Here is a 136,172-nt window from a genome sequence, read left to right on the forward strand (position 1 = left end):
AACACAATATCCACTAAATGAATGCAAGGAATAAATGAACTTAAAGGGAGGGGTGGACCTCCTCCCCCCGCACACTGACATGCTGGGGTCTGTCAGATTCTTACAGAATCTGCCCCCAGCTGAATGGCCCAGTTGGAATCAGGTGTGCCACCCCTAACTCCTCCCTCCGAACTGGTTAATTAGCCTTTCACCTTTTTTTTTTTTTTCGTTTTTGAGAGACAACTCCCAGAGAGTGGTATAGAAAGACCTAACACTTGGGAATCGTTAGCAGCCATGTTCTGCACCCGTACCATCAAAGAATTCGGTTTGTAGAGAATGAAGCTAACAGAAAAGCCAGAAAGGAGAGACAGAGGGTTCTGGATCAGGTTTGAGTCCCAGTTGCCCTAGAGACCCTCCCAGTCCTTCATGGTTTGGATGTTTAACTTATGTAACACAGTATCAACAAATTCATCTTTTGCTTAAACTAGTTCAATAGAGAGTACTGACTAATGTAATCCTCCTTTATCCTACTGCATAGTAGAGTCATATACAGATTTCTTAAAACCAATACCAGGGCCCCTGCCCAGAACAATGAAACCAGAATCCTGGTGGTCTGGGGCCCAGGCATTGGTAATCTCAAGAGTTGCCCAGGTTATTCTTCCAGATATTTCACTTTGAGGAATCAATCTATCAGGAATATTCATTATGACCAGGTGTGCAGAGATTATTTTCATCCTCATAGGCTGAATCTCTATATAAACTTTGAAATTTGTAACAACTATCAGACCACTAGTGCTCCTTCAACCCATTATAATACCAGGAGTTCACGTCAGAATTCTTTATAGAGTTTATGCCAGGTCCCACCCACAGACCTACAAGATTGGGTTCTCCCAAGATCAGAATTTAAGATTCCACGTGAAATTTTAGTCTCTTAATCCTTCTCTCCAACAAACACACATTATATACAAATGATGTCATGACTCTCTTAAGGATGTGATAATGTGATTCAGTTAGTTTTTTCCATGCAACGAATTGTAAGGCAGCCAAAAATTGGTTTTGTACCTCTTAGCCCAGCACCCTCCTCAAGGTTGTAAAAAGATTGAGGTCTCCTTTACAAAGGAGATTCCTTTGGAGAGTCGCTCAAGTGTTGAGCAATGTCTACCTTGCCCCACCACTGGGAGATGAGGGGGTTCCCCTCCCCCTTTAATTTAAGCTTGAGAGAGCCTGGACAGTGTCTCCTGAAGTCTCTGGAGTCCAACAATCTATACCAAACACATATCAGGAAAAAACAAAGGAGACTTGCCAACTAAGTGCCTAATAGAGGGGTTGTCTACTTGGAAACAGCCTACACTCCCCAGATTTTTAAAGAAAAGGATGCATGAATGTTTCACATATAGAACTGGCCTGTGGCCACTTTAAACTGGACTTTGCCAGCTTATTTGGCAAAAGGCCTTATTATCAGTGATTCTTAATCTTGAGCCTGCATGGGAATCACCTGAGGGCTCTTTAAACCACAGTTTGTTGAGCCCCACCCCTAGAGTTCGATTTAAGATGTCTGGGGTGCACCTGAGAATTTGCATTTCTAACCAGTCCCCAAGTGATACCAATGCTGCTGGTCCAGGACTACGCTTTGAGAACTACTGGCCTTTATTAAGAGAAAGGCTGGCAGCCACCCTCAGATACAAGGCAGACTCTCCATCAAGATTTTGCCGGAAGAGAGGCTGGAGAACAGAAAAGAGAAGGTGCAGAAATGAAATCTCAGTGCTCAAAACAGGTTGACTTCTTATTCACGTGGTGAAGTCACATCAGTGGGGGTGGGGATGGGGACTGGGAGAGGGTGGAGTTAATGAAAGGAGGGCCTAGTCTTCACGCTTTCAAGGACCCGAAATGATTGAACTTTTGCCATCTTCAAGTGGCTTCCAAAGTTTTCCTGGGTGTGACCATCAAACCAGCAGATAAGAAGAGAAATTTTTATGGGGCAGGCCTGGAGTTTTACACCACATTCCACTGGTAAGAACTCAGTTACATGGCCTCACAGAGATGCAAGAGGAATGGGGGGAACATAGTCCCTAGCAGGGCAGCGTATCTCAGGCGAGCAAGAATCTCTGGTGGACCTCCAGCAGTCTCTGCCACCAAAGCCCCTTCCCAGGGCAGGGTTCCAGCCTTAAGCAAGTCTGAGTTTAGGAAATGTATAGGTAATTACAGACATTTTAATTATTAAAATGAATGTGACTAAAAGTGATCAAAGGACTTCTTAGTGACTGTAAAAAAGCTCTGGGACCCATCCAGGATAGGGACAAGAGGCTGAGACAGAGTGTTGCAGGAGCAGCCCAGAGGAAAAATAAACTGCTGTTTTATAACTCTCCAGGGTTCCTCTCTTTTAACATGTTACACTATTCTTTTTTTAGAGATTAACCAAACTTTTAAGTGAAATAAATCTAAGGATTTCATAATTTCATATTTATAAAGTTTGATATCCTTTATTATCTATCATTCTTAAAGCAAATGACAAATCTACTTTTCAGGGATGAAAACCTACTATTACTGAGGATATCTTCAAAGTTTACTGCAACTCCGAAAACAGGGATGTTCCACACAATAGAGGCAAACACTGCTTTTATTAAGGTGATTACGCTTAATGTAGGCGTACTCATTTACCTAGGCTTGCCATAAAGTGAAATGACATAAACTGCCTGTGACGCCTAACAATTGAGAAAGTTGGAGAGTCAAGCTGCTTGCAAGACTTCTAGTGCTCTCTCTTTTGAGGCTCTCTAAAAGTGAATTCACTAATATATATGCTATTTACTGAAACGAAAAAAAAAAGAAGAAAAAGAAACATCCTTCACGGTCTTTCATTCATTTCGTCAATTAGGACACACAAAGCAGCGTCTTTCTCTATAATCTGATCTCTCCTATGACCTGAATTTTCTCTTTGTTGTTCATCCTGTCCAGCACAGTTGTTGCTATCATCAGCATCCATTGGTTCAGTTTTTACTCTCAGCCCTGCTTCCGAATGGGGCAAATCATCAGGCAAAGAAGCCAAGCAATTCTGAATCATCTCAATGACTCGTTCCAGATGCTTCTGAAATCTCTCAGCTGTCTCAAGGCGTTGACGTTTCTGCACCTCCATCATGACTCTCAAGGTCTCTCTTGCTTGGTGGGGTCGGTATTCATTTATGAGATGATGCACATGTACAAAAAGCAGCTTAAGATCTTCTAGCTTCTCTTCTCGTTTTATACTCCCAGGGCTCCTTATCAAGATATCTAAGAGGTCTAAGAAATTAATAAGGATAGACATATTGAGTTTTCTCAGTTCTTTCTTGTGATCAAACTGCATAGGATGAAGCCGTTCGATACCCTGACTTTCTAAAGGGCGGATGATAAGATCATCACACTGGAACTGGTTGCCGAACATCATATAACTGTCCTTTATTGGAGGTGGAGGCTTAGGAGCGAGGCCTTCCTGAATATTTTCATCTGTATACTCCTTGATGTACTGCATCGGAGGGGGTGGGAGGGCGCTTACTTGCTGTGGCTCACCCATTGTGGAAGATCAAGAACCTACAGAAATGGACCATCAGACAAAATATAAGAAAAAAAAAAAAATCACACACACACACAGAAATAGACCAAAGATTGAGAGTGGAGCTACAAAACAAACCTGTCACATTCAGCGACTAATGACAGAACATTTTACTTTTTCTCCCCTGGCAGTTTGGCACCCAGGAAAAAATGATCTCCCCAGTCTCTAAAACTAACATTTACAACAGGGAAAGGCTGCATCCTTTTCTAATTAGCAATATATACTCAATCATCGTATTTTTCCTGCTCTACTTAATACTTTCATTGGCACAAAAAATATACTGTAGTATACACTTGACCCCTGAGCAACACAGGTCTGAACTTTCACGGGTCCACTTACATGTGGATTTTTTTCAATAGTAAATACTAGAGTACTACAAGATCCATGGTTGGTTGAATCCTCAGATGCAGAACCGCAAATATGAAGGAACTGCAGATACGGAAGGTCAATTCTAAGTTATACTCAGATTTTTCAACTGCACAGAGGGTGGGTGCCCCTAACCTCCCGGCTGTTCAAGGATCAACTGTATTTTCATCTATAAATTAAATCATCTGGATTCCACACCCCTCACCAGTTATGCCTCACTTCTCTACCCTCCCTACAGCCAAACTACACATGCTGTCTTCCCATCTCACGTTACAATCACTCGTTTTATATTATAGATTGATCTTCAACAGCAAACACTTATAACTAAGGAACACTCTGACAAAATTAAAATTACTATATTCCAGACAAACTCACATCATCTGAGCTTCTGTGATCCAATTCCATTCCCTTTTTTCCTACAATATACTCTACAATTTTTTATAGACTCATTAACTTTTCTACATCTACTACAGAAATTTCAAATTCAACTATACCTTCAATAGCCACAATAACTTCCATCTACTCCATTTGAAGCTTAGGTATATCATAAAATGAGAATATCCCGAGTGCGCACTTAGATGGATCTTACCAGATTTTCAAGATATAACATAACATCATCCAACATGAGGGATAGCAAGTAATATACTGGAGGCAGTTTTATACTTGGAATTTGTGAGGTAATAAGGACAGCTGTGGGGCAGCCCTGAGTTTCCACCAACCCACAGCAGTGAACTGGCTGCTGCTGAGAATCAGTCTGTCAGTGGCCATGGGCATGATGAGTTACTCTAACTGTATCAACCCACACTTCACTGCTTTACTAGCCTTCTGCATATTCATTTTTGTCACTATCTGATCTGGCGTCAACCTCCGACCTCCACAAAAACTGCTCATCACGGCCATCAACAACCACCACATGACCAAATCCAATGGACATTTTTCTAAGCTGATCTTAATCTCTCAGCAGCATTTTCTTCCTTTTCAACACACTCCCCTTCTCCCTCAGCTTCTGTGATGCTACATTTACGTCTTCCTCCTACCACACTGGCCGCTGCCTCTCAGTCTCCTTTACTGCCCCTCCTTCGCTAGCCAAATTTTAATGCTGGCATGCCTCAGAGACTCACAAACTCAAAACCCAAAGGGAAAAGGCAGGCAACATAAAGAGTGAAGTAGAACTGAGCATCTCCAAGCCAGACCTCAAAGCCTCCAGCCACTAGCATTCATGTGCGAATGAAGAGTCATTGTTCCTTGGTCTTGAGTTTTCAAGTAAGGGCAAAAAAATCCAGATTTTTATGTGAAATTTCTCAATTTTTAAAAATACTGGCAATTAATTGCAGAAATTGTCAAATACTGTGAGGTCAAAAAATATTTATCTCCAACAATCTTTGTGGTCTGCTGGCCACTAGTTTTAGGCCTCTGTTTTATGTTCTCCCTGGGATGATCTCAGTCAATTCCATAGCTTTTAATACCATTTCTATCCGTGGTTCTCAACCAGGTGTCATTTTGCCAACCAGAAGATATATGCAAGGTCTGGAGACACCTTTAGTTGCCACAACCAGGGAGGGGGTGCTACTGGCTTCTAATGAGTAAAGGCTGGGGATGCTATAAACATACAATGCACAGCAACAAAGAATTATCCAGCCCAAAATGTCAATAGATTGTGCCAAAGTGGAGAAACCCTGGTCTATATTTATGACTCTTGACTTTTTTTTTTAATTTAAGTATACTTGATTTACAATATTGTGTTAGTTTCAGGTGTACAGCAAAGTGATTCAGTTATTTTTTTCAGATTATATTGCATTATAGGTTATTACAAGATATTGAATATAATTCCCTGTGCTATACAGTAAATCCTTGCTGCTTACCTATTTTATGTATAGTAGCTTGTCCGTTAATCCCATACTCCTAATTTGCCCCTCTCTCTCTCCCTCTCCCCTTTGGCAACCATAAGTTTGTTTTCCGTCTGTGAGTCTGTTTTGTACATAGACTCGTTTGTATTATTTTTAGATTCCACATATAAGTGATATAGTATTTGTCTTTCTTTTCTTGACTCTTGACTTTTTATCTCCAGTCCAGACTGCGTCTGGGCTGCTCCTGGATGTCTCACAGGGCATTCAAACTTAAAAAAAAAAGAAAGTTCTTTTGAGTCCATCTACCATAAATACACACACCCTAAACCTGTTCGTCTCATAGCTTCTACTCTTTCCTGTTTCAGTAAAATGTCCCCATTATCCACCTAGTATTTCAAGCCAGAAACCTAAAGGTTATCTTAATCCTCCTTTTTTACCAATCTCCTCTCCTCACCATCACTGCCAAATTCATCAAGTCCCAAACCTTCGCTATCTCACGATCTCAAGTTCATCAGTTCTGATCAAGACACCATTCTCTCTTACCTGGAATACAATGGCTTCCCAGGGATCTTTTTGATTTCACTACAGTTCTTCTATATAATAGCCAGCCTAATTCTCATACCGCATTCCTTCTCCCTTATATCCTAGCATATTGTCTTCTAGTATTTGTTGGTAGCTCCATTCATTTCAAGAAGGCTTCAAATCAATGGGAATTTGGAAGTAGGTATAAACATCTTTAATGTTTATTTACTCTTTCAAATATTTACTGTTTGTCTAATATATGACAATGATGATTATAATGACACTCAAGATAACACTTGAGTACATAGTATGTGCCAGACACTGTGCTAAATACTTTTCTCATGGTTGCGAGAAATCTGAGAAAAGAAGGGTGCTCTTTCCATTTCAGAGATGAGATCACCGTGGCTCACAAAAGTTGATCCACTTGCGTAAAGTCACAGAGTAAAGGAAGGAGCCAGAGCCTAAAGATCTCAAACGCTACATCATACTATCTTTCAAGGATAAACATGGTCTCCATCCTTGTGTTGCTTACAATCTATAAAGGAAAACAGACAAATAGCTAACTACATGTTTTAAGGTTACTACAAGAGACCAACAGATCTGACTACCAAAGATAAATCTAAAAATTCCATATAGGAAAATATATCATAAGCAAAATTAAAAGACAATCCCATTTTTCTGGGAGAAGAATGCCTGCAAGCTAACAAGGGCAAATATTAGAAATTTAATTTTGATTTTTAAAAAACATTTTCTGATTCCATCCCCACAAGAAAAGCACTCAGCAGTTGCCTGTCGTATTCACAACTCTACCTCCAGCGCCTTAAACAATGCCTAGAAGGTGCTAAATCCTCAATAAAGATCCACTGAAAGAGGTATTTTTTAAACCTATATATTTTTAAAAAATAATAGAAAAATAGGCAAAAGATGATGAGAAAAATGCAAATGCTCAATAGAGGCAGGAAAATATTCAGACAAACACACTGTTAAACGCAAATTTTAAAAAGGATTCTTTTCATCTAACAGAGTATCAAGATTTCACATACTACATCATCTGACAAATGTTAGAACACCTTCTATGTGGCAGGCCCTGGATTCCAGCACAGGTCACACTCTCCTTCCTCTCAGTTTCTTCAGAGTGGCCATCCCAATTTTAGAAGCAGGCTCTTAGCTCCTCTGGCCCTGCAGGGAAGCCTACTGCGGTGGAGAGCATCCATTCCCCTCAGCTCTCACAGAAGCCACCATGACAGCCACCATATAACACTCTCAGGTGGCAGGCCAGTACCGCCAAGAGAATATGGGGAATCCTCAGACACAACTGACAGGAAAGGAAACGAATATATTTATTTGGAATTTGACCTGACAGTATCAAAACTTTTAATGCTGATATTCTTTGACCCAACAATTCTTTTTTTTTAATTTTTATTTTATACTGGAGTATAGTTGATCAACAATGTTGTGTGACCCAACAATTCTATTTCTAGAAATTTATCCTACAAAAATATTGGTACAAGTACACAAAAGTGTGTTTAAGGATGTTTAACACAGCATTGTTTGAAAAGAGCAGGAAAAGCTGGAAACAGCCCATAACTTCATCAATATGAGGGCTGGATAAAATGTCTATATATACACACAACACAGCCATTAAAAAAAAAAGGGGTGAAAGTGCATGGGATGGAGGGTTATAAATACTGTGTACCATTTCATTTATTTACAACACACTTACGAGTTGCAAATAGTTAAAATCAACTTTTTAAAACTTCCAAAAACATCAATTCAGACTTATAGAAAAGCTATATGAATAGTATAAAGAATATTCCATATTCTTCACTCAGATTCTCCAAATGTTAACATTTTCCCTCATTTGCCTTATTGGTCTCTCATCTCTGTGCCCGCAAATACTTCAGTGGGTATCCCCCCAAATAAGAATGTTCTCTTATAACCACATAATTACCAAAATCAGAGAATTAGCAATGATCTGGTACTTCAAAATAAATTTCAGACAGCCCAGGTTTCACCCCACTCAAGCCTTTTTAGATTGGAAGCCCAGTTTTGTGCCTCCCAGCACCATGTGTAATCCTCTACTTTAGCTGCCAATCCCCAAAGGGCAAGTAAGTGACAGGTACCATTGTTTCACATCCTCTCTTAATCTTTAAACCAATTCTATGAGTTAAGTAGTATTTTCAATTTCATTTTAGAGATGAGGATCCCAAGTCTGTCTCACCAAGGGGAAGTGTCTGCAACCAGATCAAAAGGCTAGTAAATGGCACAGCAGGAATTCTTAACCTTGGTTCTTGTACACAGTACAAGTTCCCTTAAATCAGTAAACTATGAAGCATCTAACAGTACAAAAGGAAACTGACATATTACAGAAATCCTGTTTATCTCCCTATCACTTCTCTAGACTAAACTTGTCAAAGGCGATGGAGGTTTTTAGTAAAACAAGCGCCAGGCATCATAGCTGGTTATCAGACTCAAGATCCACCTTCTAGTGTTTGTTCCGTTCTGCGGTATTTCACCAAAAAAAGAAAGGTATTCTAGGGTCCCATCCCCAGACTTTTGACTCGTTTTGTCTACTGTGAATGGGGCCGCTGGTATGTTGTTTTTAAAACCTCTCCAGATGATCTAATGATTAGGCTTGGCATCTACCTCCTTCCCCGCCTCCCATTAATTCTTCTGATTTCAGGACTGCTCCCTGAGGAGGAAGAGCAAGGCTGGTTATCCCGTAAGGCTGGAGAGGCCAAAGGACTCGCCGAGGCCACCCACCTTAGCAAACCAGCCGCGAGAGACTAGAACTGAGGTCTGTCAACCTCCGGCCGGGCTCGGCCTCCCCATTCGAAGGAAGCCCAGAGCTCGCCGCAAGGAAGGCACCTTCCGCCGAGCGGTTCACCCCGGGGCTCAGCGAGCAGCGGGGAGGCCGCGCTCCCCGAGGGACGCGGGAAAGGAAAGCGGGCGAGCGTACGCCGCACCAGGCCTCCCCCATTCCCCGCCCGCCCGGAGGAAGTCGCGGGGTCCGGAAGAAGAAATGCACACTGAACGGAGCACCAAACCGTCGCCGCCCACTCACCTCAGCCCCGGGTTTACACTGGTAGCCGCCTTCTCCACCGCCGCCGAGACTCAACTTCCAACCTCCTCTTCCAGGAAGAAGCCTCTGACGCTGTGCCTTGATTGGCTGAAATAGCTGTCCTTTAACCGAGGCTCTAGGCCCGCCTCTGACCGATGGCTTGCTATTGCGCCTGCGCACGGCACCCCCCACCCCCACCCCCTCACCGACCGCGAGCAGCCTGCCGCCTTCTGGCAATTTGGCTGCGGCTGCGGCTTTTGCAGCCGCAATTTCTGTACTTTGTGTCAATAAAAGCAGCAGCTGGTAGCTCGTTCCTTTCTTTTTCTTTTTTTTTTTTCAACGCTTAAAATTGAGGCATCCATACGTCTTACGTAAACGTTAGACAATACAGTAAGCAGATATTTTTAGAAATGATATCGACTGTAGCCCACTGTCAAAAATAACATTAAAAAATATGAGGTTGGACTCTATACGCTGTTTAAGTATTTTGTAATCTGGAAATACTTGTGAACATGATTGAGAATCAATAATATATTCTTAATTTGCATTTTTTTTACCATCTATTCACTTTTATTTTCATTTACGAATTCAGATTCTATTTCCAGGCAACAAATTACAAGTGTAAAAAAAAAAAGTACACTTAATTCTTTTGGAGGTTATTTTCATAAGAAATGTTACACATTTCTAAATTTATGGGAATCTTCCAAGAGCATGTTGCGCTTACAAAAATAAGATTGTTATTCTGATAAATGTTCTCAACTTTAACTCTTTAAGATTATTTGATTTTTTTTTAAACTAATTACGGAGAGTTCCCAAACATACAGGAAAGTAGAAAGAATAGTGTATTCATCACCCAACTTCAACAATTGTCTACCGATAGACATTATTTCAGTTCATCAAGCATTTCTAAAAAGTAAGGACTCGTTTTGTTTGTTCGTGGAACCAGAGAACCATTGTCTCATTTTAAAATAAATTAATAAGTATTTAATATCATCAAAATCAAGTCAGTATTTGTATACCAATTATCTGAGGATCCGATAACGTCCACCCCTTTGTAACTGGATGATGTATCATTTAATTATCCTTTACTCTATAGTTTCCTTCCTCCACCTCAATCCCCACCCCCCACCATCAGTTTATTTGTTGAAGAAATCTGTTCACTCTTGAGCATACCCTAATCAGGCTTTTCTCCCTTCACTGAGACCAATGTGACCTACACTGTGACCTCCAGTGGGCATTCTTAGTACTCATCCTATTCTACTCTCAGCAGCATTTGGCACATTTGATCTTCTGAATTGCCCCAGGACTCAGTTATCAGTTCTTAGTGGGATGTCATCCAGGTGAAAATATCCAGATGCTATCCAGGCCCTGGAAACACCCTCTCCTTTGCATTCAGACCCTCTTATCCCACATCTTTATTCAATTGCAAAGGCTCAAATCTAAAGGTTCACCTTTACTCTTCTTTCTCTCGTACTCCATTCAAAACTACCATACCGGCCTTTTGTATTACTTCTATTTGGGAATAAGTAAAAGTCCTAAATATAATTAATTTTCACCATCTCCACTGCCTCAGTCCTGGTCCATGCCACCATAATCTCCCCTGGATTTATGAAATAGGCTAGTTTCCTTGCTTCCACTTTTGTCCTTCCTTAGCCTATTTACCACACTGTCTTAAAATATAAGAGATCTGAACAACCCAATCAAAAAAGGGGTGGAAGACCTAAATAGACATTTCTCCAAAGAACACATACAGATGGCCAAGAAGCACTTGAAAAGATGCTCAACATCACTAACTATTAGAGAAATGCAAATCAAAACTACAGTGCGGTACAACCTCACACCGGTCAGAATGGCCATCACCAAAAAAATCTACAAACAGTATATGCTGGAGAGGGTGTGGAGAAAAGGGAACCCTCTTACACTGTTGGTGGGAAGGCAAATTGATAAAGCCACTATGGAGAACACTATGGAGGTTCCTTAAAAAACTAAAAATAGAATCACCATATGACCCAGCAATCCCACTCCTGGGCATATACCCTGAGAAAACCATAATTCAAAAACACACATGCACCCCAATGTTCATTGCAGCACTATTTACAATAGCCAGGACATGGAAGCAACATAAATGTCCACTGACAGATGAATGGATAAAGAAGATGTGGTACATATATAGAATGCAATATTACTCAGGATAATTTGTAGAGACATGGATGGACCTAGAGACTGTCATAGAGAGTGAAGTAAGTCAGAAAGAGAAGAACAAATATTGTATAATAACGCATATACGTGGAATCTAGAAAAATGGTACAGATGAACCTATTCGCAAAGCAGAAGTAGAGACACAGATGTAGAGAACAAAAGTATGGACACCATGGAGGGAAAGGTGGGGTGGGATGAATTGGGAGATTAGGATCGACATATACACACTACTATGTGTAAAATAGATAACTAATGAGAACCTACAGCACAGGGAACTCTACTCAATGCTCTGTGGTGACCTAAATGGGAAGGAAATCCAAAAAAAAGGTGATACATGTATACATATAGCTGATTCACTTCACTGTACAGCAGAAACTTACACAACACTGTAAAGCAACTATACCCCAATTAAAAAAAAAATCTAACCACTCTATTCAAAGTTCTCCAAGGTTTTCCATCACATTTATAATAAAATCTAGTGTCCTCACCATGGCCTATATAAGGCACTACAAAATCTAGTCCTTAGCTACTTCTCCAATAATAATATTTCCTACCACTTTTTTCCCTGCTCAGTCTTCTCCAGCTGCAGGATTTCTTTCCCTCGAAATTTTCAAGCCAACTGCTGCCTTAGACCCATGGCATTTGCCTGGAACTCTGTTTCCACGGATATTCACATGCCTCACCTCCTCACTTCATACAGGTCTCTGGTCAAATGTGACCTTGTCAAAGAGGTCTTCTGTTGTCACTCTATATAAAGTGGCATGCCCCAGTCATTCTCTTGGGGAATGCCCCCAATCCCCTTACTATGCATTCTCCTTCCTTCATAGAACGTGTTATCATCTGATATCATATTATGTAGTTGATTTATTTTCATTGTCTTTCTTCCCCATTAAAATACAAGATTCATGAGAAGAGGGCCTTTGTTTCATTCACTGCTACATCCTCAGCACCTAGAACAGTACCTGAAATTGGCAAGTACTCCATGTACATCTATTGAATAAGTAACAAAATGAATACTGAATAATTATCATTTTCAAATGAATTCACAGTGTGACATTGATGGATAAACCAGGGTATATTTAGCCAAAACCATTGTGTGAAATTATCTTCCCAACTTTGCTATTGTGAATACATTGGATGAGCATCCTGGTTCCTGGTGCACGTGTATATGTTTGTAATTTTCTCCTTGATATAAATTTCTAGAAATGGAATTTTGGACCCAAATTTTCAGTGTTTTAGTTAGTGGCAGGATCAAGGCTAGAATTTGGGACTCTTGACTCTCAGTCTAGTGTTCTTTACAATAAACTACAAATGAATAATGGTATGAAATTCACATCATGGGAGGGACTAGTGAAAATATGGTGTATAATAAACATTTGTTTAGGTGGCTATACTTCCGGAATCTGAATAGGAAGTTTATTCCTTAAAGATGCCTTCCCTAGGGACTTCTCTAGCAGTCCAGTGGTTAAGACTCCACGCTTCCACTGCAGGGAGCACAGGTTCGATCCCTGGTTGAGGAACTAAGATCCTACATCCCATGTGCTGCGTGGCGTGGCCAAAAAAAAAAAAAGATGTCTTCTCTAGTTTAACAAGGACTACATCCATTCAACAAATCTTTATTGCATCTGCTGTGCCAAAGGCTGCCCTAGATGGTAAAAACGACAGACAAAAGCCTTGCCTTCTAATGGAGAGACACAGACAACAACATGCAAGCAAATAAGAATTTCAAATAGTGATAAGGGCTATCGGGAGAAAAATAATACACAATAATGCGGTAGGTAGGTGGGTTGGCAGGTAGCTTCTTTCTAGAAGGTGATCAAGGTAGCCTCTTCTAGGAGCTGTCTTTGGAGCTAAGACATGAGAAGGAGTCGACTGTGCAAATATCTTGGAGACAGCTAGTGCAAAGAGTCTGAGGCTGCCATGATCCTCCTGAGTTAGAGAGACAGGAAGGGAGCCTGTGTGCTCCACAACTAACAAGCAAAGGGAGAGTGGGAGGAGATGAGGGGGCAGTAACAGGCAGGAATACATGATAACTAGCATCTTGCCTGTTTTAGGAGCTTGGCACATTATAGAGAACATCATTTTTATCACTTGATCCTAAGTGGCAAGCAGAAATAGTCACCTTGTCGATTTTTTTAAGGTTAGGTTTATTGAGGTATAGGTTACATACAGTAAAATTAACTTCAAGTGAACAGTTCAATGAGTTTTGATTAATATATACTGTCATCTAACCACCACCACCAGAATTAAGATATAGAATATTTGCCTCACCCCAAGCAATTCCTTTTGTGCCCCCTTAGTATTCAATCCCCGCCCTCACCCCTACCCCTTGGTAACCACTGATCTGATTTCTGTTTACATAGTTTTGCCTTTTCCAGAATGTCATATAAATGGAATCGTGCAGTATGTAGATTTTTGTGTCTGGCTTCTTTCACTTAGCATAAATGTTTTGAGGTCCATCAGCATTGTTGTGTGTATTAATAGTTTGTTCCTTTTTACACTGAAGGAGGATTCCATTGTATGGATGCACCATAATTCTTTTATTTATTCACCAGTTGATGGACATTTCAGCTGTTTCCAGTCTTATAAACATTCAGATACATATCCTTTATGGACATAAGATTTTCATTTTTTTTTTCGAGTTACTGCAAAGGGATTGCAAGTCCTTATAATAGGTATATGTTTCACTACATAAGAAAGTGTCAAGCAGTTTTCTAAAGAGGCTATATCATTTTTCATTTCTACCAGCAAACTGTAAGAGTTGCAGTTGCTCTGTACCCTCCTCTGCAATTTTCCTTTTTGCGATTCTAATGGCTATGTAGTGGTTTTAATTTGCATTTCTATAGTGTTGAGTATCTTTTTTGTACTTATTTGCCATACATATCTTTTCTTGGTGAACTCTCTGTTCAAAGTTTTTGCCCATTTTTTAATTGGCTTGTTTGTTGTTTTTACTGTTGAGTTGTAAGAGCGCACACACACACACACACACACACACACACAGGACAAACACACATACACACACAGGACAAAAGTCCCTTATCAGATATGTGTTTTGTTATTTACATTTATTTTCTTGCAAGCTGTGGCTAATCTTTTCATTTTCTTATCAGTGTCTTTCAAAGAGCAGAGCTTTTTAGTTTTGATGAAGTCCTAGTTATAAATTGTTTTTTTTTATGGGTCATGCTTTTTGTGTCCTATCCAAGGTCACGAAGATTTTTTTCCCTTGTGTTTTCTTCTAGAAGATTTTTTTTTAGCATGCAAAAGTCCAAATGTTCCAGCACATTTACCCTATTGATTTTTTTGGTCTTACTGTTTGTCATTGGTAGACAGCTTCATAAATAATAATCTCTGAACTCTTATTAGTAAATTACATTGTGTCTCTGCTTGTTAAAAAGCCCAGACAGAAAAACAATGGAAGCTAGCTAATTAAATTGTTCATCTCCAGCCTCTGCTTATTCCTGTCAAAAGACTTATCAGCTCATCTATATTGTTTGAACAATGCACTTTGAGTGAGAATCATCTCTAATGCACTGTTCTCTGCAGTCTGCTGTGTAGTTTTAATTCCTAGTCACTGTTTTCACTGTTGCTGTTGTCTCATGGGTACTAATGACCTTATCACTAATAATAATCTCAACAACCCAGACCTGTGTGCAGCAGTTGGGCCAGGAGGATGTCTGTAGTTTGCTTTGCCTGCTACACCTTTCTGTAGCAGCAGGCGGCAGCAGTAACCCTGGCATTGGGGAACTAACCCCAGTTTACACTTAGTTTTATAACAGAAAGATGCGTTCCCCGCATACGAGTCCCACTGAGAAACAATGTCAGTTATCTCTTGCAGGCTGAAGAACTTAAAAAGGATGTAGAATCCTGCAAAAAAAGGCAGGTAAGCCCTTTTAATTTATTTGTTGTACCTCCCAGTGAAATAAAATGTATTTTTAAGGCAGGACAAAAAAAATTAAACAGAAAATTTTCTCTCTGTGTTTGTTTGGGGCTTCTCCCTCCCTAATGAGCAGTGTACATCTGCATTACACACTGACCAGATCTCCTCAAAGAGGCGGGTGCCTGCTCAGCCATAAACGTCACATTTTTTCTTTCTTCTGATGCTAGCAATGTAACTTCTTAAAAGAATAGTGTTCCTGGGCTTCCCTGGTGGCGCAGTGGTTGAGAGTCCGCCTGCCGATGCAGGGGACACGGGTTCGTGCCCCGGTCGGGGAGGATCCCACATGCCGCGGAGCGGCTGGGCCCGTGAGCCATGGCCGCTGAGCCTGCGCGTCCAGAGCCTGTGCTCCGCAACGGGAGAGGCCACAGCAGTGAGAGATCCGCGTACCAAAAAAAAAAAAAAAGAAGAATAGTGTTCTTTCCCAGCTCTGTAGGGGGTCATGGTGACTTGCTGTTCACTTTGTATGTGTTTACCTGGACCATGTATCCCTGATGAATTTTATGTAAAATATCTGTATGTCATTTTGATGTATGATCCTTTGTCTCAAAAATGTATATGACTGCCTTCGACCTCTAACAGGTGGAACGGTTCTCAGAACTTTCTGAGAATCTGCTTCCCCGGGTTACAATCCTCAGTTTGGCTCAAATTAAATTCCCTTTTTTTCTTCTTAACTTCATAGTTAATTGAATTTTCGTCGACACTATTACTGTCATTAAAGTCTACATTTACATTATATAGCTGTGCCACTATCATATGTGTTTTTGAATCATCACAAAATCTTTCCATTTTATCGACTGCTTGATTTATTTTCTAAACACTCCCCAAAAGATCTGGGCTGTATCCAACCTTTTAAATTCCATCTCAAACGTGACCTTCTTCAAAAAGTTTCTCCAAGTTCACCCAAATAAAAATTACCTCCATACCCACTCGTAGCCTCTTTTCTACACTTCCAGCACTTCTCTGCCTTATGTTGTAATTACACACCTGCTTTATTTCTGTGGCTATAGCTAGCTTCCTAACTTATCTGTGCATCAGCTCTGACAATTCCTAGCATTGCCTCACACATAGCCAGTGCTGAATATATTTTTGCTGAAAGATGGGTATTGATGGGGAGTTCTCTGGTGGCCTAGTGGTTGGAATTCCAGGCTTTCACTGCCGTGGCCCGGGTTCAACTCCTCGGTCAGGGAACTGAGATCCCCACAAGCCGCGCAGTGTGGCAAAAAAAAAAAAAAAAAAAAAAAAATGTGGAAAGATGGGTATTGAACACAATCAAAAGAAATGAGAAAATTTTCAAGTTTCCTGAATGGCAGTTGTGTACAAATATGAGCTGCTTGCTTTCAGAATCACTTCAGGGCCGGGACCAAGGTAAGGTGTGTGAGGCACTTGCCTCAGATGCAAAATTAAGGAGGGGGAGAAAATCTCAGTAAGGAAGATAAATAAATGCAATATTTAAAAAACAACAATTAAGGCAAAAAGTCCATGATGGACAAAATATTACAATTTTAAATAAAGACAGGATCAGCAGTTCACATACCACCATTTAAAAAGGAGAGGTCCTTCCATGGAACTCTGTCATTCAAAGATTGGAATGATTTTCCTGAAGGCATGGGTGGCAACACACACTTAGGGATTTTAGAGCTTAATGATGCATTCATTTTCTAATAAATGCCATGACTCATCATTTTTATTGCTCATCTACTAAATGCCAACTACCGTCCTGGGGGTTGCAGATACACTGGTCCAACCCATTGCAAGCCCACATGCTGCTTCTCTGCAGTTATCTGAGAAAGTCTTTACCCACTTGGTTCCACCTGCTTCGGGTCCAGAATGAACTCCTCTTAGAACATGGGGCCTCCAAAGGACAGAAACAGATTTCATGTGTTCAAGTTCCTATGGGCTTCTTTACCCCATGCAGACGCCAGTCTTTGTGACTTGCACAGAATTTAGCTCTCTTCCTTCTGAATCTGCTTTCCTTTGTCTCCTTATTATCGTCCTCCAACTGACACCCGAGTCAGAGGAGGTGACCCCAGCACATTACACTAACATGGTATCACAGATTGTATTCTCCAATAAGCAGATTTTGAGACAGAGTTTTGTGAGGAGGGTGTTTATTAAGGAGTACTCCTAGGATCACCTCTGGAAGGGAAGGGACAGAAGCAGGAGTGCACAGAGGGAGAAGCTGAGCTCTTGAACTGGAGCAACCCTTCAGAGAGGGTCTGTGTTGGGCTACGATGGCCTGACCTTCACACTCCACATCAATCAGTTCTTGCCGTGCCCCTCGGGTGAGGAACCCAGGCAATTTCCAAACTCACTGCCAGCTGAAGGCTTTCTGTGGGAAGCACCCCCAGCAGCTGGGGCCACAAGTCCTTCGTTGAAGAAATGTCCACCCCACGTGGATATTTCAAATGGAACGGTGTCTTTCAAAACATACCCTCCAATCTCCTCATTATATAGATCCTGTGGCCAAAGATAGGAAGTAACATAAAGTCACATATTAACAACCCCCTAGCCAAATACTTCTTTTCACAGAAACCACAGTACCCTCCACAAAGGGCACATTTGATCAGGCCACTCCCCTATTTAAAACATATCATGGCTTTGCATCACTCCAAGGTCAGAAATCAAAATCCTTTAAATGGACCTCAAAGCCTTGCATGGCCTGGCCCCTGCCGTGTTCCCCAGCATCACATCACGCTTGCTCTGCCAGCCGTGACACTGCCTTCAATATTTTGAGGCAACTTGCTTCTTCCCACCATAGCACATCTTTCTTGTGTCTGAAAGACTCCAGTCGATCACAACAATCCTGTGAATGACCTTATTTTGCTGCAGGGAAAAAACCCCTTTCTCGTATGTATGTGTGTTGCCAGACTTGAAGTCTGGGACACTGGTTAGTTTGTAATCAACCATCCATTGCCTAATTGCACGTGCAGCTGCAGAATCGCTACCATGGTGATGAATATTGCTGTCAAAAATATTGGCCTTTATCTGATAGGGTGTACTGACTTGATACCCAAATTGATGTCTCCCTCCAGAGGAAGATGCCTGTTGCTTTGAAATACGTAGGTATCTGTGCATGCGTCTCTTGAACTGTCAAGATAGAAAAGGAAATCCAGAGAAAGTGCCAGGCAGGGCACGTTGCGGCGGGCAAGTCCCCACCTCCACTTTACTTCAGTGGAGGTGTAAATTGTGTAACCTGTGGGTCTGCTCAGCTAACGCCCTGCGTAGTGGACTAACTAGGTTCACGTTAAAGAAGTCCTCTGGGGTGAGGGAGTGAGAATGCGTAATACAGGATAAGAAAGACAAAAGGTAAAGCCAAGGGTACAGAATCCTAAGATTAAGCTGTTTTAACTAGGCTGATTCAGCCTCTGGCATAGTGAAAATTCGGGGCTCTGAGTCAAAGGCTTTGGAAAGAGCTCCCCTTTATCTCTCTCCTCCACCCCATAACTCCTCACATTTCCAGAAGACTTCCCCCAAATCCCTCTCAGGTCTTAGAGAACATGGCTCTTTCTCTCCTCTTACCAAGACCCACTGCTTCAAGAGTTAACTCCAAGGACACATTGATCCCCACCATCTATTGGTCTTTGTGTATCGGAAATCACAAGATGGGATTTTCCAGCCACCCACCAGATCAACTGAGAAGGGCTTCCTCTCATCCTCCCAAGCTACCACTCCTCCCAGAATCCGTATCTTATTTCTCACCTCCTCCACCTCTACCACTTACATTTGCTCTGCAGAGAAAGTCCCTAAGTTTTACTGGAAACCCAACTTCCGTCCTGGTAGACCCTGTTGTCACAGAAGAGGATGAGCAAAGAATTGCAAGGCTAGCAGATGACTCCCTGGCTCATACAAACACACATGGTTCTCAGAGGCATTCTTCTCAAATCCAACCGTTGTTAACTGTTATCAACAGTTACTCTAATCCAACTGTTATCATCTGTTGTTAACAATTTAATGATTTCCATGGACTCATGAAATTTATTTACAACTCTTTTTAAATTGGAAAGACTTTTTTTAAAAAGGACATTTAAAAATGCATAATCTCATTATGAAATGAGATTTCATAATCTCATTTATGATTTTTAAATTTTTAGAATCGCTTTCCACATGCATACACAATTTACATAGTTCATTAGTACAGAGCATTTTGGATTATTCTATTATTTCTTAACAATATATCTAAACCTTTCTTGTGTTCCTGGATAGTGAGTATTTATGTCACTTAGTTTCTTTATCTTATATTTATTGAAAGATATCTTTCAGACTTTGTCATCCATCTCTTGTGCGTATATTGAAAGGAAAACAAAAGTGAAACAAATTGGTTAAGATATTTCTAAGGCAGTGACTGCCACTTGGCTGACAGCAATAGAAAAATCATCCTGATGTCAGAGATGTTAAAATAAAATGGAAACAATAATACATTCCCATGGACATACCCGTTTGCATAATAGAAAAATTCCCACTCTTTTGAAGTTTTTCCTCCCAGACCATCCCTCCCTTCTTTTTACCCTACAGAAATCCACTATTGTGAATTTTGTGTTTATCATGTCCTTGTTTTCTTCTACACTGTTAGCAAATGTGTGCCCCTACTCACATTGTTTGATCTTGTTTTTGAACTTTTCTACAAATGGAACTATACTGCATGTATTTTTCTGACTCGCTTTTCTTATTCGACATTACGGGAGACTCCCCCATGCTACCCTGTACAGCTGCTATTCATCTTCCCTGCTGTATCATAGGCACAGTTGGCATATGCCACAATTGATCATTTCTCCTATTTGGTGAACATGTGGACTGTTTCCAGGGTTTTGCTATTACAGTTTTACTACAAACATCCTCCTAGTTGTCTCCTGGCAAGCGTTTGTGAGAGTTTATCCAGAGTACATACCCAGGAGGAAGAAGAATTTTAAGATTAAAATCAGGTGGGCAAAACTTTTCTGCCAAGTGCCAGAAAATAAATATTTTAGACTTTGCAGGCCATGTGGTTTCTGATACAGCTACTCAAATCTGTCATTTTCATGTGAAAGCAGCCTTAGACAATATTTAAATAAATGACTGTAGCTGTGCCCAATAAAACTTTATTCATAAAGCCAGGCAGTTGGCAAGATTTGACCCTCAGGCTGTCAGTCCTGATCAAGATGATAAACTTCACTATTCTGATTGCCTATAAATGCTGAGGCACCGCTTCTTTTCTTCCCTGATTATCCCTAGAGGAGACATGAGTCCTGTCTTCACTTGGTCTATGGACTGGACTGAATGACCATGTTCAGGGACCTTTAGGGAGAAAAGGAAGGGCTTGGGGACAGGCTGGTGGTGATGCTTCCCAGCCCGTAGTCTGTGACTTGCAGCCATAGTCTTGGGGAAAACAAAGGCAGGAAGGGGTTGAGGCAAGGCAGGGCACTAATGCTGGCTCTGCTGGGTGTGTGTGGGAGGTGGGGGTCCTGCTTGACTGGAGGCTGGGGTCTCAGGCCGAAGCACAATTCACATCACAGAAGTCACTGTGAAGTCACTACCAGGCGAGAGGACACAGAAAACAGAAGATAGCATTTCTTTTGGAGTTGTATGGTTTCCTTTATTAAAGAAAGCAGGAATTGCCTCTCTAGGGATCCTTCCCTGAAGCTGGGTCTCCATGGAAAGCTTCCTGCCCTGGCTTCTATTTAAATGGATTTGGTTTCAATAACGATGGTCTCCATCGGCTCTGATGTCATGGTTCCAAAGGTCTCCAGATCCTGGCCAACTGGGGCTTTCTCCACCTTGTGCTCTATGTTGCGCTCCTCTACCGTCTTAGCCACGAAGTCTACCTCTCTGTCATGTGTGACCATTGTTTTTGAACCAGGAATGACTCTGAAGCTCCTGAAAAACGAATAGATCTTACTGGATTTCTTACTTAGAGTCCCTGAACTGTTGGCGGGCCGGCTCTTGGCAGAGGAGCTGTGGCTGCCACTCCTGTGAGAGCTGTGTCTTCTGCTCCTGGTGCCACTGTGCCCTTTTTCTTTTTTGTCATCTTTTGAGTTTCCATGGCCGGATAAGGACCAGGAGGAGGATGATTTCTGGGTCTTGTCCCCTTCTGTCCTGCGGTGACTTTCACCTGTCCTGCGACGATGGGAACTTTTCCTAGATGAAGACTTGTCCTTCTTTTCCCTTCTTTCCTTTTTTTCCTTCCAGGCTTCATCCCTGGGGCGGGAGACCTTCTGGCTTCCATCCCGTTCAGACATGTAGTCTTCGCTCTGCAAGGTGGAGACCAGGGGGGCTGCGACCTGCCCTTCAGCTCTTCCAGCAGCAGGCTTGTTGGTCGTGGCTGCACCTGCAAACACCATGCTCATGCTGCTCTCTGGATAATCTGCCCCTGTGGAGGATGTGCTGGCAGCACCCGCCAAGAGCAGGTTCGTGTCCTCCAAGGATGTGTTGGCAGCACCTGCAATGGCCTTGCCGGATCCGCTTTCTCCTGGATCCCTGATGGTGGCTCCCGCCAGGGCCATGCTCACCTGGCTGGTGCCTGTGCTCTTGGCTGCCGCCAAGCTCACAGCGCCTCCTGCAGGGCCTGCTCCCACCCCTGAGACTGCCACTCCTCCGCCAGGTCTTGATGCTGTCTCTGCTGCGACCTGGCCCGTGGTCATCTCTGCAGCTGATCCTTCGGCACTTTTCACGGCTGCAGTTGAGCCATGGGGGGCATGATGGATTCCCTCTCCCCCAACATTAGCACAAGACGTGGCTCCAGACACGTCACGAAGCTTGTGAAGCCCAGCCTTATCCTGATCTCTTTCTCTGTGGAGCTCTGTGGTCTGAGCCAAGAGGAGGAGAAACAGATAAGATAGAGATGACAGAAAGTGAGATCAGAACTGTCCGCTCCTCTCTCATCCTGGAGCTGAGCAACTCAAGGGCTTATACTCAGAATAACCTTTGAAATCACCAAATCTAAGCTCCCATTGGATGCAAGATCCCATCTACTGCACCCCTGTCAAACGGCCACTCCATTTTGCTTGAACAATCCCAGGGCCAGGGAAAGCACTGATACAATTCTCCATGATATACACTTTAATTTTATACCCTTGTGCTTCTCTCTCTGCAGGACAGATTCCTAGAAGCGGGGCTCCTGGGTCAAGGGATGCACACCTACATTTTGGTGACTACACGGGTTGGGCTGATTTTAATCAGCATGTCAGAGTCCCGGGGAGACAGAATGAAGGAAGGACTTTCTAACTGTGAATGATGTTCCATAACTGATGAGACTATCTGGGCTGGGGTAAGTGTTCAAGAGACCGGACAATCAGGATGCTGTAGAAGGGATTACAGCCCTGGGGATGAGGCCAGTGCAGCTGATATGATACCTAAGGTCTCTCTGAAATTCGGCCTTGTGGGACAGTGTGGAGAAGCACTCAGAACCTCTCTAGTGTGGTGAATGGCTCATTTGTCCCTGACCCTTTTCAACAATGGAAGGTATTTCCCAGGCGAGTCTCAGAGAGAGAGCACCAATGGCTATGAAGGACCAGCTTTGCCCTGCTCTCCCAAAGCACCCTGCCCTGTGTTCTTGAGTCTCTGTAGGTGCTTACCACTAGGATTTTGGCATCCTCTATAGTCGCTGAATCTCCAGGTTGGACCGTCGGGGTACTGCTGCAACTCTCTACCGGTGGTCTCAGGAGATAGACAAGCTTTACCCAATAGAAAAAGAGGTCTTCTCGAGCATCGGAAGAGGGGCACAGCTGCAGATAAAAAGTACGGCCGGTGGCAAGCTTCAGGCGCAGCCGCTGCTTCTCACAGTCGTGGATGGAGATCTTGACAAACTTCAAGGGAAGCAGCCTGGTAAGCTCTAGGGTCTTCACGGGCTCGCGACCTCTTCCCTTGGTGATCTGGGCGTATCTGACATGCTCTTCACAGGCTTTTGTTGGCCGGGCCAGCAGCATGACATCAGGTAGTGGGAGGAGGGGGCTGGTGGATGCGATGCCCACAGTCACCATTTGGACGTGGTTGTGTAGGTCAATCACCTCTCCTTTCTTGCTGATCTGGATAAAGTCGCTTTCAAACATGGGAGCATACTTGAAAATGTCATACTCTCCTCCCTTGTACAGTTGTCGTTGCAGGTCTCCCATGGAGGTACTGAGCACGCCTACTGAACGGTAGCTGTTGGCCGTGTAATGAGGTAAAAAATGCTCACTGCTCATGGTTCTATTCGTTCGAGACAGCGGCCACCAGCCACAAATCGAGTCTTGGAGAGACAGGGAACGAAGGCAACTGGCCACCTCCCTGCAGGGCTCTGCCTAAGTCTCTTGGCCCGACCTCATTTATTCTGCACAGTCCTTTGTGACCCATCACCATCACACACCCCTTTGTTGAGCCTCCAAGCCCCCACCCACTCGGGGCAGGCTCACCAGCCTCCCCCCTAAACCAACCACCACGTCCATAGGGAACAGGCTGACCCTGCCAAGGTATAGGTGTGGGTAGGCTGGATAGTCTTTCTAATCAAAATGTTGAGAAAACCATCCTGCTTTTGTAAATATCTGGGTGGTTTCCAGTCTTGTTGTTGTCACAAATCTCCCTGCAGGGATCATCTTCATGCTTCTGCTGAACGATGCCCTGGGGATAAAATCCTGGAAGTGGCCTGTGTACTTGCTAAGGGCAGGCATCCTATTGGGATTGCTGTTCTCTGTGCCCCCAGCGTATGTAACACAGTGCTAGCAGGAACTTAGAAAGAGTGCTACCCGTCAGAGTCCCATTGGTACTGTCGTTTCCAGGGTATGGAGAATTTTCTCACCCATTTTCTCATTTCAAGGAGACTAACTTATATATATATATATTTACAGTTTTAGAAACTGTTTTTATTGTGAAATATAACACACATTCATGAAAGTGCACAAACCATAAATATATAGATTAATGAGTAACAAGAAAGTGAACGCCCTTGTAGCTGCTACCCAGAGCAAGAAATAGAACCCTGCCAGCCCCTCTTCTGTATGCTCCCTCCCCACAAAGGTAACCCAACTTTGGCTTCTATTTTTTCTCTTCTCCTTCTTATTTTTAATTTAAGTATAGTTGATTTACAATGTTGTGTTAATTTCTTCTGTTAACTTCTGATTCCGTTTTATGTATATATATATTCTTTGTCATATTCTTTTCCATTATGGTTTATCACAGGATGTTGAATATAGTTCCCTGTGTTATATGGTAGGACTTTGTGGTTTATCCATCCCATATATAATAATTTGCATCTGCTAACCCCAAACTCCCAATCCATCCCTCCCCTACCACCCCCTTGGCAACCACAAGTCTGTTCTCTATGTCTGTGAGTCTCTTTCTGTTTCGTAGATAAGTTCATTTGTGTCATATTTTAGATTCCACAAATGTGATATCATACGGTATTTATCTTTCTCTTTCTGATGTACTTCACTTAGTATAATAATCTCTAGGTCCATCCATGTTGCTGCAAATGGCATTATTCCATTCTTTTTATGGCTGAGTAGTGTTCCATTTTACATACGTACCACATCTTCTATCTATATCCCTTCATCTGTTGAGGGACATTTAGGTTGTTTCCATGTCTTAGCTATTGTGAATAGTGCTGCTATGACATAGGGGTGCATGTGTCTTTTTGAATTATAGTTTTGTTCAGATGTATGCCCAGGAGAGGAGTGGGATTGCTGGATCATATGGTAATTCTATTTTGAGTTTTTTGAGGAACCTCCACACTGTTTTCCACAGTGGCTGTACCGATTTAATTTCCAACAGTGTAGGAGGGTTCCCTTTTCTCCATGCCCTCTCCAGCATTTGTTATTTGTAAACTTTTTAATGATGGCCATTCTGACTGGTGTGAGGTGATACCTCACTGCAGTTTTGATTTGCGTTTCTCTAATAATTAGCGATGTTGAGCATCTTTTCACTTGCCTATTGGCCATCTGTATGTCTTCTTTGAAGTAATGTCTATTTAGTTCTTATGCCCATCTTTTGATTGGGATGTTTTCTATTGTTGAGTTGTATGAGCCATTTGTATATTTTGGAAATTAAGCTCTTCTCAGTTGTATCATTTGCAAATATGTTCTCCTATTCCACAGGTTGTCTTTTTGTTTTGTTTATGGTTTTCTTTGCCATGCAAAAGCTTATAAGTTTGATCAGGTCCCATTTGTTTATTTTTGCTTTTATTTCTATTGCCTTGGGAGACTGACCTAAGAAAACATTGGTATGATTTAAGTCAGAGAATGTTTTGCCTATGTTCTCTTCTAGGAGCTTTATGGTGTCATGTCTTATATTTAAGTCTTTAAGCCATTTTGAGCTCATTTTTGTATATGGTGAGAGGGTGTGTTCTAACTTCACTAATTTACATGCGGCTGTCCAACTTTCCCAACACCACTTGCTGAACAGACTTTTTCCCATTGTATATTCTCGTAAAGGAAGCTAGTTTTTAAAACCATAATTTTATGGTGAGGAACTGAGGCTCAGGATTATCTTGCTCAGGGGCAGAACGTAGAGCTGGATGGATTCTATCCCCAGTCTTGCACTTCAGGTCAGGTTTTTTCTCTGTCTCAAGCTGCATGGCTCACCATCGTACTCTCATTCTGCACCAAATATAGAATCATTCATGGTTCGCAAGATACGTTGGGACCCCAGGAAATCACTAAAGTCTTGAATTGCCATAGGATTTCCCATATTGGTCTGCCTGCTTCTTCACTCTTGATGTCTACCTGATAAACCATTGATGTTCTGTTTCTTTGAAAAGCTCTTCAGAGAAATTACGGCAAAGATGCCTTTCTGGAGTTTTTGTACTTTGCACAAGGTGATGAATCCAAATTCCCCCTCCCCCAGTTAGAAGACTACTTTTGAGGTAAAAATACATCTCCCAAACTCAATGATTACTATGTGAAGGTATTGAAATAAACTTCACCCCCCAAATGTTCTTTTTTATATCCCTAGTGCCTACTGCAGTACCTGGCAAATTGCAGCTTTTCAGTAAATATGAACTTGCTTTTACCCACTGAGATTCATTCTTCCATTTGTTTAGTCAACAAAATTTACTGAGCAGGCACTATTTTCAGGACCAGCTAGAAAATGGAAAATGCAGAGATAAAGGTCCCTACTTCTGAAGAGCTAAAAATTTTTTTCTGAAGATGTTAAATGATTTCTCCAAAAAAAGAACAAAGTGACTTATATTCTATTGTAAGGAGATAATCACTAAAAGTTAGCACTATTGGGTTTTTGAACAAGACGTTTTTATATACTCAATCATCTCTTCTTCTCGTAAGTCCATTTCTGATGAATGATTAATGAGAGAAATCATAATTATATTATATTTTATAATTTATATATATAATTATAATTTTATAATTATATATAATTATATTATAATTATATTATAATTATAAATAACTTACTATAAGTAAGTTACTTTACATTCTTTTAAAAATGTAATTCCCAAACAATGCTATAAAACGTAGGTACAACTACTATTCCCATTTTACAGGGGAGAAAATCAAGGCTCAGGGAAGTTAGGCAGCTTTATCAATGTCAAAAGGTACCAAAAGCATATGTAAGTCCCCAAATATGGCAATGGTTAAACTATACTACACTGGGTCACACAAGTAGGACACAAATATACAAGTGCTATGCAGCATAAATTCATCAATTCTTTTAATTAATATCATTTTAATTAATATTATTAGGTACCTACTTTGTGCCAGGCCCTGTTCTAGGTGCTAGGAATGCAGCAGTGGACAAAAGAAACAAATATCCTCACTTTCATGGAGCTTATATGTAGATAATACATGAGTAAAATATATGGTATGTCCGATGCTGTGGAGAAAGATAAAGTAGGCAAATGGGATGGGAGTGTGTGCATGAGAGAAGGAGCTGGAGGTGGTGGTCAAGGAAGGCTCAGTGAGAAGCGACTTTCAAGCAAAGACCTCAAGGAGGTCAGGGAGGAAGCCATGCAGATGTCTGGCGAGTAGCCTCTTGTCAGAGGGAATAGCAAGGGGTGGGAGTCCTGAGGTGGGAGTGTGCCTGATATGTTAGAGGAACACCAAGGGGGCCACGGTGACAAGAGTGGAGTGAGGGAGAGAGATTGGAGTTGAGGCCAAGAAGCAACTGTGGGGATGGTAGGGAAGCAGATCATGTGTGAAGGACCTTGTAGGACATTGTGAGGTGTTTAGCTCTGCTCTAAATGGGAGATGATCTGACCTACATATTTGGAGAATCGTTCTGGCCACCATGTTGCAAAGAGATCATAGAGGTGTAATAGGGATGGAAACGGAGACTGCGTAGCTCCTGCAAGAGATGAAGATGTGTGTGGAAGCAGTGGAAGTAGTGAAAAGTGATCAGCCACCAGACATGTTTTGACTGAGGCAACTATTATGTATACTGATGTTGAACAATTTTCAATAAATATCAGTAAGTAAAAAAAACAAGTTGCAAAGAGCGTATAAGGCATGCCATATATTTTTTAATAAAAATTTTAGAAATGTGTGTTTGTGTGTGTATGTGAAAATATGCACAGGAAACCAGTACCAGGAGCAAACTTACTGACTGAAGGAAATGGTGGGATGGAGACTTAGCTTCCCAGGGCATTCTCTTCTATACATTTCAGATTTTATTCTATTGCATATACTACTTGCACAAAAATAAATAATACTTTAAATTTTAGAATTTGAGAACCCAAATATAAAATATCATTCCAAATTCATTTTCTGACTTTTCTTAAAGACTTTCTGAAAATTTATTCTCTCTTTCCAAAGTTTAAAAGTCTGATGTATCCCCTATCAAAAAAATGGAGATCAGTAAGTCAAGACATATTTATTGATTGCCAGCTATGTGCCCACCATTGAGCTAAGAGCATTCAGATTGTCAAATATAAGTTTCAAAAACTTTAAAATATGACTCTCACACAAATATACAATGAAAACATGTCACAGATTTCATTACCTCATCAATGAGGGAATCAGCATGATGGTAAAGCTGGTTCAAAGGAGAATTAAAGGTATAGGCCTTGGCATTGGAGAAGGAATATTGGACTAACACTGCCAGGTTAGATACAAAACTGGTTAAATGTCTACAGGACAATAAAAACATAAGCTTTGGGGCTACCTTTTTTACTAAACAGAAATCATTTGCATCTCTTCTGAATGAAAATCTATAAGTTATTAGAGAACTTCACTGAGTCTGAGACTTTAATCAATAATAGTCTTCTTGGGGTGCTGAAAATGTTCCAAAGTTATATTGTGATAGTTTCACAACTGTGAATATATGAAAAAGCACTGAACTGTACACTTTCAATGGATGAATGTTTTGATATGTGAAATGTATCTCAATAAAGCTATTAAAAATAGTAGACAGCAATACTTCAGTCTTGATTTATTAATCCAATTCCATTGTCTTACTTCCTTCTCTTAGATAATCACATAATCACATAATCCTCTTAGATAATCACATAATCTCTTAGATAAACAATGCTTTAATATGACATTGAAAGTACATGCTGGACTTCCCTGGTGGCACAATGGTTAAGAATCCGCCTGCCAGTGGAGGGGACACAGGTTTGAGCCCTGGTCCAGGAAGATCCCACATGCCACAGAGCAACTAAGCCCGTGCGCCACAACTACTGAGCCTGCGCTCTAGAGCCCACGAGCTGTAACTACTGAGCCCACGTGCCACAGCTACTGAAGCCCTCGTGCCTAGACCCCATGCTCTGCAGCAAGAGAAGCCACCGCAATGAGAAGTCCGAGCACTGCTGCGAAGAGTAGCCCCTCCTCACCGCAACTAGAGAAAGCCCTCACGCAGCAACGAAGACCCAGCACAGCCAAAAATAAATAAATAAATTTATTTTAAAAAAGAAAGAAAGAAAGTACATGTTACCTGCTTTATATTTTTTTTCTATTTACAAGTTTTTGGTAATTCTTCTTAACAAGGACTATAGTGAAGCATGTATAAACCACCACCCTAATTTCGGAAACTTTACAATACAGGAGAACACCCTGAAGAGACAGAGAGCAATACAGGAGGACAATTAAATACACGCTAGAGTAATAGTGAATGAGTTGAATGAATGGACCTGATAGCACTTATCTCAATATTTAAAACCAACAATGTTTTGTGAGAAGAGAAACTGCCAGAACCACAATTCTAAGGAGAGTTCCCTGTACATTTTTAACTGGCCTAAGATTTAAAGAGATGTGAAGCGTGAAAACACAAAATACTGTATATGATGTACTGAGTATAGGTAGACATGCAAGATTATAGATGGCTGAAGTCCACCTGTTTATCATGGGAAGAGGTTTCAAGTCAATAACTTTTGTTCCGCACCTATCACTTTGTAAAGCAAGGCAAGCAGACAGCTATATATAGCCTTTTCAAAGAGCATGCCACCTGAGAGGGCCTAGTGAGCTAGGCAGGATGTGAGGGTGGGGAGATTTCCATACTGTACACAGCATATATCTGCTGGGTAAATCCCCTGGCCTAAAATACAATCCACAGTCCTTATATGTCAACACTGTTAAACCGAGGTGGCGTGGGATGAAGTGTGGTGAGCCTTGGGCACCTAGGACTTCAGGAAGCCAACCTGATTTCTGCCTTACCTTCTGGTTGTCAGAAAAAGACCACAGTCACCTAGACTCTTTCCCTAAGTTCCATTATGCAAATCAGTTTGCTTCTGCCTTAGGTTTCAAAAGAAAATGAGCTGGTATAGATGAAAGAAGCCAGACAGAAGATCTAAAGAATTTTATTTCTCAACATTATGGTCCAACAAGTGTCACCTCTCTTCCCCACCTACTCGCTTTCTGCTCCCTTCTAGTTTCTGTCCTCAGACATGTTTAGCCCCACTCAGAGCCAAAATTCTTATGACAATTTCCCTCTCTTGGGTTCCAATTTTGCTGCGTTTATAAGCCATGAGACATCCCATCTCGGTCTAAATATTTATTTCTTTGATGTTAGATTGAAGAAGCTTACAATTAAATACACATACAAATAATAAAATAGTTAACATTTAAGATAAAAATAAAGATTAGAAACTGTAGAGGTGGGAGATGGTAAATGATCCAGGAGCTGGGATAAGATGATTATCGCAATTATATTGCAATGAATAAATATTAAATTTAATTCTGAAAAAATATTGGAAAAAAGTAAAATAACTGTTAACATTGATTATCTCTGAGGGGTGAGACTAAAAGTGATTATTATTTTTGTCTATTTGATGGTTGGCTCTTTCCAGCAAGATATATTTCACTTCTGTAACCAGAAATACATATATATGTATGTATGTGTATATATATATATATATATATATATACACATATATATATATATATGGTTCAAAAATTAGGTCTAAGCTCTAAGGTCTAACTGGCCACCTCAGTTATCACTATCTTCTAGTAATCAAACCAATTATTTCTGACAAAGGACATACTTTTATTTTAAATTGGAAAGTAAAAACTTCCCCCACAATATGGTCATTTAATTACATAAATTAAAAAGCAAAACAACTCTCTACCTTTCCAGTTCCTTGCTGGAAGTTTGATATAGAAACTTTCTGACATTGCCCTGTACATATACATACATATTAATACAAACACAAAATACTTTTATGTAAAAATGGGATTATGCCATACATATTTGTCTGCACCTTTTCTATCTTAACAATAAATCTTGTACTTTTTTAGAGTGATACATTATAGAAATTCTTCATTCATTTTCGTTATCTCAGTGTTCCACTGAATGGATTCACCATAGATTAATCAGTTTCTCACTGATGCACGTATAGGTTGTTTCCATTACAAACACTGCAATGAACATTTAGTACAAATACCTCTATGTGCTCATGTTACTTTTTTTTCTCTAGGATTAATAGTTTTAGAAGGAATAAGGCTTTTTAAAAAATTTTTCAGAAGATAGAAGCTATATAATTACCAAAATATTCTGGGTATCACTCTTAAACAGATCCATATAAACCTGATCAAGTTTGGATGAGAACCACAAGGATAATGAAGGCCCTGGAAGCCACATCCTAAGGATGCAGTTGAAGGATCTCTTCATCCTGGACACAGGAGGGCTCTGGAGTTACGTAAGAAGCATCTCCACTTACCTAAATGGCTATTCCCTGGACCAGAGAAGAGGATTGGACTTGCAGGGCCTCAAATGCTAGAACCATGAAGATGCGCTTCAGGGCAGAGTAAAGGTGAGATGATTTATTGATAAGCTGACATCCGTTCTACTTCCTGTAGTGGCAACACTGTTAGTGTTCCTTTAGAGGAAAACCTCTCTCTACTCTCAGCCCATGTGGCTGGATAGGGCCGACTGTATCCCATCCCCAAATCCAGGAAAGGGTGCAGACCTAGAAATAGACAACAGAATATTCTATCGCCTTGTCTGTAATGACTGAGTTACATATTAGCGACTGACCCAGGCCAGGGCAATGATTCATATTTCTGAGACTTCTGCTGGAACTATTAGGAAAAAGAATCCAGTTCCACTGGCAAAATGTCAGCCTTTTGCTGCCACAGAGGAAAGCCTTCCTAAGCGTGAAGCTGACACAAAACTAAGAAATGAAAATCAAAATTTCTGATGTCACTAAGTAGCTGGATCCAGTAGTGCCAGGCTGAATTGTTTTTTTCTTTGTGAGAGGATGTTAAACTAACTTTTCCAGCTCAGTTTCAGTTGAGGTCTCAAAGACCTAAAATAATACAATTTAAGGAATCAAGTGACTTTCTGTCCTAAAGTAAAATACCTTATCATCTGTGCTTGACACAATAGGAAGCAAAACAAGCTCTGCCAGTAATAGTCTTTGCCCACCTCCAGCTTTTAGAAAACAAAAGCTTGAAAAACCAAGGGAGAGTTTTTGGTGCACTGTGCATTTCCTCTTACAACCCACTCAGGGGGAAAGGGGGCAGGTGTTTGCATCCACCAGAAGCTAAGTGACAGGAACTTTAAAGGACTACTCACTAGCTTGACCTAAGTCTCATAGGGTTTATGAGGACTGTTGTCTAAATCCCATTTGGAGAAAGGCAAAGGTTAAATCTCGTGGAAGAGCTCCTTGTTTGGTGTCAGAGGGAGAAGAGGCTGCACTTGGGGCAAATGGTACATACATCCATCAATGGATACCTGAGTCTTCTCTAGAGCCATGGGAGGGAATAAGTGGCATGCAGTTCATTTTCAAGGAACATTTACCCAAGAGGACAACAAAGATGGGCAAAGGGATCCCAACAGAGTTGCAGGGGAGGCACGCTGGAGGAGGACCAGCAGAAGCCCAAGAGCTGAAGGTTGGGCTCACTGGGAGTCAGACTGGCATCTCCAATATCAAGGGAACTGCTGTCAGAGTCCTCTGACAATAATGGCAACAACACACATGACAAAACTTTCCCACGAAAGAAAAAGCAACAATTGTGTATCCACCACATTCAGAGGGCATCAACCTAAGATTACAACTGTGACCTCATTGAATTCAGTGCCTGTTTCCCTTCTTGCCCCAAGCCTGAACCGGAAGGAGTGCGTCAGAAGCAAGGCTAGTGTATGGGGAAGGAGGAGGAGTTAGGATATAGTAGAAAAGGCAACATGCTTCAAAGCCTGTACCAGACCTCTGCTTAGGTTGAGGAAAAGCATTAAATTCAATATGTGTTTGGAGGTTTTGCTATTAGACTGACTTGGACAGGCCTTTTTCTTAACTTTTATTATGAAAAATTTCAAACATATAGCAATGTAAGGAGAATAAAGAACCACCAACCCATCCATCACCCAGCTTCAACTGTCAACTCAGCCAAACATTTGTCATCTCTTGCCCTGCCTATTTCTCCCCCTCCACTGGATTATAACAAAGCAAATCTCATATATTTTGTTATTTTATCAATAATTATTTCTGCATGTTTCTGTATACAATACTCTTTTGTAATAACAACAGTGCCATTATCATGCCTTAAAAATTAAAAAATTTAGTCATCAAATATGCAGTGTTCTGATTTCCCAGCTGTCTCATAATGTCTTTATATAATTGATTTGTTTGAATATAAATCCAAACAAAATCAGCACATGCTTGATATGGCTCTTAAAGTCTCTTTCTCCCTCTGACTTACTTGTTACAGACATGGGGTCAGTTGTCTTTAGCGATTTGGGTACAGATCCGAGGTGTCCATGGTGGATTTGTTCCAGGACCCCCCAAATACAAAATGCTCTAGTCCCTTATAGAAAATGGCATAGTATTTGTATATAACTTACACATATCCTCCTGTAAACTTTCAAACATCTCTAGATTTCTTATAATACCCAATACAATATAAAAGCTATATAAATAGTTGTAAATATACTGTAAGTGCTATGTAAATAGTTTCTGGTGCACAGTAAATTCAAGTTTTGCTTTTTGGAACTTTCTGGAATTTTTTTAACCCACAGTTGGTTGAATCCACAGATGTAGAGCCTGCAGATACAGAGGGTCCACTGTATTCTGAACTTGTCTCCATGCTGTCGTTTGTCATGTTCCTTTATCTCTTGTATTTCCTGCAAGCTTGAATTTAGATCTAGAGGTTGGATGAGATTGTTTGATTTTTTTTTCTTTTGGCGAGGTTTCAGTGTACTTCCTATTGCATCACTTCAGGAAATACATAATGTCTGATTGTCTCTCTTTTCCTGCTGTTAAGATTGATCAATGTGTTACAATGCTATCAGTCTAATAAATAAATTATAGATTTTCCTACTGGCTCTTCATGTAATGATTATAGCAACCATTGACGAGCATTGCCTAAAACCATTATGCATTATTAGGATTGCAAAATGGTGATATTCTATCACTCCTTAATTTATTCATTGGAATTCTTCTGTAAAGAAGGACTCTCCTTCATTAAATATTTGATTACTAAACTGAGATACGGCTCTTCAGGAAAAATAGGAAATATATTTTATTCTTTCCCTTTGTTTTGCAGTTTACAGAATAATAAATTGGTTTTCCAGCATCCTCCAAAAGTTATCAATAGGTATTTTTTGTTTCTCTTTGGGTTTTTTTTAGAATTTTTTTCCAATGTTTTATTTATTATTTTTGGCTGCACTGGGTCTTCATTGCTGTGCGTGGGCTTTCTCTAGTTGCAGTGAAAGGGGACAACTTTTCGTTGTGGTGCGCAGGCTTCTCATTGCGGTGGCTTCTCTTGTTGCGGAGCACAGGCTCTAGATGTGCAGGCTCAGTAGTTGCGGCACGCAGGCCCTAGAGCGCGTGGGCTTCAGTAGTTGCGGCGTGTGGGCTCAGTAGTTGCAGTGTGTGGGCTCTAGGGTGCATGGGCTTCAATAGTTGTGGCACACAGGCTCAGTAGTTGTGGCTCACGGGCTTAGTTGCTCCACGGCATGTGGAATCTTCCTGGACCAGGGATCGAATCTGTGTCCCCTGCATTGGCAGGCAAATTCTTAACCACTGTGCCACCAGGGAATTCCCAATAGGACTTTAAAACAAAACAAAGGGCTTATTTTTACACATGTTTTCCTAAGAGTGATGGGGAGAATATTGGGTCTCTTAAGGTTATGTTTAGGTGAGGACAAAAACCAATCCCAGCGAGTGGGTTTGAAGGTGCTATGAGAGAGAGAGAATAAAATTACTTATAATTACACTCCATGGAGATTTGGCAAAGGAAAGGCTCCTATTACAACAGCTACTGATGACATTTTGCTTTCCCACATGAGAATACTTTGTGAAGTCCATAAATCTTTCAACCTGAACAAGCCAGGTATAAATCTACCCTTCTCAAAGGACTTTACAGTCTAGCTTGAAAATGCACTGTATTAGTTAAACTTAGGTTTACTGTTTGTGACAGAACCTCAAAATAACAGGGGCTTAGAAAATAAAATTTTATTTCTTTTTACATTAAAGAAAAAGTGCTCCCAGGCTGCAAGGAGGATCCAAGGTCATCAGGACCCCAGAACCTTTCTATTTTATGCTCCACTGACCTCAACATGCAATTTCTATTTCAAGGTGTAAGATAGCTGCTCTAGCTCCAACTTTCACATTCACATTTTAGTTAGCAGGAAGGAGGAAAAAGAGAATGAAAAGGGTATGATGACTGCCATTAAGGACATTTCCTTGAAGTTGTGCTCACAACTTCTGCCCTGTTCAATTAGCTAGAATACAGTTAACATGACTGAAAACTGTAATCTTTATCCTGGCTGGCCAGATGCCCAGATAACCTTCAGGGAGTCTGTTACCTGGGACGAAGGGGAGAATAGATACTTGGAGAAAATAGCAATCCCTGTCTCAAGTCCATATTCAGGAGAGAAAAGAAATACTACCTCTTTTGGGCAGTGTATTTCCACACATATATCTTAAAATCTCAGAATGGAGGTGGGGAAATCATTTAAAGTATTCCCTCCCCAACAATCTTGAGTGTCTTGATTATGCTGGGGCATCCAATATATGAGACAAAATTAAGCTGTAGTCTGGTAACTCACATGAAAAAAATAAATTCTAGATCATTGCACTCCTATACAGCAATAATGATTGTTCTGTTTCATTATTTATCCCTGTCTGGCATATGCCATCTCTCCTTACACTGAGATTTCTTGGTTACTTATTTCATGCTAGAAGTAGGACTCACGATACTTTATACCTTAATTCTAAGGCCAGATACATGACTAGCATCCACCACTCACAGAGCTTATGGGATTGTCTTCGAAAGGACCCTCACAGAGACCAAGGATCAGCAAGGGAAAGTAGCTCACTCAAAGAAACAGCTTAGTAAGTGACAGAGCTGGGATTCCAATGTAATTTTGTCTGTCTTCAGAACTCATGTATAATTTATTATGCCATTCTGAAGGATTTACTTATTTTCTGCTCTTTCACTATGTTTTGCGATGGAAAAGCAATCATTTCTCTGTAGCACAGACAAACTACTATGGGCTTTTATTTAAATTTAACAAAATAATAAACTTTAATATATTTCTCTTAAGTGTTTTATGCCCATTGTCTCTTATAATTGTCCAACCCAGTTTGGTGATTACTCATTCAACACATTTTTCTAAACATCCTTTTAATGTGCCAGGCACCGTGATGGCTGCTGAGTATGTAATGGTGAGCAAAACCACACATACTCCTCCTTACCATTACGGAGCTTCCAGACTAGTGGGGGAGACAAACATTAATCCAAAAATCACCCTTCCAAAAGTACAATGACAATTGTCATAAGGGGTATGTCATAAGGTGCCCTCTACATATATAATTGGCGGATTTGACTTAGTAAAGCCAGGAAGGCTTCCCTGAGGAAGTGACATGGCTGAGACTAGCAGTATAATTTAGAGTTAAAGCAGGCAAAGTGGGGAGAGAAGATGTTTTCAGGCAAAGGGAGCAGCTGTTCAAAGCAGCATGAGAAGCACGCATGAGGGCTTAAAGTGAAAATGTGTGAGCAGAGAGGTATGAGATGAGACTGGCAAGGAAGCCAGAGAGTAGCCCCACATGTAGGGACACCATTATTCCCCTTCACAGGTAAAAAAGCTGAGGCTCAGAGCTCTTGAGTAATTTGCTTATAGTCTCACAGTTAGTTAGCTGGTGGAGCCAGAAGTCAACCTGTGGTAGGTAAAGATGTCCTCGTCCTAATCACTAGAACCTGTGCATGTGTTCGCTTACATGACAAAGGGGAATTAAGGTAGAATATGGAATTAAGGTTGCTAATAAACAGATCTTAAAATAGGGAGATTATTTTAGATTATCCAGGCAAGCCCAGTGTAATCTTAAGGAATCTTAAACATGGAAGAGGGAGGCAGAAGAAGAGGTTACAGTTGTATAAGATGAGAGAATTTGACCTGCTGTTGTAGGCTTTGAAGATGGAGGAAGAGGGCTGAGGGTCAAGGCATGCGGGTAGTCCTAGAAGCTGGAAAGGGCAAGGAAACAGATTCTACCCTAGAGATCCAGAAAGGATCACAACCCTGCTGACGTCTTGATTTTAGCCCAGTGAGGCCCATTTTGCATTGCTGAACTACAGAACTGTAAGATAATAAATTCGTGAGGGATCTAAACTTGGGATCATTTGTTACAGCAGCCAACAGAAAACTAACACACAAACTATTGTCCATTGACCCCAAAGTCCACGTTTCTATCCTTTGTGCTACATGCCTTAACTGTTAGACGGGCTAAAGCAGGAACTATGAAGATTAAACTCTAATCCGTCATATCATTTTGAGTCTGAGGTTCTTCAAATATCATTTCTAAACCGTACAGCAAAGGGTATGTATAATTTCTACCTATGCTTCATAGTTTTCTGAATTTTGAAAGGATGTGGTTGTGGGCTTTGACATCAGAAGGGAAGCTCTGCAATGTTGACTGAATGTTGGTAGAGAGATAACATTGGAGGCAAGTTGCCTTTGAACAACTCTCTGAAGATCAACTGCCTCTCCAACTCATTCCTTGCCCTGAAGCTGTTTCCTCTGGTTGTGCTGAAGGGTGATGCCCAAGGTGCATCACTTTTCAAGGACTGGATCATGAACAACTTTATCCTCCTGGAAGAACAACTCATCAAGAAATCCCAACAAAAGAGAAGAACTTCTCCTTCGAACTTTAAAGTTCGATTCTTTGTTTTAACCAAAACCAGCCTGGCATACTTTGAGGACCGTCATGGGGTATGTGAGCACTTTGTTTTGTCCTTTTTAAAACAGTATTTTGTAGTTAGACCGGGCTGACTCATGAAGATATACAGAGAATAAAATAAGAACACAGAAAACACAGATAGATGTACTTGTTATAACAACCTAAAAAGTACAGTAAGAGCAATGGGAAGAGAGCATGGAGAAAAGTCAAGAGATGGGTTAACTGTATTAGGTGATTTCAGTTCTAAAAACTGTAAAAGAGTAAGTTTATTATTCATTAGCTTATCTTTCCCCTGCAAGGTTAAGTCTGACTTTTAAATTATAATATTTTATGTGGCAAATGGAAGGGTTAAGTGATGTGTCCCATGTCAACATTTTTATGGTTTCAGTTTTAATTGTCTCAATGGTCATCACTCACCTGACATAGGGAACAATGGTCCTTGGGCATTTAATTGTCTAGAATTTGCAAAGCCCAGTGGTAAACCTCTTCATCCCTAGGAGAACTTCCCAGGAGACTATCACGCACAAAACGTTATGCAGTATAGAACAGTAGTTCTTATCTAGAAGATTACAGTTGCTTAGCTAAGTCAGTATTTATATATCTAAAGATAATCTTCTATTCCATAACATCAATAATAATAAGTGCAACGCGAATAAGCATAACAGTGTAGTTTGGTACAAAAAGCACTGGAAGAGGGGTCAGGAGACCAAACTCTACTTCTCTCTAGGTGAGTTAGCCTGGGCAAATGTCTCTACCTTCTGCATCAGGTTCATTCTTTATAAAATGAAAGGACTGGAAATACCACCTACAACATTCCTTTCTTCTTTCCTTGTTTCTATGAAGTAGCACTTGTATAGCCCTTTTCAGCAATTTTTCAAAGTACGTTTGCCTCCTTACTATATCATTATATTATTTTTCCATCATCAAGGAGGTAGGGGAAATAACGTTGGTGCTTGATGGTCCCTTAGAGACAAAGGCACTCTGATTCTTGGCTGGGGTCCGACTTAGTAGGTGTAGGCATGAGTTTGGGGTCTTTTGAGAGCCAGGCTTTGAAGTGTTCAATGAGATGGAGACTTGAAAGAGGCCAGGCCGGGAATGGAGCCTATGGATTCCTAGACTTCTAAGTTGCAGGCGAAATAATACTGCCTCTTTTTTAGAGGTGAAAAGACATGCTCATCTTAAGCAGATGCTTACTGATAATAATCAGCCAATCAATTGGGAATAATATGGACTTACTTATGCGCAAGGCCCCTGTGGTAGATATTTAATAAATATTTGTTGACTAACTTAATGGAGGGCCAATAGCCAAGTTTTCAACTTGGAGAATTCATCATTTAGAGTTGATTAATCACATGGTATCAGTCAATTTTTTTTCTATTGTGAATGGGACATTAGAAGTTCTGGTTTCATATTTGAAGAGTAGTCATATATGTTTAAATATTTTTTTCAAAGCCCATTTTACAGTTTTCACTAATTTTCTTTCCTGACTCATCACTTGACATAGCATCATCCCATGTACATAGTACTGATCATTTCTGAGTGTAACTGCTTGTTTTGAACTGTTTGGTTGTGAATTCTGTACAATATTAGTTGCAGATAGACATACAACCAAATGGTCTTGATTCAGAATTTTGTTGGTTATAATCTGCATGTAGACAATGTTGTAAAATAACTCAGCTTCTTCATTCAAGTATTATGAAAATTCTAGGACAATTAATTCATTCTGGGGAGCCCTGAGCTATAGTTTCTAACATTTCCACGTGAGATACAGCCGATATATAACGCACAGACATCAAATTTCTTATTTTCTAATGTCTATGCTTTATATTCATAAATAACATTTTAAAAAGCATTTCTTTAAATATCACAGAAATTTATTGATTAGAAAATTTTCCAAGGTCACTGAGAAAGGCAAGATATGTCAGGTATTATTGTTCATGTTCTATGTACATTCCATTGCTTAGGGCCATCGATTTGCACACAAGAGTACTTTGTTCATTGCCCATAAATAAGAATAACACTTGTGGGAAGAAAGCTTTTTTAAATTTATTTTTAAATTAAAGCTTCAGTCTTGTCATCTGTAAAATGGGTGTGATAATAGTATTCACTTCATGGGAAAATGGTGAATATTTAGAGAGAATATATTTAGATTGACCTATTAGAAATTACCATTTGATAGATCAAAAAAAGATCAAATGTTGGCAATTTCATATACATAGTTCAACTTAATATATAAAGCACTTAACATAAGTCCTGTCACCTAGTAAGCACCTAGTAAAAATTAGCTATTATTTGTATCACCATTATATCTGTGAAGGAGCTGGCAGGGTGGCATAACATAATCATTTTCAAATGAAGGGAAACACTCAAGGATTCTGCAAAGTGTGGCTAACATCAGGGTTCTGGATTCCCTCTATTCTGTGACTAAATATAACTGTGTGGGTAGAGACATACATGCATCATGAGATGCATGATGTTGGGCCAACATTTCCCCTCTCAGGGTCTCAGCTTCTTTTTATCTTTTCTCATTTGTAAAATTATGTTCATTGCAGCTCTAAAGTTCTGTGGATTTATGATATCATATAAAAATAATCCTTTACATATTCAGGAACAAATACTGTAGCTCTGCAAAATAAGTCTGCTTTTTTCTAATTTCAAATTTCCATGCCTATTGTCATTATAATACATACTGACTGAGCCTTTTATTTTAACATGGATTTAGATCTGATGTCAGAGCCTGTTCAAAGTATTGAGATGTGCACGTGTTTTCCTTGGGGCCGGGAAGCTGCTTTGTCATGCTGGAGCAGTGGGCCAGAGAGAAGCATGGAGCTGTCAGGTGGTGACTGGCCACCAGGCGTGATTTCAGACACTCCCCGTGCCTGCCAATTTCTCAGCAAAGTGATCCCTGTTGCCAGACATTCTTTAACAAAGGACAAGGAAAGATGAGGGCCCAGTGGTATGCTGGTAAATGTCTAACAATCATTGTAGTGGTAATGGCAGTAGAGAATATGGGAGAGCCTTTGTTTGTGGTGTTTGCCAATTTCTGTACAGTAAATACTCCCATCATGACCAATGTCAAACTACCAATGTAAAGTCTACTGGCTCACAGAACTCCTGAAAATGTAGCAATCAGCTCTTATGTGGGCCAACATAAGCAGGCTCCAGCACACCACTGGCGGGGGCAGGCTTAAATAAAAATAAACTCTGGAGAGGTAGTGACCTGCTGAACAACGTGTTTAGTTGTACAGGACTGATATCAGATCCTTTTTAGGGGTAAAAGAGAGAAATGGGGGGGCGGGGACCTCAGGCACTTTGAGTAAGCATGAGATGGGAGGGGCAGCACAGCACAGATGGGAGACAAGTGTCACAGAATGGTGAGGCCAGAATAGTCTGCTACAGCTGGATTCAAATGCTGCTTCTATCACTTTCTAGTTGTGGGATCTCAGGCAAGACATTTAACCTCTTTAAGCCTCTGTTTCCTATTTGTAGAGTAAGGACCCCAACACTACTCAATGCTGAGTATTTCATGAGAAAAGTATGCTATAAGCTTGGTACTAATAGGACCATCTTGATCTTCTGAAAGGCCCTAAGGAGAAATGGAAAGGTTTCCCTATTTTAATGACTCTTTGCACCTTAGGAAACAAGTTTTCCATGGTCACCATAGCATGGGAGCCATTACCACTTACACAGGACAGGAGAAACAGTCAAGATCACCATTCTAGTCATTTTCTGGATAGGGCCACCACTCTTCATGGACACTTCCCTTTAGTCAAAGTCTGATCTAGCAGCAGAAACATCTCTTATAATATGCATGCTTCCTAAATTAAAGATGGCAGGTGGGAAGAGGATCCCCTTTCCTTGTTTTTGGCAACATTATTGCATAGTGGTCAAAAACACAGCTTCTGGTGTCAATGGATTTGGGTCAAAGAGCAGCTTTACCACTTAAGAGCTGTGTGGCTTTGCAAAGGTTGCTGAAGGCTGTGTGACCCTCTATAAAGCTATTTACATGTTTTAAAATGATCAAACATTCCTTCTTTATTTTTTTTAATGAAATGAATGTCACCATTATTCTAATAATTATAGTAACTAATATTTACCAAGTACTTACTATGTGTCAGTCATTTACTATGTGTGCTAAATGAATTATTTCATCTAATCCTTACACCTACCCTGTAAGTTAGGAACTATCATTACCCCAGTTTACAGAGCATGTAACTGAGGCAAAGAGAATTTAAATAACTCCTTTATGTCTCCAGAGCCAACACAGCCTCCCTGTCAAACAGTTCTTATTACTATTAACAGTTGCTGCTCATAGGCAATTGGCGATTCCACTGGGTTATTACAAAGTACGTAATGCCTTCTGGCTCTAGAGCCCTCCATGTAAAGGGCAGTCCTGAAAATCAGCAACCATGCCACATAGGTCTTCTGCAATGAAATGTGTTATGAGTTCTATCATTTCCACATATACTCCAGGACAAATCTTTGTCTCCATTCACTTCTGGGAGCCTCCACCATGTGTCCAAATTTTAACACTGAAAGTTCCTCTAGGATCTGTCCATTTCTCTCCATTTCCTAGAGTCACCTTCCTCGTGGAAGCTGCCAGCATCTCTCACCTCGGATTGCTACCATTTCATAATGGTCTCCCTGCACCCACTCCGCCGCGCCCCCACCACTCCATTCCCCACACAGTAGCCAGTGTGAGCTTTTCACATGGTGACTGTGATCATGTCCCGATGACCCTCATCAGAAGCTGGCATGTCCCTTCAGTGGTTCTCCCTTTACCCTGAGAGTGGATGCCAAAATCTATCCCACGGTCTCCTCCATTTCAGTTCATGCTCCTTTTCCTCCCATCTCACTGAGCTCCAAACACATAAGATTTTCTTCAACTTTAAGACCCCCCATTTTGAAGGTCACTTGCTTGGGGAAGACTTCCTTCATTTCCCTAGCCTAGGTCATCTCCTCTTGTTACGCTCTGATACAGTGGCACATACGCTTCTTCAAAGTGCATGCCAAAGAGCTAGTTATTAATGTGATTATTGTACTGATGTCATTCCCCTCCATTAAACTGGAAGCTTTACAAGGGCTGGTGCCCAATTTGCTAAAGACGGCATCATCAGGGTCTACCACAGTGCCTGGTACATATTATTCACTCATTATTTGCGAAAGAAAGAAAAGAAGGGAAGGAGGAATGTGTAGATACAGTTGGAGAGGTTAGAGTTACACACAGGGACCCCTAACAGAACACGGCTCAACACCAAAAGAGTTCAGAACAAAGCAAGTGATAAAGGACTTCAAACAGGAGATCCCTGGGTGCAGGAGTAAGTAATTAGGACTCCCTGGAGGCAGCAGATCATGGCTAGCCGTGAGAATTCAGGAGGTTGGAGTCTTAAGATTTAGGTCAGAGACACACGTAGAAACCAGCAGGTAGGCCAGTCCGTCCCCCCTCCCAACTCTTTTTAAAAGAACCAAGCAACTCTGTTCTCTTTTACCCTCCACCCTGTCTTACCCTTCCTTCCTTCCCTTTTACAGCTAAACCCTTGGTAGATAGCATTCTCAGAGCTACCCGAGCATTTTTGCTTGAGACTTTCACCACTCGTGATCTCTCTCCACTTCATTCCTACGTGACTGAGTTGCCTTCCAGCTCAGCTCCCACTGACACTCAAGGCTTCCTACAATCGACTATCCATGCAACACCTAGAATAGACTTTTAAAATGAGAAATCAGATATTATGCCCTACTGTAAAGCCCTCCGTGACTGTTTAGAGTATTTAAGTTAATCCTCAACTATGGCCTACAAGACTCTTCACCCATGGTCCCTACCTGCCTTTCAGATTCATTTATTCTGATCCCTTCATCCATCATATCTGACTTCTTTCTGAACCTTGAACACTCCAAGCCATGCCCCCCGCTAGGGCCTCTGTACAGGAGCAGGACTAGGGTGAGATACACTTAAGGGGCCGCTCACTTTTAGGTCCTGCAAGGGCAGGGTCTTTGCATTAGCTGTTCCCACTGTCTGCAACAACCCAGATTTTTGTAGGGTTGGTTCTTTATTGTTTCCCATCTCTTCAAGTATTTTCCCAGAATCCTGTTTCTTTTTCTTTTCTTTTAAAGTCCATAGACACTTCAGTAATCAATATCTGCACTTATTTATTGGGTTTATTGATGTGCTTCCCTGTTCATTTTCTGTCTTACGTCCCCTGGAAGGTCACTTCCATGAGCGACTGACTGCCTCGCTCATCCCTGTAACCTCTAGTACGGTGCTGGGCACGTAGTAGGTGGTCAGTAAATATCCAGGGAATGAATGAAGGTCACATAACTCAAATTGAATTCAGAAGAGTATCTGGGAGCTAAAGATGTGGGCCTTGCCTAACCAGGCAAAGAAAAGTAAGACTCCAAAGCAAAGTACTTTGCAGTTCAGGCCACTCAAAGCCAAGAATGTGCGGTTTTGATGTCTGCATTAATGGCATTTCTTTGTGAATTGATTTTTGCTTGTCTGATGTGATGTTGATGTTTTATGGAGATAGCCATTGGATAGAGAAGTCTTGTTTTAGAGGCAAATACTCCCAAGTTAAAATTAGATTCAATTCCTACTGCTCAGGGTCTCGTACATCCATTAATCAGTTTCTGCAGTAAAAATAGGCCACAGGGTAAGACTATAAATGTGAGGGCTTAGTTCCTGACTCAGTCTGGAAGAAAGGTTTCACTGGAAAGCACAAGAGCTCAGTTTCTTAAACCATGAGGTTCATGTAATATATGATATCTTTATCTCAAACTCAGAAATGGACCCCATGGAAAACGAGTTTAAAGCTCTTCTCACATTTTCAAGGCCCAAATAGTAGTCCTCATTCCCCCCATTTCCCTAACTAGTAGTAAATTCTTCCACTCATCAATGAGTTTTTAGGCCTACAGAAAATAGTATATCTTCCAGGACCTAATTTTCATTGAGAGGTTTGTCTGGGTTTGCCTTCACAAGACCCAGGAGCCTCACTTAAAGTGATCCAGAGGAGGGAATGGAAGGTCTGACATGGTTTCCCATGCACAGAAAATTCAGTTCCTTGAAATTCAGTGAAAATTGTCAGTATTTTAATGGAATAAGAACCTGATCCAAACTCTTATGTCGCCATATAATTCCCACTAACCTAGAGTTATTTATAAGTAGACTTCTCATTATATTTTCCTTTTTTTGATATTCAAAAGTCACAGAATTATACCTGCATATTATAAAAAATTCAAATACAAGACTTTTCTCTCTAAAATGACATGTATTTGTGCCAAAGCTTTATTACTATTATTATTATTAACCTAACACTGTATCAGGGAACTGTTTCTATTCTGATATATATAGATTTACTCATTTGTTCAGCAAAATTTCCTGAGCACCTACTATGTGCAGGCTGTCATGTTAGAGACTAGGAATACAGTGGTAAGTAATAGAGACAAGGTGTCTGACCTCATGCTTACATACTAGTGGGGGAAACAGACAACAAGCAAGTATATAAATATATAGAGCAGATACAGACTGCTGTAGGTTCTATGGAAAAACTAAGCAGTTGCTGGAGCTGAGTGGGAAGAGTGGTCAGAGAAGAAATTTCTATCCAGGGTAAAACTTGAAGGATGAGAAAGACGGTCAAGTTAAGAAACGGAGGAGAGCATTCCAGGCAAAAGGAACTGCCAATACAAAGCCTCAAGGTAGAAAAAGCCTTGGCCTGTGTTAGGGACAGACAATTGAACACACAGAGTTCAAGAGCCCCTTTCTTATATCTTACAGCATCCCTCTTCCGGGGATACTTGGTCTAGACTCATCCTACTCCACGTTTTGGTGGAAAAGCACCTGGTGTACCAACACTGAGGACCTCAGACTCACACTGAGCTCCGGTAGCCTTTAACAGCAAAGACTGAAAACAAGTTAGAATCCAGTTAAATCCACAATTAATCTCCAGAGACAGAGCAGCGAACCTTCACACCTCCATACTGTTAAAAAAATTAATGGAACAATTACACCCAATTGTTCTCCAAAACCCTTTGGTCTAAAAACATCAATTTACTGGCTCTGTGAGAATGATCTTTACTCTCATGCAGACATAAATTTTGTGTAGTTATAATCATAATGCATGACAATTTTATATTTTCCCATTTATTCTTTTTCCATTATTCTTTTGTAGATACATTTCCATTCATGGCCTCCAAAGTAATCATTTTCTCAAATATATGATTTTTTAAATAATCGAGTGGTTCATGTCAGAGATGTACTTATCTGTTTTCTGTACCGAACACATCGACGAACTTATCTATCATGTATTGTTTGACATTCAGGTTGTTTTCAGGTGTAGTGAAAATGCTGAAAAATAACAGTATACCTAATATAGAACTTTCTGCTTTTTAAAATCGGCTCTTTAGGATAGAGTTATGTGGGATAACTGTGTCACGGGATAGCATTTTCTGATCTCTACCGTTTGTTGCTACATAATCTTCCAAAGAGATTGAAGCAATGCATGGCCACCAATAGTTACCAGAATCATTGGAGAAGATTATGTTTCTAAGAAGAAACTAATAAGAAAACAAAAGAATCCCATTGTTGTGGTGATCTTCAAATATCTAATACTATTTTGATAGGTTTTAAGTGGTATAGTGAGAGAAAGGTCAAAAATATAATATTTTATACATGGGCAAGATAATTTGATTTAAAATCAGTCTTGTGTATATGTAGATGAACCAACCCTACATAGTAGGATTGAAGGGGTGCCAAAAAGCCTCCTACTCTGCAAAATATTCGTCTCCCTAGATGATCACCTTAGGGGGTCTGAAAGGTTCACGTGAATGAGCTCTTTGGGTTAGATCATCAAGACTCTTTATCAAGAAGCAAATGAAATACAGAAAGGTATGACATAAGCCATTTTTGACTGCTCTGTAGAGGTTAGCTCTAACTTTAGATAGGGCCTCAGGGGCTGAAAGTCTCAAGCAGACTGTAATTCTGTACTTCTAGAAAAGTGAGATAAGGTGAGAAAGCAACAGCACAGCAGCTTAACAGAATGGGGACCTGGTACTGATTAATCTGGGTGACCTTGGTCAAGTCCTTCTTCTATCTGGGATTTGGTTTTCTTGTTCATACTATCAAGGGATTGGACTAGATCAAAGTTTTCCAACTTTTTAAAGCCTGGAGCCCCCTTTTAGTATAAAATTACACATGTCATTCCCATTCCCATATGTGAAACAGAAGAAGAAGTGTTCTAGTTGAAGAGAGAACAAGGAGGCTGCCCAGAACCCTACACTCTTGGCCTTACCCTTGACCTGCAATAATCACCAAGGTGCTTCCAATTCTATGAACTTGGTCTCCCCAGGCTGTAAATTGAATAGTAGAAATGAAAAGATAACAGCTAGTTTAGAAAGTCATTTCACCTGGAAACCTCATCTCTAACATAAAAAGATGGATTGAATGATCTCTAAAGACCCCACCAGCTCAAAAGAAGTGGAAACTATGTGATTGTCTCTCACTGCCAGTGATATCAGGAATTCACAAATAGACATGGAGATTAGTTAAATATGGAAATCTTTCCAGGAAGTAATACAGCTAAGAGAAGGTTAATAACTGTATGACTGATAAAAAACCATGTTATCAAAATCCACGCATGAACCCAAACCACAAGGAGAGGACTGAACACGTTCCCATGGATTTTTCTCATTTATCCTCACAATTCTTTGAAGAAGATAAAAGTCAAATTCTGTTTTAGAGAGGAAGCAATCGAGACACAGAGAAGTTAAGTAATTTGCCCAAGGTCACAATAGCAGCTGTAAGTACAAAAGCAACAACTTACCTTAGGATTAGGGATTCCTTGTAGTTTGATCCCACACTGCTTCCTTGCCTGAAAGCAACCAACATAATCAACTTATCAGCTCTTCCAATGATTCTTTATGCATATATACATAAATACAAATAAACTTTCTTCTTTCCCTCCTTTTTATACAATGGTAGCATATGCTACATACACTTCGTAACTTTTCTTTTGGTTGATTAGCAATACTTCTTGAAGATCAGTCCATACTGATATGCGAGGGGCTTCTTTATTCTTTTTTTGGGGGGGGGTTGCATAATATGTTGTTGTATGGATAAAAAAACTATCTTGATGGACATTTAGTCTGTTTCCAATTTTTTTGTCATTACAAACAATGAGGAATGAATAACCTTATAGGTATCTCACTTTCTATATGTATGAATATGTCTCAACCAGGGGCAATATTGCCCACCATTGGCAATGTCTAGAAATTTTTGGTTGTCATAACTGGGGAAGGGGGTGCTATTGGCTTTGATGGGTAGAGCCAGAATGTTAAGTATCCTACAATGCACAGGACAAACTCACAACAAAGAATTATTCAGCCCACAATGTTAATAGTGCCAAGGCTGGGAAGCTGTGGCCTATAGAAAACATTTCTAGAAGTGGGATTGCTGTGTCAAAGGATATTTGCATCTGTTATTTTGCTGAACATGACCTAATTATTCTCCACGGAAGTTGTACCAATCAACATTCTCCAGGGCCACGTGTAAAATTCTTGTTTTCTCACAACCTCACCAACAGTATTATCATATGTTTTGATCTTTGCAAGTCTGATAGACTTAAAAAATGGTATATCGGTAAAATTTATTTACACGTCTACTTTATAGTCACTGAGCATCTTTTCATATGTTTAAGAGCAGTTTAGATCCCTTTTGCCCATCTTTCTACAATGTTGTTAGTATCTACCTTAATAATTTGTAGGAGCTCTTTATCTATTAGCTAAAACCTTTGGGCAGGCTAGTTTTAACTTACCTCTACGTTGTCAAAAAATTGTTATCCACTTGCCAATCATTCTAGGTGTCTTTTTCAAATCATTTCTATTAAGAGTTTTGTCATGGAGTCCACAAATACTACTTTTTGCTACACACTTGGTCCTACCTGCTGTTCCCTCAATCAACCAAGTAACAAATAATCAATTGAACATCATCTCTGTGCAAGGAGTTATTTCCTGAAATCTAATGAAGTTGTTATCCATTTATATACTTTGGCTACTGAATCACCAGTGCTCGAAAGGTAGATTCAAAAATACATTCTTTCAAACTCATTCGAAATCTAATATGCCCTATATCGGAAAGAAGGAGGGCTTTGAAAGTGCATTCAAAGACCAGAGATGCTGAGAGAGAAAATGTGCAGGACACCTTCAGGGTCTACTCTGTACCACTTGGTTCTTGCTCTTAATTTCCACATTAAGTCCTTTTCTCTCTACCCACTTTTGTAAGCAAATTTAAACGAACAATGCTTTTTCAAGGCTAAGATCACTAATATCATTGCTAAGAAGAATTAGGCTGGAATTATTCCTGAATTGTTGCATCACCTCTAAGACAAATACACCACATAAAAGCACACAGAGCTGTTTATTAATCTATAAAGAAAATGACTAGCACTCAAGGAGAGCAGGAGAGGAAATGTCATGAACTTGAACCTCCATGGATACAGAAGAGCAGGCGGCAGGTGCTGCCTGGCTGCCACTGACTGCTAAAGGGGTCACGAGGTTATAAAAGCAAAGAGCTGCGTCATTTTGCACACCCAGCATTTGATGTGTACCACTTGGCCTTCTCCCATAGTCATCTGCCAAACCCATATTACAGTGTGATGTTTTTAAAATGCGTGACTGCTTTAAAATAGTATTTTTATTTTTCTGCTTAGTAAATTTACACGCTCACGGCAAAAACTTCAAATATTATAATAATATATAACTTACCCTGCAAAAGTCTTCCATAGTGTCATCCACAAGGGAGAACCAGTATAGCAGTGTTACTTCCTGTAGTATTTCTTTGATTATTGAACATATTAATATATATTTTATTATCTCTTTTCCCAAAAATGAGATGATGCTCCACCTATTGTTCTAAACCTACTTTTTACATTTTATATATATATATATATTTTTTCCCCTCCGTATAGACCAGCTTTACTCTTTGTTGATGGCTACAGAGTGGTCACAAGACAGATGAACCATAACTAATCTGACCGTTTGTCTATTGGTGGGTATTTAGGTTTCTCTAGACTTTTCAGTGTAATAAATAATGCCACAAGGATTTTCCTACTTCTTTATATTTTAAACAAATGTTTCCATAGGATAAATCCTATAAGGGAAATGTATTTATTTATTTTAGTTAACTGCTTTTAAGTACAATAAAAGAAATACACGTTCATGGTAAAATAGTGAAACAGTATAGAAGGATATGAGGTGAAAAGAAAGTCTCTCTACTTCCTACTCCCAAACCCCAGAACTACTCCCAGGAGTATCTGCTCTTAATAGCTTCTTGTGAGAAAACACATGCATAATTTTAATAGAGGATCCCAAATTGAGTCTGGAAACTGTATGAGAGTATAGTCCTGTTTCTTTTCTTTCTTTCTTTCTTTCTTCTTGTTTTTTTTGTTTGTTTGTTTGTTTGTTTTTGTGGGGAGGTGGGGAGAGGGTGAGTAAAATCCTTTTATTTTCAGGTAGTCAGGGTGCTACTACTAATGAGATGGTGGACTTTAAGGGAAGCTTGAGTGTTTTCCCCACAGCACAACCAGCCTCATCGTAAACCAAGATGTGAAAAGCTGAGGTGAGGAAAGCCAGTTTACTCTGGTTCGGCCATGACAAAAAGGTCTTGTGGAAAGAAAAGGAGGCAGGTGTGGGATGGATCATAGTTTCCTGGCTTTAAGTCAGTCTAGGAGCCTCAAAACCTGCTACCTTAGCTCCAGATCTTCCCAGAACTTGAAAGTTTACTGGGGGTAGGTCCAGGTGAACATGGACTGGGAGAGGGAAGAACCAGCAACAGCTAATTACAAATTACACTGGTGTTCTAGAAGACGCTGCTGTTTCCATTGAGATCACATCTTTATCAGGTACCAAGTAGCTCAGGTCATTATAACCCTGAGTTGCAGCTGTCAGCAGCATCCCTACTCCCCAAGAACTAAATGATTCAGAAGACCTAAGAGAACTAAGCCCAGAGAACTGAGACAACTTGCCCAATAATACTTGTTCTCATAGGGATTCCAGCCATGACTTTTCCAAGTTCCGAATTTCTGCTTGTCTCCCCTTCAGCACGAGGGTTCCCTTTGCCACAAAAGACAGAAAGCTGCATTGGGAGACTGGGAGGGAACTTGTGGGTTACCTTCAGCATGTTTTGCAGAGGGGATGGGACTAGAATCCAGGAAAGCTCCTAAAACCAATCTTAGAACTGATAGTCGGAATTCTGGTAGGGGTGGGCGAAAGCAGCCCCCAAGTCAGTCACTGAAGTTTCACCTCACATGACATCAGTTTTCATTTCGATTTCATTGTGCCGTTTCGGATTGGTACAATGGCTGGCTGTACCACACGCCAGAAGAAGCAATGAACAAAATATTCAAAATGCCTGGTTAAAATCATCAAAAGTATTTCCTAATCTTAAAGAAACTGATAAAAACAGCATGTGGCTCCTTTTACAGTGTGATCCGAAAAAGCCTTTTTTTATTATTTTATTATTTTTGGCTGTGTTGGGTCTTTGTTGCTGTGCGCGGCTTTCTCTAGTTGCGGTGCGCGAGCTTCTCATTGCGGTGGCTTCTCTTGCTGTGGAGCACGGGCTCTAGGCACGCGGGCTTCAGTAGCTGTGGGACACAGGCTCAGTAGTTGTGGCTCATGGGCTCTAGAGCGCAGGCTCAGTAGTTGTGGCGCACAGGCTTAGTTGCTCCGCAGCATGTGGGATCTTACCAGACCAGGGCTCGGACCCGTGTTCCCTGCATTGGCAGGCGGATTCTTAACCACTGCGCCACTAGGGAAGTCCCCGAGAAAGTCTTAAACGCATCGCTCCCCTTTGAAAAATACTGCTTCCCTTTGAAAAACACTCTCCCATTTGATGCTTGAAATTTGATTATCAAATCTCCCTCTAGGTTTAAGTCTCTAATACCTGTCCTAATCCAAACTCCTGTGAAACAAATCAAACCTTAAGCTCTCAGGAAGTTAAATCTTAGGTGAATGACTATTTGGGTGAAGTTTTGACGGGTGAGGGGGAAGGGAAGCAGAGAGCTAAAGTCCCCACATTTGCTAAAATGAGAGCAAATGTGACACAGATGGCAAGACCAGGCAACAGGCCCCTTTCAAGGTTTTGCCCTGGTTTTACAAATAATTGGCAAAGTAAACAAATAACTCCGGAATGTCAAAATCACCAGCATCACCAGTTAAATATTAATGTTGTCCTCCCAAATGGTGGTTCTCAGTTACATATTTACCTGAAAGAAAATGTGGACACATAAAGACAAGAGAGTGAGGTCTTGATCTTTGGGCAGCATTTGGAGAAGGAAAGGAAAGGAAGTAACACTTGGGTGGGTGGTTTACCATTTGAATGATTTTCTTTTGCTAGTAGGTTTATGTAGATCTTTTAAATCCTCTAAGTTAACCCACTGATTCAGGGACAGTTATTATTTCCACTTAAAAAAAACAAGGCAACAGAGAAGTTGAGACATTTGCCTGAGGTTGCACAGCTGGTCAGACAGACATGGGTTTGCCTGATATGAAAGTTCCGTTTCTCTCTCACTCAGCCTCACTGGAGGAGAAGGCTGAAGTTCTACTGTTTTTCAGAAGGGTGGAGATGTCCTCTTTCATGGGTAACCGACACACAGCTTCTTACTGATGTATCTGCTGGACTAGCTGAGCAGCCAAGGCACCAATGTTATAGGAGCGAAGAGGGAGCTCTGGGCTACCGCTTTGAAATCCAACATAAGCATTTCACAACCAAATGAGACAGAAACAAATCTCCACTGGGTCACGGCTTACAGAAATTGGTCATGCAATTGATTATTCAGCGTTGGGTTTGGGGAATGAAAGTCTCCTACCTTAAGTCAGGGCAGGTGCAAAGCCATGAAGCAGTCATTAAACACTCAGGCTCTGGAGTCACAGAGTTGAGCTTGTATGCTCACTTATAAAGAGACTTGGTCCCTCTGAACCTCAATGTCCTCACCTGCAAAATGGGGGAATAATACTCTGTAGGACTGTGATTAAATGAGATGGCCTGTTGAGTGCCTGAAGTATAGGAAATGCTCCCAAATGTTATGGTCTTTTTGTTTTTTCCTGCCTTCTTTAAAAGTCACAATCCAAAATTCTATTTCATAGGATACATTAACATAAAAAGAAAGGTGATGATATAAAAGCCACTTGCACAAGCTTACCTTGTACAAATATGTGGGTATCAGCATCTTTTTAGATTGTGTTTGACATATATCAAATGTCCAGGGTGAAGCTTTGCCATATGAGGACAGCTTTGAATGTGGCCAAGAAAAGAGACAAGGCCAAGTGAAGTTCTGTGATCTTCACCTCAAGGGGTGCAGATGGAATAACGAGGAAGAATGAGGACCTGCTTTACATGGTGTCTCTCTTTCTCTGGTGGCTTTCATGTGGCTTCCTTGGAAGGTTTTACGCTGGCATTTTTTAGAAATAGCGCAGTTGTTTGGGATGATTACAGGCAGTCAGCATCTCCCGGAGAAAAAGCTGTGTTTAGCTCACTGACCGACTGTAACCCCCTGCCCAGCTCGGGGAAGGCACAGCTGACCCTGCTATTTACCACGTAGCAGATCTTTGGAAATCTGAGGAGGACTGGCCTTAGGATGTCAGAGAGACTGACCAAGCAGGACGCATTGTGAGGGGGGAACCTGATCACTCCTCTGGGGCTGAGAGTGAACTTTGATGATAGAATGTGAAATCCATTTCCCCCAAAGGCTCACCTGACAGTCTCTTAAAATCCATGTTGGAACTCAACGAATATTAAGAAGTCAAAGAAGATCATCTGAGTTTAGAGAAATCTTCCCTGGAAATCTTGAAGCCACACTGCCTAATAAGGTAGCCACCAGTCATGTGTGGCTACTGATCACTTGCAATGTGGAGAATCCAGATTGAGACGTCTTGTAAAGTACACAAAGTCTTAGCCCTTAAACATAATAGCTCTCAATTTTTTATGTTGATAACATGTGGAAATGATAATATTTAGAAATACTGGGTTAAACAAAATACTGTGCTCCTAAAATTAATTGTACTTGTTTCTTTTTGCTATTTTTAGTGTGGCTACTAGAAAATTTTAAATTCCATATATGGCTCACATTATGTTTCTGTGGGTTAGCACTGCTTTAGAACTTCACATAGAATTTGTATCCCTAGTCACAACTCCAGTTACTGTTTACGTCCACCTGATGCCCTGATTATGATGATCCCAGGCTATTAACAACTGATACTTATCCAGAATGTTTCTACCCCAGGGCTTTTGCTCTTGCTGTTTACTCTACCTCAGGGCTCACTCTCCCAGGCCTTCTCTTATCTGGCTCCTTTATTGACTTTCTGATCTCTTCTCAAATGCCCTGTCTCCAGTGAGGGCTGCCCTGACCACCAGTTGACCACATCAACCTGTCCTATTCTCCTTAGAGCACTTGTATATATTGTCTGCCTTCCCAACTAGACTAGAGCTCCATGAGAAGGTCTACCATGTTCATCTCTCTATTTCCTGCACTCAGAACACCACCTGGCTCAGGGCTGGCCCTCAATAAATATTCCTGAATGGCTAAACGCATTAGCCTTAAGTCTGATTGAGACTATTTAAGCTGCCTTCCAACTCGGCACCCTTCGTTTATATCATCCTAACTGGGCACCCATGGTGGACCAGCCACTGTGATAGGCTTGGTAACAGATGTCCTGGTCTTTACCCTCAGGAATGCAGGAGTTTCAGTGACAAAAATGTCTGCAAACAGAGTGGTCCTGTTACTGCCATGAGCCTTCTGTTGCATTTTACCATGTACGCTACTAAGGAAGTAACCCAACAGAGGTTGAAAACCAAGATAACCTCAAAGCTCAGACTCCCTGTTTATCACCTGTAACTGCAGATGGTTTTTGAGAAGACAGCTCTCTTGTGCTCTTCTGCTTTTGAAAACAGATTACCCATTCCAAAGACTATGATTATGGGCAGGATCAGGACACGTATTTCTAGCTATGAAAGACTCTAAATGAGAAGAGAGTTTGGGTCCAAAGGGCACATGTTTTCAGAGGTTTTTAAGGGAAGACTGACCTCTTAATACATCCTGAGATTACAAAAGCACACTGGAGACCACTATGTGGAAGAGATGCTCATTTTCGTATTATATATCCTATAAATATGTGTGGGAAAGATAAATACATTCCAAATGGTTAACCTTGGCTAGCTCAGAGTTGTGGAGAAGGATAGGATACTGAAATACTAGAAATATTTTCTCAACATACCTCCATATTGTTTTATTTGTTACAATGAACATGGATAGATTTTGTACTTTCAAAAATGAATAAATTTGTTTTCAGAAAGAAAATTTAAAAAAAGGAAATACCACAAAACTTCCCTGTATTCAATAAAGAGTACTTCTCACATCTTGAATTTTTTTCATCTTAATTCTGTGCCTCAGCTACTAAAGCAAAGGCTAGCCATTAGGCTGAGTATCAAAAAGTGGTGAGTAAAGCCTGAGCTCATTTCTGGAGAATTTGATGATGTCATACTTCCCAAATACTCACCAAGTGCCCTCATAGAGTGCCCTCAACTCTCTTGCCATAGTTAGGACTTCTTTAACCTCTTTCACTAGGAGGGTACCCTTTATTGAGGGTACATATCATAAGCCAGGTCATTTGTTTACATACTCCCATCTTATTCTGCAATCAACACTTAAAGGGTAGGCATTATTATCCTCACTTCTCAGACGTGGAAACTGAAGTTCAGGGAGGTAGATGAATGACCCAAGGTCACAGAGCTGGTTAGAAGCAGAGCCCAACTTTGTCCCTAGCCCTTTCCAACCTTGTGCCTGATTCACCACCATCTGTGCTACCTCTTTCTTAAGGATAAGCTAAGATGAATTGTTTTGCAACTGGTTCCATAACTGAATTAAACTCTATTCTCAATGGAAGCCTAATTCCAGGCACCTGTGAAAGGCTCCTGCTCTCCAAAAGCTTTTCCCTAACTAGCCTTCTATGGACCCTTATCGTCTACCAACCTAACATGCCCTGGGATCCAAGGACGAGGACCCTTAGAAATGGGTAACATGTGACATGGTTATAAATCACAAAGACCACCATGTGAATTAGTTATCAAGGAATACATCTAGAAGCTTCCAAGGAAATGAGACATGGGGCCAGTAAAATTTAATGGGGGTGTGGAGAAGGGATAGTTACAGAGCAGAGTCAGGAATGTCCTACAGGGGTGCCATTGTGAGATCATGGATAACTAAGGGACACAGAGGAGGCAGATATAGAAAAGAAAGGTGCCACTAAAGGTATTTGTCACCAACCAGGTCAGGCCTGAGCTCACTTACTATGCTAATAAGGCCATGAACGGGTACAAAGCAGAAAAAAACTGGCACACGTGTGGTTTCCCACAGATTGCACTACCCATCCCAGCTGTAAGTTCTGCAAATGCTGCTGTTTGTCACAAAGTACCTGGGATATAAGGCACAGTGGCTCAATGAACAGAAGTCAGTTACTCCATCAAAAAGATGATTCAAATAACATGGTCTCCCAGAAGTCCGCTCAGAGTGTTCTTCTCAGGCACTGAGGGCTAAGAAGCTTCTGGATATTTGGAGGGTTGGTTTACAGTGGATCTTATCTAGTAATGTATTTCTAGAAGCAGCCTGGACAAAAATATTGTCTTCCTTCTTCCTTAAATGGAACGTGCTTTTTCTCCCCACAGAAAAAGCGCACTTTGAAGGGCTCCATTGAACTTTCCCGAATCAAATGTGTCGAGATTGTGAAAAGTGACATTATCATCCCATGCCACTATAAATATCCATTTCAGGTAAGTGCATCAGGAAAAGGGGCTAGTTCCCCATTCCTTGGACAATGGTTAAAATGCTCAGTCATTGTACAAGAAGGTAGGACAGAGATGACTCTGGTCAAGGGTTAGAACTTAGACCAAGCCCAGAAGAAACTGCTGTTTTCTTTCAACCGATGATGCATTCATTCATTCAACAAAGATTAACCACAATATCTTGAAAAAGCTGTCATTCATTTCCCTTTCCCTCGTGTCTTCCCCACCTCAAGGAAAGTCCTAAGTATTCTACTCCTGGGGGGAGGAAAAAAGCTATCAAGGGCCCCAAGCCTAATATTCCATAAGGGTGGTTTACTCATGACTTGGGACAACAGGTTACAATACTTGGTTATAAATTGCTTGGAGGTCCTGGAGTAAAAAGACTCAGATTTTATAATCTGAGAACTATATGGAGTTGTGCTGTCCAATACAGTAGCCAGTAGCCACATGCAGATGTTTACATTTAAATGTAAATTAATTTAAATTACACAATATTAATCAGCTCCTGAGTCACACTAAGCCACATTCAATGAATAAACTTTTCACACCTTCAATAGCCACACATGGCTAGTGGCTAATTTACTGGACAGCAGAGATTTTAGAACATTTCCATCACTGCAGAAAGTTCTATTGGACAGAGCTGGTGGAGAGTATATTTAGTCTTTAGGTCATGACATCATCTAAATCTCGTTACCACTCTTGACATTTATGGTTCTGAAAGAGTGGATATCTTCTTGCACATCCTAGGGTACCGTTCATGTTTACCAATCTGAGGAGTTAATATTCCACTTTTTAATGTGGCATAAAAAAGGACTTTTTTCCTACTAGAAATATGACCTCCACAAGTTGGAATTTTTAGTACCAAAAGTAAAAGGAGTAACACATATTTTTCCCGTCATTAAAATTCCAATTACAAATGAGTGCATGGAAAAAAAAAAAAAGCCTGGTGAAATTCAAAGATGTGTAGTACATTAATAGTATTTGCTCAATGTCAATTTCCTGGTTTTAAAAACATACTATGTTATGTAAGATGTTATCATTGGAGAAAAGTGAGTGAAAAGTATACAGGAACTCTGTACTATCTTTGGAAATTCTTGGGTGTCTTATTTCAAATTAAGAAGCTTTAAAAAATCTCGATTTATATTGATCATCTAATATCTTACTCTTTCATATGCCAGATTTTTTTTTAATCACTGAAAACTTAATATGAGAAGTAAACGTCCTGTCTAGGTAAGCGGAGAACTCTTTTCTCCAGTGATTTGAATTTAGTGATGGCATACTGGTGACATGTATTCGAAGATGAGCTGTGGAGTTTCACCCTGTATCTGCACAGCATCCAAACTCCTGGATAAAAAGGACACTAGTCCCTAAATTACCCAAATGTTTGCCTTTTGATGACAACTTGAGACCCCACTCTTGGCCCAGTAAGCCAGGTGGGCCTGCTGTCAGTCATACATCTCTGGCTGCACTGTTCACCTTGAACTCTGTGTGTGTTTCCAGGTTGTGCATGACAACTACCTCCTGTATGTGTTTGCTCCAGATCGCGAGAGCCGGCAGCGCTGGGTGCTGGCCCTTAAAGAAGGTAATTAACCGCCTGTGCAATTGAATCCCTGAGATGCCTAGATCCTCTAGAAGGCTTGAGTTCCGTGATAGACTAAAGGGCGGCTGATGGTCAAACATTTCTCCCTTTTGGTGCTGGTGGAGGGTCCCACGTTTTCAACTTGGGTAACAACCAGTATAGTACAGGGTCAGGCAAATCCTGTCTGCCACCTGCTTTTGTAAAGGTCTGAGATAAGGATGTTTTTAAATTTTTTTTAATGGTTCTATTTAAAAGGGTTATGTAAATACCTCCGTAATATATCAGTTGTGCCTGCTGGTGAGCAAAACCTAAAATATTTACTACCTAGTCCTTTAAGAAAAAGTCTGCTGACCCCTCGTATAGTATGAAGAATAAGAGCATGGGCCCTTGAGTTAGATGACCTGGGTTTGAATGCTGGCTCTGCCACTCACTAGCCATGTGTGCTTGGGCAACTTCCTCAACTGCTCTGTGCTTCAGTTTCTCCATCTGTTTTTAACAAGGGGAGGAGGAGGGAATAAAAAGAATAGTACCTGCCTCCTGGTATTATGCTAAGTAGAATAAGTCAGACAGAGAAAGACAAATGCTGTATGTTTTCACTTATATGTGGAATCTAAAAAATAAAACAAATGAATATAACAAAACAGAAACAGACTCACATAAACGGAGAACAAACTAGCAGTCTCCAGAGCAGAGAGGGGTGGGAGGAGGGGCAAAAGAGAAGAAGGGGATTAAGAGGTACCAACTACCAGTCATAAAATAAATAAGTCACAGGAATGTAATGTACAGCACAGGGAATACAGTCACTATTTTATACTAACTTTGTATGGTATGTAACCTACAAAAACACTGAATCATTGTGTGGTGCACCTGAAACTAATATCGTAAGTCAACTATACTTTTTTTTACATAAATTTATTTATTTATTTATTTATTTTTGGCTGCGTTGGGTCTTCGTTGCGACATGCAGGCTTTCTCTAGTTGCAGCGAGCGGGGGCTACTCTTTGTTGCTGTACAAGGGCTTCTCATTGCAGTAGCTTCTCTTGTTGAGGAGCACGGGCTCTAGGTGCACAGGCTTCAGTAGCTGTGGCACACGGGCTTAGTTGCTCCGCCGCATGTGGGAACTCCCCGGACCAGGGCTCGAACCCGTGTCCCCCGCGTTGGCAGGAGGATTCTTAACCACTGTGCCACCTGGGAAGTCCCAACTATACTTTAATAAATAAATTTTTTCAAAAGCACCTGCCTCCAGAGCTGCTAAGAGTAAGGCCCTTGGGACTATCCAGGCCCATAGTCAGAACCCAACAAATGTCAACTAGCCTTAAAGGTTTTCAGATCATTGTAAGGGTACTTCTTAGGACTCGCCTTCCCGACAGCATAATCAGAACCAGCACAGCGTTTATGAACATGAGATGTGGAGCCAGGCTGCTAAGGAGAAAATTCCAGCTCTGCCAACTACTAGTGTGTGACCTTGGGCAAATTCCTTGACTTTTCAGTGTCTCCATTTCCTCAGCTGTAAATTCTGACTAGAAACAGGCAGTCATAGGGTTATTGTGAGAATTAAAAGTGTTAGGACGTTGATTCACTTTGTTATAAAGCAGAAACTAACACACCATTGTAAAGCAATTATACTCCAATAAAGATGTTAAAAAAAAAAGTGTTAGGACATGTCAGACACTTGGAATCATACCCAAAGAAAGCACTCAATCCATCTTACTATTATTATTATTTAATATTATTTTATTGTCATTTAGCCTGAAGCCCTGGATTTGCAGGAGAACTGGATTCAAATATTAATCTAAGTAGCTGTGGGGACTGAGGGTAGGCAAGCCATTTGAAATCTCGGGAGCCACGATGCCTCTATCTGAAAAATGAGAATAAACATACAAGTCTTATCTTCTTCCAAGGTTGTTGTGAGTCCCAAATGGCACGTGTCAGATAAACTGGGAAGGGCTCTCAAGTTTAACAGTCAACGGGCAGAGAACGAACCCTAAAGTACGAAGTAACCAAAAGGGCCCCATCTATGCTCATTGGCCGTTCTACCTCGGTGGAGGGGTTTTACTCACAGGATGTTAAAGCTGAAAGAAGCATTAGAGATCATCTGTCTAGTCCTCTGTTTTTTTATACTTTTTTTTTTTCCTTAGGAGGAAAGCCTCTTTTTTCCTGTACCAAAATCTGACTTTAAAGCCACAAATCTAGACAGGATAAAAGCAAAGTTGCTATAGTTGAAGGTGGGAGAAATGGCGTGGTGAGAATCCTACCTATTCAGCCTTCCCTAAATTCCCTAAGGCACTTTTGTGGGGCCCATGGTCCCAGTCTAACAACATCATGGCACAGTGGGAACTGGGGCTCAGATGAGGTTTTTGCCCAACCTAAGGACACACAACTAACTCAAGGCAGAGCCGGATAAGAACCCAGATCTGCTGATGCCTAAATTCAATACGCACTCCTCCATAAATGTATATGCCCGGAAAATAGGCCGTTTTTCTGACTATTCTAGGCAATACTCATGCAAACTCACACAGCAGGGTCAATCTCAAGGAATTATAAAGTTGGTGGCCCTTGATAGACTGACCTGGAAATAACTCTTCTGCCGGTGCCAACCCCTTTCAGAAACCAGAAACAACAACAGTTTGGTGCCCAAGTATCACCCTAATTTCTGGATGGACGGGAGATGGAGATGCTGTGCTCAACTGGAGAAGCTTGCTGTGGGCTGTGCCCAGTATGATCCCACCAAGAATGGTAAGTGACTATGAATTCCCTTTCTTCTTCATACAGTGACTGGCCTCTCTACTAGTAGGAAGGAAAGGCTCTTTGCTTCCCATCACCAGGGGTGTCCAGGATTGAATGCAAAAGTGCACAATTTCAAAATTTTCAGAAGGCAATCATCTGCCTCTACCACCAGTCTGTTGATGTTTTTTTTGTTTGTTTGTTTTTTGTGTTACGCGGGCCTCTCACTGTTGTGGCCTCTCCCGCCACGGAGCACAGGCTGTAGACGCGCAGGCTCAGCGACCATGGCTCACGGGCCCAGCCGCTCCGCGGCATGTGGGATCCTCCTGGACCGGGGCACGAACCCGTGTCCCCTGCATCAGCAGGCGGACTCCCAACCACTGCACCACCAGGGAAGCCCTGTTGATGTTTTTTCATCTCAAGGCCGATATCTTTTTAACTCCTTGCTACTCAAAGTGTGGTTCTCAGACCGGCGGCATCAACATCACCTGGAAGCTAGTTAGAAATGCAAATACTAGGCCCCCTCCTAGGTCTACTGGATAAGAATTTGTATTTTAACAAGATAAGATCCCCAGGAGATCTGTGTGCACAGTAAAGTTTGAACAGCACCACTATACCTTCAAGTTAGGAAATTTGATCGCCACAGTCTACTCAAATCTGAAGTTGTAGAGACAGCCCTAGAGATACATAATATTATCTTTTACGGTGGCATCATATCACACGTGTTCAATCACACAAGTTGAATTCTATACACTTGGAGGGGGAAGAAAGTAAAACCAAAAAAACTGCTCATTTTACAATGTGGCTTCTCCCCACCTCTACTTACTTGCCCTTGACCTCCACAGTCTCAGAGAAAAGGAGGCCACAGCCTAACTGCACAGCAAAAACAAAAGATATTGTTTTTTGGGCTTTGAGGTCAAAGACCCAGGTCCTAGAGATCGGAGTGCACCTCGATTTTATCTTATTTGATGACTTTGGGACCTGAACCCCCAGTGAAGGGCAACTCCACTCTGATGCACTTTTACGTACATTACACTCTCATTCCTCAGAACCACCTGGGGTAGATGGTATGATGTTAAAGAAAGAGGAGGCTTGAGGACTTCAACATGCTCAAGGTCATACAGCGAGGAGGTGCTCTGCAAAGCCACTGTTTACTAGGAATGATGGATCATGTGGATTGTTTGCTTCCATAGCCCTCTCCTCTCAACCTCTCTTACCGTACTTAACTTTTCTCATCCATTTGTTTCTTTTTTGCACTAAAACCTAATACCTCAGATTGACAGCCCAAGGCAGATGTGCTTAAATGTAACACGTGGCTGGGTTTTCTGCGGCTTCCTGAGTTGCAGCCACGGTTTTTTTTTTTTTTTTTGTGGTACACGGGCCTCTCACTGTTGTGGCCTCTCCCACTGCGGAGCACAGGCTCCGGACGCGCAGGCTCAGCGGCCATGGCTCACGGGCCCAGCCGCTCCGCGGCATGTGGGATCTTCCCAGACCGGGGCACGTACCCACGTCCCCTGCATCAGCAGGTGGACCCTCAACCACTGCACCACCAGGGAAGCCCTAGTGCCACTTTTAAAACAACTACTTCTCACCCTCTACCTTGGGAGAGAAAGTTCAAGGTTACCAGTCCCTTGGCCCAGAAGAATATTTACCTAGTTTTAGAGGTCAGTGATCCCCTGCATTAGCCCTGTGAACCATCCTCATGAAGGTTAGTATCTCACGAAAAAGAAATGGAAGGTTTTATATGAGTGTAATCAACCACAAGAACAGGATGGTGTGGGCTTGCCTCAGTGACTGAAAGCTCTTTCCAAGGCCAGAGTAGTCTCCAAATTCCTGCCAGCACCTTGCTGTACGTCCTTGGATGGGTCACTTTGCCATAAAGGACCCTAATATCCTCATCTCTAAAATGGAAGGGGAAGTTTTAGGGGTCCTAAGACAAAATATTCTCTAAGCCCATTTCCAATTCTGAAATTCTTTGCATCTATGTTTTTGTTTTGCAATTTCCACCATGTATGTAGCAGCTGTTCCTATCCAAGGCAGACAGTATTTCCCTCCGCTGAATGGTACACACATGATAGAGGAGGGAGGAACATCTGAATGACTCACCAGGGTAGGACTGGTCATGCTAAGCTCCTCCCCACATGAAGCCAGGGTCTAACAACTGCACCCTGCTGCTGCTCCTGCTTTTGAGTTGCAGTCTACCACCATCTCCTCCTCTGAGCCTGTCCTCACTTTCCCTTCCTCTGACTTGGTTTAAATAACGTCATGCACCATAGTTTTGACAGAATTGAGAGCAGACTTTCGAAGAAGCACACTGCACTGGGCACGTAGCACATGGTCATCTACTCTGAGTGAAGGCTTGTAGAATTCCCAGTGTTGGGCACATGTACCAAGCAGGGTCTAAGAGCACAGGGCTTCAGGATGAGAAACACCTGGTGTGAGTCCCAGCCCCCCATCACGTCCTTGCTCTGTGACTTCATATATGTTACTTAACCTTTCTGAGTCTCTGTGCCTGTCTCCTCATCTGTAAAATGGGGATTATGAGAATAAGTAGCTACTTTGTGGGGGTGCTGGGAGACTCAGTGTGGGTGGGGAAAGCTCTTAGCACAGCTGCAGGCACTTAGTGAGCCTGCAATAAATGGTAATTGTGTCTCCGAGCCTTTCTCATTTGTGGACAGAAGAATCTGAAGCCGAGATAGTATGTGTGTGTCTGTCTGGGAAGTAGCAGAGGTGGTTGGGTTTTAAACAGACTCTGCTATACCCAACGCACAGCAGCACTTAACGTCTGCAACGAGAACTGGCCCCAATCTCACCACATACGAACTTCACCCAGAGAGGGAGGAAGAAAGGCAAGAGCAAGGCCAGAGGAAGAAGAAAGAGAGACCAGGCACAGAATGCTCAGGGCTGGAAGGGGCTCAAGTCCACACAGCTTGTGTGTGGTGGAGCTGGGGTTAGGACACCTGGCTCCTGGCTCCAAGCTGAATGCCGAATAGGAACCATGTTTTCTATTATGTATGTCTCCTTCTTCTCTGTTAACTGCACACCCAATACCCAATCCTGCCCTTGCTTAAGGAGTTAGCACAAGGGCTGGGCTCCAGCGTCAATATGTGAATCTCTTCTTACTACATCCCTGACACAGGCTGCCCACCTCCAAGTCAACCCCCTGCAGAGATGAGGCGCTCGCCACCTGTAGATGCAGCCCACTCCCTGTTTACCTCTAATTGTTAAACAAGTCCTTGAACTGAGCAGAAGCCTGGGCACTGCCTCCCATATCACACATCCTCCCAGACACACAGACACACAACTTAGGTCCGTTGATTCCAGGCTTGACCTTTTTTAGTGCCTCAAAGGACAAATGCTGAGAGACACGGATGCAGAGATGAAAGGGAAGAGAGAGGGAAAGGGAGAGAAAGAAGAGAAGAGAAAGAAGAAAGAGACACAGAGAGGAGGAGCCATGGAGACACAAAGAGATAAACAGAGCAGGGTGTTGGGGTGTTGTCTGGGGGAGTCAGCAAGAACAAATACTGGGAGTCCTTAAGATAAGTAACTGAAAGTGGATTCCAGCCCTCTCAACAAGCAGCGCGACGACCTCTCACCTCACCCACCCCCTGCTCAAGCCCACAGGGGCATCAGGAAACCAGTGAGTCACTGTCCCCCTGAGTCACCAATTCCAAGTCTTGGTTTAACAGGTGGAGGTGCCTTCGTGGAAGGCTCCGAGCCCACTGGGAAGGACACACACTGAGAACCGACGCCAGCCCCTTTGGGCGAGGCTTTTCCTGGGGATACAGGAAGAGGGGCCCAGATATTGGCTTCTGGAAGTCTCTGGTGTCTCCTGGGAAACAAGATTGGGAACGAGCAGGCTGAAAGAAAAAAAACCCAGGCCTTGTGTCTCATCCTCCCCTCCTGCTGTTCTCTTTGGGGCCTCTTTTCTCTGAAAAGCCCCCTGCCGCTCACCTTTAGTGGGGCACATTCGGTTTCATGCTCATTTTCTTTTTCTGTTTTTCTCGTTTCAGCTTCAAAGAAGCCTCTTCCTCCTACTCCTGAAGACAACAGGGTGAGTGAGAGCACGAGGTCCGGGCGCGGTGGGCTGGCGGCGCCGCGGGCTACAGCTCTGGTGTTTCCCATCTGCCCAGGTTTCTCAAATGCCGGGCAGATGCAGCAGATTTGTGGTGATGCAGCTGAACTCAACACCATGGGTTTCTCGGGCCTGAATTGTCTCGTGGGTGTGTCCAGGTAAAAGCCACCAGATCTTCACCCCACTGCCTTCACTCGGCAAACACTTATTGCTAACAAACTGTGCAGCCAGGCACCTGACTAGGTTGGGGCATAATAACAGCTCACAGCTATATAAAATGTGTATTTACCCCACCCTTTGACATACAATCATTTTGGAAGCATACATTTGAGAATACCTTTTATTCTTCAAAGCACATCCACACTTTTACCAGCTATTTCGAAACTCACTATCTTCTCTAGCCACTTCAGAGGGTTATAGTTTTACTCTCGTGTGAAAGCTTGGGAAAGCAAGTCCCATGAGAGGTTCTCCCAAAGCCATTCAGTAACTTAGTAGTCAGGCTAGTAGGATGCAGTTTCTGGTGTGGTGGTCTTGAACTCGAGTGGTGGTTCTCAAAGTGTGGTCCAGGGACCAGCAGCATCAGCATCACCTGGGAGGTTGTTAGAAATGCAAATTCTCAGGCCCCACCCCAGACTTACTACATACAAAATTCTAGGGGAGGAGCCCAGTAATCTGCATTTTAATAAACTTCCAGGTGATCCTGAGGCACACTGGAGTTTGAGACACATCTGTCTAATGTACTGACTTACAAGACTTAGGTGACATCAAGTCAACTCTCGGGAAGCTATTTAGTCAAGAAGACAAAAAAAATAAATAAATAAAGGAGAAAGATCAACCTAAGTCCTCACTTTATGGTAACGTCAGCACCGATATCCACATCTGAGTAATTGCCCTTTATTCTAGAACCTACTGATTCAGCTTCCTCATGCTTCTTCCTGAAGAATGAGCTCCCCTTTTTCCCTCCAGCCAATATGATGACATTTCAAAGACTGGCAGCTTCCCCATAGGGAAGTTCTATGTCGCTCAAAAGTGAACTGGCTTTCAGATTTGTCATCAGCCCCCTTCCTCACAACAGGAAAGAAGTGGACTGAAATTGTAGCAGAAAATGAGCTCTCTCCCTTTTTATTTCATTCATCTTCTAAAGAATATTTCACCATCACCCTGGAAAACATGGTTTGGAATCCCCCTGCCCTGGCTTGTCGGGGGTTCCCCCCACAGTCCCACCTAAACCCGTACTTCTGCACCTTAGACTGGTTTGCTCCTGTCTGGTTTTCACTATCAGTGAAGGTGAAAGTCAGAAAACAGGGCCTATCCATCTCCCCTTGGACGCCACCACTTGGCTTTTCAGATTTCTTGGAGGAGAAGCCTCTATACTGCTCTAGCACTCCAACCACAGGGCTTTTGGAATCACAGCTGTAGCTTCAACCATACGTCTAAATCCACAGTAACATTTCTTTTATCTTGAATTACTTGAATTCACTTCTCCCTTCACCTTCATGTTCTGTCTTCTAATGAGTGATGGCATCTTGAGTTGGCATCTAGAGAAACTATACTTTTATTGATCTTTTTAGCCACCAAGGAAGTCCCCATATATGTTTTTATATACAAATATTGGGGCATGACTATACTGGACAACATAATAAAATCAAATGCACCTGTATTTGAATCCTGCTGGATTTGGCAGCTCAAATGCAACTGATAGAGGAATGTAGTATCAGTGACTCAAAACTAGTATTACCATCTGTGATAAGATTTTCCAAAATGGCAAACAACTTTTGGTCAAGTTCTGAACTAAACAAACTGTAATCTCCCCTCAATGTAAAGGGTGGCTGCACTCCTAGGAAACCAAGTACTTCATAGGGTTGAGGTAGGATCTAGGCTCAGAATGTTATTGTACATTATTGTTGTAAGCAGGCTGCTCACCACGTGAACGTCTAACAGGACATTGAAAAGTTGTACAGGCTGTGGGATGCGGCAGAGGGTTTTGCATCCTTGACCCTCTCCCATTCAATGCCAGTAGCACACCTCAACCTTTGTGACCTTTGAAACACTGCCATACATGTCCAAAATGCCCCCTATGGAAAGGTTCCACATGGTTTGAGAACCCTGCTCTGACCTTTCTCTTGATAATAATTAATCAGTTGGGCCTATAATGAGATGAATACCGTACCATATCCTTTCTTTATCTTCGGGTGCCCTTGAACAACTCCTTCCTCCACTGGCTTTTAGGGTGAAAGCCTCAGGCCCAACAACTCTTATCTGTAGTTCCCGATATATCACCTCACAAGCTCCACAGATAATCTTGACTTCAAATTCCAATCTGGGCTCAGCTGGGATGACACACTGTATCAGTATGACAATTTTTTTTAAATCTCCAGTATGTTTATGCCACCGATTGCTTCGTGTACTCAGAGAACTTATGATTTCCCATCACCGAATCTCATTCTAGCCAGTAATCTCAATCTCTTCCCATGTTTGCTGTCTCACAAAGTCTGCCAACCTGTAGCAGGTGTGCCCACCCTGAACCCTTGTGATTGTTTACAGTCTCCTCTTCACATCTCAATATCTCTTCCTAAGAAATGTACTGAAAAGTAGAGACATAGGCAAGACAGCCCACAAGAGGAACAAGGGGTCCCACATGATATAGTAGAGAAAGCATAAGGCTGATTCAATTGCTAAACTTGGCCACATCCATTTCTCCATCTGGGCCTCAGTTTCCCTATTCAAAACAAAAGAATGGATCAAGTGGTCTCTCAGAGGCACTCCAGCTCCAATAGTCTATGATTCTATGGATCTGGACAAGCCCACAAATAAAATCAGAAAAGCATGGACTGAATGATTTAGTGTTGACTTCATCCCCTTTGCGAACAATGGGATGCTTCTAGCAGAGAGGCTGTGAATTGTGACATGGTTCAAAGAAAGAAACAAGCAGACTTTTGTGAAAAGCACAGCCACTGGGAATTCACTGGAGTCAGAATTTACCACATAGAATGGGAGAGGCAACGAACTCCAGGTATTGAATGTCTTTGTGTCCTATTCAGCACCATAAGCCTGACTCATACAGAAAGCCAACTAGGCAGGCAAATGGCCTCAGCAAATACCCCCAATGGTCTGTAGGAACCGGTGTCTGGCCTGGCATAGGTCCAGGAGCAAGTTACAGCTCGGGAACTTGCTGACCTCATTCCACAGTTTACCTCCTTTCTGCAACTTTGCTTGATTTTATTGTGTCCCTCCTCCAGCAGTTACTTCGAGAACCTGAAGAAACCTTGGTCATTGCCTTGTATGACTACCAAACGAATGATCCACAGGAACTCACGCTACAACGCAATGAGGAGTACTACCTGCTGGACAGTTCCGAGATTCACTGGTGGAGAGTTCAGGACAGGAATGGGTAAGGTACCTTCGTGGTTGCTGTCCCAGTTTTTGAGGTGAGGTGGGAACAAAGAAAATACTGGAACGACTGTCCTACCTCTCTCAGCAGGACCACGGCACTGAGTTAGGAGAGGAGAGTAGAGGCAGAAGGAGGAAGGAAGAAGTAGTTGAAGAGGGTCTTCCCCCTTCTCTCAAGTGACTGCTGGGAGGCAGTCACTTGCTAAACTGGCTCCCTGCACCCCATCAAGCACTCCCAGGCTCCAAACTCATCGAAAAATCTCCTGGGTTCTTCCACTGACATCCACAGTTTGGGGGAAGGGCAACTTGTTCCACAAAGCACCATTGTTCTTGAGTGTTTAAGTAAGGTTGAAGGTACATCCCATTGTGAGGGTCTTATTTTTGTTGGAAAGAAAAGGTGCGTACAGATGGTGCAGATTGGTGGTTACACTAAGAAGCATCAGGTAAAAAATACTAAAGATTTAGTTAAACCAACAGCCTTTGAACGAGCCATCCGAATGATTCGTGGAGAAAATAAAGTTGTGCAAATACGGTTTGCCCACTATAGGACTTTCAAATGAAAAAAATCTTATGACCCCTCCTCTGATCTGAAATACAGGAAAATTACTGTTATTGATTTTCAGAATGCTCTGGGATGTATATGACTTAGATACTAGTGCTTAGTTTAAAGTTATCAGATTCACACTGCTTTATAAGGCTTTATTTTTTTCCTTTAAATATCAGAGGTATTTACCCATGCCCTGGAATAGTCTCCAGAATCATCTCCAGAAGATGATTTCAGTCATTGCCTAAATCCAACATAAAAATGTGCCATAGGGCTTCCCTGGTGGCGCAGTGGTTGAGAGTCCGCCTGCCGATGCAGGGGACACGGGTTCGTGCCCTAGTCTGGGAAGATCCCACATGCCACGGAGCGGCTGGGCCCGTGAGCCATGGCCGCTGGGCCTGCGCGTCCCGAGCCTGTGCTCCGCAACGGGAGAGGCCACAACAGTGAGAGGCCCGCGTACCGCAAAAAAAAAAAAAAAAAATGTGCCATAATTTAGCAAATTCCCTTCTTGGATGCTTAGGTTGTTTCTAATATTTTGCAAATATTAACGATACTGCAATTAACATTTTTCTATATTAATATTAAGGGTTTAAATATTTTCAAAGTGTGAGGTTATTATTAGTTTCAAAATATTTTAAAAAGACAAAGAAAACACTCCATCATTGCAACATCTGGATAGCCTATGTCAATGCTTTATAAAAAAAAAAAACTAACAATAGCAAGAAATATACATAAAAAGAAGCCACCCTCCATTTGCCCGCACATCAGTCCTAAAAGTATTCATTATTAAGTTACTTGTTCATCCTAAGCAAAAAAAGTTATACGTATACAAATGCATCCTCTTTTCATTTGCACTAAGGTGGTCCATTCTGGTCTTCACCTTGCTTTTAACCTTTAATGATATATCTTAGAGATACTTTCATATCAGCACATACAAATCTACCTTATTCTTTAAATAACTGCATAGTTTTAGAATGTATCCTTGCATTATAAATATTTAGACAATATTTTATAGTGGGACATTTAGTTTCCAGTTTGCTCAGTGAAGATCTTGTATTGCTCGTGTTCATGTATCTTGGTAATCTTTTGAAATTTATATATTTTTGAAAAAAATTTTTCTGAAAAAATTTTTTTCTTTGGGAAAAAAATATATATCTCACATTTCTAACTATGGAACTGGTGAGTCAGACTATGTGAAGTCTTAATTTTGAAAGATAAATCCCTCAAAAATTTTGCCAAATTCCCACCAACAGGGTATTTGAGTGCCAACACTGGGTATCATTAAACTTAACCCAAAGAAAAGGACCAATCGTTGAGTAAAAACAAAGAGGTACACAAATATCTTTAGGGTTAAGGCTTTACTTTTCATATATATCAAAACTTACATTTTCAAGGCACCATCTCTTTAAGTAGCCTTATCAACTCCACTGCAGGGGAAGTGAGGGAGAGGTATAAAACAAGATTAGATCAAGAACTGTGATCTTGGAGGCAGTGTCTCTTGCTAGCTGAGAACAGACGCCAAAGCCCCTCATCTGGAACCTCTCTCTCTAGTTGACTGGGGGAAACAAACAAGACCAGTCACCTTACCTTCTCTTTGCCTGTTATGGGGAGGTCCATAGCAGAAACAGGTCCAAGACTGCCTGGCTCTACAAACACCAGAGAAACTTACTCACAAATTCATCCCTTCAATCAACTGACATTTCTATTTTTTTTTTTTTTTTTTTTTTTTTTGCGGTATGCAGGCCTCTCACTGCTGTGGCCTCTCTCATTGTGGAGCACAGGTTCTGGACGTGCAGGCCCAGCGGCCTTGGCTCACGGGCCCAGCCGCTTCGCAGCATGTGGGATCTTCCCGGACCGGGGCACGAACCCGCGTCCCCTGCATCGGCAGGCAGACTCTCAACCACTGCGCCACCAGGGAAGCCCCAACTGACATTCCTTTAGCACAACTAATGTGCCAGGAAATTTCTTCTCCTAGGTCTCACTTCCCCAAATGACAGTTTACCCTTTGTTCATTGGCCTGTGGAAAGGCTCAACTCTGCACTTCAAAGGCCATCAAAGAGGACACCCCAGAGGCCAATTGGGCATATGGGAATTTCCCCAGTTTGCTTTGTAATAGCCTGGTGAAGCAGGAAGTACACAAGATGGGGAAAAAGGAGACTTGGACTTGAGTATCAGCTGCTTTTGTTGTACAGGACTTTGGAAAAGTCACTGAACTTCTGTGAATCCATTTCCTTAACTGTAAAATGCAGATGATAATATCAGCTTTCCATCTCAGAGTGTTGAGAAAATCGGTGAGATGAAGAAAGTGAAAGGGCTTTGTAAATTCTATACCTACACACAGGTGAAGAGAATTATCATCATTTTGTAGATAACCCAGCTTTGGCTGACATATTAAAACACAGTCATTCTACATGAAAGTGAAAACAGTATTTGACCTATTAATATAATTTTAAACACATGGTGTGGCAAAAACAGACGTAATTAAAAGGATTGCCAAAAGAAAGACATAAAAGAAATAGCAAACTTGAGAATAAGTTGACTCCCATCAGTTGGCACTGACTGCCTTGAGCACTGGGTTAAGAATGATTCTGAGGCTGGGTGTTCAGTTCTCCAAAGAAAGCATGCCATAATTGACTAGCAAGGTCAGGTCAGCCATGGGTACAAGATATGAGATATCCCATATTTGACATCACCATTCTTGATTTCTTCACTCCTCAGAACAATTATGTGAAATAGATTACACATTCCCCATTAAACATAAATCACTAGGGACTTCCCTGGCGGTTCAGTGGTTAAGACTTCGCCTTCCAATGCAGGGGGTGCGGCTTCGATCCCTGGTCAGGGAGCTAAGATCCCACGTGCCTAGGGACCGAAAAACCAAAACATAAAACAGAAGCAATATTGTAACAAGTTCAATAAAGACTTTAAAAATGGTCCACATCAAAAAAAATCTTAAAAAACAAAACAAAACGAAAAACCATAAGTCACTAGATTACAAAATGGCCTTGTACAAAAATTAAAACAGGTGATAGAGTAAACAGCAAGAAGTTATGAGACATCTTTTTATAGATTGCAGGGTCTGGAGGGATTTTACAGGTGATGTAGTTTAGGTCCTTCATTTTACAGGTACAGAGTCAGAGGCCTAGAGAGTGAAGGAGACACTGTTCTCACCTTGCAGTATTAAATGCGATAGTGTTTTGAAAAGTACAAAGCTACACACAGGTGTAAGGTATTTTGATGTTCTTATTAGTCTCTTAATCCATATGTCTTTGTTTATACACAATTTATTCCTGCTCAAAAGAAACCCCCAACCCCAAATCCAGCATGATTTTATCCTTTTTTCTCATGTTTTACCATTTATGTTGGAAGGAGCTCATTTAACAAAAAATATTAGGGAGGCCTTGAATTAAAAGCTCACAAGTTCGACTGGCAGTATCTTTTGGGACCTGTGGTTGGAAAGTAATTCTTTATGTTTTATTTATTTTGGTTTCCCGACTGTAAAACAACACTAGCACTAAAGCGGAAAAAATACTGATTATTACACACACACACACACACAAATGTTTCCTAATAAAAAATAGAGACTGAACATTAATCTTTTTTCTAGAGGAAATTTCACAATGAAGAGATTAGCAAGCAGAGTTATTAAAGTAACCACTTCTTATTTATTATGATTCATATTTTAGTGGTAAAATCTACATAGCCTTTAACAGATAGCAGGTTGTTGTTTTTAGCAATTCTTTTATTTGAAAATTTTAAAATGTCTTATCCCGAATGCTAAATAACATGAGACTTCATCTTTAAATGACTTTTGGTTGATTAAACCTATGAAATGGAGATGTGAAATTAGTTCTACATTAAACACTAATTTCCCTTTTAACAGGCATGAAGGATACGTACCAAGCAGTTATCTGGTGGAAAAGTCTCCAAATAACCTGGAAACCTACGAGTAAGATATTTTATTTGTTTTCCAAAAAATATGGTGCTAAGGAGTCCTCTTACATTAGGAGTGAATTATTGGTTGATTATTAAAATACCAGGCATTTTCTCTTCTTGACCTGCTTTCTTCTCCCCCCATACTCTGATCCCTAAGTAAACAGTTGAGGGTCACTTCACTTTATTTATTTTCTTTTTTATTAGAAAGGTATTTTTATTTATTTATTTATTTAATTTATTTGTTTTGGCTGCATTGGGTCTTCATTGCTGCCCACAGGCTTTCTCTAGTTGCGATGAGCGGGGGCTACTCTTCGTTGCAGTGCGCGGGCTTCGCATTGCGGTGGCTTCTCTTGCTGTGGAGCATGGGCTCTAGGCATGCAGGCTTCAGTAGTTGTGGTGGGCAGGCTCAGTAGTTGTGGCTTGCAGGCTCTAGAGCACAGGCTCAGTAGTTGTTGCGCATGGGCTTAGTTACTCCGCAGTATGTGGGATCTACCCCTGCCAGGGATCGAACCTGTGTCCTCTACATTGGCAGGAGGATTCTTAACCACTGCACCACCTGGGAAGCCCAAGGGTCACTTTATTTTATTTATTTATTTTTGGCTGCATCGGGTCTTAGTTGCGGCATGCAGGATCTTACGTTGCAGTGTGCAGGCTTCTCTCTAGTTGTGGCGTGCGGGTATTTTTTCTCTCTCTAGTTGTGGCGCACAGGCTCCAGGGCACACGGGCTCTGTAGTTGTGGTGCACGGGTTCCAGAGTGCTTGGGCTCTGTAGTTTGTGGCCCGCAGACTCTCTAGTTGAGGCGCATGAGCCCAGTAGTTGTGGTGCATGGGCTTAGTTGCCCCTGCAGCATGTGGGATCTTAGTTCCCTGACCAGGGATCGAACCTGCATCCCCTGCATTGTAAGGTGGATTCTTTACCACTGGACCACCAGGGAGATCCCGAGGGTCACTTTAAATAGAAGGGGGAGGGTATGTGTTCTCATCTCCCCTTTAATCTAAGGGATGATTTTCAGATGCCTGCACATAACTGTGGTCAAAGGAAAAGGTTCTTCTGGGAATCCCAGGAATATTTATCTTACTTGAGAAGGAAAAAACACTATGAACACTGGATCAAATACAAACTGACTTAAAACATGGTTTAATGCAATACTTCCAATACCAAGATAGCAGACAAAAATATAGTATTAAATATCTGCTTAGCTTGTGTTGTTTATTTCAAGATGGCATTTAAAAGAAGAGTTCACACGGATATAATTTTTATTTTTATTTTTATTTTTCTGCAGTACGCGGGCCTCTCACTGTTGCGGCCTCTCCCGCTGCGGAGCACAGGCTCCGGACGCGCAGGCCCAGCAGCCATGGCTCACGGGCCCAGCTGCTCCGTGGCATGTGGGATCTTCCCAGACTAGGGCACGAACCCGTGTCCCCTGCATCGGCAGGCAGACTCCCAACCACTGCGCCACCAGGGAAGCCCAGTTTTTGTTTTGTTTTTTTAATTTATTTTTGGCTGTGCTGGGTCTTCGTTGCTGTTCAGGCTTTCTCTAGTTGCGGCGAGCGGGGGCCACTCCTCGTTGCAGTGCGCAGGCTTCTCACTGCAGTGGCTTTTCCTATTGTGGAGCACAGGCTCTAGGCGCACGGGCTTCAGTAGTTGTGTCTCATGGGCTCTAGAGTGCAGGCTCAGCAGTTGTGGCGCATGGGCTTAGTTGCTCCGCGGCATGTGGGATCTTCCCGGCCCAGGGCTTGCATCTGTGTCCCCTGCACTGGCAGGCGGATTCTTAATCACTGTGCCACCAGGAAAGCCCCACATGGATATAATTTTAATGGAATTACTTAATGTTTAATAAAATTCAAGTGTAGAGTACAGTGTACTCACCATGTACATGTATTTCCTAGCTCAGCTGCTGGAAGGCCCAGAAACAATAATACTACGGTAGCAATGTGTACACTCAGATCTTGGTTTTTAAATAACACTTCCCACTAAAAAGAACTAGGACTTCTTCTTGGAGAAATGGCTTGGGGATTCAGAGTCGGGGCAGGGAAAGAACAACGATGAAACTGGAACATTTTGATGCATCAAAAAGTAAAAAAGTACCCCCCAATATTTTTTTGTTAAATAATGTGAACATATTGATTGATCACAGAAGTCAGCTTAAAAATGCTCCTTCTGACTAAATCTGGGATAATTTGAGTATCAAAATAAATAATGACAGTAAGGGACTACAATCCACTGAGTAAAATAAAAAAGTCAATAATAAATAAATAGCTTGATAGATAAGTAAGTAAATAAATAAATGGGCAAGAAGAGAGAAAAGCTCTTTCTTGCAGCAAAATGCCAACTAATGAATGTAGAAGGAATGATAAAGTTTAAAAAATCACAATTTTATAACTCAAAGTACCAACTGATTCAGGCAAAAATCATCAATGAGTGTCACAAATAGGTGGTGAAAGGTGTGATATTTACATAGTTTCAAAGTATCTTCTCACAAATCACTTACTAATAACAAAGAGGAAATATCTGGTAGAGCCCATCTTAACTAAATGATCCAAGTTCACATCAATAATGGGGCAAGCAGACACCGTGCATCTCCTGATGTGATACACTGAGAAGGACACAACATCACTTCTGTGATATTCCTGCCCAAACATGCATAACCTGAATTATTCATGAGGAAATAATAGACAAATCCAAACTGAGGATAGTCTACAAAATAATTGCCCTGTGCTCTACAAAAATGTTAATATCATGAAAGACATGAGAGGCTGAGAAATTGGTCCACGTTAAAAAACTGAAGAGATGGGGTAACTAAATGCACCAGTAATCCTGGATCAATCTTGAACCATAAAAAAGCAAACCAAAAAAAGTTACAAAATATATTATTGAGACAACTGATGAAATTTGAATAAGGTCTAAAATTAGGTAATAGTATTGTATCAATGTTAAATTTCATGATTTTGGTAATTGTACTATGGTTATACAAGTGTATATTCTAGTTATTAGAAATACATACTGAAGTACTTAGGGGTAAAAGTCTATTCTCAAATGGCTAAAAAAATCTATTTATCTATATCTATCTATCTCTCTAACTATCTATCTGGACAGAATGGTAAAGCAAATGTGTAAATTATCAACAATTGGTTCATCTATATGTGGGAGTTCTTTTACAGTATTTTACAACTTTTCTGTAAGTTCAAAATCATTTAAAGATAAAATTTTAAGTACTTATCAAGCTTAAGATACCAGGGTTGAAGAATGATAGCTAATGAAACCTTCTATTAACTCATTTGTGTTATTAGTTCAAATGTGGTCAAGTTATTTGTTGCTGAAATTCTAATAGATTCTATAGTGAAGAACTATCATTTTCTGAAGAGTCTCTCAACCTGAGATTCATTTTGATCAAGTAGGTAAGAGAAGCCCCTCCCTCAGCTAACAGAAGTCATCACTTCCAAGAATACTCAAACTGTAATGAAATATATGAGATATGCTTAAAAAATAAAATTCTTTTATTATTTTACAGTCAACACCTTTAGAAAAAATTAGGTATTTATTTCAAATGATCACTAGGCTGGGAAGTTTTCGTTTTGTTTTTTTTTTTTTTTTTAAATATCTTGGGGACGTGCAGGCTCAGCGGCCATGGCCCATGGGCCCAGCCGCTCCGCGGCATGTGGGATCCTCCCGGACCGGGACACGAACCCGTGTCCCCTGCATCGGCAGGCAGACTCTCAACCACTGCGCCACCGGGGAAGCCCCTGTTTTGGTTTTTTACTTTTAATCAGAATTTCTTCATTTGTGATAGAAGGGCCACATTCAAACTTCCAACAGAGTATAAGGCCATAGGGAATGATGGAGCTTGGGGCAAAAAAAAGGTATATTCCCCCTCTTGAAGATATTTTAATTCACTTTTAAAATGAGACACTACAGCATACAAACAAAACAGTCTGTGAACTCTATTTATTCTGTACTCTGTCAGTTTGCATTTCAGATATGGAATCGTAGCTAGAGAATTAAATGACTCATAAACAAGCATCCAGATAGTTAGTTATTATATCTGGGTATACCAAAAAAAAAAGGCCCAATATGATTACTTTTTTCCTAGAACTTAACATTGTCTAGATATCTGCATAAGAACTCAAAATTGTACCCCGGGAACATGATCATGGGTTGGTAAGTTGATTGGCTTCAGGTCTCCTGCCGTGGTCTGGGGACATGATTTTGGGCAACTTTCTTCACCAGGTTGGATCTCAGATCCCTTTGCCTTTAAACTGAAGGGTCAGGTAAGATGAAGGAAAGCAAATCGTGGCACTCTTGCTGACATTCCCTCCCTGTGCCTGAACTCAGGGCAGACATCACTCTTAGATAGTGACATTCTTACTCCCTGAGCTCAGACTGGCCTCTATCTTTGCAACACACAGCTCCAGGAAGCCAGTACTAACTGATCAGAGCTGACACGTAAGATGAAGCATATTTGCCAGGCTTCAACTAAATAAGTTCTAAGAGCCCACTGAGTTGGAAAGTACCTCCAGTTGCATGTGTTCAAAAGCTCAGATGAAGTGAAGTAAGTCAGACAGAGAAAGAAATATGTGATATCACTCTTATGTGGAATCTAAAAAAATGGCACAAATGAACTTATTTACAGGACAGAAATTGAGTCACAGATGTAGAAAACTTACGGTTACCAAGGGGGGAAAGTGGGGTATAAATTGGGAGATTGGGATTGATATATACACACTACTATATATAAAAGATAAGTAATAAGAACCTACTGTATAGCACAGGGAACTCTATTTGGTGCTCTACAATGACCTATATGGGAATGGAGTCTAGAAGAGAGTAGATATATGTATATGTATGACTGACTCACTTTGCTGTACAGCAGAAACTAACACAACATTGTAAATCCAATTAATTTAGAACAATTTTTTTTAAAAAAGCTCAGATGAATCCACTAATTCCCTTATTCGTGGCTACTCTCAAATAACCAAACAAGTTTGGTAAGTGGTGTTGCTTCCCCACCCAGAACTTCTCTCCCCCTGGGCTTATTAATTTCCACAACTGATTGTTAACTGATGATCATTCTATCTCCTCTAACCTAAGAAGTGGACAGGGAGGCCAGGATATGGTTCAAGTGTTAACAACACTGAAAAACTTCAACCCTAAAAAATCACTCACATTCTTTTTTTTTTTTTACCACTTTTTAGTTGTTTTTTCACCAGACAACAAAATTATAAAAATAATGCTCCTGTTTGGACATGCTCCAGTTTGAAGAGCTCTACTTTAGAAGATACAGGGAGTAGGGGTAGTAAAAGAATATAAATTATTTCACTCCATTTCATTTCTCTTTCAAACTTATATGTTACACATTTAATTTCTGTATTAAAAGATAGATAAGGAAAGAAGGACCCATGTGAGAACATGCACATGATAAATAGTGCAAAGATTACGTTCCTTAGGAGTTTGCAGATCGCAAGAAGTGTATGTGACAGGTGTAACCCCTGAAAGATGTGGAGCTGGGGGCTACAGCATAGCAAACTAGGATTTTCTGGGGGGAGAGAGGGAGCCTGGTAATGTTTTTCCTTAAGTCCCTGGTATATGATAGTTACAGGCTTTTTATGGTGGAGATAAGAGCATGGACTCTGAAGCCAGACTGCCTGGGTTCACTTCTGGCTACACTTACTAGCTCATTATTGACCTTGTGCAAGTCCCATAACCTGCTGATAACACTTTCTGACACATGATAGGTGAGCTACACATAAGCTAAATATTCTTTGCAGTCTTAAAGTTCTCACCAGAGTATGGCTGGAGCTTTCCCCCCAGCAAACTTTGATAGAGTCCACTGACCAGAGATATGATGTCAGCCTAGCTGCAGCTAATGCAAAAGAGACTAATCAGGGCACACTCAGGAAGCCGAAGTTCATATCGAGGCTGTCTTAATGGAAACTTTATGAAAAGTCAGTTAGCATCTTTGTATAACTTGGATAATTCTAGTTTAGCGTCATCAGTCATTAAAATTCCAAGAATGACACTACACTGCATTTATGTTACATGTCATCTGTTGTTGCTTGCTTGAGTACGATATGCCACACATACAGATTAATGGCCAGCCAGGCAAGGAGCTGGACTGCTAGTTTCAAATGCTCAGATGTATGAAGAAGAGCTTTCAGCACTACATATGTTAATGAAATCAAACTATAAAAATGACATTGAACCCATAGTGTACTTAGATTTGCTTTTCCCCATTATCCAAATCATTCCTTCACACTGCATTGGTTCCTAAAGGTGTCTGACATGAATTATTTCAGGTTAAGATCTATTCTTTGGTAGCAAAAATCAAGAAGTATATTTACTTTCTTTTTTTTTTTTTTTTTTTTTTTTTTTGCGGTACGCGGGCCTCTTACGGTTGTGTGCTCTCCTGCTGCGGAGCACAGGCTCCAGACGCGCAGGCTCAGCGGCCATGGTTTATGGGCCCTGCCGCTCCGCGGCATGTGGGATCTTCCCAGACCAGGGCATGAACCGGTGTCCCCTGCATCGGCAGGCGAACTCTCAACCACTGCGCCACCAGGGAAGCCCTACTTTCTTTTTTTATTTATGCATTTAATCTATTATTCAAATTGCTTATAGAAAATTTGATTTTAAAACTTCTCCAGAGAAGAAATGTTACACTTATCCTGAGAAAATTAGCCAGAAATCTTAAGAAATTAAAACAGCTGTATGAAAAAATCAGAAACACAAAATTAAACAATATCGTGTCATCACATGAACCCTGTGACACATTTTCCTTTTAAACCATCTTTGAAGCTCAATCTCAGCTTAGTTCGCTTTGTAAAAGTAGAAAATATGTGAATATTTACCTTACTTTTAGCAGACTACATCCATTAAATTTTTTTTTTTTTTTTTTTTTTGCGGTACGCGGGCCTCTCACTGTTATGTCCTCTCCCGTTGCGGAGCACAGGGTATGGACGCTTAGGCTCAGCGGCCATGGCTCACGGCCCTAGCCGCTCCGCAGCATGTGGGATCCTCCTGGAGCGGGGCATGAACCCGTGTCCCCTGCATCGGCAGGTGGACTCTCAAGCACTGCACCACCAGGGAAGCCCCATTAAAATTTCTTAGTTTTTTCAGCAAATAAATTTAGCATTCCTTTGACAAGGAATAACAGGGGTGCGTAAGGTTTTTGTACATTTGCATTTTTTACAAAGATAAACTAGCCTTATGAGACACTGTCAATGTCATTTGTGCAAGAGCTTTTGTGCAGCTGGGAAAAAAATGTAATTATTTTGCAGAAGATCTTGAAAACCAGTCTTACAGAGGAAAATACTACAATTGTTTTAAAAGGATATTTGCTACACTTTCAAATTTATATTAAATTTTTATAGCTGCCCTAGTGTCATCCTGCTAATAACCACCCACTGACTTACAAAATAGAGCAGAAGATAAATGTTTTCTAAAATTTTAATGTGGAAAATTTCCAACATGTACAAAAGTAGAGAGAAAAATGTAATGAACCTCCATGTACCCCAAACCCAGCTTCAACTATTATCAACATTTCACCAATTCTGATTCACTTGTTCCAATTAAACATTTTATTAGCTGGAAATGGTTCATGCTTTTGCTTTTGGGTTTGAAAGCATTGGTAGAAACAAAAAGAACAAAAAACTTTCTGGCAATTTTCTTTCATAAGTAAATAATGACGTTTTTCAAAATGTCATTGATCTATGACTTTTTCCTGCTTTCAGGTGGTACAATAAGAGTATCAGCCGAGACAAAGCCGAGAAACTTCTTTTGGACACAGTAAGTCTCCTTAAACTGTCTTTTAACTTCAAATAAAATGAATTGTGTTACTTTTTTTCAGCCATGCTGTGGTTTGTGTTAATGCAGTGAGTTGACATTGGATTAACAGTGGTGTCCATGTCTGGTAAAAGTATTCTGGGGGTTCACAGGGTTAGCATACATCAGTATAAGAAACCTGGAGAGGATCAAAGGCCTTGGTATTCACGTGTGACCATGACCACAGCTTCCGTGGGTGGTCTTTCGGGCCGTGATGGCTGGCCCTGGGGAGCTGTGCTGCTGGTCTTCCTTGCCTGCGTCTCTGGCTGGGTCAGGAGTGCCTGTGCCTCAGATTCCGCCTGGTTGGGCTGTGTGTGGATATAGAGGAAATACACCACTTGTTTTAACTCATTTTTCACGCAACCGTTCTTCTTGAGAGCCATACGGTGTCGGGAGCGGGACTGAGCTTACACAAGGGTGTCAGGATTAAGGGAGAGAAGGCATGGTGTGGTGAGGAAAGTACTGGGTCCTGGCCACTGCTCTGGCTCCAACTCAGTGTGTGACTTCGAAAACATCTCTTCTTCCTTCTGGGCCTCGGTTTCTCAATGAGTACAAGAGGAGTACTGGACTGAATCAGGGATGACAATTACCCAGACTCATACTGCCACTCTCTGCTCCTGGTCCTGTGGCCGACACAGTTGATCAGAGTCCATGGCTTTGCGATCCTTCTCAACACAGTGCTCCAGGAAGCTGCCATCAATTGACTGGCATGCAAGGTAAAACCTTCTCTTCCTGGATCAGAAGATCATTTGTGATTCTAAAACAGTGCCTCTCAAAGTACCCGTGGTGATGGACTACTTTTTGTGGTTGGTTTTTAATTCCCAATCTGTCATAGACTTACATTTTGTAAAATACAATAAAAATGAATTATCAGAAAAAATAAAAAGCAAAAATAAGAAGAAAAGACATAAAAAATGTAAGTCCAATTTTTTTATGAGTATTAGATTCATTAGACATAAAATTACTCTGTCTGATTGCTATAAAAAGATTCTAAATGCTTACTCTCAATTTTTAGTAACAATTTGCTAACTGGCACCCATCCATACACCACACTTAAAGTAGCACAGAAAATTGCACATTTAGGGCCCTTGCAGAGAAACCCAATGCATGCAGGTATTGAGAGAAAGTTTTCTACAAGGAAATCAATCAATTTATCAGCGTATTTGCTTAGAGCAGTGGTTCGCAGGCCTGTCTGCACATTAAAATCACCTGGGAAACATTTTCAAAATACCAATGCCCAGGTCCCAGCCCAGATTCATTAAATCAAAATCTCTAGTGGGCTAGAGGGGTGGGATAGGGAGGGTGGGAGGGAGATGCAAGAGGGAGGGGATATGGGGATATATGTATAGCTGATTCACTTTGTTATACAGCAGAAACTAACACACCATTGTAAAGCAATTATACTCCAATAAGATGTTAAAAAAGAAGAAAACCTCTAGTGGGTAGGGTCCAGGCATTAGTAATGTAGAGGAAAATCTCTCCAGATGAATCTAATATTCAAATGATGTTAATGACCCGTGCCCAACACAAGCCTCACCAGTGAGACTAGTAAACAGTAGGCCTGGGTTGATGGAGGCATCCGTCTCTCCATGCCAAAATGTTAGCCCTGTTCCTGCCATTTCATGTTCCTGCCATTTCCCAGTTGTGGTTTGAAGGTATTTCCTATCTTTAAGAATCTTAAACTGCAAACCTCTCCCGGATGGAATGAAGCTGGAGTGACCAACTCATCCTGGTTTGCCTGGAACTGTTCCAGTTTTAAAACTGAGAGTCCTATGGCCCCAGAGCCCCCACACCTCAGTCCCAGACAAACTGGGACAGTTGATCACCCAAACCGGTAAGCATTACCAGTTTGGACAGTGGCTAGAGGTGAGCTTAGAGAAGGAGACCTGGGAAGATATCAGGTAGGGAATGAAAGTCTGCGATGGGAAGGTGGAGGGATGATGAATATTGTCAAAGAATAATCTAAAGGCACATAGTTAATTAATATACTATTTACTTTTGCACAAGGGAAACTGATGATAGATTGATTCATTCTATCAAAGGCAAACATATAATTTCTATAAGAGGAAATCGAGACGGGAGGAGAGCCCACAGTCATATTTTGGAGCAGTGAACTTTTTCTCCTTTGGTTAAGTTGCTGGTGAGCAGGCAGCTGGCAAAGAGGACAAGGTGAGATGCTCTGCCCTTGGGCAGTTTTGTTCTCACCAAAGAGGGCAAGTTCAGTTGTTTGTGGATTTTCCAAAAGATTATTTGTGTTTACCAGTGACAGATGCAAAACAGGCAGTCTGTATGATGTCAGCCGTCTCAATCAGCATCTGTTGCCTTTATGACGTCTGCACCATTTCATTTATTAGGATTTCTCAGTATAAACTCACATACCTTACCATGTTGCTGAGCACAGATCTAAGCGCATAGAGATACTTGAGACAGGGTCTTTGATCTCAATAAGCTTTAGACTCTATTGAGAAACAAGACAAACTCTGAAGAAACAGAGGATAATCTAAGAAAAACTGAGCATAGGCAGCAGGCTTTCAGTGGCCTCAGAATTCTGAGAATATTCTAGAAGAATTAGAAAGATTTCATGGAGGAAGAGGAATTAAGCTGAGTCATTACTAGACTCTGGTTTCTCCTTGGTTCCACCTTGACTCCACACTTAATTATTTCCTGTGGTCCCCAACATCACACATTAGAATCACTGGGAAATTTTTAAAACTACAGACTCCCAGACCCCAAGCCCAGACCTACAGAATCAGACTCTCCAGGGTTAGTTTGTGGGAATCTATATTTTTTCAAGTCAAACTTGTGATGCATATGTGGCCAACTCAGCACCTATGTTACTGGATAACATAATAAATTATTAAATTAACCAAAAAGAACTTATAATTAAATAAGAATTATACTGAGTTTAAACAAGTGCAGTTTTGTTATTTTCAATCCCACATTGGTTAATGAAGTATTGCCCATGGAGCACCTAAAACAGCCCACATTAATGATTAGCAAAAGACGATTTCTATTTTATAGCAGCTCTTTGGAGACACAAATACTTGCTAGGGCAGTTGAAACATTCCTCCTTATTAATATTCTAGACTACTTCACCAAATCCTCTTTGCCTCCTTAGGTAATATAAGGGCAAACTTCAGTGGGTCCCTATATTGTATGATTTTTGAAACATCAGCTGAATTGTTTCAGGGGTGAATTTAGTGTCTCCCTATCTAACAATTATAGGACCCTTAAAAGATTGATTGATTCATTATTATTGACCAAAAATGGATTTATTTTATTTTTATTAACGAAATCTCCTGATATACTGCCCCATGCATATTTCTCCACTAGAATATAAACCCTTTACCTTGTTCCTGCTGTACACAGGACCCCAGAACTGTACTTATGATAACGTAGTTGCTCAATGAATATTTATTGAGTGAATGAATACAGCAAATGCTTAAGAAGTGTTTTTAAATTAACAAACATGCTGTAGGAGAAGCTGGCTAATCATGAGCATCATTGGGGAGCTTTTAAAAAATACAAACTCCAGTACTCCAGCCCTCACCAGTCAGAAACTTAGGAAGTGGTACCCAGGTGATTCTGGGTCTTACCCAAGTTTGGGAACCTATCAATTCTTCGGATAGCACCTCCTCTAAGAAGCCACTCATGCTTTCCCTCCCACAAGCTGTGGAATGTGGTTTTTCCACACCTTTGAACCCTTGTGGTGCAATGTCATGACATTTCCAGTGGGTCTGTTTTCACTCAGCCTTGGACCTCAGCAGTCTCTCTTCTGTCGTAACACATTTAGGTAGAGGGTGAATTCCTTGCAAGCAGGTACTCTATACTTGACAGCATTGCATAGGTTGGGTGGCCTGAATTTTGGGCAGAAGGCTTATCTAAGACATTGGTTTATCATATTAACATGATTCTAAGATGTTATTAAAGATACAGTACTGACTCCATACCAGGATTTTTTCAAGAAAAGAAATGAACCACCTCCAGAATGAAGAGTGGCTATCTGTCAGAGACGCTCTTAAATTATAATGCAGTGTGAACAAGCTATAAGTTATCAGTCCATCTTTTTCACAATAACCTACCCTGTGTAGCAAGAGTATCTTCTGTAAGGTGCCCTTCAAATCATATGGACAGAAAGAAAGGAGTAAATTCCTAACAGTCAACATGTCTCAGACGAAAGCAGACAATGGCATTAGTACTTCTAACAGATGGTATATACCATAGCATGTGATAATAACATCTAATGATAGTCCCAATAGTCCTTGTTCTGGTATTATATTCCAGGAACTGTTTTATACACTTTAATTCTCCCAACCATCTTACAAAAGTCATTTTACAACTGAGAAAACTGAAGCTCCTACATTTAATCAGGAAACATCTGTATTGACAGAATTATATGGACTGAGTTAGAATTCCTTTTAAAGAACATCTGGTCCATCCCCTTTGTGCTACAGGGGAGTAAACTGAATGTAAATCAGTGGCATAGCCTGGACTAGAGCAGGGACGCTTCTTCATAGACACACATACACACACACACACACACACACGCACACATACACATACACACATGCACGCACACACAGTTAGTAAGGGAATATATGAGTTAAGTTCTATTCTCCCATCCCTATACTTCCCATCCGTGTATTTTACCCCCTTGGCATGATTTTTTTTTCTATTGTTACATCTTTATTTTTCTAGATAAAATAGTAAAAGGTAAAGTGAGACCTTGTCTATATCCCGTGGGAACAAGCCCCCTCCCCGACCTACCCTGGCTGCATTGCACAGATCAGTGCCCCTATGCATGGCAATGACAGGAGCAGAGACCCTTTAGACTCCACCGTTCTTGGTGGTTGTGACTTCCTCTGAGCCCCTTGCAGGAAGTAGGTGATAAGGCACATGCCGGATGCCTCCTTTTCCTCAGAACCCTGCGCTGCCTCAGCCCTAAACCAGAGTTTCCTGTCACCAGCACTGAATGCCACCTAGAGCAACTACAATGGAGGAAGAGCTCTGCCAGCCTCCCGTCCTCGGCAGAGCTGACTGAAAACTTTACCTCTACTTTGTCTGATGTCTTTGGATCAGTTTACTCTTGTTAACAGTTGGGCCCCTCTCTAATCACAAATTAAAAAATAATAATAATGGTCTCTTTGAAAGAATAAAACAACAAAACATTCTGGATTAAATAAAAGAGACATTACCACTCCCTTCTTCACAGATAGTTGATAAACTTGGGGTCTTTTTGGTCTATGTGTCTTCCCTTTAGAATAAGTTACATATGTAGATAATATCTGCCTCGACTAAAGTTTAGTTTCTTCCTGTCTTGAACTTAACCCATCACATTTCAGTGAGGCAAGAGCAAAAGCTTCGATATTTGGCAAAAGGGGAGAAATTTTGAAGACAAGTGATGGTACATGTAATACATGGATGAATATCACAAACATGATGTTGAGTAGAAGAAGCCAGACACAAATTCATTATTCACAACAGCCAAAGGTTGAAACAACCCCAATGCCCAGCAATTGATGAACAGATAAACAAAATGTGGTGTAATCCATACAATGGAATATTATGCAGCCATAAAAAGGAATGAAGTACTGATACATGCTACAACTTGATGAACCTTGTAAACAATATGCTAAGAGTAAGAATCCCATCATAAGAGACCACATATTATATGATTTCATTTACATGAAATTTCTAGAATAGGCAAATCTATAGAGAAGTCATATTAGTATGGCAGGGGTGCAAATGATACTGAGGTGTCTTTTGGGAGTGATGAAATATTCTAAAATTATATTCTGGTGATGGTTATACAACTCTGTGATTTTGATAAAAATCACTGATTTGTGCACTTAAAAGAAGAGAATTTCAAGTTCTCTAAATTAGGCTTCAAAAGCTATTTTAAAATCTAATGAACTAATCTGGGAGTTTTTGGTGTCACATAGATCACCTTTACTTCAGAAACTGAAAAAACTACTGACCCCAAAGGGGGGAAAATCTAATTTTTGGAAAATCAAGTTTTTTAAAAGGGCAATTTGCATGCAAAAGTTAGAAGGGTGTTTACTATTGCACTGGATAAACAGTTTACATTCATATCTGAGAAGACGAAAATAAGAATCTGGTTAGTTCTCCGTTGTCCTCACCATGTCCAAGGTCATGAACAGAGCACACTGTAGAGAATGTGGGAGGCTAACTATGGGCATAAGGTTGTACTATTAGTCCAGAAAGACTGACAACTCGTTTTCTTACATTTCAACAAATTCATGAAATACAAAATCATTAAAGTAAATTCTGTGTGTACAAAGACAGAATACTAGGACTGTCCTAGAGTACTATGACATCTTAGAAAAAGAAATGTAGCAGCTTTCTGTATTTTCCTCAATTCTTTCCCTGCTTTCAGGCAACAGCTAGGGGAGCCCTAGCTCACAACCTTGAGAAAGGAAGGTCAAGGATGGACAACAGAGACCTGAAGATTCAGGTCTCAGCTTTGAATTTCTTCCTTTCTTTTTCCAGTTTTAGTGAGATATAATTGACCTATAACATTGTATAATTTGAAGGTGTGCCACATAATGATTTGATTTATGTATAAATTGTAAAATGATTAATACAATCTTAGTTAACATCCATCTCTATACATAGTTACAATTTTTTTTCTTGTGATGAGAACTTTTAAGATCTACTCTGAGCAACTTTCAACTATACTATATGGTATTGTTAACTGCAGTCACCATGCTGTACATTACATCCCCAGAATATATCTTATAACTGGAAATGTGTACCTTTTGACCACCTTCATCCAACTCCCCTACCCTCTGTTTCCCTCAAATTTCAAAATAGACTCTTGAATCTCCCAGCAGAGAGAAGAAGAGTTTGGGGAGTCTCACAAAGTTGTTGTGGTAATCTCTAAGTTTGGCAAGAATGCACAATGATGTAAGGGCGAACCGTCTCCCCCAAAATTCCCCTCTGCGGGTTTAGGGCCAAGTCAGAGGAAGCAGGTTACGTGTCTACATGAGGATGAACTTTCTAACTATTAGTGCTCTTTCAGACGACAGGGACTACTCTTCAGGACTGTTATAAATAAGAAATGCATTTGCAGTTGAGTCAGTGGAGACCAAATCTGGATGTCCCTAAGCTTTTAAAAGTTCAGGTCCCAGGGCCTCAGTCCTGGAGATTCCAAGTGTGTCGGTATGGGGAGGCGGTGTGTGTGGGGGAGCATGGCAAACTGCTCGTAGTCGTTGTTTTGCTTTGTCTTGTTCTGTGTTTTAGATTCTTCGAGTGATTGTGATCACCAACAGTTTGGGGCACAGGGGTTTAGGGAGTTAGGCCAGATCAGTGGTTCCCAACCAGGGGTGATTTTGTCCCCCAGGGAACATGTGACAATGTCTGGCAGCCAGTTGATAGAGGCCAGGGATGCTGCTAAACATCCTATGATGACAGGGCAGCCCCCATGACAAAGAATTACTGCCCCCCAAACATCTATAGTACTGAGGTTGGGATAACCCTGGGCTAGAGAACCTTCCTAGGTTCTTCTAAAAGGTCTTTTCTAACCCTGAAATTCTAGGATGCAAACAATTAGCATGGCCATCTGTGTATTATTTGTATGTGTAGATGACCCACCTTTGGGATTAGGGGGTGGAAGAGCTTCTAAACTGAGTATATTTTGCTCCATATACAACAAGTGTATGCCCACCACATGAGGTTCCTCTCTCTCTGGCTTTCACTTATGGCCCTTAGTGTGTCTAAGTTAAGCAAACCATAGCAACAGATTTTGCAAAAATCACCAGCACAGATTGACAGGTGGGTAGGAACAGAGCCTTAGACACAAAGTACTCAAAAAACAGAGTTAAGACTTTCAAGTTCCTACCAGGACTGAAAAAACTGGTCTCCCCCGTTTGTTAGTACTTATTTCATCAGCACTGGCAAAATTTTCAGTGGGGTGAAGGGTATATTTGGGGGGCTTCCCCTTCTCTCCACTGCCCTCATGCAACCAGCAGCTTCGTGTTCTTTCTCCTTTTGCCCTGCAGCAAAACCAGCACTTGAGAAAGGGCCTACAAAATATATTCCCATTAAGAGAGTGATGAAGCTTCCAAGACAGAAGCTTTGTGCCCTTGTGGGGAACAGAGAAGTGGCTTCTAACGTTTGTTGAATGGAGGCACCACGGACTAGTAGAATGAGCAAAGGTTTTGCTCACCTGCCACATTCAAGGTTCAAATCCCAGGTCTGCCACCTATATTTGTAGGTCGTGAGAGAGTCACTTCAGCTCTGCAGCACTCAGTATCCTCATCAGGAAATTAAAGATAATAACATCTAGACTGCAATGTTGTGGTGAGGGCTGGGCAATATCTGTAATGAGCTCCTAGAGGGCAGAGCTTGTGTCTGTTTGCCTCCGTTTACTGTTTATGTCATCACTAGAATAGTCTTGGAACCACGGGTAGGAGCTCAAGAAATGTCTCTGGAATTAATGAATGAAACGGTAGCCATTATAGCTGAAAGGCTGCTCTGTGCCAAGCTGGCCTACAGTATTTCCTCCTTTCACAGGCAAGAAAGTGAAGCTGGATGCATGAGCCTGGTTTCCCGGGATCGCTGATTTTCCATTCTTTCTAACCCTTCCAGGGCAAAGAAGGAGCCTTCATGGTACGAGATTCCAGGACTCCAGGGACATACACTGTGTCTGTTTTCACCAAGGCCATTGTAAGGTATGGTGCTAACTCAACAAAGTGGGGAGAGACAGTCCTGAGGTGGGTGAGCGATGAGCCACATACAGGAATGTCAGACAGTGCAAGAGTTAGAGGAGGCCCTAGAAATACTGTGTTTCCCCGATCGCTCTGAGAAAACCAAGGCTAGGGAGATTAAGAACATAACTGAAGTCACTTACCTAGAAAGTGACAGAGCTAGGGCCGGATGCCAGGTTGACTTCCCAGTTGGCATCCCTGAGTGCAAAGCTCTAAAGAAATAAATACCTGGTCCTGTATTTGATGCATTTATAATTTAATCCAAAGAATAACAGAAAAGATACTTTTGACTGCAAGCGAGAAAATATGAATTCTAGTTCTGGCTCTGCTAATAAAATTATCCACCATTTATTGAGTCCTTACTACATTCCAGAACCTTACAGATCCTTTCACTGGGGGCTGGTCACCTGGGTACCCTCTGCCTAGCACATAGCAAAATTCCAGACTCTTAGGAGAAAAGCAAGCATTGAGCAATAAGCCACATTGTTTATACAAACAATTTTGGTATAGGGAGCCATCCTTATCAGTTAGAGAATGGTGAGAGCCCTCCTGAAATCTAAGTTCTCAGAAGCCAGCCAAGGGCCAGTCTTGCAAGCAGCCCTCTCTAAGGATAGCAGTCAGGGCTGCTATGTTAACTCTGCTATACAAAGCCAAATAAGTACGAAGGGGCCAAGATGCTTCCTTAACATATGCTGAAGATTAGTTAAATCCACACAGCAGGGAAGGCAAACATGTAGCACATACAAAACGATTGTCCATTTTGAGGTCTTGGAAGAAACATCACCAATCCATCATGGCACCAATCCTGAGTCCAGATGCAGCCTCAGAGTCCTTCTTAATACAGCACCCAAGGCCAGCCTGTCAAGACTGACACACAAGTTGAAATATATCTGCCATCCATGTGAGAGGGCAAAAAACAAAGCTAATAAGAATCTGCTACCAGTAGACATTTCTGTCTCTAAACATTACCTTTTAATAATCACTGCATTTATGTTTCATTTGTTTAAGTGAGAACAACCCCTGTATAAAGCACTATCACATCAAAGAAACAAATGACAACCCCAAGCGATATTACGTGGCTGAAAAGTACGTGTTTGATTCCATCCCTCTCCTCGTCAATTATCACCAACACAATGGAGGAGGTGAGTTCTAAGGGACAAGGCCAGAGGGGGACCCTCACAGGGGAACTTGGAGAAAAGTGACAAACACCCAGCTGGGTTACTTCATCTCAGACAAACTGACCATAAATAATAACTATACAAATAGAAAAGGATGCCAAATATTTGATTATATTACATATTCTTCATTAGCAAATTCTGCTGCTGGCATCATGAGATTTCACCACCTGCCCACCTGTGACGTTATACCTCTTCTCAGGGAAGATGTAATATCAGTGATTGGGCTTTGGAATTTGTTTTCCAGAATAAAAATAACTTTTGCATTGGATTATATTTTTTCCTGGTGATTTGACTTGGATGGTTGCTATGGTAAAACTCTAATGACTGCCTTTCACCTTGTAATCAACATAGGCCTAGTCACTAGACTCCGGTATCCAGTTAGTTCCTGGAGGCAGAAAGCCCCGGTCACGGCAGGGCTGAGATATGGTAAGCAGTGCATTTGGGAATGTTATTCATTTGCACTAACTCACATCCCTAGAGGTCTGGGGTAAATTCTGAATGGACTTCCCCAGACGTTAAATGATCATTAAACAGGTACACTGTATATCTGGAGATGGTGTGCACAAATGAACATTTACAATGTGTGTAAGATTACATCTATATGTATGCACATTTATCTAGGTCAAATCAATGTCTATTGGTTTTAGATGACAGTTCATCAATGAAGTGTTTACTGAGCACCTACTTTGTACAGAGCACTCTGCTAAATGCTATTAGAAAAAAATATTAGGAACCAGTGCTATAGTACTGTGTTCTTGCATATTTTCTAGAACTTCTGTATCATCTAGTTTGTTAGGTATGGGTCCATTGCAAGTGCTGTAAGCTAGCAGCATTCAGAAATGTCTGTCTGCATAGCACTGTGTTAAATTTTTTTGAATGCTTTTAGGCAGGGCATGCATCTCTAGGGCCATAGGCCCTACTATTCCTTCTTGTCCTATGGAACCGTTTCACCCACTTGTGATTTTCTGCCTGCATCCCCTGGTCCAAACTGTCCTGGTCGAGGAGAAGGCTGGTGTACCTTTCATTTTATATCTTCTAGATTGGTGGTTCTCAAGCTTCACTGTGCATCAGAGTTACATAGGATGCTTAAGAAAAGTGTTGACTTCCAGCCCCGACCCAACATTTACCAAAACACAGTCCCAGACAGTGGGGTCCTGGGGTTGCCTTTTCAACAAGTGCCCTAGGTGATTTTGACACAGGGGTTAAAGGGTGATACTTTGAGAAACAGTGTGTGGGCTCTCCATCCCTAACCAGCACCATATCTGCACACAGTAGGTGCTCGGTACTGTTTTCTGTTGAGTCTGTGCCTCAAAGAGATAGAAACTGAACTGTTTATAGTACTAGACCAAGCATCAGGAAAGGTTAATGCCCCTCAGCCTCCTTATAAAAATAAGATAATTCTAATGCCTGTGGAATCCGAATGTGCCCATGCTGGATGGAAGCCCAGACAGTATTTTATGAACCCACTCATTTTTGCCAGTGTGAAAATTGAGACTTGGATCCCTTTTATTCTTTTTTTGAGCATTTATTCAAAGCCTACCTATGTGTGAGACTGTGTGCTGGCTTGCACCTCTGTACCAGTCCTCTTGGAATCCACCACCTTACCCCTAACCCCTGCTAAGGCCTAGCAAGTGCTATGTACATAATGGATGCCCTTGATGGATGAATGAATGAATGAATGACCAGTTCAAATAAAACTTGCTCTATGTGAAAAATGACAATAAAAATTTTTCAATCAGGTATAGGAAATGGTTGGGGCCTTAGAACCCTGTCATTGACTTTCTTTAATATCTCAACTAATGCCATCCTCCTTTCTCTTTCCATGTAATCGTCCCCATGCACATTTTTCATGGCTTTCAATACATATTCTATGTTATTATTTGGGAAAAAAGATACTTTTATCTATCTATAGTTCTAAGTATACAGGCTTATACCATTTGCCATCTTTGAGTTATATTAACAATAGGCTAACATTCTGTATAGGGCTATATAGTCTCCTGGGAGTCCTATACTTCATATCTACTGCTTGCCAACTCTGGAAAACTCTTTCTCTTCCAGGGAAATGGGTGATTGATCCCTCAGAGCTCACTTTTGTGCAGGAGATTGGCAGCGGGCAGTTTGGGTTGGTGCATCTTGGCTACTGGCTCAACAGGGACAAGGTGGCCATCAAAACCATTCAGGAAGGAGCTATGTCAGAAGAGGACTTTGTCGAGGAGGCTGAAGTCATGATGTGAGTAGCCAAGACAAGAGTATGCAGAGATACCTTGGGAAGGATGTTCTGTGCTATGTTCTTTGAATACCATTCTGATGCCATCTTGTGCCACCTCCCTGCTCAAGTCCAGCAATGGCTTCCCATGGTATGGAGAATAACTCCAAGCTCCTCACTGTGGTCTAAAAGGCCCACCATGGTCTGGCCCTGCCAGATCCCCAATCTCATCTCCTGCCCATCTTTCCTCTGGTTCCATGACATGCCAACCACACTGGCCTTCGTTCATTCTCGCGTACACCAGCTGAGTCCCTGCATTCTTCAGGTCTCAGCTCAATAAGACATTTTTGTTTGGGGGAGGGAGTGTATTTTTGGGAGACTAAACTTAGACCATCTCACCCCTTGCCATTTTTCTCCAGGAAACTCTCTCACCCCAAGCTGGTCCAGCTCTATGGAGTGTGCCTGGAGCAAGCCCCCATCTGCCTGGTGTTTGAGTTCATGGAACACGGCTGCCTGTCAGATTACCTGCGCAGCCAGCGGGGGCTCTTTGCTGCCGAGACCCTGCTGGGCATGTGCCTGGACGTGTGTGAGGGCATGGCCTACCTGGAAGAGGCGTGTGTCATCCACAGAGACCTGGTAAGAGGGCGTAGGGCAAACCCCTACAGGTCCAGGGTGAAGGCACATGTCCACTGAAATTAGAGCTACGAAGACTGGGAATGCATGAATCAATAACAAGGCATAAGCCCTCTTCCTTCCCCTCTCAGCTTCTTCCTTCCTCCACCCACTGTGGGATGTCCTCATGGGACTCAGATCTGGGCTCTATTTCTAGCCCCACCTCTGACTTTCACCCTCTGAGTTGGAGTTTACATTCTTTCTAAATAAAGCTAACAGCCTCTCCTTTTTAACCTCTCTGTGCCTCCTTTTCCTCTTGGTAAAATGAAAGAAATTGACAAGCACATGTTGCTCAAAATGTTATCCAAGATCTACCAGGATCACATTGGGGTGATCCTAGAACCATCCTCAGAATTTCTGGGGGTTGAGGTTTGGGAATATTCATTTTAACATGTCCCCCCATGGGATTTGCAGGCACATTAAAATTTGAGACTCATGGGTCTTTTCTTGGTAAGGTCTCTTCCAATCGAATTAGGGACCATGTACCATCCCTACTGAGGAATAGTTTTAAGAGAATTAGCAACTTCAACACATTCTTATTTTAGTCAAATGGGTAACAGCTTCTTCATCCCTGAGGTTAACATCAGGTTGCACTGGAGTTTACAGCTGGTTACACAACACCATGGATTTTTCTTCTGATTAGGATCCCAGGAATGAAGATGAAAGACCAGATTTACTCATCCTGATAAAGGATTTTAACACACAACTTTCCATCAGGCACTAGTGAAGCTTAACTAGCATTTGTGAAGCTCCTTACTGCTTCTGCACAGCAGCACATGGAAAAGCAAAGGACTGTGATTATAGGAGACTCCTTAATTACTGATTACTCACCAAGTTTTCCTTTCCCTTTCGTTTGCCTGTCTCTGCTCCAGGCTGCCCGGAATTGTCTGGTTGGAGAAAACCAAGTCATCAAGGTGTCCGACTTTGGGATGACAAGGTAATACGGACCTGTGGTGCCGGCAAAGTCTCAGGAATGGGATGCAGGCCACCAGGACACTCAGACGATCTCTCTCCACTCTCTCCCCAGGTTCGTCCTTGATGACCAGTACACCAGTTCCTCAGGCACCAAATTCCCGGTGAAGTGGGCGTCCCCGGAAGTCTTCTCTTTCAGTCGCTATAGCAGCAAGTCTGATGTGTGGTCATTTGGTAAGTGTCATTCTGGGCCCACTCGCACATGACCTGGGACTGTGGGCCAACTGTTTTATTTGTCAAATTCAGGCAGCCTTACTTGCCCCGAACACTGGATGGTGAGGGCGGCGTCCCACTGAGAGTCTGTACAAACAGCTCTGAAAGGAATGAAGGGGCCCTCATTATTGCATCTATTCTTGGACATTTTTGAAATAGGGGCAAAAATAAAAGCGAAAACAGGATGTTGGTGATAGCTGCTGTGACATCAAAAGCTGGAGTCAGGAGACTAGCACATGAGCCCTTGAGAGCAAGGATCATGTTTTTTCCAACATTATATTTATTCTCACAATTATTCCCACATTTAACTCTCAATAAAGTATTTTACCCATTCATTCAACAACGATTTATTGAGCATCTACTACATGCTAGGAGCTAATTTAGGTGCTCACAAAGCACTGGTACATAGGATAGAAAAGGCTCCTATTCTCTTGGAGCCAAGTTGTAAGGGGAGATAGTAACAATCATGCAAACAAGCTAACAAATATGTGTATAAGATAAAGTCAGGTAGCGGTAAGTGCTATGAATAAAACAAAAGAGTAATGGGAAAGAGAGTAACTGGAAGGGAGGGAGGGTCTGTTTTAAATAGCAGGATCCAGGAAGGCCTCTCTGAGGAGGTGACTGTTGAGCAGAGAGCTGAATGATGAGACGGAGCTGTCTCCATTTGAAGGTCCAGGGAACAGTGTCTCTAACAAAGGAAGCGGCAAGTGCCAAAGCTTGGTGTGTCCAAAGAAAAGAGGTACTGACTTAGTGGGAGAACAGTAGGCAATGAAATCGGCAGGCCATGGTAAGGAATTAGAATTTCTTATAAGTGCAAACGGGCAAGAATGAAAAGACAAAATGAATGATGCCGGTGTGGCAAGAAGTACTAAATATTCTTGCTGGATGTGTCATGTCTTTCTAAGCCATAGTTTTTGCATATTAATGTATACAGAAAACTATACTGGACAACCTCTTTGACTTGGATTGTAAGAAGGATTCTACTTCGGACAGGAATAGTTTGGAGTTTGATGTTGTCATTGTATGTGAAGGGAAAGTTTGCCAAATATATTGACTAGTAGTAGAAACCAGGGAGAAGATGACTAATTAAATCTATTACGAGGAGAACTAAGTAATCTTCTCCAGCATTTTAGAATATCCATTTCCAACAACCAAGTGATTTTTGATTTTGAGTCCTTCTGAATTGTTCCTTAAAGTAGTTACCCTGTTCAACAGGCCTAACTATGACTTTGTTAGTCAAATTTAAGGTACAGAATGAACTTAGAAGAAAACAGACTGCGCTTGAGCAACCTCACATTCTCTTTTCCCCAGTGCATATAACTAGGAAGGGTATGGCTGATGTGTGGCCACTCTCTATCGGTACGGCGGGTCATGCTGCACCAAGCCAGGTGTCCCATAAAGAGATGTTTGCAGCCAGGGCCACTTTGTCGCATTCACCTGCTGACTCGGAATGGGGTTTATTCTGCCACAGGTTGTCAGCCTAGGACTTTGCTGCTGCATCTTATAATTAGAGGGTTGAGCTAAAGTCCATCCCTTCCTAGGATATGTCATCTGAAGTGTCTAAAGATGAGATTGACCGATGGAAGCAGAATAGAGGGGTGAGAAAACTGGGGTGGCAAACCTGAGAAACAGAAACCTGGATGGAGGAGAGCTTTTGCCTGCCTCAAGGCCACTGGGCTTTGTCACGCATTTTGAGGTTTTTCCCCTAATTAACTGCACTATTTTTTAAAACATCTTTATTGGCGTATAATTGCTTTACATTGTTGTGTTAGTTGCTGCTGTATAACAAAGTGAATCAGCTATAGGTATACATATATCCCCATATCCCCTCCCTCTTGCGTCTCCCACCCTCCCTATCCCACCCCTCTAGGTGGTCACAAAGCATGAGCTGATCTCCCTGTGCTATGCGGCTGCTTCCCACTATCTGTTTTACATCTGGTAGTGTTTATATGTCAATGCCATTCTCTCACTTCGTCTCAGCTTCCCCTTCCCCATGACCTCAAGTCCATTCCCTACGTCTGCGTCTTTATTCCTGTTTTGCCCCTAGGTTCTTCAGAGCCTTTTTTTTTTTTTTTCTTTTTAGATTCCATATGTATGAACTGCACTATTTTAAACAAGTCAACTAACCTCTTTGGGCCTTACTCAGTTCCTCAATGCATCACAAGGTTTGCATGAAAGCAATTGTTTTCCAGCCAGCTTTCCCCCATTTTCCAAAGAAATCTCACCAGAAATCCTGGCATCTTGGGGTACTAATTGGTCTTATTTACTGAATTTCCAAAACTCCTGAGGCATTTCTGAGGATCCCTTAGAAATTCTAATCCAGTTGTCTGGGCTAGGGCCCAGGATCTGCCATTGGAACAAATTTCTGAGTTGATTTTTCAAAACTTCAGATGTTTTAGGGATCATACTTTGGAAAACTCTGCCCTCAGGATCTCTGGACTATGCTTTGAAAACCACTGGATTAGGTGATCTGCAAGCTCTGTTCCCACTCTGACAACCTATGAATAGATGAGTACATAATAAAGCTGGGTGTGACATTTCTACTGAGGGCAAAAAAGGAAAAGGGATTAAATCGGAGGTCAAAAATGGACAACCTAAAGATTTTTGCTTGGTTAACACAGTATTTCTTTTAAATCAAATTGAGTTTATATTTTAAAACTCCCAATTTATGACTTATCTTTAAAAAATCAGAAAATGTGGCAATTCAGAGCCCTCATTCCCATGTGCCCTATGCCGGCTGGAGCTAAATCACAGCTGCCCCTTTGGGGACAGAATTTTTGACCTCCAGTTTTTCACAGTCCTCCCTAGTCCCTATTATGCAGACCTCATCCACTCCATTCATCTATATCATGTGTAGACATTTGAGTTTACATCGCCTGCAACTTTTAGTAGTAGCATTTGAGTTAGATATAACAAAGGGCTGAGCTTGAACATTCTTCACCACTAGAAAGGTAGGGAAATCGCTCTTTAGAAATAGCACAGGCCTAATAAGCCTCAGGTGGCTTTTGATATTGTACTTTCTGGAGGTAGGGACTTGAATCTTAATGTCAAGGAGTCTGTGATTTCTAGAGGTAAGTTGGTTTGTTCGCTATTTAGGAACTTTATCACTAGCTATTTCGATTCGCCATTTCTCATAGGTGTGCTGATGTGGGAAGTCTTCAGTGAAGGCAAAATCCCGTATGAAAACCGAAGCAACTCAGAAGTGGTGGAAGACATCACCACTGGATTTCGGTTATACAAGCCTCGACTGGCCTCCTCACATATCTACCAGATCATGAATCATTGCTGGAAAGAGGTCAGTAAAGGAAGTGGTTCCCCCCCCATTATAATCTGCAATTGCAGGGTCTGCCCCCATCCCTGAAGAAAGGAACCCTCTCAGAGGATGAGGCAGTAGGGATGACAAAATAGATTAGCAAGAAAGTGACGTTGAGCATCTATTAACTAAAGGAGTTACTCATCCCTAGAAGAGCTGGCAGGGACCTTAAATGTTATTTGATTTGTAATATAATGTCACAAGCCATCAATATACTGTCAGAAAGGAAGAGTGGGGAAGGCCTATGTCAATATTTTTGAGAAAAAAAGCACCTGTAACATCATAAAACCATTAAATATACATGAAGTTAGTTCTATAAACTGGTAAACAGAAGTTCACTGGTGCTGTGAAATTATTAAAATGACTGAATTAAAATTCATTTTATTCATACAACAATTCAGAATGGGAGCCAATTACTCTGCACCCTCCCAGAAATCTCAGTTATCCTTGGGTGGCAGGCTATGCCTTAAGCCACATCAGCATGAGTGTTAGATGTCCTTGGGTGAGTTAGCAAATTTTAAATTTCAACCACAGTTGAAAGTTGCTGAATAGAGAATTAACACAAATTCGGATCATGGAAGGGTAACAGGGGGGATTTAAAAAGTTTAGGATACTTGGGTTTTATCTCAGTTTTATCATTTCTTAATCATTAATCATGGGCCATTCTCTGAACCTCCTTTTTCTTACTGTAAGATAATTAAATAATGTTTGCTCTGTAAGTTCATAGAGCTTTTGTCATCAGAAACAAAGAAATAAACCATAAAGACATAAAGAAGGGTACAAAACAAATCTAGTCCACTTCTCAAGGATTAAATACTATAACAATTATGATAGCTGACATTTAGTACTGTTTTCTTTTTTAAATTTTTATTAATTTTTAAAATTTTTGTTTAGAAGTTTTAGGTTTATAGAAAATTTGAGCAAACAGTGCAGAGAGTTCTCCCCTATAAATAACATTTTGCATTAGTGTGGTACATTTGTTACAATTATTCTACCACCACTGATACATTATTATTAACTAAATTCCATGTTTTACATTAAGGTTCACTGCTTTTTTTGTACAGTTCTCTGAGTTTTGACAAATGTATATCATGTATCTACCATTATAGTATCATACAGAATAGTGTCACTGCCTTTAAATGCACTGTGCTTCACCTATTTATCCCTTCCCCTCTTCTTCCCAAATCCCTGGAAACCATTGATCTTTTTATTGTCCAAGTTCTGCCTTTGCCAGAATGTCACATAGTTGAATCATACAGTATGTAGACTTTTCAGATTGGCTTCTTCCATTTAGAACTATGCATTTAAGATTCATCCATGTCTTTTCATGGCTTGAAAACTCACTTCTTTTTACCACTGAATAATATTTCCATTGTATGGATATACCATAGTTTGTTTATCCATTCACCTACTGAAGGACATCTTGGTGGCTTCCAGTTTTGGGCAGTTATGAATAAAGCTGCTAGACACATTTGTGTGCAAGTTTTTAGATGGACATAGATTTGTAGCTCAATTGGGTAAATATCTAGCGGTGTGATTCCTGGATCATATGAAATGAATAGTTTCATAACACTATCAAACGAAAATGTTTAGCCTTGTAAGAAACTGCCAGACTGTCTTCCAAAATGGCTACCATTTTCACATTCCCACCAGCAATGAGAGTTCCTGTTGCTCCACATCCTCACCAGCATTTGGCGTTGTCAGTGCTTTGATTTTAGCCATCTTAATAAGAATATAGTGGTATCTCATTGTTATTTTAATTTGCAAATCCCTAACATATCATGTTGAGCATCTTTTCATATGTGTATTTTCCATTTGTATACCTTTTTAAATGAGGTAACTGCTTAGATCTTTGCCCATTTTTTAATAGGGTTATTTGCTTTCTTGCTTTTGAGTTTTTTTTTTTTTTTTTTTTTTTTTTTTTTTTTTTTTTTTTGTGGTACGTGGGCCTCTCACTGTTGTGGCCTCTCCCGTTGCGGAGCACAGGCTCCGGACGCTCAGGCTCAGCGGCCATGGCTCACGGGCCCAGCCGCTACGCGGCATGTGGGATCTTCCCGGACCGGGGCACGAACCCGTGTCCCCTGCATCGGCAGGCGGACTCTCAACCACTGCGCCACCAGGGAAGCCCTGCTTTTGAGTTTTAAGAGGTCTTTGCATATTTTCGATATAAGTCCTTTATCAGATATGTGTTTTAAAAACATTTTCTCCCAGCCTATGGCTTATCTTTTCATTCACTTAACAGTGCCTTTTACAGAGTAGAAGTCTTTTACAGAGCAGAAGTTGTTAATTTTAACAAAGTTCAACATCAATTTTTTTTCTTTTATGAATCGTGCTTTTTGTGTTGTATCTAAAAACTCATTGCCAAACTCAAGGTCACCCAGATTTTCTCCTATGTTATCTTCTAGATGTCTTATAAGTTTTGCATTTTACATTTAGTTCTCTGATCCATTTTGAGTTAGTTTTTGTGAAGAGTGTCAGGTCTGTGTCTAGAGTCATTGTATTGCATGTGGATGTCCAATTGCTCTAGAACCGTTTGTTGAAAAGACTACCCTTGCTCCATTGAATTGCCTTTGCTCCTCTGTCAAAGATTTGACTACATTTGTGTGGGACTACTTCTGGGATCCCAACTCTATTCCATTGACCTATTTGTCTATTCTTTCACCAATACCATGCTCTCTTGATTACTATAGCTTTATAGTAAGTCTTGAAGTCAGGAAGTATCAGTCCTCCAAACTTGTTCTTCTTCAGTATTGTGTTGGCTATTCTGAGTCTTTGGCCTTTCCATATGGAGTTTAGAGTTGGTTTGTCAGTATCTACAAAATAACTTGCTGGGATTCTTGTGATTGTGTTGAATCCATACATCAAGTTGAAAAGAAATGACATCTTAACAATAGCAAGTCTTCCTAACCATGAACATGGAATATTTCTCGATATATTTAGCTCTCCTTTGATTTCTATCTTTAGAATTTTATATTTTTCCTAAAATAGACCCTGTACATATTTTATGAGATTTATACCTAAATATTTTCTTTTTTAGTCTTACTGAGTGCTTATTTTATGTTGCATTTTTATATACAATTTTATTTAATTCTCACAACAATCTTATGAGATTGATAGTATTATTATCCCCATTTTACAGATGACAAAACTGAGGTTCAAAAAGGTTAAGTAACCTGTTCAAAGGTCACACAGCTAATGAGTAGAAAAGCTGTGATTCAAAAGCAGGCCATATGATTCCAAAATACCTGCTGTTAACAACTAAGACATAATGGCCTCAAATACAATATATATAGAAGCATATTTAAAACTCAGCAGAGGGGATTGCTGTTTAACTCTGGTTTGCTTTGGAATTAGCTATGACACACAAGTACAAGGAAATCACAGAGTTCTTTTCTTCCCTCTCTAGAAACCAGAAGACCGGCCACCTTTCTCCAGACTCTTGAGTCAACTGGCTGAAATTGCAGAATCGGGACTTTAAAAGAGACTCAGTGCCAGGCCATGGGCTGCAGATCCTGAGTGGGGCAAGGAGGTCTTCCCACCACAGAGCATTAAAAGCTGCCACCATCCCAGGACTCCTCAGAGGCAACTGGCCTGTGGCGCCAGTCCCTAAGCTGCCACGGAGGCAGCGGCCTGATAGAGGCGGGCACCAGGCCACAGGCAGGAGGCTCAGCCACTGAACTGGGAGCAGGGCCAGAGCAGTCTGTACCCTTCCTCCAGCCTCTTATCTTGTGTGGAGCGCAAACCTCAGTCGACAGCTTTCAAGCAACATTTCTTGCACTTCTTAGAGAAAGGGAGAGATGGGGCAGGACCTTGGATTATTACCCTTATTGTTATTTTAAACATGGACCTGAAGTTCATGGTCAAGGGATTTTTTATTCGACCTGACAACACAGAATCCCAGGATATGGGGCAAGATGAACAAGGAGCATGACTCTTTTTCAAGAACTAGTGAGTTAATTAAAGTCACAAAGAGTAAGCTCTGCCTCTGTGATGCTGTCAACCACAGCTTCCTGCCTTAGATGATGGAACAGCTGCTCACATTAGAGGCCGGATATTCTGAGAAGCAGCTTTATGAGGTTTTACTCGTAGAGTACACTGCCACCTCTCTCCTTGAAGGGAGCATAATGGACTGGGGTGAACAATTCTGATCTCACCGCTGGAGTATTGGGTATCTGGTGTCTGGGCAGAAAGAGGGCATCAGATGGTGGAAACACCTGGTACAGGGAAAGGCCTTAGGTTGTAACCACTTGGATGCTCGTCTTTACTACCAAGCCAAGCAAGTGACTCTGAGTCCCCTTCCGTGCCGAATGCTTCCACAGGCATCCTGGGAGGAAATCATGGCTTCCGTAAACACTGACTTACTGAGACCTCCAGGAATCAGTCCCCTCTCTGCATTCTTTTATCCTCATCAACAGAGTGCAGACTTGTGCTGGGGAGTGTGGCCTGGCAGAGAAACTGAAGCTGGTTTAGGCCCTAGAGATTTGCAACTTTAAGGTTGAGACTTCCAAGTCTCCCCAGATTCTAAGAGAGGAGTAAGAGGTCTGTTCTTGTTCAAGCCATCTGGATGGAAACTGAGTCAGGCACCGAGTGGGGGGCTACCAAGATGCGCAAGGATGCCTACTGTTGATTGAGCACTTGAATATGCAAAATGAATATGTACTGAGCTACAAGCCTTAACTGCAGAATCTCAGTTCACCCTGAGTTCACACCAGTGCAGTGAGATATTATTATTATTCCCATTTTACAGATAATGGAACTTAGGCTTTGAAAAGCTTGGACACCGGTCTGAGGTGACAGAGCTAGGAAGAATACAGCCCACCTCTGTCTGACTGCAATGCACAGTTTCTCTATTTTTATTCAACACTGCCTTCTACTGAGGGTGAAAGGGATTGCTGAGGAGGTAAGTACAGTAGAGGGGAAAGTCCTAGAGAGCCAATAAAGAAGCCAACACAGCACCATCAGCAAGTAAAGCTGCTCCTGCATAGACCAGGGTGGCTGGCGGTGTAGCCCTCCAACTTGGAATAGGATCTTTTTTTCCTCATCTGTATCCTCACCTTCATCAGAGTTAATGACGTTGGAGTTACTAAAGGAGTAATTAGCCCTTTGATTCACTCAACCCACCAGAGTCATATTGCATGAGGCAATTTGTAGATGAGCTTCAAAGCAGCTTTAAAAGATTCTCCTGCAGAAGTATAAATACTTCCTTGAATTATCACTTCAGCTTTGAGCCGGCTGCGGTCTTCTTGGACACTTTCTGGGGAAGGGTATTCCTTGATGTAAGAGAGATTTAATTTTCATACAGCGTTTAGGGAAAACTCTTTTTGGATGGTGTTGAAATCAGCTCTTTCTAAAAAATCATGTGATATTTTGACCGGCTGAAGATGCAGATGTACAACTTTCAAGTATAATTATTGCAAAACTGGTAGCTTCAAAAAAAAAACTATCATTTAGAAGATGATATTTCTCAACTTATCCAAAATCATCCCTGTTTACTTTTTTGGCATTTTGTACATTCTTTTTTGGAACCTTTAATTAGAGATGATTTCGGGAACATCCAGCCTAGAAGGAAAACATCAGAATTGACTGATTTCTGTGGTATGGTTTAGAAAAATTCTCCCTTACATGGTATTATCTTGTTCAAGCTCAGAATCATTGAGGCTTTAACTTAACATGTGTCAGGAGGTTACCTCTCAGTGTCCTGCAAAATAGACTTCTGCCTGTTTGGTTTTTGGCTTTTTTTTTTTCCTTCTCACATTTTGAAAACGGTGCCATGTGCTCACAGGGAATTCCCCTATGCAAAGTTTTAGTTCTAGATGCATTTTGTAGATTTTGCATTGTGCCCTTTTGAGACTATGTATTTATATTTGGATAGATTGAATATTTATTAGTGTACAGCGATTGCTAATGTTCACAATTAAAATGTTACAAATATCTCTTATGCTTTGTAAATCACACCAAGTTAAAGGTTGGGTCTAGCAAATAAAGCTGTGCATTTTAGTAAATAGGGTATGTATAGCCTGGGTCCATACTTATCCCAATGTCAGACAACCAAAAGTTTTCCATAAATAATAATGGTTACATAGTTTCACATTCCACAGACAAATAAAGACTATACATCCTTCAACATTGTTTCACCAAGTAAATATCAAATGCTTCCTGTGATCTCTGATATGCTGCACTGAGTGCTGCAGAAACAAAGATGAAAAAGACACAGTCTTTACTTTTAAGAAACTCCAGGTATGGTTGGGAAGGCAGACAAATAAACAAGTAAAATTATAATACAGCAATTAGAGCAACAACAGAAATAAGGTCAAAGTAGAGAAGAGCTGAGAAAAAGTGATGGAATCTATTGGGCAAAGTGTGACATCAGTGGAAATTTCTTAGAAACCTGCTACTGAAAGTGTGGTCCCCGGACCAGCAACAGCAGCATTACTAGCTTGTGAGAAATGCAAATTCTCTCTCCACCCTGAGATCCACTGAATGAGAATCTACATTTTAACAAGATCTACAGGTGATCATCTGCACATTAAAGTTTGGGAAGCACTGTCACAGAAGATATCATCTCTGACTCAGTTTTGAAGATGAATTATGCTTTTTTTAGGCAAGCCAATGGGCAGAAATACTTTCCAGGTAGAGGGATAGAGGAAACAAAACATATTGAGAAGCTATTATCAGTTTACCATTGCTGGGGCAAAGGGTGGGGGTGTGTGTGTGTGTGTGTGTGTGTGTGTGTGTAGACAACGACTTAGATTTTAAAACACAAAAAATGTTGGAACTCTAGTTGTAGAGAGGAAAAATGTCATTGAACAAGGAGAGAAGGTCAAATTTGTGTTTAAAAATATATTCTGGCAGCAGTGTGGAGAGTGGATTTGAGAGAGGGAAAGCTGGTGAAAGAGAAACGAATCTGGAGATGATTTCTGACTTGCTCCTAGTACCAAATTATTGTTCATACTCATTCTGTCATCTGCTATGTGGGTGACATGTGGAAACTGTAATTCGGAGCTCTTAAGCCACAGTTGGACAGCAAGGCACAGCTGTTCTCCTCCCTCTTAAAATCCCAGTGAAATAAGGGCTGGGTTATTATAGTTTGGGTGTATTGAGCTCTCCCTGTACCTTTCAGTTCACCAAATGCCCACATCCACTGTTGGAGCCAGCTCATGCACCCAGAGGACCATCAGGTACCAGTGAGAAAGCCTGTGGCTTCCACACAGTCCTTTGTGGGACTCACCTCTGGGCTTGACTCCCCCTGGCAAATGACCCAGAGAGGAAGCTTCTAGAGCAGGATGGATGAACAGATCGGTTTCTCAGAGAGCATTTATCCTGCAGATCCTACTCTGCCTGGAACCTCCCAACACACAAGACCACCAAACTCAGGAAAAGGCAGAACATACCCCATTCAGCCAGATGGGCAGAGTGTGTGTGTGTGTGTGTGTGTGTGTGTGTGTGTGTGAGTGTGAGTGTGTCTTCAGTGACTCTGCATTTCTTCCCAAGTCATCATGAGTAGTTGGTTTCTGGGATAATTGAATCATACAGATACTGTTAGGAGGAGTTTTAGAGATCATTTGTTACCATTCACCTGCTATTACTTGGCACTGTGTCAGGTGTATACGATGAATAGGATATCAGTTGAGGACCAAACACATCACAGTCAAATTAAGATAATTCAAGGCAAGCCTATTTCAAAAGGACTGTTTAACACAGTGTGGGTTTAGAAGAACCATAGTAAGTAGTACAGAGGGAAAGAACAGCCAAGGAACAGTTACCATGCCTAGGCCCAAAGAAATGAGGAACGGGAGTGGTCCCTTGCTTGTGGAAGCAGAGAGTCAGCTGGAGAAATGTGCCTCGAGAGGACAGCACATTTAGTGAGAAACAGAGGAAGCCCAAGGCAGCAACACAAGGAGGAGGCTGTGGAATAAATATGCTGGCCCCACTCTCCTCCCTTCCCCCCATCAACTGCTGGGGTTTCTTGTTGGCCAAACTCAGCTGGAAGCCAGAGGACGAAGAAATCCTAGTAGAGTAGTCCACAGAGGTCAGTCTGCAGGGGCAGGAGCAGGGTGAGAAGAGTGAAGTAGGTCTGGAGGAGCAAGAGGAGATATCCAGGGCTTCCCTGATGGCACAGTGGTTAAGAATCCGCCTGCCGATGCAGGGGACACGGGTTCGAGCCCTGGTCCGAGAAGATCCCACATGCCGTGGAGCCACTAAGCCTGTGTGCCACAACTACTGAGCCTGCGCTCTAGAGCCCGCGAGCCATGACTACTGAAGCCTGGGCGCCTAGAGCCCGTGCTCCGCAACAAAGAGAAGCCACCGCAATGAGAAGCCTGCGCACCACAACGAAGAGTATCCCTGACTCGCCACAACTAGAGAAAAGCCCATGCATAGCAACAAAGACCAATGTAGCCAAAAATAAAATAAATAAATGTAAAAAAAAGAGAGAGAGAAGATATCCAGTACACATGCCAACCTTTCTGTAAGAAGCCTCAGGCTAGTAAAAAAGTCCAATACATAAATAAATACAGTTGATTTAAGCTTTGCAGACTTTATACTTGCAAACTGCCTGCTCACTAAAATCTATCTGTAACCCTAAAGTCAATTCTTGCAGGCCTTTCACAGTCATTTATGACACGCCCATGCCCAGAGCAGAGAAAAATGTCACTCTACAGGTACATTCCCAGCTGAGGTCGAACAAGGCGAGGCCCTGCCTTCTCGTTTCAGCTCATACCATAAACTAGTGTCCTTCTTGAGATCTATTTAGTGCCAAATTTTTTGCACTTGTGTACATTTTATTGGTCCTTTTGCTCTTTAAAGTGACCCTCAAGCATAGAGCTGAGATGCTGTCTTGTGTAAATGAAAGAAGGCTGTGATATATCTTACAAGGAAAACATGTGTTAGATGAGTTTCACTCAGCATGACTTATAGTTCTGTTGACTGTGAGTTCAATGTTAATGAAGCCACAATACATACGAAACAAGGTGTTTTTGAACAGAAATGTGCATAAAACAAGGTTATGTGTAAATCAGGTGACTTTATTAAACATAACCACTGAATGATGAGAATCAACTGTGATTGCAAAGCACTGCTGTAGGTCATCTGATGGAGCAATGGTCACGATCCAGTGAGAGCACAGAGAGTGAAAATACCCAAGGAAGCAGGGAGGGCTTCAGAGAGGAAGTGATATTTCAGCTGTGTCTTAAAGGGTAAATGGGAGTTCCTAAGGAAGGGAAGGTCTGGAAGAACGTTTCAGGCCAGAGAAACCAGCATGCATAAAAACACATCTTATTCCACCTTCTTCCCTTGCATTAATTGGATGTTAGGAGTGGGAACCTTGGGGCCCAAAGCCAGCAGGTGCTGGAGAATCAGTTAAAGGAACCTAGTAGATTATGGTTCCTCACCCTCCAGGTTCACATCTACCCACACCCCACTCTACCATCTAGAGCTAACAAGGAGTTCCTGATCCCTTTTCATTTTCTCAGACTCATTTTGACTACAAATGTCTATAAGCTGAGACAAGCTATACAAACATTTACTTGCTTTTCTGTTGTGTATATCTCAAAGCTCTTTCCCATTTAAGAGGATGTTTGACCTCTCCAGCAGCTTTGACATGGAACGGTGGGTGACGGGGTCTCACTTGACAGAAAAGAGAAGTGAAACACAGCATGCTGAGGTTGTAGAGCAACTCAACACAAGTGAGAATAGAACTCAGATCTTATTCCAAGTCCTGCATTCTTCCTAAAGACCACGCCCAAATTCAAACCATGGTAATAATAATAAAAGCTCCTATTTTTAAAAACATCTTTATTGGAGTATAATTGTTTTACAATGGTGTGTTAGTTTCTGCTTTATAACAAAGTGAATCAGCTATACATATACATATATCACCATATCCCCACCCTTTTGCGTCTCCCTCCCACCCTCCCTACCCCACCCCTCTAGGTGGTCACAAAGCACTGAGCTGATCTCCCTGAGCTATGTGACTGCTTCCCACTAGCTATCTATTTTACATTTGGTAGTGTATATATGTCCATGCCACTCTCTCACTTCGTCCCAGCTTACCCTTCCCCATCCCTGTGTCCTCAAGTCCATTCTCTATGTCTGCATCTTTATTCCTAGTCTACCCCTAGGTTCTTCAGAACATTTTTTCTTTTTTTTTTTTAGATTCCATATATACGTGTTAGCATACGGTATTTGTTTTTCTTTTTCTGACTTACTTCACTCTGTATGACAGATTCTAGGTCCATCCACCTCACTACAAATAACTCAATTTCGTTTCTTTTTATGGCTGAGTAATATTCCATTGTATATATGTGTCACATCTTCTTTATCCATTCATCTGTCGATGGACAGTTATGTTGCTTACATGTCCTGGCTATTGTAAATAGTGCTGCCATGAACATCGTGGTACATGTCTCTTTTTGAATTATGGTTTTCTCCAGGTATATGCCCAGTAGTGGGATTGCTGGGTTGTATGGTAGTCCTGTTTTTAGTTTTGTAAAGAACCTCCATACTGTTCTCCATAGTGGCTGTATCATTTACATTCCCACCAACAGTGCAAGAGGGCTCCTTTTCTCCACACCCTCTCCAGCATTTATTGTTTGTAGATTTTTTGACGATGGTCATTCTGACTGGTGTGAGGTGACACCACATTGTAGTTTTGATTTGCATTTCTCTAATGATTAGTGATGTTGAGCAACCTTTCATGTATTTCTTAGCAATCTATATCTTCTCTGGACAAATGTCTATTTAGGTCTTCTGCCCATTTTTGGATTGGGATTTTTTTTTTTTTTTTTTTGATATTGACCTGCATGAGCTGTTTGTAAATTTTGGAGATTAATCCTTTGTCAGTTGCTTCTTTTGTAAATATTTTCTCCCATTCTGAGGGTTGTCTTTTCATCTTGTTTATGGTTTCCTTTGCTGTGCAAAAGCTTTTACGTTTCATTAGGTCCCATTTGTTTATTTTTGTTTCTATTGCCATTTCTCTAGGAGTTGGGTCAAAAAGGATCTTGCTGTGATGTTTGTCATAGAGGGTTCTGCCTATGTTTTCCTCTAAGAGTTTTATAGTATCTGGCCTTACATTTAGGTCTTTAATCCATTTTGAGTTTATTTTTGTGTATGGTGTTAGGGAGTGTTCTAATTTCATTCTTTTACATGTAGTTGTCCAGTTTCCCCAGCACCACTTATTGAAAAGGCTGTCCTTTCTCATGTATATTCTTGCCTCCTGTATCAAAAATAAGGTGACCATATGTGTGTGGGTTTATCTCTGGGCTTTCTATCCTGTTCCATTGAGCTATGTTTCTGTTTTTGTGCCAGTACCATACTGTCTTGGTTACTGTAGCTTTGTAGTATAGTCTGAAGTCAGGGAGCCTGAGTCCTCCAGGCCCGTTTTTCTCTCTAAAGATTGCTTTAGTTATTCGGGGTCTTTTGTGTTTCCACACAAATTGTGAATTTTTTTGTTCTAGTTCTGTAAAAAATGCCATTGGTAGTTTGATAGGGATTGCATTGAAGCTGTAGATTGCTTTGGGTAGTATAGTCATTTTCACAATGTTGATTCTTCCAATCTAGGAACACAGTATATCTCTACATCTGTTTGTATCATCTTTAATTGCTTTCATCAGTGTCTTATAGTTTTCTGCATACAGGTCTCTTGTCTCCTTAGGTACGTTTGTTCCTAGGTATTTTATTCTTTTGCTTGCAATGGTAAATGGGAGTGTTTCCTTAATTTCTCTTTCTGATTTTTCATCAGCAGTATATAGGAATGAAAGAGATTTCTGAGCATTAATTTTGTATCCTGCTACTTTACCAAATTCATTGATTAGCTCTAGTAGTTTTCTGGTGGCATCTTTAGGATTTTCTATGTATAGTATCATGTCATCTGCAAACAGTGACAGTTTTACTTTTTCTCTTCTGATTTGGATTCCTTTCATTTCTGTTTCTTCTCTGATTGCTGTGGCTAAAACTTCCAAAACTATGTTGAATAGTAGTGTTGAAAGTGGGCAACCTTGTCTTGTTCTTGATCTTAGTGGAAATGGTTTCAGGTTTTCACCATCAAGAACGATGTTGACTGTGGATTTGTCAAATATGGCCTTCATTATGTTGAGGTAAGTTCCCTCTATGCCTACTTTCTGGAGGGTTTTTAATCATAAATGGGTGTTGAATTTTGTCAAAAGCTTTTTCTGCATCTATTGAGATGATCACATGGTTTTTATCCTTCAATTTGTTAATATGGTGTATCACATTGATTGATTTGCGTATATTGAAGAATCCTTGCATTCCTGGGATAAACCCCACTTGATCATGGTGTATGATCCTTTTAATGTGCTTTGGATTTTGTTTGCTAGTATTTTGTTGAGGATCTTTGCATCTATGTTCATCAGTGATATTGGTCTGTAGTTTTCTTTTTTTGTGACATCTTTGTCTGCTTTTGGTATCAGGACGATGGTGGCCTCGTAGAATGAGTTTGGGAGTGTTCCTTCCTCTGCTATATTTTGGAAGAGTTTGCGAAGGCTAGGTGTGAGCTCTTCTCTAAACGTTTGATAGAATTCACCTGTGAATCCTTCTGGTCCTGGGCTTTTGTTTTTGGAAGATTTTTAATCACAGTTTCAATTTCAGTGCTTGTGATTGGTCTGTTCATATTTTCTATTTCTTCCTGATTCAGTCTTGGCAGGTTGTGCATTTCTAAGAATTTGTCCATTTCTTCCAGGTTGTCCATTTTATTGGCATATAGTTGCTTGTAGTAATCTCTCATGATCCTTTGTATTTCTGCAGTGTCAGTTGTTACTTCTCCTTTTTCATTTCTAATTCTATTGATTTGAGTCTCCTCCCTGTTTTTCTGGATGAGTCTGGCTAATGGTCTATCAATTTTGTTTATCTTCTCAAAGAACCAGCTTTTAGTTTTATTGATCTTTGCTATTGTTTCCTTCATTTCTTTTTTATTTATTTCTGATCTGATCTTTATGATCTCTTTCCTTCTGCTAACTTTGGGGTTTTTTTGTTCTTCTTTCTCTAATTGCTTTAGGTGTAAGGTTAGGTGTTTATTTGAGATGTTGCTTGTTTCTTGAGGTAGGATTGTATTGCTATAAACTTCCCTCTAAGAACTGCTTTTGCTGCATCCCATAGGTTTTGGGTCGTCGTGTTTTCATTGTCATTTGTTTCTATGTATTTTTTGATTTCCTCTTTGATTTCTCCTGTGATCTCTTGGTTATTTAGTAGTGTATTGTTTAGCCTCCATGTGTTTGTATTTTTTACAGATATTTTCCTGTAATTGATATCTAGTCTCATAGCATCATGGTTGGAAACAATACTTGATACAATTTTAATTTTCTTAAATTTACCAAGGCTTCATTTGTGACCCAAGATATGATCTATCCTGGAGAATGTTCCATGAGCACTTGAGAAGAAAGTGTATTCTGTTGTTTTTGGATGGAATGTCCTATAAATATCAATCAAGTCTATCTTGTTTAATGTATCATTTAAAGCTTGTGTTTCCTTATTTATTTTCATTTTGGATGATCTGTCCATTGGTGAAAGTGGGGTGTTAACATCCCCTTCTATGATTTTGTTACTGTCGATTTCCCCTTTTATGGCTGTTAGCATTTGCCTTATGTATTGAAGTGCTCTTATGTTGAGTACATAAATATTTACAATTGTTATATGTTCTTCTTGGATTGATCCCTTGATCATTATGTAGTTTCCTAATCTCCTGTAGTAGTCTTTATTTTAAAGTCTATTTTGTCAGATATGAGAATTGCTACTCCAGCTTTCTTTAGATTTCCATTTGCATGGAATATCTTTTTCCATCCCCTCACTTTCAGTCTCTATGTGTCCCTAGGTCTGAAGTGGGTCTCTTGTAGACAGCATATATATGGGTCTTGTTTTTGTATCCATTCAGCCAGTCTATGTCTTTTGGTTGGAGCATTTAATCCATTTACATTTAAGGATATTATCAATATGTATGCTCCTATTACCATTTTCTTAAGTGTTTTGGGTTTGTTATTGTAGGTCTTTTCCTTTTCTTGTGTTTCCTGCCTAGAGAAGTGCCTTTAGCATTTGTTGTAAAGCTGGTTTGGTGGTGCTGAATTCTCTTATCTTTTGCTTGTCTGTAAATATTTTAATTTCTCCATCGAATGTGAATGAGATCCTTGCTGAGTAGAGTAATCTTGGTTGTAGGTTTTTCCCTTTCATCACTTTAAATATGTTTTGTCACTCCCTTCTGGCTTGCAGCGTTTCTGCTGAAAAATCAGCTGTTAACCTTATGGGGATTCCCTTGTATGTTATTTGTTGTTTTTCCCTTGTTGCTTTTAATATTTTTTCTTTGTATTTAATTTTTGATAGTTTGATTAATATGTGTCTTGGCATGTTTCTCCTTGGATTTATCCTGTATGGGATTCTCTGCAATTCCTGGACTTGATTGACTCTTTCTTTTCCCATGTCAGGGAAATTTTCAACTATAATCTCTTCAAATATTTTCTCAGTCCCTTTCTTTTTCTCTTCTTCTGGGACCCCTATAATTTGAAGATTTGTGTGTTTAATGCTGTCCCAGAGGTCTCTAAGACTGTCCTCAACTCTTTTCATTCCTTTTTCTTTATTCTGCTCTGCAGTAGTTATTTCAACTACTTTATCTTCCAGGTCACTTATCCGTTCTTCTGCCTCAGTTATTCTGCTTTTGATTCCTTTCAGAGAATTTTTACTTTCATTTATTGTGTTGTTCATCATTGTTCGTTTGCTCTTTAGTTCTTCTAGGTCCTTGTTAAACGTTTCTTGTATTTTCTCCATTCTATTTCCCAGATTTGGGATCATCTTTACTATCATTACTCTGAATTCTTTTTCAGGTAGACTGCCTACTTCTTCTTCATTTGTTTGGACTGGTGGGTTTTTACCTTGCTCTTTCATCTGCTGTCTGCTTCTCTGTCTTCTCATTTTGTTGAACTTACTGTGTTTGGGGTGTCCTTTTTGCAGGCTGCAGGTTCGTTGTTCCCATTTTTTTTTGGTGTCTGCCCCCAATGGCTAAGGTTTGTTCAGTGGGTAGTGTAGGCTTCCTAGTGGAGGGGACTAGTGCCTGTGTTCTGGTGGATGAGGCTGGAACTTGTCTTTCTGGTGGGCAGGACCGCATCCAGTCGTGTGTTTTTGGGGTGTCTGTGACCTTATTATTATTTTAGGTAGCCTCTCTGATAATGGGTGCAGTCGTGTTCCTGTCTTGCTAGTTGTTTGGCATAGGGTGTCCAGCACTGTAGCTTGCTGGTTGTTGAGTGGAGCTGGGGCTTAGCGTTGAGATAGAGATCTCTGGGAGAACTTTTGCCGTTTGATATTACATGGAGCTGGGAGGTCTCTGGTGGACCGATGTCCTGAACTCAGCTCTCCCACCTCAGAGGCACAGGTCTGACACCCGGCCAGAGCAGCAAGACCCTATCAGCCACATGGCTTGGGAGAAAAAAAGAAAGAAAGAAAGAAAAAATAATAAAAAGAAATAAAGTTATTAAAATAAAAACTAAAAGAAAATTTTTAAAAATTAAAAAGTAATAAAAGAAAGTAAGAAAGAAGAGAGCAACCAAACCAAAAAACTAATCCACCAATGATAAGTGCTAAAAGCTATACTAAAAAAAAAAAGGAGAGACAGAACCCTAGGAGAATGGTAAAAGCAAAGCTATACAGACAAAATCACACAAAGAAGCATACATATACACTCTCACAAAGAGTAAAAGGAAAAAAAAATATATATCTATACATATAAAAAAAAAGGAAGAGAGCAACCAAATCAGTAAACAAATCTACCAGTGATAATAAACTCTAAATACTAAACTAAGATAAACATAAAACCAGAAACCAGTCAGTTCCATACAGCAAACCCCAAGTCTACAGTTGCTCCCAAAGTCCACTGCCTCAGTTTTGGGATGATTCGTTGTCTATTCAGGTATTCCAGAGATGCAGGGTACATCAAGTTGATTGTGGAGGTGTAATCCGCTGCTCCTGAGGCTGCTGGGAGAAATTTCCCTTTCTCTTCTTTGTTCGCACAGCTCCCGGGATTCAGCTTTGGATTCGGCCCCGCCTCTGCGTGTAGGTCGCCTGAGGGCGTCTGTTCTTTGCTCAGACATGACTGGGTCAAAGGAGGGCTGATTAGGGGGCTCTGGCTCACTCAGGCCGGGGGAGGGAGGGGTACGGAGTGCGGGGCGAGCCTGCGGCGGCAGAGGCCAACAGGACGTTGCACCAGCCTGATGCGCGCCGTGCGTTCTCCTGGGGAAGTTGTCCCTGGATCACGGGACTCTGGCAGTGGCGGGCTGCACAGGCTCCTGGGAGGGGAGGTGTGGATAGTGACCTGTGCTTGCACACAGGCTTCTTGGTGGCGGCAGCAGCAGCCTTAGCGTCTCATGCCCATCTCTGGGGTCCGTGCTGATAGCCGCGGCTCGCGCCTGTCTCTGGAGCTCGTTTAGGCGGTGCTGTGAATCCCCTCTCCTCGTGCACCCTGAAACAATGGTCTCTTGCCTCTTCGGCAGCTCCAGACCTTTTTCCGGACTCCCTCCCGGCCATATGTGGCGCAGTAGCCCCTTTTGCGCTGTGTTCACGCAGCCAACCCCAGTCCTCTCCCTGGGATCCAACCTTCGAAGCCCGAGCCTCTGCTCCCAGCCCCGCCCTCCCCGGCGGGTGAGCATTCAAGCCTCTCGGGCTAGTGAGGGCCGGTCGGCACTGATCCTCTGTGTGGGAATCTCTCTGCTTTGCCCTCCGCACCCCTGTTGCTGTGCTCTCCTCCGTGGTTCCGAAGCTTCCCCCCACCTTCCCCTGTCTCCTCTAGTGAAGGGGCTTCCTAGTGCCAGAGGTTCAGGTCCTGTCCCTATTCTTTTGTCTCTGTTTTTTCTTTTTCCTTATGCCCTACCCAGGTATGTGGAGAGTTTCTTGCATTTTGGGAAATCTGAGATCTTCTGCCAACGTTCAGGTGTTCTGTAGGAGTTGTTCCACATGTAGATGTATCTCTGATGTATTTGTGGGGAGGAAGGTAATCTCCACATCTTACTCCTCCGCCATCTTGAATGCCTCGCAAAGCTCCCATTTTTGAGCATATATGATGGCTCTGCTTACTGTGTTACATTGTTTCATTTAATCTTCCGAGAACCCAAGGGATAGAAACAATTACGATCATCTCAATTTTGTAGATGAGGAGTACGGTGCTCAGTAACTTAGGAAAACCATTCATGGTCCCATAATTAGTAACAGGCAGAATTCGGGCTTGAAGATAGACCTGTTGTTCCAAAATTCCATGTTCCCAACCATTCTGTGGGGTGGATTATAGGGCCACTATGCCAGCCTCTGAGAATACAGCAGCACAGCACCAACCTCATTGTACCTCGGCTATGTTGTTGCATTCCAAATCTGGTTTGGAATATGCTCAAACTCTCCTCATCCATTCTCATCCAAAATTATGGTAAATAGTATTTGTTTAAATAAAGATGAAAGGTCCTTTGCTGTCAAGTTCTATGTAAAATATCTGACCTTCAGGGGAGGCCAGTTCTCTAGAAGTCGCAGAAGTGAGCAAAGTGAGAAAAAGACAGCAGAGAAGAGAGGGAATGCATTTCCAAATGACCCAGGACAGATCTGCAATATTTCAATAGCAAAAAAGCCCCCAATATTTCATCTATAAAACAACAGAGCTACTTCTGAGGATTTTGTGAAGATAAAATTTGCCCATCCATACACAGTACTTGGCACAGAGACTAATCCCAAATAAACATCCAATAAATGTTAGTGTAGAATATCTGCTTTAACAAATTTTCAAAGAAGGAAACAGGCAACTCCATTTCCTATGGAAAGACCTGGGTGTGGGTCCAGCCAGCCTTGGGCAACCCTTCCCCTCTCTGGGCCCCAGTTCTTTCATCTGTAAAATGAGGCAGTTTTGAGCAAGTGGTCAGGTTTTATCTAATGGACAATGTAAATTGTGTAACTGACCATCAAATTTCCCTTTTCCTGCTAACTACATGAATGTTTAACTACACAAGCCAAATGTGTGAGCCTACTGTAGAAACCCAAAGCACATGGAGATAGTTTTTGTATCATTCACATTTTCTCTCCATCTCATATCCCTTTTCCTTTCAAAAAAAATTAGTACTGATTTAAAAACATTTTAATACAATGTGTCTCTATAACTTGCATTAACTGTGGTTTTAGAATAAGGTGACACAGTAATGAAAACATGGATTCTGTTTGGGAGGGGGAAATGAGGCTATATATAATTTTGGTTAAAAGTTAAAAGCATAAGTTTTGGTTTCACTACCTTGAGCAAGTTATTTAACCTGCCTTAGTTTCCTCAATTATAAAATGGGACTAACAGCTATAGTTTCCTCATAGGATAATTTTAAATATTAAATGAGATAATGCACTTGATAAATGTTAGCCATTATTATTAATATTTATGTTTTCTCTCTCCAGAACCAGTTCTTATGCCCATTTCAGATGCTCCACTATCGGTTTCTATGAAACAGGGTCTGCCGATGGATTTTAAAAGGAGACGTAGATGTCCTGACTTGGGGCTTTTCTAAAAACAAGGCAATGTTGCCACACAGACAACTGCAATGCGTGGCCCACAACTTTGCCAGGGGCGAAGCAATTCTCACCTTATAGCTGTGGTCCTCTCATTGCTGATGGTGCAGCCTGGAGATGGACGGGAAGGATATCTGAAGGCAGTAGACAGATGGCTCCAAATTTCAATGGCAACGTTTAAGCTTTCGCTTTCGATTATTCATTCAACCCACTTTTACTATTATCTCTATTATTTTACGTAATTGAATGCCTGTTATGTACTAGGCACTGAGGATGCAATGGAGAGCAAGACACATCTCTGCTCTGTTAGATTTTATGTTCACATGGTGGTATTCAGGCAAGTATGCCAACAATTACAACACAGCGTAACAAGTGGTAAGGTAGAGGAAGTCCAGGGAGTTATGGGAGCATGGACAGCTGACCCTAACCCAACCCAAACGTGGAGGGGTCATGGAGGAAGCAACAACTGAGTGGATACCAGAAGGATGACTAGAAGGCAGGCACCATTGTAGGGGAACAGTGTGGAAAGGGTAGGGAAAGGAGGAGAGATCAGTCCAAGCAAAAAAGCCTAGCTTGTGCAAAGGCCAAATGCAAGAGAGAACACAGCAAGTTTGGGGAACTAAAAGATTCCTCTTAGCTGAAGCACGGCAAGCTTGTTCACAGCAGAAGAGACTGGACAGGTAGACTCCAGATCATGGAGGCCACAGTAAGGAGGTTTGGCTCCATCCTGTGAGAAGTGAGGAGCTAGTGAATGCTTTAAGCATGGCAGGGGCATGTCCTTTGTTTTAACTCATGCAGTATTCCACATGCAGGGGGACCTTGGAGTATATCCAACCTACTTCACTGTAAAGATGGGGAAACATAGGTCAAGTGACTTATCTAAGATCACTTAGTTGCAAAACCAGGACCAAAAGGCAAGCCTCTGGATTTCCAAAACAGTGGTTTCAACAAAACCATATTGCTTTCTCTTACAAGCAAATAGAATTCAGGGGCCAGGGAATTATTTTTGCCCAAGATCTAACCAAACACATACATAATTGTCTTTTTTGTTTTTAAGCAACGTGTTCCTGCAAGGTGAAAAGATAAGGAAGGAATCACAGGGAGAAATATGTCTTCCAGAAATCTACAGCATCTAAAATAATACGCCGTATAGAATGAAAATCCAATCTCTCATTGTTAGATATTTGTAATCACTGACACCCAAAATCCCAAGGATCACAGCAGAAAATTAAAAATTAAAAAAAAGAAAGAAACCTCACTTCTGTTTTTAAAGCCATCCTCCACAAACACACCCACAGCTTTCTCACATGGCACCAGGGACAGAATGTATATATATATATATATATATATATATGCCATCCTTTCTGAAATAGCAATTTAAATTAGTATGAGTGATGTAACATCAAACCACAAAGGATCATGAATCCTGAGTGCTAGGGAAATGATGTGAGATCAGGGAGGGCAAAGACTTCCACAAGTTCTTTGCTGAGTGTTGAGTAATGTGGCTCCTCTATAAATAGCCCCTGATGGGAAGAGCTGAGTGATTAACTAGAAATTTGTGTGCCCTTTGGAAATATTTCAGAAAGGTTCTCCTGTAGCAAGACTTTACCGCTTAACTTTAAAAAGTCTCAAATGCTTTCAAATTATTTACCTTGTGAAGTAGGAAAGGCAACTCTTATTTCCCACATTGTAGATAAGGTGGCACCTCAGGAACAGAGTGGTGAAGTGACTTGCTCAGGGGTCCCAAGGTTGGAATTCGGTGCTGCCTGACTTTCACCTGGTTTGAGGGCTCACCAGGCTGCATCTCCATGAGAACCGTTTCTTTGGAGACTTAGAGCAGATAAGTCTTGAGGAGAAAGGTGCCTGTCCTCTCAGTTCTTTCCCGGGCTTTGCCGGTAAATACGTCCTGTCACCATGTACTTGCCTTTTTGTCCATGAGGCAATTAATACTTCCTGAATGAAGCTGAAGGAGATCCCTGCTTCAAAGAGGGCAGCTTCAGAGATTTGGCCCCAGGGAAGTGAAACGGAGGGTGAGAAGGTAATTTTGAACAGAAGAACAGCATCTGGGATCAGACTCCATTGGTGGAAGCCCCCTCTCCCCAACCCTCAGGTTTATTTTCTATCACTTCACCTTGTTCTTCTTCACAGAACGTCTCTCAGTTGGAACCGGACATTTGCTAGGTACATTTATTCTCCATCTCTCCTAATAGATGATAAGCTCCAAAAGTGCCGGGGCCTGTCTTTTGTACACCAGTACCTACTCAGCTCCTGGCACGGTGCTTGGAACAAAATAGGTGCTCGATAAATATTAGGGAGATAAATGAGCACTTGGAAATAATGTGAGATCAATGAGGTCCGAAAGGAGCCCAAATCTTCAGTCCTCCTACTGCTGCAGGTGTGGTTCCCAGGCCTGAGGGGTCCTGGGGACAAGTTCTCCCTAAGCGGCGCGGCTGGCTCTCCCGGGGCGGGAGCCCGGGTTGCAGGTCCGGGACGCGCCGGCCGCGCAGAGGGGCGCGCCCAGAGACCCTGGCCGCAGCCATTTCCTGCTCTTTGTGTGACAGCCGCAACGGCGAAGGGGCGGGACACCGGGGGCGGAGGAGGAGCCGCGGCGGGTGGAGGGGCGGGGCCGAGGGCGGGGCCCAGCGCGGCCGCAGCGGAGCGGAGCCGGGCAGAGCATCCTGCGCCCCGGCGCGGGCCACCGCAGTAGCCTCGGGCCGCTCCCCTAGACCTGCCGCAGACCCAGGTAAGCGGTGCTGGCAGGCCTTGGGGCCGGCGTGGGGACTGGGATGCTGCTGGGGATGGCGACGCGGCCGTAAGAATGCTCGAGGGGCCGGCACCTCTTCTCCCAGCCCCGGGGGTGTGCTCAGCACGGCGGCTGGGCTAGCGCGGCCTGGGGGCCGCCGAAGCCCCCGGAGGCTGGGCCTCCGGCCCGGAACAGCTCCCTGCCCCCTCCGGCCCACCCTGGGCCCCGCGGCGCGTACCCCCTGCGGGAGACGCCGACGCACGGCGGAGCTGGGGCGCGGCGGCTGTGGCAGCAGCAGCAGGTGCGCGGCCTGGGCCGGAGTCGCCGGCCGGGGAGGAAGCGGCGCTCATCACGAGCATCGGAGACACCTGCAGCGGCCGCGACCCCGGCGGCGGCGGCGGCGGCGGCGGCGGCGGCGGTGGTGGCGGTCTCCCCGCGCTCAGGTACTGCAGAGCGCCGGCCGCCGCCTCTGCCGTTCCGGCTACCATCGCCTCCCGCAGGGCCAGCAAGAACCGCCTGGGCCCGCCTGGCTGCCGCCTCTGGCACACAGAGCCCTTCAGTGAACGTGAGATGGGTGGGGCGAGGGGCGAAGAGGCGGCGTTTGGGGGTGGGGGCTTTAATGAGAGAGGAGGCACGCCTGACCTGCTTTGAAACCTTCCGGCCTAGCTCGCCCTCCCTCCCGGCTGTCTGGGGGCGGGGGAGGAGGTAGGGGAAAGGAGATGAGTGGGCTGACTCCTGGGGGAAAGGTTGGGTTTTCTTGAGCTCTGAACAATCGGGAAGATGCCTACCTGTCAGTAGTAGGCTTCTGCTTTTCAGGGCCGCCCTCCCCCACCATGGATATACACCGTCTAAAAAGGAAGAGAAGGGCGTGCACTCCGTGTGCCAGTGGGGACGGCGGCGGGAAGCATGGTCCGAGAGGAGTATGGTTGTATTGAGAACCTGGCAGAGAAGGACGCTGGGACTGCCCAGGTGCCCTCCCCAGCCCAGGGAATTTGACCTCTGCTTGCCTAGTTTCCCCAGCACAGCAGAAAGACTCACCAAGGGCTGATGGGCTCTTACAGCCAGGCCAAGAAGGGGACAAGTATCTTTTCTTGCCAGCTCCTGGGCACCCCCTGCCTGTGTCCCCTTTAGGGCAGGGGGTGGCTTACGTTACTTTGGGGCACAGGCCCTGTTGCAAGCCATTCTGGCAACCATGCGATCACAGATGTTGGAGGGCAAAAATCTAGGTTCACATCCCTGGCAGGATGGTGAAGGCCTTGAAGGTTGTTTTCTCCACCATCAGACCTTCCTTCTCTGTGACCCTCCCTGAGACTGCCCACCTCCAGTTCCATACACTGTCCTGTGCTCCACCATCCCCCCACCCATTCTCCTGTGTCAAAAATTGTTTTCAAGAAAGGAGCCCGTGAATACATTTATTTTCAAGAGCTAAATACACAAGAATCTCCCATTAGACCCAGGAGGTGTTTTAGGAGTCATCTGACCAGAAAGGAAATAGAGGCTTAGAGGCATTTTAATGGGAAACAACGCTTTAAGTAAATAATATTTGATATCTCTAATGGTGGAATTTCAGGCAGTGAGCTGGAAGTGGGAGTGGGGAGCTGGGTAGCAATTTTGGGGAACAGCTTGATGAAATGACAACATTTAGCAGCTGTCAGCTCTGCTGGCTGCAGGGGCAGCTTCAGCCCTAAGAGCAAAAATACCACAGAAGTAGTGTGTGTGTGTGTGTGTGTGTGTGTGTGTAACTGGTCAGGGGTTACTGTCACTAGAGGGTATTGTGGAGCACCCAGTGTACACTTGGAGGAGGTGAAACTTTCCTATAGAGAGTTACTTGTTGGCACTGGCTACCATCTGCCAGGGCAGCTCCGAGGCCACAAGGAGAGTGTGTTATTGCTCACAAAGCCAGTCCCTCTGGCTAGCTCTGCAGGCTGAGCCTCTGGCTGCGGGCATTAGCGCTCTGCTCACTAAGCTTCTTTATTATATTTCCTGGCCAGTTCTGACTGGTTCTGCAGGCACCCAAGCCTGCCTTATTCAGTCCCTGCTAGTAATGGAAAAGGAAAAACTCATTTTAGGTATTAGGCCAATAGTAGGGTGTAAAATCCACCAGGATCGGAGAGTTTTACTCCAATCAAATCAGAGGCTGGCCCAGAGAAGACAGTAGGCAAGAATTTAAAAACTGGAAAAGGGTCTCGGGGGAACAGTGCATGTCCCCTGTGATATATCATGCCCTCTCGGACATTCAGTGAGCCTCCGCTGCTGTCATTGATCAGCAAGCCGAATTAGGTGATGAATAGGCAACAAGCTAATTGACATTGGGAACTGCACTCCTGGAAAACAGTGCCGAGCTCCAGTCTCCATGTTTGAGGATCAGCCTACACTCTCAAAGAGGTTTCTTTTGGCCGCTGTTGGCCCCAGGGTTCCACCAAGAGCTGCACAAAATGGCCTTTTATAGCCTCCATGTGGCCACTGTAACAATGAGTCTATTTCTTTACTGGCAAGTATTAATTATTCACTTGCAGTTGACGAAACCAGGCATCAGTCACCTCATTGGAGCCCTTGTAAAAGGCCTTTGGTCTTATTGTTCTGAGGAGCAAAGCTAAGCCTAGGGTCCAGAGGATGGATCCTGCATTAGTAGTGGAGGTGGGGCAAGAGGGTAGAGCATACTGTCACCTCGGGCAGTGACACGGTGTGCCCGCAATGATGGGGAAGGAGCTGGTACTTAATTGGATGCTCTAGTAAACAAGGGATGCATGCAAATGCTATGTAGAGTGTCTAGCACATAGTACTATTATATTTATATGTTTATCATTATAATGTATTAATTACATAATCATTAAGAATGTGGCTCATGCCACATTATATATTGTGTGTCAATTTAAGAACACAGATCTTTTATTGTTGTCATTGTTGACTCTGCTAAAGGATTCAGTGACCTTAGAAGGCCTCCCACAGTGAAGGTTCCGCCCTGGTCACTCAGCAGACACCTCATTGCTGGTGGCCATGTCCAAGAACAGCACACCTGCGAGTTGGCTGGTGTAAGTCTTCATTGCTGGGGATGAGGAGGGTTAGTTTGATCCCTGCTAAGAGGAGTCCCAGTTTGGGGGAGGAGATGTCATCAACCCCGAGTTTTTACCAACTCTTCTACCTCCAGAGCCTTCCTGGATTTTGCTTTCCCCAGGGGGAGTTGGTCTCTGTGACCAAGGAACCCAGCCCCAGGTTGACCTGCAGAAGGTAGCCAAAGAAAGCGTGGTAAGCTGTGGTGTCAGCAAGGGCCTCAGCTGGGAAGTACTCCTGAGTAGCACACTGAAGGTGGATACAGCTGCAGTAGGAAGAGAGAAGGGGGAGGGAATATGCCCAGCGGAAGCCCAGAGGTAGTTCTCACATTTCAACACAGATCGGGAAGGACCTCTTCCTCTGTGTACATTCAGCATTTTGCAACCCAACCAAAAATGTTGAAGGCTTGCTTCGCTTCCCCCTGCGGACAAAGCAGTACTGTGGTCTTTGGACACAAGATTTATTCCTGACTTGCTGTGTGCCTTTAAATCAGCCACTACCTCTCTGACTTTGAAAATTGGGGAACCGAAAGCAGCCTGCGCAGCTTGTTACCTACCTGTTGGCCACAGGAGCCTGTGGATGAGATAATGTTTGTAAACTTCAGGCTGAGAAGAAAAGGCCCTGGAAACAGAGGAGAGAAGGAGGTTCCCGAATGTATGGCTCCTTTGGATGGCTGCCCTCCATTCCTAAAGGAACAATTTATTAATTATATACTGTGTGTCAACTTAAGAAGACAAATCTGTGGTCTCTCTGCACCACTGAGCCAACTGAAAGGGAAACTGAAAGGCACTTTGTGATTCACAGATTCTGTCAAGGACCCTGGATGGTCTTGTCTGTACAACGACACCTCAGAATTCGGTCAGTGCGTGTGGGACGCCTCCCAGGATGCAAAGATGTTGGGTACTGGCTGCCTAGCCATGGCCACTATGCTAAGCACTGTGTGTGATGTGCCTCAAAGGACCACCATTCAAGCCATACTTCTTGGACCCTGGCCACAGAGGCAAAAACAAATTGGGTGCAAATTCTTGAAAGAAATTGTTTTGAGAAGGCAGAGTTTGGGTTCAGGCAGAATTTCTTGCAGGGATCATTCTGGCTGAGTGGCATTTTGATAGACTTGCAGCAACTCAGGAACAGTACAAGCAGAGAGGAAAGTAAACATGACCCGGAGAGCTGCCCGATAAAGACCCAACGATGACTTATCAATAGGTCTTTTGATTTTGTGTTTCCATTATCATTAGGCCATCTTAGGGTAGTGGTCCTCAGACGTTCATCTCTTCGTGGAACAGAGAGACGTTTAGTGTGTCCATGGTGTGTGGTCTCTGTCTTCTAAATACGGCAGGAGATGAGGTCCTCTGCAGAAGTTAAAGGTGGTGGACTGGTTAGGAAAGTGTGGGAGATGTCTGGAGATTTGGAACAGCTGTCTTTGTGGGTGGAATAAGAAATCAAATGGGGATGAATGAGAGCATTGTCTAACTTTACTGAAGGCCCAGCTGAGATCAAAGAGAATCTGCAGGGCTGACCCTCATAGAAGACACTCAGTAACTCAGTGTTAAGTGAAGGGATACCTGAGAATGACTTTCTATTTGTGCTTTTAAATTGTGATGGCTTAAGAACGATTCAGGCAAGGTATGAATGGTGAGACAAGAATTCAAAACTCAGGGTCAGCCATCAACCTCCAAGTATGCTATACCTTCATATGAGGAAGAAAAATGAAATTCTGTTTTTTATTTGTTGAGGTGGAAACTGTATGACAGGAGAATTTTCTAAATATATCTCTTCAGATTCTTACAGTAATAAGGCTGACTTAGATATGGTACCTTAGGGGACCATGATGTTTTAAATTTTTTTTTTTTAATCAGAAGACATGAATTTTGGCCATTGGCTCTTGTATTCAACAAATAGTTCATGAGGTGTTAATTAAGCAAGTCATGCCTAGGATGTGCCCAGCTCTGTGCTAGTTGCTGTGGGTCAGACCCCCCAAAAGATGACAGTTATCCTTGTCATTTTTGGTGGTGCAAAGAATTAGTAAAATATAAAGCAGTTTATAATGCAATAGGAAATTATGGACTCCAGACTGTGAGTGCTATGGGAATCCAAGAAATGAAGGTTGTGGTGGAGTTTGGCTGGTCAGACCTTCATGGAGGGGGCGTGTCTTGAATCGGGCCTTGACAGTGGTCAAAGGTAGGATGTGAGAAGGGGAGAGGACAGTCCACTAGGGAGCAGAGAGAGTTTGAGCAAAGGCACAAGGCAAGAATGTCCATGGGCAGGTTTATGGCACCGTAAGTACTCTTGCCACAGTGGACAGGTTGTGTTGGGAAGCATAGTCTTGAAGGACGTCCTTTGGATGGAGTGTCCCATTTATAGTCACAGTCATTTGCTTTTGAGTTGGAATGACTCTGAGAGGTTCAAGTTCAGTGATTCCTAACTAGTTGTTTTGGGGTCTGCTTTTGTTTTTTCCTAAGTACATTTGATGGACAGTGTCAACATACTCAGTACATCACACCGAGCAGCCATTCCCCTCCCCAGCTCTACCCCATTTTCTCCCACTCAAGAAAAGAGATGAACATGCAAACAATGATACCATGGGAGGACTTTGAACCCTCCCTCACACATAATAAAGAGCACCTTGTTTGCAAACCTCACTAGTCAAACTGTTACTGGGACAAGTTGCCGCAATAACCTTCGCAACAGAGGTTTTGCCATCGTGGTTGAGAAGCGCTACTAGACCAGCCTTCATATTTTACAGACAGAGAAATTGCCCTTTTAGAGTGAGGGAAAGTGTGGTTTGAGGGCCTATGTCAGTCTTCAGGCTGAGCCACATTCGAGTTGCACCTTCACATCCATGAAGCTGAGGTTTGCATGCCCCGAGCTGGTGGTCGAACTGAAGTCTCGCTCTTTGTTTCCACAGCAGATGGAATGGCTTCCCTTTCTGAGTTTTAGCAGGTGCCTCTGAAAGGCAGCTTCTCTCCCCAGATACGAGTCACGTTGCTGCCCCTCCTGTGGTGCCCTGTCACAGGCCCCAGCGGGAGCAAATCAGCAAGCTGCCTTCTGTGGCATGACCTCCCCTCCCAAGAGGGTGGGATCTGCTGGGTTGGGTTGTCAAGGGAAAGGCCTCCTCAACCCTGGCAACACAGGAAGCAGCTGAGTGAAACGGCAAATGGAGTGGCAAGCCCTTTAGCCCCGCCAGGATCTTTTTCTTTGCTGTAAACAAACAGGAGGGTAGGCCATTTCCAGAGACCCAAGTCGAGGCTGACTTGGACTTCTCTGCTGTGACCTCAGGCCCCCTGTGTGGAGAGAGGCTGCAAGTGATGGGGCCTCTGGACCTAGAAGCCCCACAGGGAGGGACTTACATAGCAAAGGCTGCCTGAGACAGAGCAGTGGACTGGCCAGCTGTCTGACTGCCAGCAAGGAAGCCTTGAGTTGTTGTCTTTTAAAGTAAATTTTAAATTCTTGATCAAAGCAATACCCGCACATGCTTAAAAGAATCAAATAGTATTGAAAGGCTCACAGTGAAAAACAAGTATCCAGGTGCCCACCTCCCCCAGAGGCTGCTGCTTTTAACTTACCATTTCTTCCAGTAGTTGCCTCCAGATCTCTAAACGATATGCTTATGCTGCTGTTTCTTGATTTATCTATTCTGTGTGTCATCTGTTCACTTCCTGCTGTGATGGATGAAGATTTCGCCCTCTGACACCATCCCCGTCTCCCCTGCCCTCATCTCCCAATATAGTAAGAGCTCTGTTTTAACCCAAATCATGTTTAAAGCATCTACCTTATTGAGACGTGTAAATGATGACCACGAGAGAACCAAGTAATGTCCTTTGATTGTAGTGTTTCCTTTCTTAAATGGATTTTTGTTTTACTGCAGAATTCTTCCTCCCTCCTTCCCTCCCTCCCTTCCTTCTTTCTAATATTCCTCTTTTTCTTTTGCGGCACTGTCATATCAGTTATTGTGTCAGGTCCCCTTGTCTTCCCAGGAAGTTGCAGTGTTAGCCCAGCTCAGCCCCGAACTAGCCAAGGGACCCTGCCCAAGTCCTCTCGTGTCTCGACCTCAGTGTCCTTATAGTAAAAAGAGAGCTCAGGTAGGAGGCTAGAGACCCATCTTGTCCTCATTCTAAACCTCAAAGCCCATCAGCCCACCTCAGAGATTTGTATGTCTGAGGAGTCTCTCCTCCTGGGCGGGGCAACCCCAGGCGCTGGCAGGTGGCAGTGCCACAGAAACAGGCCGAGGATGGGCCTGGTTCAGGCCCTGCCTCATGGTGGTCCGCCCACCCTGCGGTCTAGGGGCTTCTCCCTGGGGTAGTGTGGCTGCATCTCTTGCTTTTTCTTCCCTGTTCATTTTCATTCAGCACAGTCTCTGCGTGTAGGGGCAGCATCGTACTCCCCAGACTCCCCAAGCTCCTGCCCCAGCTCCAGCTCTCTTTGACCCACTCCCGCTTATGTTACATATACCCAAAGTTCCCCAAAAGTGGTCATACAAATACTAACATTTTTTGGTAAAAGCTTTATTGAGATATAGTTCACATATTGTACAATTCACCCATTTAAAGCATATAGCTCAGTGACTTTTAGTATATTCGCAGAGGTGTGCAACCATCATCACGATTAATCTCCATAACATTTTCATCACCCCAGAAAGAAACCTCATACCCTTTAGCAACCCCACCTATTTCCCTCAATCTCTACCCTGAGGCTAGGCAATTACTAATCAACCTTATATCTCTATAGATTTGCCTATTTTGGGCATTTCCTTTAAAAGGTATGTTATGCTTCTTTCACTTAATATAATTTATTATTTCCAGAGTTAATCTACATGGTAGCATGTATCCATAATTCATTCCTTTTTGTGGCTGAGTAATATTCCATGGTATGGATATACCATATTTTATTCATCTGTTCATCCGTTGATGGATATTTGACTTGTTTCCCCTTTTTGTCTATTACAAATAATGCTACTATGAGCATTCATGAACAAGTTTTTTTGTGAATATATATTTTTAGTTTTCTTAAGCATATACCTAGGAGTGGAATTGCTGGGTCTTATGGTAACTCTGTGTTTAAAAACGTGAGGAGGGGGCTTCCCTGGTGGCGCAGTGGTTGAGAGTCTGCCTGCCGATGCAGGGGACACGGGTTTGTGCCCTGGTCTAGGAAGATCCCACATGCCGCGGAGCGGCTCGGCCCGTGAGCCATGGCCTCTGAGCCTGCGCGTCCGGAGCCTGTGCTCTGCAACGGGAGAGGCCACAACAGTGAGAGGCCCGCGTACCGCAAAAAAAAAAACAAAAACAAAAATGTGAGGAGGGACTTCCCTGGTGGCACAGAGGTTAAGTATCCGCCTGCCAATGCAGGGGACACGGGTTCGATCCCTGGTCCAGGAAGATCCCACATGCCGCAGAGCAACTAAGCCCATGCGCCGTAACTGCTGAGCCTGTGCTCTAGAGCCTGCGAGCCACAACTACTGAGCCTGTGTGCCACACTTACTGAAGCCCATGCGCCTAGAGCTCGTGCTCCGCAACAAGAGAAGCTACTGCAATGAGAAGCCCGCGCACTGCAACGAAGAGTAGCCCCCACTCGCTGCAACTAGAGAAAGCCTGAGTGCAGCCACAAAGACCCAATGCAGCCAAAAATAAATAAAATTTAAAAAGAATTTTTTTTTAAACGTGAGGAACTGCCGTACTGTTTATCAAAGTGGCTGTACTATTACATTCCTACCAGCAATGAATGGGGGTTCCAATTTCAAACCCTCACCAACACTTGTACTTACCTGTCTTTTTGCTTATAGCCATTTTAATAGATGTGAAGTAATAGCTCGTTGTGATTTTGATTTGCATTTCCCTAATAACTAGGAATAATAATCATCTTTTAATGTGATTATCAGCCATTTGTATATCTTCTTTGGAGAAAAGTCTGTTCAGATCCTTTGCCTATTTTTAAAATTGGGTTGTCTTTTTATTATTGAATTTTAAGAGTTCTTTATATATTCTCCACGTTTAGCAGATATATGATTTCCAAATATTTTCTCCCATTCTGTGGATTGTCTTTTCACTTTTTTTTTTTTTTTTTGGCCATACTGCACAGCTTGTGGGATCTTAGCTCCCCAACCTGGGATCAAACCTGGTCCCCAGCAGTGAAAGCGCTAAGTCCTAACCACTGGACCTCCAGGGAATTCCCTCTTTTCACTTTTTTGATGATGTCTCTTGAAGTACAAAAGTTTTAAATTTAGTTTTGATGATGTGTAGTTTTATCTATTTTTATTTCATTGTTTGTGCTTTTGGTGTCATTACATATTCCAAAGTCACAAGTGTTTACTCCTGTGTTTTTTTCCTAAGAGTTTTATAGTTTTAGGTATTACATTTAGGTCTTTGATCCATTTTGAGTTAATTCGTTATATGGTGTGAGGTAGAGGTTAAACTTCATTGTTTGGCATGTGGATGTCCAGCTGTCCCAAAACCATTTGTTGAAAAGAGTATTTTTTCCCCATTGAATTGTCTTGGCAACCTTGTCAAAAAATCAGTTGACCATAAATGTTATCTTTGGATTCTCAATTCTGTTCCATTGATCTATATTTCTGTCCTTATGCCAGCACCACACTGTTTGATTACTATAGCTTTGTAGTAAATTTTTACATCAAGAACTGTGCATCGTCCAATTTTGTTCTTTTTCAAGATTGTTTTGGCTATTCTAGGTGGGTCCCTTGAATTTCCATATGAATTTTAGGATCAGTTTGTCAATTTCTGCACAGAAGCCAGCTGGGATTTGAATAGGGATTACGTTGGATTTATATCAGTTTGGGAAGCGTTGCCATTTTAACAGTGTAAGTCTTCCAATCTATGAAAATGGGATATCTTTTCATTTATTTGGGTTGTCTTTCATTTTTTCAACAGTCTTCTACAGTTTTCAGAATATACATTTTACAATTCTTTTTGCTATATTTATTCCTAAGTATTGTATTATTTTTGACGCTATGGTATATAGAGTTGCTTTCCTAATTTCATTTTTATATTGAGCATTGCTAATGAATAGAGATAGAATTGATTTTCCTTATATTCTTATATCCTGCAACTTTGCTGGACATGTTTATTCATTCTAATAGTTTTCTAGTGGATATTTTTGGATTTTCTACATACAAGGTCATATCATCTTCAAATAGAGATAATTTTACTTCTTCCTTTCTAATGTGGACATCATTTATTTCATTGCCTTTCCTAATTGTTCTGATATCCTGGCTAGAGCCTCCAGCACAATGTTGAATAGAAATGGAGAGAGTGGAGCTCTTCATCTTCTTCCTAATCCTGGGGGAAAGCATTTAATCTTTCATCATTAAGTCTGATGTTGGCTGTAGCTGTTTTTGTAGCTGCCCTTTATCAGGTTGAGAAAGTTACCTTCTGTTCCTAGTTGGCTGAGTGTTTTTATTATGAAGGAGTGTGAGTTTTGTAAAATGCTTTTTCTGTATGTGTTGAGATGATCCTGTGGGATTTGTCGTTTATTGCATTGATATGGCTTATCACATTCATTGATTTTTGGATGTTAATGTTAAACCAGTCTTACATTCCAGGGTGAATTTCACTTGGTCTTGGTGTATAATCCTTTTTATGTGTTGCTGGATTTAGATTTTGTTGGGGGGACTAACATTTATGATGCACTTTTTACCTACCAACTACTATTTTTACATGGGATAACTCAGTTTTCAAAGCATATGAGGTAGGAACTATTATTATTCTTCATATCAAAATGAAGCACGTGAGGCTCAGAAACATTATGCCATCTTCCCAAGGTCACACAGCCAGGTAGCGGCAGTCAGGACTCTAGTTCACTACCACACTAAACCACCTCTAGTGAGCGTATCAATGGTGGACGTGAGATGATTTTCACATGACACTCAGACCTGTGTTTGTTCTCATTGTTTTTTATTTTTTGTAGTTTCCCTCTGCTTCTCTATTAGTGATTATGATATAAAGCTTTCTTCTAAAATATATTTATAAAGTGGAAACAAAAAGTCTATTTAGAAAAAATACTAAGTAAATAATTGTACAGGCAGTTTATGGATGTGACTGCATATTCTGTATTGATTTAAATTATGTTATTAATAATGAAGGAGAAGGAATGGGAAGCTAGAAATGAGGACATGCTAAGTCATCTCTTTCCTCCCGTGTTGTCGGGGAATTCAGGTATGTTCATGCATTCTTTCATCCATCTAGTGCTTCTTCGGTGCCTCATCTTTCCTTGGCACCCTACTGAGGTCTCCAAGGTTTTCAGTGATGGGTAAGAAATGGTCTCTGGCTTCAGGGAGCTTGCACATGCACGCGTCGTTCTGCTCTGGTTTGGGGGCAACATTATTTTATTTTGTGGGCAAACTCAGATTGAGTGCTAGTGGCCACTTGGAGTTTTGTATTTCACAAGAAGAATTCTGAGGCTACCTGTGGACTCTGAGAAATAGAGACGTTATCAATGAGCAGCATTTGACCTGGTATGCGAAGAGGAAGTAGCAGTACTTTGGAATTTTTTCCTTGCTCAGTCAAATGCTGCTTCAAATGTTTTTTTTGAGGGGGACAGTCTAAGCCTCCCTTATATTTATTTTTATATATTTATTTACTTAAATATTTTTTATTTGCAGATATACATATGCATTTATTTTTTTTAACTTTATTTTTAGTTATTTGTTTTAGTTGCTTTCTAGCTGGAGAGATTTACAGACAAGGAGAATATTTCTTGGGCTCTCATGAAACCCAAAGGTGACAGTTACCTAATCTTTATGGCTTGACAGAGTCTTACTCTTCAGAGGAAGGAAAAGGCAGCCAAGTTGGAAAAAAAGAGAAAGTAAAGTGCTTGGTACCTTTCAAAAAGGTATAAAAGTGCTGCAGTTTAGAAGAAGGGCTTAGAATTGGGAGTCGAGATATCCCATTTCTGCCCTAACTCAGTCACTAGTAGTGACCATGTGACCGTGAATGAACGTTTTCATGTCTTAGCAACAGTGTGTCCTCCCTAGAAAAACAGCAAAAATAACACCTGTCCCCTCGAGCCCGCAAGGGTGTTATGATTGAAGAAATCAAAATGAAAGATCTGTAGAGTTAAGAATTAGTGTAATGTTTCTGATGCCTTCCTCTTGTGTAGGAGAGTTGTTGCAATGTTTAATTCATCCATTCGCTCTCTTAAACAGAGGCCATCCGACTAGCTAATATTTCCCGAGTGCTTGCTGTGTGCCTGCTGTTGGGCTGAGCATTTCACGTGCTGTAATGTTATATAATCCTCATAATAAATCACTGAGGGCAGGGACTATTATTAATCATCGCCCTTTTACAGATAAGGAAACGGAGGCTCAGAGAGGTTAAGGAACATACTTATGGTTATGCAGCTAGGAAGTAACAGATGGCGGATATGAACACAGAACTCGAGCTTACCCACCATACTTAGCCTAGTTTTCCATGTCATTAAACCTTCTGACTTTTTTCGTTTTTCTCCCAGAAAGTCAGTCAGAAAATAACAATGCAGATCTTTTGCTTAGAGAATAGCAACCTGCATTCCCTCTCTTAGTGCCCATCCTGCGTCTGTGAGGCCCCTTGCTTCTTGTTCAGGATCTGTCAGTCATCTCGGTGGGGGGGTGGAGGGGTGGAGGGGTGGAGGGGTGGAGGGGTGGAGGGGGTCGGGCACGGGGCCTACAGGACCTTCTCAGAAGCAGATTGCCCGCGAGCCCGGTGTTATTACTACTCGGTGAAACCAGGCCCCTGAGTTTCCGTTTGTTATGAAGATGCTGAATTTAAATCTGCCATGAATGCCCCACAGTGCAGGTTGCAGCTGTGTCTGGTAAATGGTGCTCCCAGAACAGTGTTAGTTTTTTTAATATTTTATTAATTTCTCTTGCAAAGTGACAAAATGACCACGTGGTCGTAGACTCAATATTAAGAATTCTCCTCCTTTGGAAGATTGCATAACAGGCAGGACATTTGCGCTGGAAAAGAAGTACTTCTTTTCATGTATACCTCTGATAAAATTTCCAGAATGTTTTCTTTCTGACTGATGTGGAGTTGGCAGTGACTTCTAGCACTTGGGCTAAAAATGTCTGATTTCCTTCTCCCTTAGGCAGTGAATGATCTACAAAGAAACAGAGAAATCCATTAGAGAAGCTGTATTTGTAATGGAAATAAAGACTCCTAATTTTTTGGCTCTGTAGGTCGTTCACTTACTGATTCTGATCAAGGGAAGGACGGGAGTATTATTGTGTTAAAGGGGAAAATCTTAAGGGTTATTCTGGTAAATGAGTGTTTTAGAATCTGAGAAGCTTAGAAGAAACCCAGGTTATAGGAGGAAGGAGAAGGTAAAGATCAAAAGTAGGAGTCAGGGAAGATGAAGGAAGGGAAGACAGATTAGAACTGGGATTGTATACATTGAGCTGGGAGTTTTTATGGAACATTTCTGACCTATTTAAAATTGGAGGGACTTCCCTGGCGGTTCAGAGGTGAAGACTCCGAGCTTCCATTGCAGGGGGCCCAGGTTCAAGCCCTGGTCGGGGAACTAAGATCCCACATGCTGCGTGGCATGGCCAAAGATAAAAGTAACATAAAATTGGATAAAAAATTATTATAAATCTCTGTGTGTAAGCATCACACAGGATTGACTTTTTTTTTTTTTTTGCGGTACGCGGGCCTCTCACTGTTGTGGCCTCTCCCGTTGCGGAGCACAGGCTCCGGACGCGCAGGCCCAGTGGCCATGGCTTACAGGCTCAGCCCTTCCGCGGCATGTGGGATCTTCCCAGACCGGGGCACGAACCCGTGTTCCCTGCATCAGCAGGCGTACTCTCAACCACTGCGCCACCTGGGAAGCCCAACAGTTATTAACTTTAGCTGATTTTGCCTCATTTATTTCTCACTCTTCCCCCATCTAATACGAATTGGAAGCAAACCCCTGTATCCTTTCATCCATATTTTGTAGGTATTTGTCGAAGATAAGGACTATTTTAAAATATAACCTCAATATTGTTGTCACATCTAAAAAATAATAACAGTTTCCTTAATATTGTCAAATATCGAGTCAGTAACTAGCCAGAGAAATTTTCCTGTTTTCTCATATATGTTACAATTTCATCTTTATGGTGGTTTGTTTGAAATAAGATCCAAATGAGGTAAAACCATGTGATAGTCTAAGTCTCTTATCATCTGTAACTTCCCCCTCCATCTCTTTTTTTTTCCCCTTGCACTTTATTTGTTAAAGATACTCAGCCATTTGTCCAGCAGACTTTCCCATAGATTGTATTTTACTGAGTACCGCACCGTGGTGTGTTTTAACATGTTCTGTCCTCTGTATTTCCTGTTAGATTGTATCAAGGGCTTGATTGGATTCAGATATTTTGTTTTGAGTTCAGCACTCTTTGTAAGATGATGGTGTGTTTTTCCATCAGGAGGCACATAATATCTGGTTGTCCCTCGTGTAGTGATGTTAGCAGCAGTTGGTGATCAGTGCCTACATCCATTTGTTCACTAGGGGTTGGAAACTAGGGATATTTTAATTCTGTGAATATTTCTGGGGGGAAAAAAGAAATACCTTTATAAAGAGAAGCATCTCTCTCTCCTGCAATTCATTTATCCAGTTGTACAGTTGGTATAGGAAAGATTGGTTCAGTGTTTGCTTCTTTCCTTTTATTTATTGACTTTCAATGTAAAAGTTGGTTCACAGGCATCCTCCAGCAGTAACAAAGGCATAAAACCAAGTTTTTGTTAAGTGTCTTTACGATCTCATGGATTCACATATATCTGATATTGTTTCAAGTCCCTTGAGTTGTGCTAACTGGTGCTCAGATCACCCCATCTTTGGCCAATGGAGGCTGCCTCAATTTGGCGCCTGGGTTCCTTTGACACAGCCCTGGTAGTCATAGATAAATAGTCGCTTCTAGGCCTTTTTTTTTTTTTTAATTTTATTCATTTATTTTTAACATCTTTATTGGAGTATAATTGCTTTACAATGGTGTGTTAGTTTCTGCTCTATAACAAAGTGAATCAGCTATACATATACACACGTTCCCAGATCTCTTCCCTCTTGCGTCTCCCTCCCTCCTCCAGGCCTTTCAAACTTAGGTTCCAAGCCCAGCTCCAGCACTTGCCAGCCCTTGACCTTGTAAAGTGACCTAAATTCTGAGCTTCTGTTTGCTCATCTGTAAAACGGGAATCATCATAGTACTTACCTTTATAAGGTTGATGCAAGATTAAAATAGCTGAGTGCTTGGCAGAGTGACACAGAGTAATGGCTTTAAAATGTTAGGTTTATTATTATTTGAATTAACGAAGAGAATTATTAGGGCTTTGGAGCTTACAGATCATTATGCCCTGGACAGTCATTAACCCTTCCTGCAAAATGGACTTAACATTAATGTACTAAAGAAGACAATCTTTTCTGTGGGTTGGCAAATGGTTTTGCTGTAGAACTGAATGCCACATTTAGAATTTAGGGCAGAGAAGAGAGCAGAGGAAGCAGCATAGGTGTGGAGAGGGCCTGAAACCACCCCTGTGAGGCGAGGCACCTGCAGAGGGCAGAGGAGGCAGTCACCTCTGAGCGCCAAACCCCCGCCGCCCCCACCCCCCCCCACCCCGTGCCCTCATTGGATGTGGCCTTCACTGTTGCCATAGCGTGTGACAGGGAGGTGAGTTGAGAACTTAGTGAAGTGTGAAGCGGTAGTCAGCAGCTCAGCCCCATCTGCCCTCCCAGCCGGGCCTAAAGGAGACACAGGGGCAGCCTGCGTGGGGTGCACTCTGCAACTGTGTCAGCCCTTCACAGCCTGGGCCCAGCTCTGCTGTCGCTGGTCCTTTTCTGCCCTGGCCTCTGACACCACATTTCCTAATGAGTGAGGCAAATTCTCTGACACTCTGAGACTCCAGCCCTGAAGCAGGTCTCAGGCTTCCCTGGGATTAGGGATGGGGATTAGGGATGGGGAGGGAGGGAGGGAGGGCGCTCTCCGGAGCACCGCAGCCTTCTCCGTGTTTCCTCATTCGAATATGCTAAAGGGTTAGAAGTTGCTGCACTCCTTATTATTATGTTATTAACCTTTTTTTAAAACTCAGTTTTCAGATTTTTGTTCACCTAGTCTACTATTTGTTTTGTTTTGCTGTTTTTTGCTTCATTTATTTCTCCTTTTGTAATTAGTAATCCCTGCATTCTCATTTTTGGGGGTTGATTTTTATCCTTTTTTAGATTTTTGAGTGGAAAATTCAGTTCATTTAATTCTGCTTTCTTATTTCCTATGAAATGCATTCAGTTCTAAATATTTTACAATTTCTATTTGAATTCCTCTTCAGCTATGAATAACCTAGCAGTATGCTTTTTACAAATTTTCATAGATACGGAGTTTTTTCTTTGCTATAATTTACATTATTGATTTCTAAGTTTATTGCACTGTAGTCAGTGAATGTGACTTCTAGAAGGTCATATTTAGGGGAACTTGTGAGAACTTGTTTTATGCTCTAAATCATGATGATTTTTAATAAATGTTTCACGTATGCTTTAAAAAATGAGTATTCTGTTTGCTCAGTGCTGAGTTCTTAAAATAGCAGTTAGCTCCTGTTAGGTAGGTGCTGTTTAGAACCTCTTCAGCTTCACTGCCTGGCAAAGTTCTCATCACAACCACTGTAGTCTGCCAGGGCCTGAGACACAAAAATGTCCATTTTGGGCTGATTTGTTTGGTGTGGCTCACAAAACATACCATATGTCCAGGCC

At 41.9% G+C, this 136,172-nt stretch overlaps 3 protein-coding genes across 3 annotated transcripts; 1 reads left to right on the top strand and 2 right to left on the bottom strand.

The window, feature by feature from the left end:
- Nucleotides 1–2,432: 2,432 nt before the first annotated feature.
- On the bottom strand, nucleotides 2,433–9,408 carry MED7 (mediator complex subunit 7). The gene is made up of 2 exons (XM_065874594.1): nucleotides 9,362–9,408; nucleotides 2,433–3,540 (listed from the first exon to the last, which is right to left on the bottom strand). Exon 2 carries the CDS (start codon nucleotides 3,521–3,523, stop codon nucleotides 2,822–2,824), a length of 702 nt encoding a protein of 233 aa, XP_065730666.1. The 5' UTR covers nucleotides 3,524–3,540; nucleotides 9,362–9,408; the 3' UTR covers nucleotides 2,433–2,821.
- An 11,740-nt stretch (nucleotides 9,409–21,148) lies between these two features.
- GARIN3 (golgi associated RAB2 interactor family member 3) lies at nucleotides 21,149–23,738 on the bottom strand. Its single transcript, XM_065875009.1, has 2 exons — nucleotides 23,042–23,738; nucleotides 21,149–22,273 (listed from the first exon to the last, which is right to left on the bottom strand). The coding sequence occupies exons 1-2, from the start codon at nucleotides 23,648–23,650 to the stop codon at nucleotides 21,149–21,151; spliced, it is 1,734 nt and encodes a 577-aa protein (XP_065731081.1). The 5' UTR covers nucleotides 23,651–23,738.
- Nucleotides 23,739–37,766: 14,028 nt separating this feature from the next.
- Nucleotides 37,767–104,166, top strand: ITK (IL2 inducible T cell kinase). Its single transcript, XM_065875448.1, has 17 exons — nucleotides 37,767–38,033; nucleotides 56,705–56,809; nucleotides 58,322–58,403; nucleotides 61,008–61,136; nucleotides 65,138–65,178; nucleotides 68,439–68,590; nucleotides 73,017–73,082; nucleotides 80,794–80,848; nucleotides 89,495–89,577; nucleotides 90,622–90,755; nucleotides 91,143–91,217; nucleotides 92,850–93,021; nucleotides 93,417–93,633; nucleotides 94,542–94,606; nucleotides 94,697–94,815; nucleotides 97,992–98,149; nucleotides 101,574–104,166. Exons 1-17 carry the CDS (start codon nucleotides 37,896–37,898, stop codon nucleotides 101,643–101,645), a joined length of 1,863 nt encoding a protein of 620 aa, XP_065731520.1. The 5' UTR covers nucleotides 37,767–37,895; the 3' UTR covers nucleotides 101,646–104,166.
- The last annotated feature ends 32,006 nt before the right edge of the window (nucleotides 104,167–136,172 follow it).

The sequence above is a fragment of the Phocoena phocoena genome, chromosome 3 (assembly GCF_963924675.1).
Source record: "Phocoena phocoena chromosome 3, mPhoPho1.1, whole genome shotgun sequence".
NCBI classification, from domain to species: Eukaryota; Metazoa; Chordata; class Mammalia; order Artiodactyla; family Phocoenidae; genus Phocoena; species Phocoena phocoena.

Bases quoted from the DNA above. Each gene is read 5' to 3' on its own strand.
- GARIN3 (XM_065875009.1), bottom strand. From the start codon at position 23,650: ATGAGCAGTGAGCATTTTTTACCTCATTACACGGCCAACAGCTACCGT. The intron at 22,274-23,041 runs GTAAGCACCTAC...CTCTTGGCTCAG, and splicing joins AGGATGCCAAAATCCTAGTG to ACCACAGAGCTCCACAGAGA.
- ITK (XM_065875448.1), top strand. From the start codon at position 37,896: ATGAACAACTTTATCCTCCTGGAAGAACAACTCATCAAGAAATCCCAA. The intron at 56,810-58,321 runs GTAAGTGCATCA...GTGTGTTTCCAG, and splicing joins ACTATAAATATCCATTTCAG to GTTGTGCATGACAACTACCT. The intron at 80,849-89,494 runs GTAAGTCTCCTT...TAACCCTTCCAG, and splicing joins AGAAACTTCTTTTGGACACA to GGCAAAGAAGGAGCCTTCAT.
- MED7 (XM_065874594.1), bottom strand. From the start codon at position 3,523: ATGGGTGAGCCACAGCAAGTAAGCGCCCTCCCACCCCCTCCGATGCAG.